The sequence below is a fragment of the Clarias gariepinus genome, chromosome 8, assembly GCF_024256425.1.
Source record: "Clarias gariepinus isolate MV-2021 ecotype Netherlands chromosome 8, CGAR_prim_01v2, whole genome shotgun sequence".
Classification (NCBI taxonomy): domain Eukaryota; kingdom Metazoa; phylum Chordata; class Actinopteri; order Siluriformes; family Clariidae; genus Clarias; species Clarias gariepinus.
The window spans coordinates 25,685,359-25,829,537 of record NC_071107.1 but is presented as its reverse complement, the minus strand read 5'-3'; the positions used below and the strand labels follow the sequence as shown (position 1 = coordinate 25,829,537).

The 144,179-nt window shown below is 39.6% G+C and overlaps 6 protein-coding genes across 12 annotated transcripts in view; 3 read left to right on the top strand and 3 right to left on the bottom strand.

The window, feature by feature from the left end:
* Positions 1-8,514, top strand: part of fam120b (family with sequence similarity 120B) — a 13,852-nt gene extending 5,338 nt beyond the window's left edge. For 3 of the 5 annotated variants that reach the window (XM_053502175.1, XM_053502176.1, XM_053502174.1), the window contains exons 5-11: positions 174-346; positions 533-625; positions 3,173-3,379; positions 5,685-5,784; positions 7,199-7,306; positions 7,393-7,459; positions 7,535-8,514. In XM_053502175.1, the coding sequence (XP_053358150.1) occupies positions 174-346; positions 533-625; positions 3,173-3,379; positions 5,685-5,784; positions 7,199-7,306; positions 7,393-7,459; positions 7,535-7,547 (761 nt within the window). In that variant the 3' untranslated portion in view covers positions 7,548-8,514. Of the gene's footprint in view, positions 1-173; positions 347-532; positions 626-3,172; positions 3,380-4,414; positions 5,264-5,684; positions 5,785-7,198; positions 7,307-7,392; positions 7,460-7,534 lie in introns of those variants that run through there. The other 2 variants (XR_008361000.1, XM_053502177.1) reach the window with 2 other exon arrangements.
* Positions 8,515-31,828: 23,314 nt separating this feature from the next.
* On the top strand, positions 31,829-43,607 carry ppm1g (protein phosphatase, Mg2+/Mn2+ dependent, 1G). Its single transcript, XM_053502557.1, has 10 exons — positions 31,829-32,398; positions 32,675-32,744; positions 32,919-33,004; positions 36,136-36,265; positions 36,358-36,815; positions 37,082-37,225; positions 40,797-41,031; positions 41,128-41,257; positions 41,703-41,799; positions 42,593-43,607. The coding sequence occupies exons 1-10, from the start codon at positions 32,288-32,290 to the stop codon at positions 42,779-42,781; spliced, it is 1,650 nt and encodes a 549-aa protein (XP_053358532.1). The 5' UTR covers positions 31,829-32,287; the 3' UTR covers positions 42,782-43,607.
* A 1,941-nt stretch (positions 43,608-45,548) lies between these two features.
* si:zfos-1056e6.1 (uncharacterized protein LOC107988029 homolog) lies at positions 45,549-47,943 on the bottom strand. Of its 2 annotated transcripts, none has more exons than XM_053502943.1 (9): positions 47,859-47,943; positions 47,385-47,452; positions 47,252-47,299; positions 46,490-46,554; positions 46,241-46,278; positions 46,084-46,163; positions 45,892-45,954; positions 45,764-45,814; positions 45,549-45,674 (listed from the first exon to the last, which is right to left on the bottom strand). In XM_053502943.1, the coding sequence occupies exons 1-9, from the start codon at positions 47,932-47,934 to the stop codon at positions 45,621-45,623; spliced, it is 543 nt and encodes a 180-aa protein (XP_053358918.1). In that variant the 5' UTR covers positions 47,935-47,943; the 3' UTR covers positions 45,549-45,620. The 2 variants fall into 2 exon arrangements, with proteins under 2 accessions (XP_053358918.1, XP_053358919.1); XM_053502944.1 differs by having other exon boundaries at positions 46,084-46,130.
* Positions 47,944-48,700: 757 nt separating this feature from the next.
* Positions 48,701-62,405, top strand: apmap (adipocyte plasma membrane associated protein). The gene is made up of 9 exons (XM_053502275.1): positions 48,701-48,943; positions 50,230-50,346; positions 51,203-51,318; positions 52,380-52,472; positions 54,587-54,703; positions 55,294-55,468; positions 55,618-55,752; positions 58,364-58,556; positions 61,487-62,405. The coding sequence occupies exons 1-9, from the start codon at positions 48,852-48,854 to the stop codon at positions 61,694-61,696; spliced, it is 1,248 nt and encodes a 415-aa protein (XP_053358250.1). The 5' UTR covers positions 48,701-48,851; the 3' UTR covers positions 61,697-62,405.
* A 259-nt stretch (positions 62,406-62,664) lies between these two features.
* Positions 62,665-65,973, bottom strand: LOC128529000 (cystatin). Its single transcript, XM_053502276.1, has 4 exons — positions 65,826-65,973; positions 64,198-64,367; positions 63,994-64,113; positions 62,665-63,015 (listed from the first exon to the last, which is right to left on the bottom strand). Exons 1-4 carry the CDS (start codon positions 65,881-65,883, stop codon positions 62,767-62,769), a joined length of 597 nt encoding a protein of 198 aa, XP_053358251.1. The 5' UTR covers positions 65,884-65,973; the 3' UTR covers positions 62,665-62,766.
* A 65,468-nt stretch (positions 65,974-131,441) lies between these two features.
* Positions 131,442-144,179, bottom strand: part of LOC128529256 (synapse differentiation-inducing gene protein 1) — a 22,496-nt gene continuing 9,758 nt past the window's right edge. For both annotated transcript variants that reach the window (XM_053502661.1, XM_053502662.1), the window contains exons 3-4: positions 143,309-143,446; positions 131,442-132,677 (exon numbers count right to left, since the gene is read on the bottom strand). In XM_053502661.1, the coding sequence (XP_053358636.1) occupies positions 132,519-132,677; positions 143,309-143,446 (297 nt within the window). In that variant the 3' untranslated portion in view covers positions 131,442-132,518. The remainder of the gene's footprint in view (positions 132,678-143,308; positions 143,447-144,179) is intronic.

Here is a 144,179-nt window from a genome sequence, read left to right as displayed (position 1 = left end):
AGACTGCCCTCCAAGGTGCTCAGGAATTTAGGGTAGGTGTGAGTTTTTCAACTTTTAAAGGACAAATATACTACTTGTTGTTAAGAATATAAATGATAGTGCCAGAGCCCTGTCTAGCCCTGTCCTGCCTGCATGCGTTCCATTAATCGCTGTCTGTATTGGTCAATTAACAGAGGGAATTCCTGACCTTACAACTCTGTGGTTTGGGAAAGATTCAGAGGTGAAGCATGTCCGTGTGTCCACTTTCCTGGCTATTTTTGGCCTACAGGACTTTGCTGAAGAGCTGAAATCTTTTGACACATCTTTGGTAGCTGTGATTTGTCTCGTAACATACATAGCTATTCAGGTGGGTTTCACTTCGATTTACATGTTGTTTGCATCGTTATCACACAGTTACTGATTATTCAGTCTAGCTTCCTGCTTGTTTTAACATAAGTGCTTTCTTTATATACTGTACTCTAATTGTTTTGTACACTAAATTACAACTTTTGACTGCTTGCAAACTAAAGAGGAATATTTGTTCTTATTGTAGGCTAAACACTTCTCTGTAGAAGACGTAGATGCATATCTAAGTCAAGCCGTCTGTATCAGATATAAGTCATACACAGATCTGCAACATACAATGGTGGGTATTTTCTCTACTTTGGAACATATAGGCAGCTTACAGGGAAAATAGTTTGTTTTCAGTCAATCTAAGCTTTGAAGGTGTTAAAATTGGTGCACAGTTAGGTCATTTCTTCATGTTTAGCTTAAATATGTAATCTTTTTCAAAGGTGCCCTCCAGCCATGTTCACTTTGTGTTTTTTAACTCAAAGTCTCCACATAAACAGAAACAGCGCAGTGTTTTGGGTGTTGGTGAATGATTAAAGCACATTTGTATCATGTATTCTCAAGGAGACTGCAGGCTGATTTCCTTAGTGCTGAAACTCAGGGTAAATACTCTCTCTTGCCAAACCAACACTTCACGAGACCATGTTTTTTTTTTTTTTCTCCAAAGCGAGAGTAAGTAAGCAAGTCATCTTAAACGATGTATTGGATTCTCTCACTATTTGGGAATAAAGAAAAAAAGAGACTGGGGGGATAATTTTTGGTCGCTTTGCGACATTCCTCCCAAAAACTGCTCTAATTGTGGTCTGAACCTGAGAGCAGTGCTCTGGTGACAGACTCTGAGACGTCCCCGCTGTTGACCACAGGCTTATTTCAGCTCCTTTCCTAATTTAAACCCACTACACACACTATTTAAGACATTGCCTCCATGGGCACCCATGGTTTTGAGGTGGCCATATTGAATGTTCTCTCTAGAGTGGAGATGTGTGACTAATAAGATCTTCACAGGATATATCCAGGAAGCCACTGCTTGATTTACATTTTTTGCTGCTCCGTTGCATGTACCAATTCCTATCACTTCCAGGTGCTATTGTTTATATCTCTGCTCCCTCAGATATTGTGATGTTGCTTATAAATATGAAGGATTTATTTATATTTATAATTTTTTAAGACGGAAATTCTGTAAATATTTCAAACATCTACAGTAAGCAGACAGTCTACCATTTTGTGCTTTGATGGTTGTTTGTTATGAACATGTCAGCATTGTTTGTGTGTACATTTCAGTAAAGGTTAAGTGAGATAGGGGAGTTTATATTACCAGCAATATGTCAGGTGGTGAATGATTGCGTTCAGTGTCTATGTGTTTTGGGGCACCAAGCAGCAGGTGTTGAGTTGCTGAGCGACTCAGGCAAGTGTGTGTATGTGTGCGTATGTTTAAGTCACAGTGGCGACAGCTTGCCACTGGCCAGATGAAAGTGTGTGAAGCTCTCCTGCCTCCCATGTGCCGGAGGGAGGCAGGAGCACCTGTTGCACACGCTATTGTTGTGTCCCATCAGGAGCAACACTGTCACATCTGCCTGAAATGTGAAAGGGGGATCACAGGGGAGGAGGCGGGGAGGGGAGAGACGAGGAAAGCTTTAAGAGCCAGACAGATGGCAGGAGAGTCTCCTGGGGCTGCTTGATTCCCCCCTCAATCTCTCTCTCCCCCTGTGCTGCTTTGTGATAGTGAGGGAATGTGAATACACACACACACGAATGCCTCTGTGTGCTGAAAGCACCAACGTCTACACACACTTTACAAGGCTGGAATCGAGGACACTTCAGGCAGTTTATATTTTGGAAAAAATATATGAAATTAAAACGTCCCACTAGGATATAAAGTGCTTTATATGCAAAATAAAGGCATTTTGTTTCCCCATGTGTACTCAGCATTCATCATTCTTCTCCATTCATGAATGTTTCAGGACATGGAATGGCACAGATGCATCATCACACAGGTGAATGATCTGCTCACAAGGTTAGGAGTTGCCATTAATGTTAATCTGTGCCCCCAGGCATTGCCTTAGTTTCACAGACATCTGGCTGGAGCAGCTTTCATTGTTTCTGTGGTCAAATGCTGGAAGAACAGCTGCTGCTCTTGCTTTAAGAATAAAGCTCTGCACACTATCTCTGTGCCTAACGGCAAGCTACCATTGGTAATCATTGCCTACATATTTTCTGGCAGGACTCCAAGCATGGCCACTATTTGTTTTTTGTTCCTGATGTTGTTTTTAATCAAAACAAACTATGTAATACCCAGCTTTCATTATGTAGTTAGCCCCTAGTCAGAGTGATATTGCTTTAATGACATAAAGGCTTGGGCCGTCGCCCACTGCTGAATCTTTTGACTGCGTGTACTGACCATCTTTTGTTTACTTTAGTTTAAGCTGTGTTTGAGAGCAGAGCAGGTGGTAAGCAAGTCTTTCATTTTGGCGACACAAGCGCTAATCAGTCAGTCCTTCTCTTATCTCCCGTGGCTGGGGGGAGGTAGCCAGGTGAGCAGGGGGCAGTTGAGGGAGAATCTGCCCCCACCTTCATGCACATCCCATTATCTCTAGTTTTTCCCTCAGGTTACATTCCAAGTGCTCTAGCCTCAGTTTAAACTTACAATTAGTATTATTTCTCACAATCAACCCTTCACTACTATCATTTCTCAATTTACTTTACTTATTGTTCACTCTGCTGTACTCCGCTTCCCTACAGCTATACAGCTGTAAACTGTGATCCTCACTTTTAAAGTTTTTATTTTTTCCCCAGATTTTCCTGTAATTGTTTCTATGTTTTTCCTTTTTTCCTGATTGTGCAGGTCCCTCAGGTGGATCCCAGGGCTGTTCACCTTGGTTCCCTCTTTGTACGGGGACTAACCTACCTGATTGCTGCCAATAGTGCCTGTGGTTTTCCTTTTGCAATGAATGAGATCATGCCTTGGAATATCTTTGATGGCTTGCTTTTTCATTCTAAATACTTACAAGCACACACTGATTGTGCTAAAGAAGAGCTTTTAGAGAGAAATGTAAGTAGAGAAAACAACTTCTTATAAATATTGACGATGTAAAGTAAATTAACATCTAGTGAGGTTCAGAAGTCTAAGTCTACATCAAAAACCTGTGATTTTTAAACATTGTTAATATATTTTTATGGTTAAAGAAATCTGTACTATTTAAAACAAAATTTTTTAATAAATGGTCTATATCATAAATATTTATATTTAAGATTCTGCACTATTTCTCGACCCCTATTTTAAACACAAACATAATTGTGATGTTAACCATGTTGTTTACCTGCCTTATCAAAAAGGTTAGATGTCTAATATCTTTTATTAGACAACATTGGAGTGATGGATTTAGAGTAAATGTCAGTTGTGGTGCATGCTGTCATTAAAGCAAAAAGAGGGCCAAACACTGAGAAACCCTAAAATTAATGTCAGTATTTCAATTCAATATTTTACTTTTTACACAAATTCTTTGTACCTGCCCGGCCAAAGCTGGCTTTTTTTTTTCTTTTTTTTTTTTAAAGGAAATTAATTAGGTCTTTACCAAACATGTGCACTGAATTGATTTACTATTAATCACAGACAGCGTAGGACATTTTATAACATAATTTGTATTATATTTCATTTTAAAAAATGCAATTTTCACTAGTGCTCTCAGACTTTTGTACTCCATGTTTATGTATTTAGCAATAAATGGCAAACGCTTTTGGATGAGCAATACTGTTTATCCAGAGACCACAGTGTGTCCCTTAATTGGTTAGGCCAGTCCTGGCCAGCATGCCATGTGTATGACACACTGCTCTAGTTTTACACCAGCCTCTGGTGAATACCATGCTGTATACTGTAGATAAACACACGGGTTTCTGTGGTGGTAACATTCTGTTGTTACTTACTTATTTAGTCACCATTATAATATATTTTTGCCAGCAATACCTTTAATATCTCCCCCAAAAATTATTTTAATTCTTGTGAACTGTATCCAATCATAATATGAGGAAAAAAGGAATAGGACCCATATTTACACTCAGAGTGATGCAATTTTGGTCCTATTTTCAGGAGTAATTTACCAAGATTCTTAAAGTGGGAAGTCACGCCTACCTCCACCAAAATGTAGGAGAGGTGTCCTAACCAGTGGCTGGGAAACTGGTAACTGGTTAGGAGTGGCAAATAAATTGGGTTCAGGCAGAGACGTTTATATAGCACTACAGACCTTGTGCAGATTTGAACATGCTACGCAGCGTGAAGAGGTCTGGGCATCATCCATGGCACACACATTAAAATAATCGTAGTTATATATGAATTTTATACATAATTGAGTGTACACGCTCAATTATATATGCACTTTATCACTCCTTTAACACGGCATACCACTGTTTTCCACTCTCCAGGGGCATACGCGGTAAGGTGGCATTTAACAAGGTGACAGGTGGCATTAATGCTTTTTAAACCATTTGCATGTTTAATGGTAAGAGTAGATCAAAATTTTGCTTCACTTATTTCTTTTACTACCTTCTCTGCAAGCAAAAAGCTCTTTTCCTCTTTCCAGTTTTGCTTTCTTTACAAAATCTAATTATGAGCAATTATTTGGACAATTTCATGCAGCCGGGTCACACATCTGCATAAAGCTTTCACAACTGCCCCTAATTTCACCGTTTCAGTTTTCCACCATTTAAAACTACAAAAACCTGTCAAAACTACAACACCACTATAATGCCAAGCCTACTTTGCAGTTCTTAGTATCGTAAACAGTGACATCACAAAATCTCATTGGAGCAGTTCTACTTCTCACTGAAAGTACGGAAGTAGGAAGCTTCATAAATTACTTTTATGTTTAACTCTGAACTAGGAATATTTTCTGTCCTAAATTACCTTTGAGTGTAATTCCTAGGAGTGATTCTGAGACGCTTAGTAGGTTTCTGCTACAACTGGCTTTATTGTGGTCGTATGTAAAATTGTGGCTAGATTTACTGACACAGAACATGTGCAATTTAAATAAAGCAGTTGCTAATATCCTTTAAATATAGCACATTAAACATGTACTGTCATTTATTTAAATTTCAAGGAAATGTAGCAAAAAAATCTTTTAACTGGAAAACCCCCAAAGTTGTGCTCCTCCACCTGCTACTCTAAATGAGTTCACAGGGGAGATGTGATTGGCCATATTTCAATTCAGTTAAAGCCTGGAATTAACTGGCTCTGATATTGAACATTGATAAATATATTAAAAGCAGTTAAACAAAAAATTATAAGATTGAAAATATTGCATTGTTTATTTTTTCACATGAAAAATATGTAAATAATGTGCTGTGTGTTGTTTTTCCTGCAGCCTGCATGGATATCACTATTTCTCACACTTCGAGATCTGGTGCTCAAAGCCTGCAGTAGACATGGCTCTATTCTTAGTTTTCCAGGTAGACTTCAGCACGGTGAGAGAGCAGTTTGTTTCGACAAGTTTATCTGCATTTAAATCTAAATTTCTAACCTCAAAGGACTGTAAAAACAGTTTGTTTTATAGGTAAATTATTCATGTAAAAACACTTTTATCCGAAGTAACTGAAGGAAGGAAAGAGTGAAGGTGCTTGCTTATGTGCCCTAAAAGTAGCTCAGTGACAGGTTTGGAACACAACATTTACAAGAACAGATCCTGACCTAATGAGCTACCCACAGCCTCATAAAAATATAAATAAAAACCTAAATATAATAATTTTTCCCCAATAATCTCCTGCTGAGATGCAAATAACAACAATAATAATAATAATAATAATAATAATAGAAAGGTTATATTGTTGCTGTTTTCTACTATGCAGGTTTGAATATGCTAAATTAAAATTAGTTTTAGTTTCTTGGAGAGCTGCTCATCACTGCATGATAAGAATACATGAATATAAGAATTTACTGGAAGGGAAGAACATGCCCTGTACTGTAGAGAATAATTCAGTTTTGGTGTGTCTTGCAGACAAACAGTATCCTTTTCCCTGAATAATACATGCCATCTGCTCTGTGGCAGTGACCCGCTCTGCAGCCAACTTTAGAAACAGGCACTGCTTTGTCGTAACAAGAATAGATATTTTTATAGGATGTGAGTTATATTAAGTAACATAACAAGACAACAAAATTATAACTTGTGGCTGTTAAAACCTCCTGAAGCCCTGTTTCTTTTCACAAGCATCCAGCACATTATGACTCCGTAGCGAGATTAAAAGAGATCTTGTGGTAAAATCATCTCCATCTGTAATTTTCTATTGATGTTGAACAGTGCATGAAACACATGTTGTGTCTCAGTGGCAAGCCTTATTTGTGTTTATGCTAACACAATATCTTGTTTGTTGTGTTTTTATGTTTATTTATTTTGTAGTGTCATCAACTAGTAGTGTTTTTCGAGCCATAGTTATTACTGTATGTGTTGGTTTTAATTAAGAAAACTATGTCCCAGTAGTAGTATTCCTTCTCTGAGTAAAAAATACCAAGTTGACAATCATAACAACACCATTGCCGACATAATTGTAAGACAAAAGAGAATATTTACTGGTGTTTATGGTTTGGTTTATTTTTCTTGTTTTTCTGAGAAGGGGATTATTTTGCCCTTTCAGATTGTGTATTCTGTCAGTAGAAATATGATATTTGAGTATACATATAAAAAAGAGTCTGTCTCTAATTTATGTCTGCATTTGAGCTGGTAATCACTGCCTCAGGCTTGTGGGGAGGTGGTGGTAGAGTTCAGGCTTTGGAGAATTATATGGTTTATGTTTCCAGTGATTCGAAATTTCTCTATTCCTTAGTAAATTAGGGACTGAGCCCCATAATTAAAATCACATTTCAGTGATACTGTCATTTCCTTAGGGAGGCCCACGGATGGAGAGTCATACAGAGAGAGTGAACCCCAATTTCTTAGCACCCTAGACTTAAACCATAGACAGCAATCCAGGGGTCCAGGCTTCCACATGCGAGGTACATTGCGCACATCTTAAAAACACTCTATTTCACTGGAGGTGTTGGCTAGAAATTATAAACTAATTCCATTTTTTAACCCATAGGACACGATAATAGAGCAAGATCAAGAACAAGGCATCCTAACAGAAAAAGATATCACCTTGCCGCAAGGTAACCTTCATAACTGGAATTGCTTCGCAAAATCTTTATTGTAGACCTACACAGCATTTCTGCACTCTGTTACAGATGGCCTCAGTAACAAGAACAGCTTTCCCTTGACAAAAAAGTTCAAGCAAGAAGATCATGGAGGTGATGGATTATTTATTCTGGTGAAATGAATGCACCAACTGCAGCTGGCTGTTCACAATGCATGGTCTACTGTGGGTTTGACTGTCTGACTCTGTGACTGAGTAGGGCGTAGACATTTTTATAGCGCACTCCTCTACACACGGTCTTGATTATCAGTAAGAGCATGCTCACAGAATGAAAACCAGTGACAGTACGTTCCATAGAAACTTATAAAAACAAAATGAGTAATAGTAAGACTTATGCACCTGCCCTTGCTATTGGCACATACAGTATGTCACTTGTTTGCACAGAGTACACACAGTCAACAAAGAAAAAAGCAGAATAAAAACGATCAATTAATATGTATTCAGAGTTAGTTATTGTTCTCTACTTCTGAAAAGAGTGGGATACCAGTGTCATTCTGCTTTATCCTTCTCTGTGTCCTAAAATGCATTAAGCAGTGGTTATGGTTTAAAGTTATGGTTGTCTTTTGTGTAAAGACATCATTTTTTTTAAATAGTTTTTTTTTTTTTTTTTTTTTGTGGTTTCTTGATTCCCATCTCACCTGATCCAACTAATCTCTTTGTTAGCAAGCTCAACAAAATGTGCAGAAAATTAATACTTTGAGACCAGGATGAAGAAACACTTTGTAAAGGATCTGAATCAGAGACAGAAACAAAACCTTTATTTTGTATGTGCCAAAAATATATGATGATCAAAACTGAGCTGTAGCCCTAATTATCATTAGGTGGTTTCTTATTTTACAGCCCATGTGATTTGAATGGAAGTTCGCACAAATATCTTATCACTATGTGTAGGACGTCCTTGGATGGAGAAAGAAGTTGACAAATAAGTAGATTTTTATGTAGCTAAACTTCTGTTAATTTCATAGTATTTCATTACACATGTTTCTTTTAGAGTTTAACATGAAGGTTTGTTTAGAGTTTTGTTTAGCAAAAAAAAAAAAAATATATATATATATATATATATTGACATCTAATTAAACTAAGGATGTGTTCTTGCTATATCCCTTATATTCTTTTTTAAAAGATTTTTTGGGACATTTTTAAGATCAGCAGAGTAATATAAAATGTTCTTATCAATCTGCAAATCACATTAACACAAGTACAGTGAGGTAAATAAGTATTTGATCACCCTGTGATTTTGCAAGTTCTCCTACTTAGAAATCATTGAGGGGTCTACAATTTTCAGCATAGGTGCATTTCCACTGTGAAAGACAGAATCTAAAAAGAAAAATCCGGAAATCACATTGTATTAATTGTATTGTATGATTCATTGTATGAATTTATTTGTGAATTACTGTGTCAAATAAGTATTTGATCACTTGCTTATCAGCCAGATTTCTGATTCTCAAAGACCTGTTATTTTGCTTTTAAATAGTCCATCTACACTCTGCTCATGATTCTAGGTTGTTATCTGTCATAAAAACACCCGTGCACCCCACAATCAGCCAAAGTCTAAGTAGATACATTGGGTATCAATGATGCTAAGAATGGTGAAGAATCAGCCCAGAACTACACGGGAGAAGCTGGTCAATGCCGTGAAGAGAACTGGGACCATCGTTTCCAAGGCTACCATCAGTAATACACCAAGATGTCATGGTTTAAAATCTTGCATTGCACAGAAGGTTCCCCTGCTTAAGTCAGCCCATGTCCAGGCCCATCTGGAGTTTGCCAGGGACCATCTGGATGATCCAGAGGAGTCATGGGAGAAAGTCCTGTGGTCAGATGAGACCAAAGTAAAACTTTTTGGTCTTAACTCCATTCGCCGTGTTTGGAGGAAGAAGAATGATGAGTATCATCCCAATAATACCATACCTACAGTCAAGCATGGGGCTGAAAGCATCATGCTCTGGGGGTGTTTTTCTGCACAGGGGACAGGACGACTGCACTGTATTAAGGAGAGTAATCAAATACTTATTTGACACAGTATTTCACAAATAAATTGTTAAAAAATCATACAATGTGATTTTCTGGATTTTTCTTTTTAGATTCTGTCTCTCACAGTGGAAATGCACCTATGCTAAAAATGTAGACCCCTCCATGATTTCTAAGTAAGAGAACTTGCAAAATCAAAAAGTGATTAAATGCTTATTGACCTCACTGTATTTGGAAAATCTGAGAAAATTGACCTGTGACGAATGGTTCATCCAGTAATGCTGGCCATTTACAATAATACTGCACCAATAGTTCCAATAGTTCCTGTCAATGGCATTTTAATAGTTGATTTTAAAGAATTTCTAGATCTGGTCAGCATTACAGTACAGCCGTGGCCAAAAGTTTTGAGAAAGACAAATATACATTTTCTTAAAATCTGCTGCTTCAGTGTTTTTAGATTTTTTTTTTTGCCTTGTTACTATGGTATACTGAAGTATAATTACAAGAATTTCATAAGTGTCAAAGGCTTTATTGACAATTACATTTTATGTTTATGCAAAGAGCCCATAATTGCAATGTTGACCCCTCTTTTAAGAGACCTCTGTCAATCAATTTCTGGGCCTCATCCTGACTGATAGCAGCCCATTCTTGCATAGTCAGTCTTTGGAGTTTGTCAGAATTTGTGGGGTTTTGTTTGTCCACCCGCCTCTTAAGGACTGACCACAAGTTCTTAATTGGATCAAGGTCTGGGGAATTTCCTGGCCATGGGCACAAACATTTTGATCTTGTATTCCTCAAGCTACTTAGTTATCTCTTTTGCCTTATGCTCCATCATGCTGGAAAAGACAATGTTTGTCACAAGACACGTAATTGGATGGTTGGGAGAGGTTGCTCTCGGGGGATGTTTTTGTACCATTAATTATTCATGGCTCTGTTCTTAGACAAAATTGTGAGTGAGATCACTTGACTTGACTGAGATGCAACCTCGCACATTAATGGTCTCAGGATGCTTTACTGTTGGCATGACACAGGAATGATGGTAGCGTTCACCTTTTCTTTTCCGGACATCGCCTGGAACCTCTCCAAACCATTCAACAACAACCGAAACTCCCCAGACTTTAATGCCATTCAGAATTTGTGGAATCCTCAAGAGATGGGTGGACAAACAAAAACTCACAAGTTCTGACAAACTCCAAGCATGTATTGGATTATGCAAGTATGGGCTGCTGTCAGCATGTGGCCCAGAAGTTGATTGACAGCATGCCAGGGCGAATTGCAGAGGTCTTGAAAAGGAGGGGTCAACACTACAAATATTGACACTTTGCATAAACTTAATGTAATTGTCAATAAAAGCCTTTGACACTTAAATGCTTGTAATTATACTTCTGTATATTATTGTAACATCGGACAGGAAGATCTAAAAACACTGAAGCAGCAGACTTTGTAAAAATTTTGATTTGTATCATTCTCAAAACCTTTGTCCACCGGCTGTATGTTCATGGTTCCCATTCCTGGCAATTTTTTTAACTTAATTTTTTTTTACAGATAAAACACAGAATGTTGATCGTCGATTTTAATTCATTTATTTATATAAAAAGTTAGGCATTCACACCTTGATCTAAAAAATGCCATAACTTCTTATGCATTTATGTTTATATTAATAATTTTTAGGTCGATGCCATCTTGGTGATTAATTTTAATTTGAATGAACTCATAATGTATTTGTGAAGACAGCAAGATGACTTTGATTAGGTGATAATTCAAGATCTATTTAAAAAAGCTTTTTTTTTCCGGAACATTTTTTAAAAAGAATTATGCACCATGTTCAGTTTTAATAAAAAATCACTCTTAAACTTTTTGTCACTCATCAAGCACTGTATGTAATGCATCTTAATTATCTTTAAAGACTGTAAATATTACTCTAGCACATGGTTCATTGACCAAATTACTGTTACTAGAATGCTGTTTATTACACAGACCGTAAACATGTCTGGGTTGCTCCTCCCTCTGCGCATGAGGCCATGAAACAGTGGCATTGCTGTGATTTCTTAAACAGTCCCGAGAGGAAATAGGATATGGAGAAAGTTCCATAGCTCTTCCTACTGAAAATGAAGCCTATGCTGGAATGAAAAACAAAGCTATACAAACATACTCCTTGACCTTGGCATGTGCAAAGCATGTAGGAATATCAGGAAGTGGAGTCGATGGATTTATCCATGACAAAAGAGCTTTGACAAGCTTAGGAGCTCAATAGAAATTATTGTTCATAACAGAAAGCCACACAGTGTGGTCTAATATGAGGACGAGAAGGGGAACAAAAGTAAATGAGATCTTTGCTAATAACGATGCTAATAGATGATATGATCCTCCCATTAGGGTAAGAAATGTTTATAATTTATTTAAAATTAATCTAACCATGGTTTAAATTTTATTATCAGGGTCATAGCAATTCTGTTTTCCAAATAAATCCTGATCATTTACTATTTTATTCTATTTAAGTGTTTCCTGGTGGCCTTGCATGGAGCTTGTGCATGTGTGTTTTTTTCAGAAGCACAAGGCAAAATTAGCAATACAACAATAGAATGTCAGCTTAATTATAGTTTGTATGGGTCAAAATTAGCAACACAGAACCATAATCTTCTTTTTATCGGTTCTATTTGTGTGTGTGTGTGTGTGTGTGTGTGTGTGTGTGTGTGTGTGTGTGCGTGCACTCTTATGGTAAATATAACCTCTATGCCCATGGCGCTGTGGGTTGTGGCTGAAGTTGGCGTGAGTGGAGATCTGGTGCTGGGAGATCAGTGGTGAGAGCTAGTCATCACTATAGCTGTAGTGGGGATCTGAGCGCTTGTTGTGCAGCAGGCTCTGTATAGTTGGGGTGGGGTGGGCTCTGCTACAGGAACCCAGACTTTGGCACATACTCGTCTCTGTTTCCTTTATAGATGGATAGTTGGCTCAAAGAAGCCACAAATGCAAGTTGGGCCTTATTCTTTTAGGTCTTTTTTAAATCGAACTAAGTACAATACAATGGTCAGTTGGCTGGCCATTTTCTCAGAAATGCACCAGAAGGTGAACAGGATAGGACATTCACAAACAACATGAGGATATACAAAAGTCTACTTGATGTAAATGAGGGTAATTATATATATCCTGATCTGTTTCTATAATAATAACCTCCTTTCGAAGACTTGGTAAGAAAAACACGAAGTCATTTCATAGTTTAAAACTATGCTCTGTTAATGTCTTGAAAAAGCTGTAATTGTTTCCTTATGCCAAGAAAAGCTAGTTTAAAATTAGTATCAACTAGGGATGCAGTACAATCCATTGTTCTGATTTTGTTGCAGTTTTGCATATTATTAGGATTATTCTTTCATTTTACAAAACCTCTAAAAATACAGGACTGTTTTGAACACGTAGAGCCCCTGATATTTATGGTTACAGCTATAAATAGAGGACTGTTAAACTCAGGAACTGGGCCCATTTTTGTCTCTGCCATAATTGTATGTGGATTCTCAAAATGACACAAAACACGACTGAGGAAAACAACTGAGGGCAAAAAATAACTTTACTGTTGGCACGTTCAGTACTGCGCAGTTGTCTAGATTGCAAAAAAGCTTTATGTAAGGATCACATCACTTACACTCTGCTAGTTCATGTTTTGCTTTCAGTAGGTCACTCATCAGGAGCAGGGCCAGGCTTCAGCTGAGGCCATTCCTCTCTGATGCTCAGCATTTCTGTGAGCTCCTCTCTGCTTTTTTAGTCGTGAAGTTGAAAATATATTACTTAATAAAGCATATACAGTATTTTAAAATGGTAAAGAAGTTCCACTGCAAACACCTGGGAAACCTTGTTAATGAGAGAAATAAGGGTGAAGATCAAATCAATTTTTAAAGATTGGACCTTGAATTTTCTCAACCGTAAACTGTCCAGTTTTAATGACTCCATGCCAACGTAGCCTCAGATTTTTGGCCAAAGAAGAACCTGATGTGGTCTTCTTCAGCTGTAACCTAACCATTCAGGGTATTGGACACACTGAGATGCTTTACTGCTCACCATTGCTGTAAAGAGTAGTTATTTGAGTTTTTGGAGATGTCATGTCAATTTGGCTATTCTCCTCTCATCTCTTTCATCGTCACAAGATTACTGTCAATAGAAATTCTGCTTCCTAAATGTTTATTCACAGTCACACACATATATATATATATATATATATATATATATATATATATATATATATATATATATATACAGTGGGGCAAAAAGTATTTAGTCTTAAGGTAGGAGAAGTGGGCCGAAACCCCTCCTACAGTGTGTGCAAACCTGGTGAAGAACTACAGGAACCGTTTGACCTCTGTAATTGTTAACAAGGGCTTCTGTACCAAATATTAAAAATTTTTGACTCAGGTAATCAAATACTTATTTGACACAGTAATTCACAAATAAATTGTTTAGAAATCATACAATGTGATTTCCGGATTTTCCTTTTAAGATTGTCTCTCACAGTGAAAATGCACCTATGCTAAAAAATTGTAGACCCCTCCATGACTTCTAAGTAAGAGAACTTGCAAAGCAAAATCACAGGGTGATCAAATACTTATTGACCTCACTATTATCAGTATATATATTACAGTTAATAGCATCATTTTCTAATAATAATAATTATTATTAGTAGTAGTAGTATTAGCATTAGCATTATTAGTATTATTATTATATGATTTTTTTTTTATCTTTCATAGGTTTATACTTTAAATTGGGAAAAAATAACTTAACTGCAAATAAAGAATTGAGCTGAGCTGCTAATGTTTTGACATTAGGTCTTCAGTATAATTGAGTTTATCTCCAAGTATATACGCTGACATCTATACTGGGTTTAAAGTCCGATTGAGAGATTAATGTTTATATAAAATTTGATGATGTGTTCCAATTGAAGGTTGTGCTGCAACAGGTTTACTTGAAATAATACAGAGGGTCTGTACCAATATTGAGCCAAGACCTTATTTTTAGAGTCCAGCAGAGGTTCTCTGCCAGTTCTGGGCATTGATTTTAAAATTTGGTTTTCATTAGGTTAGAATCCCAACTGATAAGCTACTGCTACTTTACAACTCTCATTTAAAGTTGCTTAAAGGTAATCCTGAACCTTCTTTTAGATAATTCTTGACAACAACAAAACACTAAAATCAATAGCTTACTTTTAATGGCAAGTCTCTGGTGACTTTGTTGCTGTGTGTACAGCTATGCAACATTCAAAAACTGAGCCCCACCTCCTCAAGGATGTCATGGAACTATTCCTCAGGGAGCAAGACATATATCAGACAGAGCAAGCAGTCCACCTCTTTCTCAGCCTATGTGATAAAACACAGCCTATCCATGCACCCTGGTTAAGTGAAGCAAATAAAAAAAATGCCAGTGGATATTAGTAATGTACTTTTAAAGAGATTTTTGCTCAGCCATTCACTGGTGCAGGATAATCTCTCTTTGTGATTCGTAACAATATAACTCCAAATGAGGAGGAAATGTCAGGTTATGTTTCAGAGGCGACCTCCTCCCCACCCTCCATCTGTAGGAATGGCCTGTGTTCATTGCAACATATGCTGCCTGTTGCACAGCCGCCATCTGTTCCCTCCTAACTGATGAAGTGATCCTGTTGCCATGGAGATTAGGCCATTCAGTGAACTGGCCTTGGAAACGTTTCCCGCAGGAGCTTCCCTCTTTTTTTTTTTTTTTTTTTTTAACGTCTCTCTTTGTGTTATACAGAAACGCTTCATACAATTCTGACCAGCAGAGGAAGCTGAAGGAGGGCTGCATAAATTTGCGGTTGACCTGTGTTATCATGTCAATGCCAGTTACCTTTCATTAATTTTAAGTACATTTCCCCCCTTTTTTTACAGTGTGGTTGCATAGGAATTTAAAGCAAATGTCCAAAGTTATAGTACATCAATAAAGGTGCGGATGTATATTGAATAAAGTGTAATAAAACGTAATAAAATCCTAATGTAAGAGTAAAAATGTATATTTATTGTACAATTTATTGTATATAACGATCTAATATTAATAAATGAGCAGCAAATAAGCCATTGATCTTTTTCAGCATTTATTTAAAAGTGTATGACATCATTTTTTTTTTTTTTTATCCAAACGATTCCCAGGAGTGTTGACCAACGACAGACCTCTCAGAGGCCAAAGGCCTCTGGAGCCGGCTCTTTGTGTGACGACTGTACATGGCTCTGAGGGTGATGGTGTCTGGTGTCTTTGCTCATAACTGCCACTTTTCTGTTAAATCCAGGCCACAAATAAGGGGGAAAAAGCAATGCCAAAAGACAAAAGAGCCAAGAAAGAAGCCAACGACTGTGGAAATCTAATCCCAAAGACTATGCTTGCAACCTGTCTGCTTCTTTTCAACTCAACTCTCATTTGACAGAAACAAGATAACGATTGAAGGAGCCATACTTTTTTATTGGACCTGTTAGCCATATGTCACTCTTCAAAGGGACATTGAATAAATAGTGTCATAAACACAGACAGTGCTACTACACAACAGAATATATAGCCCAAAAAGTTTTGACACTAGGTCTTAAGTTTGTTTGAATTTAACAAGAATGTACAATGGCATCACTACTGGATTTAAAGATTATTTAATATTAAAATAGAAATGAGTAATGCATTCTAAATTAGTTGAAGGCTCTACTGTAATAGGTTCACTTAAAATGATACAGATGACCAGTAATGATATGGAGGAAAGCTGTCATGATATGCTAACATATTGTGCAAATTGTACATATCAGGAAGGCACCCATCGGCCAAAATGGTGATGAAGGGAGTGTGTGGAAATGGAAGTCAGATGTGAAAGGATGTAGAGGGAAGGGAGTGCACTTCCTGTCTACGACACTCAGGCAGATAGAATGCTTGTTGGACATTTCTGGTTGGAATTTTCATCACTGGCCGTGCCACATGACCCCAATATTATTGTTATCAGTTTCAAAGTCCCATGTAGGAATGTAAGAATAATAATTTATTTTATACTTTATAATTTTAGCTTCTGACTTTGGCAGTTGCTGGTTTTTCGACTGGTTAAAATATTTAAGTTCTTTAAAGTTAATGGGTAAAGGTTTGTGCTCGAATGTCTCTCAAAATTTAACACAAATCCAGTGTAATGTGATATTTCTTTGGTTTATTCACTTTATGTAAATTGTGACTGAAGCTGTCACAATCTAAGTCGATATATGTGTGGGCTAAGCGAACCAGGAATTCAAGCTTGTTAATGGTTTGGGGAATTTGATGCCTCCACAGTACTCAGGAGTTTACACCACTCTTCTTCACTGTAGACCATAATGAGTGTTCTTGTAAAACTGACAGAGTGCTGGACTTGGATACTCACAGCTCCAGGCTGCCTCCCAATTCCCAGTGTAGATTGTCCTGAACTTTGGGTGACTGAAATAATACCCATGATTGACATCCACTGCCACAAGTGTGTGTGGTGAAATATTGGAAGGCCTATGTATATAACATGTGCATGCTCAAAGAATTGTATTGGTCTCTAATTACAGAATAACACCAGAGTGATCCTTACTTAAAGAGAACCTGTTATACAAAATTCACTATAGACATGCTTCTTAGATTGTATCTATTATTATTATTATTATTAATAAACACAGATGGGTCTCCAGAGTGCATGTAAAAAAAAACTAAGACAAATTATTTCTTGCTTTTGTATTGGCCAGGTTTTTCCCCTATTGTAAACTTATATAAGACTCTCCAGTTCTATTCAATTTCAATTTATTTGCATAGGGCTTTTACCAACTTTCATCATCACAAAGCAGAAGTCTCATGTTGATCAGCTCGGCTCTTCTCTGGAGAGATGTGGCTCAGCAGTAGCTCATTACACTCATTGAGACATTAGTGCATTTAGAATAGGTGTGGAAAAAGGGAGTTTGATGTTTGATTTTGAGTATTTCAGTTGGAACATTACCAGATACACCTTGGGGGATCACTAAGACCTGTGCTTGTTACAACTATTAAAGAAGTAGTAAAATATGGAAACTTTTAAAAATATTTTAACTTTTTATGACTTAATCATTGTTATATAAGCTATAATCATCCTTAAATTTCCACTGACACACACACACACATCTGTATTTATTTAACTGACATCAGTAATCTAGACATGCTCTGTAGCTTCACTTTAATACTTTAATAATTCAGGGTTGTCTTGTGGGTGTCTTTTGCTAGTAGGAAAAATCCCACTCCCCTCTCCTCAAAATGATTTAAACACTGCCAAAATAGCAAACATGAATCCCCACACAAGCTTAGAATTAAATTTAGCTGAGTTGTGATTTACTGGAGCCTGTGAGTCCAGTCACAGTTGAAAAAGTGGTGTCTCAGAAAACAAAAGAAAGAAGAGAGAGGGAAAGAGAGAAAGAGAGAGAGAGAGAGAGAAACCTCACATATTGCATGCAGTGGCCAAACCATATCACCCCCACCCCCCAAGCCCACCACCACCGCTACCACCACCGCTACCACCACCGTCTACAACGCCCTACTAGAGCTGCAAATCAAAACCAGTTTTATTTTTTCCCCACATTTGAGAGAGGCTGTTGCTGATGATCCAAATATATTTTACTGTGAGTCTCTAAAGGCAACCAACAGGACAATAAAAGACAATAAAAAAGGAACAAGAAGGGGAAAATGGTGTTGAAACCTCGACAGCCTCTTATTATCGTCTCCTTTCGGCACCGCCCCTCTCACATCAGTGCACTGACATTTGGGTTGTGTTATTCCTGACAATTTAGTCAAAGTCTCAATTCCTGTTGTTAAAAATAACCATTACTATAAAAAAAAAAAAAAAAAAAAAAACTCCTTGTAGGAAACACAAGTGTACTTTTGGTGTCCACTCTAAAATTGTGACTTTAAAATTGTGATTTTATGTTGTTCTTTTCTCTGGATAGGAAGAAGCATGCATCTTAGATTTTATCTAAATGTTTATTATCATCATCATCATCATCATCATCATTATTATTAATAATAATAATAATAATTATTATTATTATTATTAACTGTGCTCATTTTTTACTTGAAAACATTATTTTTTTATCTGTATACCTCAGAATCAACCACAGAAAAGTAACTGTTAATGTTTTTTGCATTTGTAATGGCCTGACATAAAGTACAGCTCGACTAATAACACACAAAACAGTTATGTTTTATGGGAATTTTGTCAGAGATTTAGAATGTGACCTTCTTTACCTTCCTGATTCCCCAATTACCCATGATAACATATGGAGACAGATAAAATTCAGGGACTTTTATCTGTGAAAGATTTATGCCACTCTGAACTGGAGTTGCTGGACCATTAGCTCTTGTCATGCTCTTTCTCTGTGTGATTTGGGAACTGACTTATTTCATGGGCTTCAGGGGACATCTGGAACCTGCTGAAACTGTGGCGGGTCCAGCAGGTCCTGTGATCATTTAGCACATCTTAAGCAGCCGTGTAGAAGAACTGCAAGACAGCATATGGCTTTGTAGTTAGCTAAGGAGTCACCCCCTCCTGGACCAAGCAACAACCATCTCAGCAGTGTCCAATTACAACAAATTACATGTACATTTTAAAGACCGATCTAGTACATAGGTCTTCTTCAGGATGCAGTATGCATTTCCCACTCTCAGCAGGTGTCCTTCAAGTAAATCTCTTGAAAAAAAGTTCAATTCCCTTCATGCACAACTAGGCAGATATGTGCTGCAAACACACTAATGTCCCACAGATGGTACCTGGAAAAACCATGCACTTCCTCGGATCTGATGTCAATCACATGCATGTTAAGGCTGGGCAGTGGGAGGGTAATGTTTCTGTTCTGCCTTTCTAGATGAGTTGCCTGGGCCTCCCTCAGGTAACCCTCTCCTGGGTCTTTTGCGATAAATTTTGTGGACGCTGGTTTTCCAAAGAGCACGTCTTTGATCCTGTCCTTAGAAGCAGTAAATAGCTTTGATGCCACATTAGCGCTGTCCACATTTCACAAAGCCAGGCTCTTTGGCTCTGGACTGAATAGAGGTGTTACCTTGATCTTACAGCTACACTGGAGAGAATGGTGAGAGGTGAGAATGGGAAGTGTGAGTGCAGGGATCAGCAAAAGCTGCTTAACTTTTTCCTCTACTGTCATGCAAATGTCAGTAAGTAATTTTTTTGACCAATGTCTTTGCAAAAGAGGCAAACACCTCTTGTACTACAGCTGCATAAAGCAGGCAGATGTCTGTGTCTGCGTCACTTCAAAAGAATTAACACTTCTATGCTTAGTCTACACAGTTTGTGTTGTATGGTGAAAATACTTTTGAATGTATGTATTCCTTTTTGGGACCATGAATTAAAAATCCTGAAAATCATATTATTTGGTCATCGTATCTCAAGGTCTTTTTCATTCTGTATTGTAAATGTTATTCATGTGCATCAAGAGTGGACCACAAGCTATCATCAGGGCAAGACGTGGAAAAGGTTCTGGCCACTTGACTTCTTCGTGCAACTCGGGATTTTTTTATTTTAGGTATAAAATATTAGCCCCAGCTTAACTCCACTTAACAACATTCTATCTCCTCATAGTACAGGGAGCTACTGTAAACCAAGCACAAGGTGCATCCTCCTGATGAGCCAGTTAATTGATCAGTAAAATGGACTTTCTGTTCTGCAGGCAGGTAAGTGTCACAGCAAGGTTCTCTTTGATAAGTGCCAGCGCTTCCCTTTCACAGAACAGCGTCAAACAGCGGCTTGCCACTTTTCACCTTCCCCAAAGTGGAGCCGCCTGCTTGCATGTACTTCTCCAGGTTTTCTAATAGAGACTCTAATTAGGTAGAAAGGTGATAATAGACCCACTGTAGCCAGAGCGGTGTGAGTGCAGCTGGTTTGTGTATGGGATGGGGATGTCTTATTGTCTAATGATCATAATAAGTCTTGTTAATACTAAAATTATCGAGATAAAGTAAGAGGTACTTGGTGTGATTGGGTTTAAGGGTTGTTGAATTGTCAAAGCAGAGACTGTGTCCTACCCACAAAGTAGATATGTCCCTTAAGTCTTTTCTGCCAACAAGGTGTGAATAGCCTCAATTCTCACCATTCTCAGTTCCTACATGCAAATGGTTTAAGTTGCTGCCCTTACATAATGGCTTGGGCAAGAGTTAGATGTGAAAGACGGAGACGAGAGACCTTATTTCATGTATAATTAATGCGGTTGTATCTTGAAATTACATCTTGTTTTTTTTTTTGTTTTTTTACAATTTCTAATCTAACACATTTGAAAGATATGGAATTAGATACTTATTCAGAAACATTCAAGCACAGCGATAAACAAAAAAGAAAGAAAAATAGCATCCTATCATCGGAGGTCGCTGGGAGGAATTTAGATTTGGTCTATTTGCGTACTTCAGTACACAAGCCCATGTACGACACTGTTAGTGGAAGTCTGGCAGACAGCAGTAGCCTGTGAGAGTGTCAGAGAGGAAGCATTAGTAGGCACTGGTATCTCTAATCAGCTGATTAAAGGCTGGTTTTAGAAACTTCCCATCCTGCCACTAGTCCCCCACCTATTTTGCCATTGATAACTCTTTCGCTCTGCTCACTGTAAGATGCAGCGCCTAAGACGTTAAGCTAATAATGAGCAGTGTATGAAGCTGATAAGATGTTGGGAGCTGCTGATGCTGAGAGGAGTCTTTCCCTAATGATGGCCCTGTGTATTTCACAGCTCCCTGTCACACCCTATCTTCTTTCGCTTATCTCTGTCTGTAACTGATTTACACACACTGAAATTCACATACACACATACTGGAGATACATTCCCTGCCGGGCTGAAATCATTACAAATTACTGTATATAACCACCTTTTGTTATTTGAGTTGTTTTGTGACTAAATTATGATGTTCTTATGGTAACTAGCATGAGTGACAAATAGAAAAAAATTTTTTTTGCTTTTTAATTTTTTTTTAAGATATTAGCAAACATCCATAAGTGTTCAGTCTTATCACCCCAGTGTGTTGTGGCTTTTCTTTCGGAACGTATCAGCTACTTTGAATTCCACACAGCACCCCATGAACGAACAAAACCAGCCTTGTCTATTTTGTAATGTGATTGAATTATATCTCTTTCCCACAAGCTGGTGTCTGCTTTCTCCCCGTGACACCCCTCCTCACGCCACTCTGTGGGAAAAGAAAGACATCCTGATTGCAGCGTATAGCACGCTTTGTACCAGGTAATTTAATTTTACACCGTGGATGTATGTTGTACAATGGAGAGTGCAGGGGCATGTAAAGACATAGAAAGGGGTCCACTAAACAGCCTTTCATGGCTCATGTGCCTATTGGCATGTGTTAAAAAAAAAAAAAAAAAGACGGAGGTCCAGCAGGTTGAGTGCATGAATAGGGTCAACTTGATGGAAGGGGTTTTGGTGATGTGAAGCACATGTGCGGTAGACAACAATACGCCACCTGATAATAAAAAAAGATCATGGCAGGGTCCAGATAGCAGTTCACATCCTAGGGCAAACAGCTTTGTCATTCTAAATTAGCTGAAAGAAATCTGTCAGCTAGTGGCCACCTTTACTTTTACAGTCAATTTGTTTAAACAAATAATAAAAACTGACCCAACATATTATTATAATATTAATTATTATATTGTTCATCCACTCATGTTTGCTTTGTGTGGTATATATGATTTCTACAATTCAGACAGTATGAACGGCCTTCAGCTAACATGCAGCACAAAGGTTACAAAGTAAATCCACCATGGCAGAGATGATAAGTAATGGCAGGTATTATAAGAAATGTTATAAGACCTGGTAAAGGTATTCCCAAGTCCATAGAGCTCAATGTGAGGAGCCAGACCTGTTGTGATGAAGAATTATAGCGATCAGTCAGTTTTTTGGATTAGTCTTTCTACATTTGTAAGGACATTTGCTTATCTCTGCATCTTGGAGTGTCACATACTGATGGATGTCGCCTTGTGTCATTTACAAGGAACAGAGATTTAAGAGATGTAGGGCAGGACACGTAACAACCAGCACACTGCTGAGACATCGTAGCACACCATGACACCACATAGACTGGAACTGAACTGCAATCTCACACCACAATGGCAATGCCTCTCCACATGTCTCTTTCCATGTGTGTGGCTGTCTGTGGACCTACCCCCTTCTTGGCTACATCCTGTGTCCTTAATGAGGTTTAGTGTGAAAACTAGGATGAAAATTAAAATGTGACTCTGAAGCAGAGGAAGCTGAGTATGAGGTGTGTGTGTCAGTTTCATGCACAATCATTGTAGATCAAAGGGGATCCTTCAGGGGTTTAATTAGAATTAGCACCTATCTGTTAGTCTAGCTATGGAGACACCAGGGTTGCCTGAATAGTTTAATCACAACGACAAGCCCTTGATTTAAAGTGAAAAGACAAATAGAACCAATACGAGACACTCTAAAACAAATACAAGTCCCTGGTTCCAGTAGCTTACAAAGATTGTTATCGTGTTTTCAAGTTTTCCTATCTAAGTCCCACGTAGTTGCTAATTTAAGGCATGTTCTCAAGGACACAATGGTTGTTGGTCATTTATGGTCATGACCAACTTAAACAGAGGAACTTACTAAATGCATTTTGCTTAAAAAACTTTGTTAAAAGAAATTGCTACGCACTTCTATTGTTCCTAAAACTAACAGTTTAAGTTATTTAAACATACATTCTTAACCCATGTTCATCATTTACTCATTAATTATTGTAAAAAAAAAAAAATATCTAAAGTTCCAAGAAGGTTTGTGCAGCATGACATCTTCAAGGACCACTTAAGCCTTAAATGCAATGAACTTTATAAGCGACGGTGAATGAAAAAGAAAATTTGATTGACAGAATTACATTTGTTTGTTCAACTCATCTTATAAATATCAATCACCCTGTTCCTTTATTGTCATATGAGCACTTATCATCTAGTCATGCCTAAACCTTAAATATCTCATTTAAACACAAGCTTTAAAAGAGTCTTTTGTCGTGAAACACGTTGAATTCAAATTCTTAATATTTAAAGCTTTCGAAAACACAAAGTTTTATTCATGGTTACACTGTTAATATTAACTATGCTTGAAAATGTAGTCAAAGTTAATGACAGTTAAATAGCAACAGATTTCTATATTTTTTAAACTAGTGAAATTAACCTTTTAATTACTTTAGTTTAAACAGACTCTAAATAATTCATATATTGTCGACTAGACGAGGATGGGTTCACAACTGAGTTTGTTTTCTCACAAGGTTTCTTTCTCATGTAAACTTTCCTTTAAAGCTGCTTTTTGAACAGAACTAAAGTTAGGTGATATACAAATAAAATTGCACTGCAGAGCTAATATATCTATGTGTGTATGGTACACAAGAATCAGTATTTAAGGATAATAACTTCTTGGAATCTCATAGTATAATGATATAGTGTTTGCATCAAGGCAAAAGAAAAAATCTTGATCGTATGCCTGAAAGTTCATTTACAAATAAAATCTGATTTTATTTTTAAAACTTATTTATGTATTTATTTAAGTTCATCTAATTTATAACTGTAAACTGTTTTATTGTCTGTTTTTTTTGGAGGGGGGGTAGGGTGAGGGGGTAATAAATTAAGAGATAAACATTTAAGTTTGGGGTGGAAATAAAAATAAATAGTTGTTATGGACACTCATAAATTCTCCATGTGTTTTTAAGTCCTTCCCCCTTAGTGCTTTCTATGCTACAGATGCTACACAACTCTCCAGGAATGTTATCATGATCAGACAAGATTTCAAATGACGATATCTGTGACTATGATATAGTACATGTATACATATATATACATGTATATAGTAATGTAAATGAATGTTAACGTCATGCAATGACATCCGAAACAGAGAAGTCTTTGATGGTGATTCTGTAGAAAGGAAAAGCCGCGTTGATTGCCGTGGCAAATGGATGGAAAGGGCCACTGTTTGGATGGGAGGAAGACGCCTGACCTGCCACTTTTCACAACCAGCAACAACACTTTGAGGTGAAAAAGCAAACTAATACTTCAAAATCTGTTTCCCAGGCCAGTGATGGAATTTTGGTCCACATAAACTCTCCCAGTTCCAAATGGTCTCACACCCCTTGGTAAAGTTTTCACAAAGTTAAAGAAACTTTCATTTGTCACGTTAGCTAAATAGCTATACCAGGTGAGAATAGAGCTGTGCACTAAGGAATAAAAGACACTCTATGGCCAAGCAAACATTATTATTTGGAGCTCAGCTTTATGAGTTTTCACTTGTGCCATGCCCTGATGTAGCTTACTGCATTTTAAAAATTCTTTAGTTAAATTTTTTTAGTTAAATTTCTAATAATTACTACTTTAAATATTTAATATGTAACATAAAGTATAAGCATAGCAAAGCATTACAGTATTAAAATCTTTGATATACCACAACTAACAACTTTGTTATAATAACTAACAAATCAAGGCCTTTGTCATATCATTAAAAAGAAAAGATCAAAGATTTTCTGGTTTCATGTTTTTTTTATTATCTCTGAACAGTGTATTTCTGTCACTGACATTTAACTAGATCTCTACACCTCTCCATTTGAATACTTTTCTTGATATACCTTAAACATATTAAAATTCCAGGCATACTGTACATTTAAAACTTTAAGAACTTTAGAACTTAACTAGTGAATGCATAACAATTTTAGGAGGTGTCTGCCATAGATTACTGAATTATCCACATGAATTAAAAAGCACAGAAATGTATGTGTTTCCCAAATAAATACACTAGTTCTCAGCTTTTAAGTAGTCATCATCTAGATTAAGCTACCATAAATTTATCACCAGTTTACCATAAGCTTTAACTGTTAAGTAATTCATAATTATAGTGATCTGTTTTCATTAAGATTTGGACTTTATAATATTATAATATAATAATATTATATGAAGTAAAATATTGTTATTTTATGTCTATATATGTGTTTTTTTCAAAAACAGGTTCACGGCACATGCTGCTGCTTAATGATCTGTTTAATGCCTTAAATAAACTTTGAGTGTTTTTCATATATTAGATTATATTTGAATGTATGCTTTGATATGATGCTAGAATGGCACTGTCCTGACTATGGAGCTCCTGCCATGGTTACCACAGATCATCCCCATCCACGGCATGTATTAGCATTCCACCACTCAAAGCCCCCAAGAATCTCAGCGCAGCCCCTCCGCCCATAGCTACACTGCCATATTGTGAAGTGCGGAGATCCATCATCCACTTGGAAACTGGGATGCCTTAACCTACGCCTCATTCTTCTGCATGGCCTGATCCTTTACAGACAGTATTGCTTTAAAGGTGTCGCTGCTGGGGTCATACTGTCCTGGGAAAGTTAAGTTCTCCATTTAAATCAACAAACGATGCAGCCTTCTGCCGAGGATATGAATGTGCCCAGTGGCAGATGGCAGTGTCCCATACCCATAGACTCACGCACGCCTTAATCCCCGGGGGATCTTGCATTCCCGGGTCATCAGTTGTTCACATCAAGTACAAAAAAAGGGAGAGAGTAGGACTCAGAGAAGAGACTGCATCCCTCCACCCATAATCCCCCTCCCTAAATTAAGCAAATACGTTTCATTTCAGGCTCTGGAGAAAGAATGCACACATACCCCTGGAAAAAGCGTAATTAAATGTTTATCCCATCAGTTTATTACATATACTATACAAGTTCTGCTATACAGGTTCTATATTAAACAGTTACTAATGAATGGAAATAATGATATATTCATGGGCATCCTGTATCATTTATCATCATACAAGTGATTGCAAGAGTGGTTTTCTCCAGGTAATTTTATTGCCTATGGGTAGCTTGTGCTTAGTAGTGCTATTAACTTTAATTTCATACATGACCGCTCATTTTGCTCATTGTTTGTTTAGGTGGGCGAGTGCCAAAGTGATCCCACGCTCTAGCTGTGTGTGTGTTTGTACATATCAGCTGCTTCAGTCCAAACAAAGGAGACTCATGTGACTCAGCAGCTTCCCCCAATGCCCCCTTAGGCTCTATTGCTGAGAGAGACTTTCTCACACCTCTCCATCTGGACGGGCTCCTTTCGAAATGTCAATCACAGCAGGGACTCCCATTTTTCTGGCCGCACTGGGGGATGACCCTCTTTGGGCGATCTCGTGGAAAGTCAGTGATGGTTGATTTCTGCTCAGCATCTTTGAGAAGATCACACTAGTGTCTGTTCTGCCATGCTTTCTGAAAGCTCGCATAAATAGGTCTGCCCATTCTGTGCCACTACATACATGCCACTACATTCCTTTAGTTATTCTGCGGATTTTTTACACTGCATTATTTAGCCATTAAAAACTAATTAAATGCTTGGGAATGCAAGCAATATTAAATATCCCAAATAAAGCACTTGTCTTATGACATATAAATTGGTAAGTCACAATAAATAAGATTGAACTCAAAGAGTTCATGATAAACCTATAACCATACGGTTGGTTCAATTTTCAGACAGTTACAAAAGGAACTGGACTATTTCCAGGCAGAAAGCAGCATCCCCCTAGCTGTTGTTGAATAAAAATGCTTTTCTAAATCTGTTGGTACAAGTATTTAAGCGCCCTCTAGCGGTACATAAATAGTTTTCCAAATAAATCTTGTAACTGAGTTACAAACAAATCCTAGTCAAGCATGGCCCGAGGTATGTTTAGTGCCCTCTACTGGATATATGAGGTAATGACAGGGCTGGTGAAAAAGTACAGTGGCCGACAAACCAAAATGTGAATTTCAGAGACATTGTTTCACGCATTCTGGCGGCTTTAAAAGAATTTAAATAACAAAATTTATTAAGTTATTAGCGCAAATTTTTATGTAAAATATTTTCCATTCAATTTGTAATTCTCAGTAAATATGGAAAAAATATATATAAAAAACATTTGCCTCCTTCAGCAAGAACTTTGACATAAAACTAAAACTATATCAGTGTTTACTTGTTCAGGGGTGTCAAACTCATACATAATCAGTGGTACATCACGGTGGTGTAGTTGTTAGCACTTTGGCCTCGACCCTCCGGGATGTCCCGCATCGGGTCTTTGTGCATGTGTTTGCATGTTCTCCCAGTGCTTATTGGGTTTCCTCTGGGTACTCTGGTTTCCTCCCACAGTCCAGACATGAGGATTAGGTAAACTGGCCTTCCCAAATTACCCGAACTGTGCGTGCGAGTCCTGTGATGTATTGGCACCCTGTCCAGGGTGTACCCCACCTCGTGCCCTTAGTCTCCTGAGTTAGGCTTCCGGCCCCTTGTGACCCTGTATACAGGATAAGCAGTATAAAAAATGAATGGATGTAACCCATTTGCACGTTTGCAAGCATGTTGGCAGCGCGGATGTTTTGAGAGTTGTTTTAAGAGAATTCTGATGCATAAATCATAGTTTTTCCTCTGTTAACCATGTTTACCTCCAAGGTATATGCACAGGTACGTCCTGTGCAAGGTACTCTGGGTCTTGTGTATCCTGTACACAGAAGAAGTGGTATAGAGAATAAATTAATGTAACCCAATTGTACTGCACGTTTGCAAGTATGTTGGAGACGTGGATGTTGTGAGCGTTGTGACAATTCTGCTGCACGTGTACAACAGTGCACGTCAAAGCGCTAGCACAATGCACAAACAAACTCCAACGTGCATGCACGAGGGAAAGGTGAAAAGATTTGTCATAAATCGAGTGAAATGCTGGAGAATTTTAAAAGCAGGAGGAAATTGGGAGACGGTAGTGAAAAAAGAGAAAAATTGAACTGACAACATTCACATGGTAGTCCAGAAACAACTGCAAAACCATAAACATATTCACAGAACACAGAGACTGAATGTAGATGGGTCATTGACGGATAAGACTTTTTAATAGGCCAATTTTAAAATACTAAAAATATGAATAAGTTTGGCCATTTTCTAAACATTTGGAATGTAGTGTACACATGCCTTTATAAAGAAAAGTAAAAAATTGTCATTTTAGTGTTTTCACACTTAAGTTAATAAAACATAGCCTTAAAAAAGTCATCTGGGGCGACCGTAATATATCTCAGAATTCACATTTTTATGTATCATTAAGACTAGTTGAACTCATATCAGTAAGTAGATAAACTGATGAAGAAAGATAAACTTTAGTGCCCTTTTATTTTATGAAAACCATTATTTTACAAGTTTATTCTATAATATCAGAGTCTCCTTCATTATCCAGTTAAAATAAATGTTTATCCCTAAAAAGGAATGAAAAATGGCTGAATTTAGAAAAAAAAAGATAAAATATACAAATAATTATACTTAAACAATTAACTCTATGTATATAATTGATGTATAGAATATGAAAACTACAAATATAGGACATATATCTATCATTTAACACATTTAGCAGTGGTCGCCCCACATGATACTCGGTCGCCCCATATGATGTTTTCAAGTTTACTCAAGTATAACAGGCTAACAGTTAGCCTCAGAAACCAAACTAGCTTCTTCTAGTGACAAAGCACTATCAAATTTATCATCAAAATATAGATTTGTGGAAAAAAATTATAATTCACAGTTTTGGGGTGGTCGCCCCACATGATGACCAAAAGTGACTACGACATCACAGTCGTTAAAAAACAGCTTTTTCCTACTATATTAGAGAGACTGATTTACTATACAGTTGTTTCCAGGGGGTCTTCACTTGTGTCTGGCGGATGCAGTATCCCATCCTTGAGATGTTTTTTAAAATAAAGGTCCCAAAATTGTGGTTTGTTGATGGTCGCCCCGAATGAAATGGATAGAATCAACATAATTCGGACAACATTCGTTTGTATATCATGATAGAAATATATGAGCAAATGCTTTATAGTTTTGTCAATGGATGTAAAACATGTTTAAAATTATGCCAACTAGGAAAAGGGATATATTTAAGTTGATTTAAAGTGTTTTTAAACCAGTTGTCCTAACTAAAGTCAAGGCCGGATGGTCGCCCCATATGGTGTTTTGGCACTTCGGATAGCAGAAAAATGATGAAAAACTTACAAATTCTGAGAAGTTAGAGTGGTTTAGTAGGGAAAGAATGTATAACAAGTAGATGAGAAATTTTTATGTATTTTTTTAGTTTTTTCTGCAAAATAAAATTAACCCGGACAGAAAAAGGGGGCGTCACGTCATTGACCCAGATACACATGCAAATTCAGAAATAAGTAAATACAACATGGTAAGTAAATACATAATTGATAGCTTAAACAATAAGAGACAAAATTATCTTCCATCACAGCTTTCATGTGGATCAATGTCTTCCATATGGCAGGTAAGAAACCTACCACTGATTCACCAATGAGCTTTTTGATCAATGTCACCCCCAACAGCTCATAGTGTTGGCATATCTTTCACCACTAGATGGCAGTCATTAAACTGCTTTGTAATGTCCAGGCCACATCTTTTCCAGGTAGACAATAGTTTCTTTAAGGAATGTGTGTCCAGAGTCTGACACAAGGACAAAATGTGCTCTGTGGAAAGATGAGCACTTCTCTTTTAAAATATATGATAATTGCAAAATTATGTAATTTTTTCAAAAGAAATGTACTTACAGACACCAAGCACAAAGTTAACAACAAGAAGCAGAAATTTTACAAAGAATTAGAGCAATTGTGTGTGCTTCTTTAGACTATATCAAAAGACTGTGCTGTTGTTCAGAAATATTATATTAACAGACATAAAACAATGGGCACTGCAAAATATTCAGAGAACAAGAGGAAACAAAAACTGAATCAGCTGGAGGCTACCCTAGTAAGAAGCAACTTTTATATATATATATGTATATATATATATATATATATATATATATATATATATATATATATATATATATAAAAGAGCATACAGGACACATTGCTTAACTACAGCCAATAATATTAGCATTTTTTTTTATAAATCAATAAAAGAATTGTTAACTAAAGTGGTTGGTGTCATTTGTTTTTAAAAAGAAGCCAAAATTTATGAACATCAATTAATGCCTCACTATAGTTTTTAAGTGATACAGTACCTTACTTCAGTAATTCTTAAAATAATTTATTCACTTTATTGAAGCACTAAAACAAGAATTGGGTGACAATCCCTTTTGCATTTAAATGGCATAATGTCAAATGATGAACTTGGGCTTAAGGAGACATTCCCTATTCATGCTACCTTCAGGTTCTGTGGGAGGTAAGAATCAACACAATATTGTATCTATAACTTTTGTTTTCTGATCCAGTGTAAACTTTCTCATGCCTCTATCTTTTACATCTCTTTGTCCTCTGTCATATGTCTATAAAACAGCTCTCTTATTGTGCTTCCTCATACCTTATACATTAATACTTCCTATAGCTCAAGGGGAAACCCTTTGTTATCCCCAGAACATGTTAATATGCTTCCTATCATCTGGGTCTGTCTCCGGGTCTACATATGACATCCTCTCTTTGTTGTCTCTGATGTTCATGACACACGTCTTGCCAAAGGTTTAAATGCTTTTTTTTTTTTTTTTTTTTTTTTTACAATAAACCGAGAACATCAAAAACTGTCATCATGTATGCTATGTAGTATTTCTCTGAGCTGGTAACTTAAGCGTATCAGAGCGTAGTAGATACATAAAGACAGTCTTCCTCAATTAGTTGATTATAAATGTAACTAATTTTCTACATTAGTTCATATAGATTCATGTAAATTGGTACAAATACATCTTGCTTTATAGAATAAACTTAAAAGGAATTGGTTTATAATCATTGGTATATATACTGTACATATTGGTTCATATAAATTGGTTGAATGTGACACAGGGACGTAGTGTTTACCACTGTCGCCATGCACCTCCAGAGTCTGGGTGCGATTCCTAGCTTGGGTCTGTGTCACATTAGTTTCTTAGTAAACCAAGTTATAGACATAGAGCAAGTATTAAAAAAAAATGGAAAATATAGTTGCAAAAAAAGATAATTGGGCCCAAGCACCCTGCACCATCACCACTCGGATGTACCAGAAAGACAACAGGCACAGTGGATACTTACATTTGAAGAGGACGTACTAATACCATTATTACATAATTTAAAAAGGGGGGAATTTCATGGTTAGACCTCCCAATCCTTGGGGTATCCTTGGAAGAACAAGACAGCCCTCACATACTATGACGACATAGGGCTGATGTCATAGTGTTTGGGCCATAATTTGACTATTAATGTGTAAACAAACACATTTATGATCTAACTTCATGACGTTTTTGATATAACTCCACATACGTAAGCTGTCCTTCCTGCGCAAATCTGACGCAGCCATTGTTTTTACGAGTGCGTCTCGTCCCCGAGCTTATGTATCATGCGCAGAAGCTCGCGCTTCCGCTTCCGGGCAGGATTTCAGTCAGTTCTGTGTAAAATGGATGTGATGGGTTGGTGATTATGTTAGCTCTCACACGTGTTTTGCGTATTTTGTAAGAGAGCTCATTTGCATCGGCGTTCGAACTGGAGCGCGGTTAGCGTTCTGCTCGGGTGTCGGGTTGCTCGTTTCTGAGTGTGAACAGGTCGAGGCGCGCTTGCTGAAAACACCCGCAGTAGCTCTGGTGTTAGCGAGCGGTCAGCTAGCCGGCTAAAAGCACCGGGAATAGCCGAGTAGCGCGCTGCTACATAGCCAGGCTTCACTGCTTTCAGTTAGAAGGCGGCAGGGCGCAGAGTGAGATGTGCGAGAGATCCTTTGTGCACGGAAACACGGCACGTATCTGAGACTTTAGAACACGCTCTGGTCGCGATTTATTCGTGTTGCTTGCTGTTTTTTTCTTTTGAAGCATTAACCTGATTGGACAGCATGGGGACGTACCTGTCTAAGCCAAACACGGAGAAAACCACAGCCGATGGGGGAAACCAGAAGCTGAGCTATGGACTCGCGGCCATGCAGGGATGGCGCGTTTCAATGGAGGTAAGGATGTAGCTTAGCAACCGGCAATCCTAGCCATGGAGAAATGATCGATTATAGATGTAACTTCTGTGTACCTTGTGAACGATGTGTGAAGAGAAGACCGCGATTCGTTGTGTATATTTGTAGCTTCTCTGTGCACTGAAGCGGAGTGTTCCTGGCAGGCGGTGTGCGCCACAGATGTGCAGCTTTTCGCGCCATTAGCTCGGTGCTTTACGTCAGGGTTCACGGCCTCTCGGTGTTGTGTGGCCTTTAACTCCAAATCTCCTCTGTTTTTAGGACGCTCACAACTGCATCCCGGAGCTGGATGAGGAGACGGCAATGTTCGCGGTTTATGATGGGCATGGAGGTAAACACAATGACTTTAAACAGCAGCCATGATTTTGAACTCCTCTAAAACAGCCCCCCAGTAGACACACACACACACACACACATATATAACGCTACAGTGACGTTTAAATATAGTAACGCTTCTATATGAAGAACGTAAGTTAACTTTTTTTTTGTTTGTTGTTTCTTCCAGGTGAAGAAGTTGCTTTGTACTGCTCCAAATATTTACCAAACATCATAAAAGAGCAGACAGCATATAAAGACGGTAAACTGCAAAAGGTAAGCTGAATTGCACTTTTTACAAACCTGGACACACACTAGAGCAGATTTGACACCTTGAATGTCTTTTACAACCTATTAATCTGATTGGACGAGACAAGTGGTGATTATATAGATGGTAACTGCACTGGGACATTTAGATATATGCAAGGTGCCATGTCCCAGGTATTCTTATGACCGTTAATTACACTGTTGGTCGGCAGCGTGGGTGAAAGTAAGTTTTTACTTTTGACCGCAGTACAGAAAATAGGTGGGAGCAGCCACCTGCCAAAACCCACATTCAAAACCAGTTACAGAAGCACTTTCAGCAAGAAAACACATCTGCTTCTTAATCGTCCAAATTGCCACTGAACTGTCCGTTTTTTGTTCAAGACTAACCGAACTGCAACTATTTGGTATGTGTGGAACAAAGCACACTAGCTATCCATTTTTATGCTATTTGGGATTCAACCCCAGAACTTAGAACTTAATGTAGCTGGTCCTTAACAGCTTGATCAGCGGAAATATAAACAGAAATCTACAAGATTTACAGGACTGTCCACCACCTCCATGGTTTATTTCCCTCAGCTTTTGAATACATAGAATAATAAGAATTTAACACTTTCACCCCTGGTAATTACACTGTTGGTCACTATCTCTAGCACTGTTAGTTCCACCAGCCACAGAAGGATGTGTGTTGGCGAAGCAAAGTACCTGGTTAAATAAGTAAAACAAATTAGAACCTATTGGTGATTAATGGTGTTTGTGGAACTGTTATATAAAAGCCATATCACACCCGAAGGTCGTGCTGTTATGCTGGATATCAGCCTATGGCCTCATAACAGCTCCCTCTTTCTATCAATCTTGCTTAAATATTTAAAGTTCTTCTCCAGGTTCCTTTTAAGGTCTTTAACACTGCTACATTTACCCTTGTGTTTTGTTTGCTAGGCACAAAATGGTGGGTGTTTGCATACTGCAGTTAGTGATTGGGGGGGGTCCTCCGGCTAAGCATAATCATTACTGGACAAAATAAGAATTTACATTTTATCACATACAGTTGTGTTCATAATAATAGCAGTGTGTTGAAAAAAAAGTGAGTAAAGCTCCATATCCATATAACAACTTTTAATTTAAATCACACAAAAGCATTGGACACCCTGCACGTTCTTTTCTGAATCACAACATGAAGAAAGATGTGCTAAATGTATTATTAGGTTACAGAAAGTGAGAAAAACAAATATTAGTCTGTTAAAAAAATAGCAATGTCATCATTCATCTTTGTCATCTAAGTGATGAATTTACAGTTTAAACAAATATGCTTGCAGTTTAATCTTTCTTGTGCATCTCTGAACTAATATTTATTTGTATAACCATGGTTTCTGAGAACTGCTTCACATCTGTGACAATTGTACTACACGCCACAATTCCTCTGCAGTTCTTGGTTTTGCCTCAGAAACAGCTTTTTTTTTTTTATGTCAGGCCACAAGTTTTCTATTGGATTAAGGTCTGGGGATTGGGCTGGCCACTCCATAAAGTTAATCTACCAGGAGTAGATTAAAAAGTCTACCAAGATGCTGCTCGCTTACTGGTGTGTTTGGGATTGTTGTCTTGTTGAAACACCCATTTCAAGGGTATTTCCTCTTCGGCAAAAGGCAACATGACCTCTTTAGGTATTCTGATGTACTCAAATTGATCCATGATACCTGAAATGTGATAAATAGGCCCAACACCATAGTACAAGAAGCATCCCCATATCATGATGCTTGTGCCTCCCTGCATCACTGTCTTTACAGTGTTTTGTGGCTTGAATTCAGTGTTTGTGGGTCGCCTGACAAACTGTCTGCGGCCACTACCTTGGCTTCACATAGCCGTTTTCTAATAGTAACAGTACTCACAGGTAACTTTAGGTGTTCTTTGACCATGCTAAAACTGATTATTGGCTGAGTCTTTGCCAATTTTGTTATTCTTCGATCCATTTGAATGGTAGTTTTCCGTTTTCTTCCACGTATTTGTGGTTTAGGTCTCCATTTTAAAGCATTTGATATTTTAGCAGAGCAGCCTATCATTTTCTGCACTTCTTTGTATGTTTTCCCATCTCTCATCAACTTTTTAATCAAAGTAAGCTGTTCTTCTGAACAATGTCTGAAACGACCCATTTTACTCTGATTTTCAGAACCGGACAACCTTTTTTGCATTTATCCTTAAATAAGGGGAACTTATGACACCTGTTTTTCACAGAACAATTTACCTCTCCAACTGAACTCCACACTGCTATTATTTTGAACAAGCCCCATTTCAATTAATGATTTAATCACACAGAATCAGGTGCATCCAATCATGACTGTTGGGTCTGTTGGGTTTCTATTACTCCACTACACCTACAAGTAAAATATTTTCCATGAAGAAATATAAATTCTCCCCCCAAAAAATATTGATCTGGTTATTGATGTTGGACTGCTATTATTTTAAACACACCTGTATACAATCATCTTAGTACATTTTAGTCATATAGTCATAATCTGAAAGAGGCCAGAGCAAAAGTTGCAAGCGATATTAGTTTTATTGATCACTTTGCACCGTTCCAGAGGGTGTAGAGAAAAGGCTCACAACACAGACAACATGGAACCTGTTCCTGGTTACACATAGTTTCCCATGACAAAACAGGCCGTTCTGTATCACAACAGCCTTACCATCATACTGTTGCAAGACTCTTGAAACCATTTAAGATTTACTCATAAATCTATTAATATTTGACACTTGCCGAGTGTCGTTGTTATTTCAGACCCTGACTGTGGCATTGTATTGTTTAGTTATAAATTTAAGATCTGACATCATGTCTGTGAAAGTTTAGCTTCTATTACAACTTATTGCAGTTGGGCAATATATTTTGTTTGTATACAAGTCTTTGTTTGGATGCAGACTTGACTCATGCTCAATATGAGCATCACTAACAATTCCACAGCCTCAAAAAACATTACACAATTGGAGGGTACTATTCTAATGGGGTAATGAGAGTTCTGTATTTAGATTTGTAATTGTCTAGTGGAAATGTTTGAGAGAGAAGAGCAAACATCCATTCGCTTGGAGATCATCAAAATGTCCAACCTTAAAATACAATGATTGTCTAATGTTCCTGGATTGGATGGTTGCAGGCTCTGGAAGATGCCTTCCTGGCTATTGACAGTGTCATCACCTCAGAGGAGGTTATCAAGGAGCTTGTGCAGATAGCTGGCCGCCCACAGGAGGAGGCAGCACCAGAAAAAGTGGCAGATGAAGATGATGGTGAGGAAAAATGGCTTAGAAATTACTTTACAAAATACAACATTAAAGCTTAAGCCATATCGCTTTGTACATTGTATCTTCTCTTCTTTTAGTGGATAATGAGGAAGCAGCCCTTCTGCATGAAGAGGCCACGATGACAATCGAGGAGCTGCTTGGTCGCTATGGGCAGAACCTGAATAAATCGACCAAAAAGCCTGCGCAGGATGCCCCAAAAGAGCTGAAAGACAGAGGTGATGCCCTTGTAGATAAAGGGATCAATGGTGAGACAGAATGTGGGGCATCTGAAACAGACAGCAATGGGAAAGCAAAGGTGGAAGAGCCAGCTGGGGGCTCCAAAATCAGGGCATGCAGGAGAGCGGCAGCCTCCTGTGGGGGGAGCTCTGCTGAAGGACAGTCCTCTGATGGGGAGAAAGCAGGAGGAACAGCGGACGCTGGTCCTTCCTGTTCCTCCTCTGCAGCACCTACATCAGGAAGTGCCAAATCCAAGTTCTTTGAGGACAGTGACGAGTCAGATGAAGGGGAGGATGAAGAGGAGGGCAGTGATGAAGAGGTGAGGACAAGGGTATGTTTGAGTGGTTGCTACTAAAACTGAATGTGTTTTCCTGAGTCTTTGATGATCTGTATGATTTTAAATTTGCTGGAGTAATAGAGCTTTTCCGCCCCCCAAATTCTTTTCCTTATTTTTGCTGCTAAAAAGCATTAATTCAAAAGGATTAAATAGCACCTACTGTATGAGGATAAATTGAGTAGAAAAGACATTGAAGTTCAACTGGTATTGGTAAAATGAACTTTGAGTTTGTGTTCACGGCCCACTAGGACTGCAGTGAGCAGGACGGTGAGGACAGCAGTGAAAATGAAGAGGATGACACAGAAGAGGATGAAGAAGAGGAGGAGGAAGAGGAGACCGATGAAGAAGGAGAAGAAGATATGTGTTTGCCACTGATGGATGGGAAAGAAGAAGTAAGTTTGCCAGGGTTTGGGCATATGTAGGTAAAAAATAAAACACTTACATGCAAAGTTTGATACAAATGCTTGCTTAGCACAGGGACACACAAGCCTTGTAATTTGACTTCTGGTCTCCATTTAAAAAGTCCACTTTGTAGAAAACAGTGCTGTATAGTTAATCTGCTTGAACTGCTAATCAGTCAGTTTACTATCACTGAAACACAAGTGGCTTTTGGCCTTTTGACAGGTTATACAGCATGCTGCTAAAAAAAAAAGGTATGTAATAACTTGTATAGATGTAGTGAAATTTTAAGCTGTTGTCTACAAGTTGGAATGCAACATCTGCTACACGATGAAGACTTCAGCATATAAAGGCTTATAGGTTTTCAGTCAAGTTTTTAAAAAGACAAAGAGGCAGATTCATTAAAGTTAAAGAGGAAAGAAACTCCTCTCAGTCCGTCTCTATCTGATTGGCAGAAGTATTTAATGTTGTAAACATTGTTTTAGTATTAATGGATGCATAGAGCTTTGAGTGGCTTTGAGTTGACAGGGTGCTGGTGGAAATTGGGCTACTGTTGGTCGAAGAAGGAGAGGAGGAAGGCGTGTTCGTAAGCAGAGAGAGAAGAGGAAAGGCAAGAGTTTAGGAGTGATAGTGGGGACTTTGAATGTTGGGACCATGACAGGGAAGGGAAGAGAGTTAGTTGATATGATGCAGAGAAGAAAGGTGGATATACTGTGTGTACAGGAGACCAGGTGGAAAGGTAGCAAGGCTAGAAGCTTAGGATCAGGGTTCAAATTGTTTTACCATGGTGTGGATAGGAAAAGAAATGGAGTAGGAGTTATCCTAAAAGAGGAGTTTGTAAGGAATGTTCTAGAGGTGAAGAGAGTATCAGATAGGGTGATGAGTCTGAAGCTGGAAATTGAAGGGATAATGTTCAATGTTGTTAGTGGTTATGCCCCACAGGTAGGATGTGAGTTAAAAGAGAAGGAGAAATTCTGGAGTGAGTTAGATGAAGTGATGCAGAGCATACCCAGAGGGGAGAGAGTGGTGATTGGTGCAGACTTCAATGGACATGTTGGGGAAGGGAACAGAGGTGATGAAAATGTGATGGGCAGGTTTGGTTTTCAGGACAGGAATGTAGAAGGACAGATGGTGGTGGACTTTGCAAAGAGGATGGAAATGGCAGTGGTAAATACTTTCTTCCAGAAGAGGCAGGAACATAGGGTGACATATAAGAGTGGAGGCAGAAGCACTCAGGTCGACTACATCTTGTGTCGACGTTGTAACCTGAAAGAGATCAGTGACTGCAAAGTGTTGGTAGGGGAGAGTGTAGCCAGACAACACAGAATGGTTGTGTGTAAAATAACCCTGGTGGTGAGGAAGGCGAAGAGGACAAAGGCAGAGCAGAGGACAAAGTGGTGGAAGCTGAGAAAGGAAGAATGTTGTGTAGTCTTCAGGGAGGAGTTGAGACAGGCTATGGGTGGTCAGGAGGTGCTTTCAGTTGACTGGATAACTACAGCCAATGTGATCAGGGAGACAGGTAGGAGGGTACTTGGTGTATCATCAGGTAAGGGGAAAGTGGACAAGGAGACTTGGTGGTGGAATGAGGAAGTCCAGGAGTGTATACAGGGAAAGAGGCTAGCTAAGAAGAAGTGGGACACTGAGAGGACTGAAGAGAGTAGACAGGAGTACAGGGAGATGCAGAGTAAGGTGAAGGTAGAGGTGGCAAAGGCCAAACAAAGAGCATATGAGGACTTGTATGCTAGGCTAGACAGTAAGGAGGGAGAGGGGGATCTGTACAGGTTGGCGAGGCAGAGAGATAGAGATGGGAAGGATGTGCAGCAGGTTAGAGTGATTAAAGATAGAGATGGAAATGTACTGACAGATGCCAGGAGGGTGATGGGAAGATGGAAGGAGTACTTTAAGGAGTTGATGAATGAGGAAAACGAAAGAGAACAAAGAGTAGAAGAGGTGACTGTTGTGGAACAGGAAGTAGCAAATATTGGTAGAAGTGAGGTGAGAAGGGCGTTGAAGAGGATGAAGAGTGGAAAGGCTGTTGGTCCTGATGACATACCTGTGGAGGTATGGAAGTGCTTAGGAGAGGTGGCAGTAGAGTTTCTGACAAGTTTGTTTAACAAGATCTTGGAAAGTGAGAGGATTCCAGAGGAATGGAGGAGAAGTGTATTGGTGCCAATTTTTAAGAACAAGGGAGATGTGCAAAGCTGTGGCAATTATAGAGGTATAAAGCTAATGAGCCAGACAATGAAGCTGTGGGAAAGAGTAGTGGAAGCTAGGTTAAGGGCAGCGGTGAACATTTGTGAGCAGCAATATGGTTTTATGCCTAGAAAGAGTACATCAGATGCAGTATTTGCTTTGAGGATGCTGGCGGAGAAGTACAGAGAAGGTAACAGGGAGTTGCATTGTGTCTTTTTAGATTTAGAGAAAGCGTATGACAGGGTGCCAAGAGAGGAGCTGTGGTATTGTATGAGGAAGTCTGGAGTGGCAGAGAAGTATGTTAGAGTGGTGCAGGACATGTATGAGAGCTGTAAGACAGTGGTAAGATGTGCTGTAGGTGTGACAGAAGAGTTTAAGGTGGAGGTGGGTCTGCATCAAGGATCAGCTCTAAGCCCCTTTTTGTTTGCTCTGGTGATGGACAGGATGACAGATGAGGTAAGACAGGAGTCCCCATGGACTATGATGTTTGCAGATGACATTGTGCTCTGTAGCGAGAGCAGGGAACAGGTGGAGGAAAATTTGGAGAGGTGGAGGTATGCTCTGGAAAGCAGAGGAATGAAGGTTAGCCGCAGCAAGACGGAATACATGTGTGTAAATGAGAGGGACTCAGGAGGATCGGTGAGGCTACAGGGAGCAGAGGTAAAGAAGGTGCAGGATTTTAAGTACTTGGGGTCAACGGTCCAGAGCAACGGAGAGTGTGGAAAGGAGGTGAAGAGGCGGGTACAGGCAGGTTGGAATGGGTGGAGAAAAGTGTCAGGTGTGTTGTGCGATAAAAGAGTATCAGCGAGAATGAAAGGAAAGGTGTACAGGACAGTGGTGAGACCAGCGATGCTCTACGGCTTAGAGACAGTGGCACTGAAGAAAAGACAGCAGGAAGAGTTGGAGGTAGCAGAGCTGAAGATGTTGAGGTTCTCTTTGGGAGTGACAAGGATGGATAGGATTAAGAATGAGTTTATCAGAGGGACAACCCACGTTAGATGTTTTGGAGATAAAGTCAGAGAGGCCAGATTGAGGTGGTTTGGGCATGTTTAGAGGAGAGATTGTGAATATATCGGTAGAAGGATGCTGAGGTTGGAACTGCCAGGCAGGAGGTCTAGAGGAAGACCAAAGAGGAGATTTATGGATGCAGTAAGAGAGGACATGAAGTTAGTTGGTGTGAGAGAAGAGGATGCAGAGGATAGGGTTAGATGGAGGCAGATGATTCGCTGTGGCGACCCCTGAAAGGGAACAGCCGAAAGACAAAGAAGAAGAAAGGATGCATAGAGCTTTGAGTCCTCCAATTAAGTGAAAAAATTAATTTTAATAAGATCTAAATTTATTTCCCCCATTTTTCTTTTTCTTGTTTTTCAGCCTGGCTCAGACAGCGGGACTACAGCTGTAGTTGCTCTGATTCGTGGTAAACAGCTTATAGTAGCTAATGCTGGAGACTCTCGCTGTGTCATCTCTGAGAGAGGCAAAGCAGTGGACATGTCCTATGATCACAAACCAGAGGATGAAGTGGAGCTGGCCAGAATAAAGAACGCAGGAGGCAAAGTGACCACGGAAGGCCGTGTCAACGGAGGGCTAAACCTCTCCAGGGCCATTGGTGTGTACACACTCTACTGCTTCTTTCGTTTTTGTAGGCTTTGAGATTTTGGATATTTCTATAGGATTAAAATTTTAATTGTTTGTTTGGGTTTAGGGGACCATTTTTACAAGAGGAATAAGAACCTTCCTCCCGAGGAGCAGATGATTTCCGCTTTGCCAGATGTCAAAGTACTGACTCTCAATGAAGAGCATGAATTCATGGTGGTTGCTTGTGACGGAATCTGGTGAGGATAACAAATGAACCATTATAATCCTTTAAATGGATCACGTTCGGCAAATAAGGCTTTTTTATTTACGTAATTTTAGATCTTGGATTATATAATAGTTATAAAGAATATATTGCTGTATGCAATAGATTCACTCAGTCTATTAAAGTGATTTACAGTAGCCATGTCAGTCTTCCAGGACTATGAAATCACATTGAGTGCCAATATTTCTTTCCCTTCATTCCTTCCATAACCCAAGCCTTTTTAGTTTTGATAAATTGTTAAAGGGGTCAAATTTAAAGGTGAACACTTGTTTGGTATCCAGAGTGAATGCCAGATGTCCTGGCAGCGACATGTTAATGAGCCATATTGCCAGCATATTGTAATCTCTGTAAAATAACGGCATGGTGTTTGTGCTAATCAGGTTGCCATCGCTTGTTACTAATATACCTTTTTATTACAGGAATGTAATGAGTAGCCAGGAGGTTGTGGATTTTGTAAGTGAGAGATTGAAAGCAGAAGGAAGTAAAACCAAGCCGCTTTCTGCTGTTATTGAAGAGGTGGGCATAATTTGCTTTTATTAGATAGCTTATTGGGCAGTTGGAAGAGCTCATTTTAACATAAGAGAACAATCTTTTTCTTTTTTTTTTCAAGTGGGTGATCATTTGCAGCTTTAATTATCTTAAGTTATTGGCTGAGCGCATTGCACAAAGGGTGTTCAGGTCAAACTGGGACTTGTGGGAAAAGCATAAACCTAATTAACATTTAAAGAAGACATCAAGCACAGCACAGTGTTGGGACTCTTAGCTGCTGTAAAACATTTGAATGGTGGAAAGGCGGCCATACATCCCTCAAAGTCGATCCCGGCTGAGGTGGCTCAGAGCCCAGTCGTTCACGTGAGAATTCAGCAAGTGAAACACTTGATCCTTAAAATTTATGGCTAACGCACAATAATTTATGAACCCCACTTGCATATTATAGGAACACTATATGTCCACATCCCCATACAGTCCTGACCTTGCTTCAAGCCACACGTTTGAGCCATTAGGGAGTTCCTGAGAGGCCAGCTTTTCAAACATGCACCAGGCAGTTCAATCATGACTCCATACTAGGAAAACTTTGTCTTTATGGCATCAGAGTACTAGCGAAATGTTGGGATGAGTGCCTTAGGTGTCGCAGGGAATAGATATGGAGAAATAACGGTAGTTTTTACTTTCATAACTGTGTTCTATACAATCAAAAGACCTGGTTTGACTTTAACACCCCTTGTGTTTAAAACTTAGGCCAGTTACATTTATAAATGAATGGATATAGAAATTATCTCTTAATGTTTATAATTTGTTTGCATTTCAGCTGCTTGACCACTGCTTGGCACCAGACACATCTGGGGATGGCACAGGCTGTGACAACATGACTTGTATGATTATAACATTCAACCCCCAAAACGCTACCAACGTGGATGAGAACAACAAAAAACGCAAGCTGGAGGAGCGGGTGTCTGAGGAGAATGGCAACGACAGCAAGAAATCTAAAACGGAGTAGAGCTCCCATCAGTGGTCGCAATACACTATTAAGGCTCTTCTGATGATGTTAAATCAGACACTGCTCACAACATGACCCTACAAGACTTTTTTTATGGATGATTCCCCAAGAAAATGTTTTAGTTTAAAAATTCGAAGGTGCAAGAAAATTAAACTGTCCACCCACCCAAACTTGTCAATTTTTTTTGTAAAGAATTTGAGGCCCTGTTACACCATATCCACATGTATGACATGGACAGCATTTACAATTTGTTAGCTTATGTGTGCATACTCTTGTACATAATTTTTCCAGGAACTTTTTTTTTATTATTATTTCATTGTGAGTATCTGAGACATGCTGAACACCCATCTAATTGTATTGAGACACATTTTGTAAATTATGTGGTTAATACAATTGTTTTAATTTTGGAGGTAAAAACAAGCAGATTTGCAAATGCCATTTTACTTTTCTGATAAGAAGGGACAACAAATTTGAAACATTATCATTCCTTTGTTTTGGTATGTCTCAACAAATCATGACTGTGTTTTATCTGTCCTCTTGAGGCTCAAAGTGTAATGAGTATTTTTTAGTTGTTGAGTGGAAGTGCAAACTACATGCCATGAACTTGATGTCTGCAGAGGTGCAGCTGTAAGAGGGGAGCCCTGAGTAAGAACCCGTCATCTGTAAGTCATTAATCTCCCTCATGCAGCTAAATAGGGTTTCTATACAAGGTATTTTGGAAAATATATTTTGGTACTTTTTAGCATCTTTGGGAGTTCTCTGAGACAACAATAAGAATATTGCTTAAGATGACATTTTCCTGAAACAATAAACAAGTGGAGACAAACTTGTCATGAGCTTCTTTACTTGATTAAAAGGACTGGAAAGATATACAGTAAAGTATACTGTCTGTGAGACTAATGGTTATTCTATTGGCTTGTTTGTTTCTTATTTTGTGGTCACATTCTTCCCTATGAGGTAACTGGTGAAAAAGAATGACTGGGTGATATGAACATTTGTTTAAATTCCCATTAATGGTTTAGGAGGAGTTTGAGGATGGAGGAAAAGTATGTTGCTGATATGAGAATGAATTGATACAAAAAAAAAAATTGTGGCTGTTGCGAGAGTCATTTTGCTGATTTGTTAAAAAAGAAAAAAAAACTTTCTCCTACATTGGTAGGGTCACTGCAAAGTAGTTTCAAGTAATCAGGTCTTTGATCTATATCCTGCTGAAAATTTTCATTTCCATGGGTGCAAAGACTATGAATGTTATGATGTGTAGGAAATGATGCACATCCATGTTCAGGTGGCCCAACACCTCATTTAGATGCTTTGTTGTTGTTTTTCAATTATCATTAGCTTTAAAAAATAGTATTGCTCAGTATTGAAAAGCCTCACGCAGTGAATCTATTTTCAATACAAGTGAAAAAAAAATCCTTATTACTACATTTCGCCATTGTCGTCATTAATGCTTGTTAACTTGAATTGTTAATTTAATATTTATATAATTTATATATTTTATACTTAATAAAGTATCTAACTATACAGTAGCATAAATGAATGTTTTAAGCTGATTATGGCCAGTTGTACAAGCCTTTAGTTTTTTTTAAACAAATCAGCAAAATGAGACTTGCACCAGCCACAATTTTTTTGTAACTATTCATTCTCGTATCAGCAACATTCTCTTATCCTCTAACTCCTCCTAAACTAGGGGTCTCCAAATTCAGTCCTGGAGGGGCAGTGACCAGCACAGTTTGTAATTCACTAACACCTAAACACACCCACTGAACCTAGTAATTAACAGATTAGTTAAATCAGCTGTGTTTGAGAAGAAGAATCACCAAACTGTGTTGGATACTGGCACTCCAGCACTGGATTTGGAGACCCCTGTCCTAAACCATTAATGGAAATTTAAGCAAATGTTTATATCACCCAGTCATTCTTTTTCACCTGTCACACATGGACAAAATTGTTGGTACCCTTTGGTCAATGAAAGAAAGCTCCACTCATGGTTACAAAAATAACTTTAATCTGACAAAAGTAATAATAAATAAAAATTCTATGAACGTTAACCAATGAAAGTCAGACATTGTTTTTCAACATGCTTCAACAGAATTACTTTATTAAAAAAAAAAAATGAACCCCTAGAAAAGACTGAAATTAATGTGACCAAAGGGTCTTGCTAATTCAAGGTGTGTTCACTAATTAGCATCACAGGTTTCTACAATCTTGTAATCAGTCAGTGGGCCTTTATATAGAGTTCCAGGTAGTCACTGTGTTCTTTGGTGACTTGGTGTGTACCACATTCAATACGGACCAGATGAAACAGTTGTCTCAAGATATTCAGGGGGAAAAAAAAAAAGAATTAAAGTGGCCTTCTATAAGTGCTAACCTCAATCCTATTGAGCATCTTTGGAAGGAACTGAAACGTCATCTGGAAAAGGCATATGTCAAACTGGAAACAACTGGAGCAGTTTGCTCATGAAGAGTGCTAAGAGGTGCAGAAGTAATGGGACTTCTTATCTCATGAGATAGTTACAGGAATCGTTTGATTGCAGTGATTTGAATCAAAAGGTTGTGCAAAAAAAACTGTTAGGGGTACCATTATTTTTGTCTAGGCCTGTTCCATGAGTTGTTTTTTGTTTTATTTTAAATTCTGTTAAAGCATGGTTGAAAAGCAATGTCTGACTTTCACTGGTTAACACATTTTTATTTATTACTTTTGTCAGATTAAAGTTATTTCTGTGACCATTGTGAGTTTTTCTTTCATTGACTGTAGGGTACCAACAATTCTGTTCACGTGTGTATTGGGTGTTGTGATTTTAAACATGTTGAACGTAGTTTGACATAAAAAAAAAAATCACCAGAGTGGAGCTCGTTTAAACATTCCTTCCCAGCTGTATGACTCAGCCATCTGTTGATAGACAGACAGACATGTAAATGGCTGTTCAGCATAGGTGTGCTTAATTATAAAGTATACTGTTGCAGGAAACCAGCCCTCACCTGCATTCTTTTGTGTAGGAATATCAACTTTTGGTTCAACAGTTCAATGTCCTACAAAGAAGTGTGTTGGACTGGTTTTTAAAAATATTTTTAGTTTCTTTAAAATTTCTTTTAATATCTTTTTTTACCTTGACCAGTATCTCATTCTGCTTTTGCTTGATTTGAGGCAGGAGTTCTTCCAGTCTTTCAATCTAAAATGAAAGGAATCTTGATAAAATGTCTCTACTATGCCATATGTACTTAAACTGACTGAATGGTGATTTTAGTAAAGGAATTTTTTTCCATTATTTATTAAGCAAATATGACAATACTATACTTGCCCTTTTCACAATACTCTGTACTCTTGACTTCAAGCTTTTATTTATCACTGTCATGGCAACATTTCTGGGTTTAGCATTGACTTTATATAAGAAACAAAAAAAAAACATTAGGGCTTCACTTATAACTCAAAAGCAGAAAAACTTTGAGAAGTCATACCATGCTGAAAATATCGGGCCACCTCCAAGACATAAGGCCTAGGAGACAAAATCGTGATAATGATAAATTAGCCCTTACATAAGTGGTCATTTAATACACTGTGGTGAAACAGGAAGAGCATTTCTATCTTTCACACAAACTAAGCACTATTAATGATTACCACTGTGGGTTTGTGTACATAAGTGAGGAATTTCACACTCTTTTAGATTAATGTTTAAAACCTAATAGAAAATAAATACACTGACTTACATTTGTTTGGTGTTCACTGGTATATAGCCATTCAAAGGAATTAAAAAGCCATGACTGTTTCGTACCTGTGGGATAAAATTTTAATTTTTACCAGAATTGTATATGCAATTACACAGTGTGAGACAGAATATCAATGAAAAAATATTTTTGGCAAACCGGTTTAAACAACGTTTGACTAAAAAGCCACCATCTCAGTGGAGTCTTTATCCAACAAAGAAAGGGGCTAAAGAGATTTTACATTTCTGGGTAGTTAAAACTTCATTAACTACCCAGTAGTTTTTTTAATTACGTACTGGATTAAGAAAAGACCAAAACATTAAAAACCTTGTGGAATAGTTCTGAACCATCAGAAATGGAGATCACTTAAATGCTTGCATGGTGAAAGTAAGAGCATTTCCACATGCACAGTGCAAAGAGAATTCACAGGATTAGAACTAAATAGCTCCGTAGCCATAAGAAATCCTCCTGTTAAGGATGCTAATCAAAAATAAGGCTTCAATTTCTGAGGGAGCAGAAAGATTGACTTTGGGACTGCAATAAAAAAAAGTAATGAGATCAGACTGACCCTATTCCAGAGTGATGGGTGCACCAGGGTAAGAAGGGAAGCACATATAAATGATACATCCTGCATAGTGCTTACTGTACAAGCCTCTGGAGGAAGTGTAATAATCTGGGGTACTGAATGAAATATTACTGTGTGCGACTTCTCTTTGGCCAGGCAGTGTGTGAATGAGTGCTCGTCAAACACAGTTCTATGATTACCTTCAAGGTGACCTTAGCAAGATCCAGTCTGAAAGAATGAGCTACAATCTGTGGACAAAAAAAAAACATGTATTACCTCCTCAAACTCAGACGACAAGAAGAAGAAGAAGAAGAAGAAGAAGAAAAAGCATACCTGTCTCACCGTAGTCATTTTTGTCCCTCTGGGAATGTGAACTTCTCTCAGAGCTACAACTCCATGATCTACAGAAACAAACATCACTCACTGTGGCTAAAAACTCTTGCACTGCAAATATATATATATATTAAAAAAAGAAACAACAAAGGACATTTTGGCTAATTAACTCAAGCTGCACAGCTCATTTGTATTGTTGCATCTTTGTCAGCTGCACCTGTTAATATCTGAGCGCTCTATCAGCCCTCTTTCTGCCATTGCTAGCATCCAACATCGAGACAAATATATATTTTCCACAACAACCACTTTTTAATCTGGGGCTTTAGAGAAGGAGTCTAAACGTATGTTCTATGCAGAAACATGGTGTTGCTATGGTAACCAAAATGCTCAGGCAGAGAAAAATGCATCAAATTGGGATAAATGTATAAATAAATAAACTAATTAATAGCTCCTTCAATGAAGAGCATTACAAACCATTAAGGTCAAGCCTTTTCAAAGCAAACCATACTGTCGAATGTGCATTTTCCGCACGAGTCACTGGATCAGTCATTTCTGCAGCCTGGGCTCAGTTACAGTGCGAATTCAGAAACTACAAGCGATAACAGGGATTGTAACCCAAAGGGAAATTTTCTTTCAAAATAAAAGACTTAAAGCGAGAGAGCGAGAGAAAGAGAGAGAGAGAGAGATTATAATGTTAATATATGTTGATAAATACGGATTGATGTTATTTACAACCTAAGCAATCTTTTATTGATTTGTAATTTTTTTAACATTCATGCCAGTAAAGCCTTTCTGAACTAAACTGAACTGAACTAAGAGATTTATGGGTGTTTGGCAACATTCTGCTCTCTTTTAACACAGTGCAGTTAATGTAAAAAAATAAATAATCAAACTTGTTTCTAGTTTATTTATTTGTCGCATATATGTCCTTTTATGACGAAGCAAAAAAGAAAAACTGAGTACATTATATATAGTAATGTATAATATAGTATAGCGTATACTTACAACTAAATATATTATATATAAAGTATTGTATAATATAGTATAGTATATACCTAAAACTATATATATATAGGAAATGTTTAAATGTATTTTGTACCAAAAAAAAACCGAGATCATAACCGATGTGAGCGCATCGTGCTTCGTTGTACTTCATTACAGAAAAATAGTTGTTGTTTTTATTTTATTATTTTTTTATTTTTTAGTCTTAATATGTCCAACTTAGCACATGACGTAACTGACAAACGCTCACTCTAGCGGTTTTCTAGCGGTTTGGTTAAATGAGTGGACGCACTGTGTACGTGTGTTGTTGCTAAATTCACTCTGCCTGGCGCGAGCGCACGCCCCAGTGCATTAACGTGAGCACGAGCTGTCCTGTTCTGCTGCATTATTATCATCAGCTATAGCGGCTGCAATACACTTCCTCTCAACCCAGCGCCAAAGAACTCGGAGATCAGGTATTTCAACATGAATGAGCCAGACGGACTGCGCTACCGGAAGCTAAACAGACCCCAAATTTTAACGGACGACTCGCAGGAACCCCAGCACAAAAGCACGAGGTGAGCCGGCTGCTAGCTTTACATTAGTGTGTATACAGTATATTATAGCACAGGTGCACTGGACTTACACCCTGCATTTATACATACAGTATACAGAGTAGTTCCAGAAGCAAATTGACTTCAGAGTTTTTTAAGTGCTTTGTACGAAATGCCCTGCTTCTTTTACTACATTTACCATTATTAGTTAGGGCAGTTAACTTGTACAACAATTAGTTCTGACCTAGTAATCTGATTGGACCAAAGGCATACCGTGAGTGCTGATAATAGACTGTAACATCACTAGAACACGTTTAACTATATGTAACACAGTAACCGTTAATTACAGTAATAGTTATTTCAGTAGTTTTTGTCGGTTGCAGCATTGGTAGGTCAGTCCATACTGAGGAGAAAGCAGCCACCTCCAAAAACCCACAGTCAAAGCCAGTTACAGACTCCTTTTCATCAAGAAAACACGTCTGATAACGATTTCACCTTAAACACCACTTTGTCCACTGCTTAATAGTCATTCCAGATTGCCTCCATATTGTTTCTAGGCACTACTTAGTGTGTGGAACAAGTGATTGCACACCCTAGCGCACTTCCTTGTTATTTAACGCTATTTAAGATTCAATCTCAGAACCAAAAAGTTAACAGAGGTGATAGTCTAAAGTGGAATAAGTAGAAATATAAACTGAAATTTACAAGATTTACAGGACTGCCCACCACCTTAATGATTTATTCTACTTACCATTTGGCTACACGGTACCAGTAAGAGTTTTAAACTGCTTTCACGCTTGTTAATTACACCTACTGTCCGTCACCAGCTCTGCTAGGCATAAAAGAGTACATATTGGCAGAGCAAAATAACTGGGTAAATAAACAAACGAATTATAATCTGTTCATAATCTGTGGTGCTTGTGGAACTGTTGTATAAAAGTAATATCACCCTTCGAGATCACACTGTAATGTCTATGTGCTGTGCTGATATACAGCACTCTCGCATGTGATATTGCAAGACTACGCTGCACTTACAACCAAGAATCATCTTCTAATTATTTTCTATGGAAATCTTGGGGCAGTGTGTTAGTTTGCTCCAGAACCACACACACACACACAAACAAACAAACAAACAAACAGACGGAATGTCTTAAGAAGCTTTGTAAAAGTACATTGGACCATTTATGTCAAGTTCCTATCAGCACCCAGGTGTGGGCTTGGGGATCTGATTGTGTGTCAGTGGATTTCAAATGTGGGTCATGTACATAATATTTTATTGTTATGAAATAAACACATTCTTTAAATTTCAGCACATACAGCGGGAAGGTCTTCCGGGTCACTTTGCTGTCTCTTGCTGCATTCGTCATTCTCCCAGTCCTGGTGGTTGCTTTTCTCCTGGAGTCCCCCATTAAGCCAGAAGCATTTAGGTAAGCCTACAGGATATTGTGTATGTATTACATGCATACATATATGTTCTATCCGCCCTATACAGTAGCTGTCATACGTTACATAAGGGAGATTTCTGCCAAATGTACAAATTATAAAAATCATCAACTTGTGCTGGGCTCATGGTTAAATTATGTCTTAATTATGCTGTCATTTGCTTTTGTCGTATGCTCTAACATGAAGGACTTGACATGAGCAGTCTTGTTCAGGAATGTCACATATGTAACTGCATATTTTTCTTGATTAGGTGATTAACTAAGGAATGTGGAGCTATTGTTATTTTCTAAAGGCTAAACTATTGTTTAAAGTTTTCATTAGTGCACTAACGTAGTAGGTATTTCAAAATGCCGCACTGTGTGGTTTCCTAGGACTTCCTCTATTTAAATATCTTCCGTTGGGAAAGTCCTCAGACACACTGTTGGATCTTTGAAATCCCTAAGTGGATAATTTTTCCTGTATATGCATTTTAATGTTTATTTTATAAAGGCCTTTGCTTCGAATGTATGCCGTCAATGTAATGTAATAAGTGAGTCTATGTATATATTTTTTCTGCAGTAATGTAGAGCCTCCAGCATTTTCTGCCTCATTTTTCTTTTTCTTGGGTTAACTCCATAGGCACTGCTACGTATGTAAGTCCCTCTTGTCAGACTGATCTGCAGACGTTTGTCTGTCAGGTTTGTGTCAGTGTTTAATGATTGACCAGATTCCTGGTCCTGCTGGTTATGGTTCCAAGAAAGTTACTGCTTGTGCTGGGAATTGAACTGAAGCCTCACCCTTAATGTTCTTATTTTTATGCAATTTAAGGTCTGCTGTTTTTTTTTGTTTGTTTTTTTATAGTCTCAATGAACCACCACTTATGACTGGCTGCTTTGAACCCAACCTAAAGCTTAGACAAGCAGAAAGAATCTTTGAGGACCTGCTCATTGGACCTGAATCCATTGCTAATATTGGAGGTCAGTACATGCAGTCAGTGTAATGTCAGTCATTCACTTGCTATCTTAGTAGAAACAGCTAAGTGGGGCAAAGGTCACCTGTCTATGATGTCAGTCTGGTTAAACTACCATATGATGTCTCATATTTGTGGCAGGCTCTTTTGTCTGTATGCTCATCTCATAATGTGTGAAGGGCCCTATTGTTTTCCTATGGATTAATTTTATGGCCCAATTTTATTAACCAGCCTGGTGGCCAATCTTCATTGATTGCACATTCCATCAATAAGAAAAGATTGTAAAAGTTTAATTAATAGAGGAATAGCACAGTTTAGCTTAAAATATTGCAATGCACATAACATTATGTGACATAATGTTCAAAAGAGGACAAATCGCTGGTGTGAGTCTCGCTGGCGCATCTGTGACCATGACAGCAACTCTTTGTAATGTATCAAGAGCCACGTTATCCAGGATATTGTCAGCATACCACCAAGAAGGACGAACCACATCCAACAGGAGTAACTGTAGACGCAAGAGGAAGCTGTCTGAAAGGGGTGTCCGGGTCCTAACCCGGATTGTATCCAAAAAACATAAAGCAACATCTGCCCAACTCACTGCAGAATTAAATGTGCACCTCAACTCTCCTCTTTCCACCAAAACTGTTTGTTGGGAGCTCCACATGGTCAATGTACATGGCCGGGCTGCTATAGCCAAACCTTTGGTCACTCATGCCAATGCCAAACGTCAGTTTAAATGGTGAAAATCTTGGGCTGTGGACAATGTGAAACATGCACAAGACCTGCACAGTCACCAGATCAAAATATTCTTGAGCCACTTTGAGGTGTTTTGGAGGAGTGAGTCAGGAAACATTTTTCTCCACCAGCATCACATAGTGACCTGGCTACTATTCTGCAAGAAGAAAGGCTCAAAATCCCTCTGGCCACTTTGCAGACTTCCAAGACTTCCAAGATTAGGCCCTACACCATACTAATGAATTATTGTGGTTTCAGTTTCATTGTCCAACCTCTGTATATTTTCCATTATTTTTATTATAATATCAGCTTTTTACAAATTTTCCCTTGCAGATATTCTATACACCGGTACAGCAGATGGAAGGATTGTGAAAATTGATGGAAGGAAAATCAACATTGTGGCAAAACTGGGCAATCCTCCATGTGGTAAGTGAAAAGGACAAACATGACTGTTTCCTCACTGGGTGTGTTGCAACATTTTTCAACAGTGCAAGATTTGTTAATAGATACAAGGAGGTTAAAAGCTAGTACAGCATATAGAAGTCATTCTATTTTGTCGTTCTCAGTCATAACTTAATTTCTCACATGAATCTCTGGATAGGTGTTGGGTAAAAAGGTTTGTTGAGTTTGTAGAGAATACAGTGATCACACATTATATGGCCCAACACGCCAGATTTATTTAGTCTCCCTTACTGTTATATCATCCTCCCCGCTTCTGGGAACCTTTTTCTCTAGCGTATGGAGCGGGGCTTTAGGGATTTGCCTATTCAAGTTCTTCCACTCCAACCTTTAAAAAACATATCTTCTTGGAATTCATGTGAAACACATGAACAGGTTTGATTGTCTTAGGAAATTGCATATCTTCAGCATACAAAGATATTCTAAACAACTGCATGCTAACTTGTTTGCAACAGCCTGGGGAAGACTCGGATATGAGTGTGATGGCTTTGTCGTATCAAGTGCAAACCAGGATCGAGTTCTGGTGGCTTAATATTGACTACTAACAGGTTTATATTTAGGAAAATCTATTTGTTCTAGTTGAGACCAATTATAAACTTGAGTGTTGAGGTGCGGAGAACTAAATGAGGAGAACAGATTGAGGAGAATTCACTGTCCATGTTGTCATTGCTGGCCTAACGACTTATTTAATGACGCAGTTTGTTTAATAAACCATGGTGATACTGTTGCAGTGAAATATTTACATGCACACTTATCATAAGGATGTATGTCATGGCAATATTGGGCTATTAATGATTTCCTTGGATTCGTCTTTTGGTCTTTTGAAGTAGATAGTCTTAGTTAATTTTGGGTTTACTGATATCAACTCAAATTATACAGTACATAAAAACAAACATAAACCTACTTAGATTATTAATTTAGTGGTGATGAAAGTCTTAAATTGTTTTTTAATTTGCCAAGCACAAGGGTTATCATATTTCTGTTACTGATCATGAACAACAGTTGGTAGCTTTTCTGTAACAATATAAAAAAGCATTTGTTTTAACAGCACTCATTGAATTGACTGACACTGGTCCAAGGAGCTTAGTGCAGATCTGAGAAAGTGGATGGTAGATTTACACTAGTCAAGAATGTTTCTTGGAGCCACCTCTAAACAACTGAAGGTGTAGCAACTTTGTCAAGCTCAAAAGGAAGACCCAAACTGGCACCCTTCGTTGCAAGGAAACCAAGTTACAGGCCTGCCATGAGCTGCCAGCTGCTGTCATATGGGCTGAAAGACTGCCATTCTAAGAAAAAAAAGCTCCTGTTTCAAAGTCATCACCTTCAAGCTTGACTAAGGTTTGTAGCTGACCACATGGACAAAAAAGAGGCTTTCTGGAGGAACATTTTGGTTAGAGGTATGTTGGGAGAACATTGTACCAGCTGTTAAGCATAAGGGTGCTTGCATTATACTTTTGGGCTGTGGAACTGATGGATTATGTATAGAATACTAAAGTGGAAGAAAGACTACCTCAGAATTCTTCAGCATAACCACAAATCATGGGGTAGATGGTTGAAATGCGGATAGAATTGAGAGTTCCAACAGCCCAATGACCCCAGATGCACATCAAAGCCGATCACGGAATGGATAAACTAGGGAACGCTAAGTTTTTGGAGCGTTAACTCTATTGGAAAAAAAATTGTGGAAAATGCGTAAAAGTTGTGTACGTGTTCAAAAACCAAGCAATTTAAATAAACGTAACTTAAAAATAAATCAATAACAGCAGAACTTTTGCCTGTCTGTAAAGAAAGCAACATTATTACATGACAGACTAGTTTTCAGATTTAAACAAAAAAACCTAATGTAGGCTCCTGTGTTTTGCATGAAGATACAAAGGAGGAAGTGTGACACAGTTACTAGGCTGCAACTATAAGATAGGATATACCTTTATTCGTCCCACAGCGGGGAAATTTCTGTTACAGCAGCAAAGAAAGAAAAATTGGGCAATTAAAAAAATAGGGTATACAGTATATACAAAATGTATATACACAATAAACATGGACCGAACAGTTTTCTCACTTTTCTTTCCTCTGTTTAAAAGGGTCTCCTGAGCAGGAACATGTTTGTGGACGGCCGCTTGGAATCAGAGTGGGTCCGAATGGCACCCTGTTTGTGGCTGATGCCTACCTGGGGCTGTTCGAGGTTAATCCTGTCACAGGTTAGTTAAAGAAAATCATATTTCATTTAAGTATTTATTTTCCATCACCTTTCTCTAAAGCCTTAATCAGTGTTAAATAGACTTAATCTTTGCTGGGAATTATCCAAAAGTTTACCAGCAAAATAATTTCGGTTGGAAAATTACCATTCAATATGACAGACGAGGTAATGCTGGGACTTCCTGAAATGGGGGGAAGTTCAGACAAGAAGTTTAAATGACTGACAGGTGTCTATTTCCTGTTGTTTAGATAAGCAGCTTATTTGAGAAAATGAAAATTCGATTTCATTCTCTTTTCTATTGTCCACCATGTTGTGACATCAGTGGTACTGCATATCGCTGATATTGACCAATCGTTATGAACTGAAGCTTTTTTTAGTAGTTAAGAAAAAAAAGTTTGAACTACGCATTTTAGTTTAAACCGGTTGCATATTGATGGCTAAACAAACTTGGATTATTATTAGATTAGATTATTTTAATTTTAGCACAACCATACGCAAAAAACATTCTGTCTAAGCCTTACTTTATTCTGAATAATATTAGAATTCTTCTAATACATTTCAGTGACTTACTCCTCTGTCTTTGGCCTTCAGGTGAGACAACACTACTAGTGAGCACTAAGAAGATGGTTGGTGGTCGACGACTCTCATTTGTCAATGACCTGGACGTGACACATGACGGGAAGAAGGTGTATTTCACTGACTCAAGCAGCAGGTGGCACCGTAGGGACTTCATGAAACTTATCATGGAGGCCACTGCAGATGGAAGGTAAGTAGTACTTTAATATTCCCTACTCACTCCAGTGGCTTTGCTTTGACTGTAGTTTCAGGGAATATTTTTTTCTATTGCAGAATGTAATTATGCATTAAGGTAGTTTGCTTGTTTCTGTGGCTGCTGATACTGATTTGGTATTTTAGAGTTCTGGAGTACGATACTGAGACTAAAGAGGTTGCAGTCATGATGGAGAACTTGCGCTTCCCCAATGGTATTCAGCTCCTTCCTGACGAAGAGTCTGTTCTTGTTGCTGAAACTACAATGGCAAGAATAAGGCGGTAGGTTCCCATCTAATTGTTTGGTGGCTATCTTGGCTAGATTGTAAAAAATTTACTACAAGATGCTGTGTCCTCTACTATTTTTAGTTCAACAGTGGCACTACATTACCATGTAATTTAACTAAATGATGTTACGTCCCTTGAGACATTCATTTGAATAACTGGTTAGCCAGTTGATGAAAATAATGAACAGTGCAAGCAAATATTTCAAATGAGGATTTAGAAAAAGGGTGTTTAAATATATTCCTGGATGCCCAGTGCCCATTACAGTTTGGTGATTTTTCTGCTTATACACAGCTGATTTAACAAATCTGTTATTTGGCAGGGTTAGTTGGTTTGTTCAAGTGTTAATTAATTACAGACTGTGCTGCACACTGGCTCTTAAGGACCTTGAGTGATTGATCCCTGACCAAAACATAGAGCACTAAAAGAGATCATGTCCTAAAACTCAACAAGAAATAGTAGGCAACTCAGCTAGCAGGTGATGTACTGTTTTCCGAGGGGTGTTCAGGTCATACAGAGACTTTTGATGAAATAAACCTGATTGGCACCCTGATTGGCATTTACAGAAAACCTCGAGCACATTATGGTGATGAGACTCTTGCCGTAAGACATTTTTATTGTGCAAACATTTTAAAGAAGGCCATATGCCGGCCGTGGTGGCTTGGAGCGGACATTCCCATGAACTTTAAATGCGTGGAAAACTCTCAGCCAAAAAAACAGTCTGGTTTGATGACCATAGGCATTCTGTTTTTGCAGGACAATGCATGACCTCATACTGCCAAGCACACTACTTGCACATCACAGGAACTCAGCTGGGGGTTATTGCCACAGTACTAACTTCATTCTAAGCGATTACCACCTGATTGGGCTTTAAATGAGTTACTGGAGATCGACCAGTGTTGATCAGTCTGATCGTGGCTCTGACATAATGAGAAACATTTATAAGTTGAATGTTACCCACGAAGTAGTGAAACACTGTAATAAGTGTTAGATAGGTTTACTCAGAACTTTTGTTGTGTCATAAGCCTTGGTTTGACATGAACGCCCCTTGTGCTATAGTATTTAGTATGCTAACACATGATTTGGAAAAATACACCCACATCTATGTTTAATGTGTAGCAATAAGACTAAAATGGTCAAGGAACATAGAAAGAAGCCTGGGGAAATGTACCATTGCCGCTGCACAGCAGCATATTAGTCTACCCAAATATAAACTTACAATTATTCTCCAGCTGCTCTCCCAACTCCTTATGTTCACAACACATTTTAATGCACAGCTTACAAGTCTGTATGACACACAGTCACGCATCTGACCTAGCATGAGTATATAGTTGAGTATAAGTTTAGAACAGCTACAGTTTGCAAACTACTGATTTTAAATCAAGCATATGTATGTGTTTTACATACACTATGATTTCCAATAAAAAAGGGACTAAGGAATAATAGGGGTCTGCTTAATGAACATTGAATGATCAAATTCGGATTGTCCTGGGAAAATTGTCTTTGAGCTGGAAAGGAAGAATGAGAGCACTGATATCACTTGAAATGTGTTTTGGTTGTTTTTATCTGTAGTTGGTGGCAAATGGAATTTGTTTTTATTTTTCATAAACTAGAAAGACCTAGGACATTTTATACTGATTTTAGAAAATTCAGGTAGCTTTTCATTCTGCTTTCTTTCTTCCCCTTTCATTTTTTTCCCTCATACTCGCATACATTTATTTCAGAGGTTCCCTTCTTGGCCTGCAGTCGATTGACTGTCATGTTGAAAATCCAATCCTGTTGACCTTCCTAGTTTATTACTTCTTACAGATGAGTTCTGTATGTAAATTTGCTACACCCCTCTCACTGTTTCTCATGCCACTCTTGACTGCTGGGGGCAGTAAGAGCCTCTCAATGCACGCGCACACACACACACACGCACACACACAAGCATACACACACTACCTGCATAAATGATGTAAGCTTACTGTTGCCTAGGTAACTAAATCCTTCATTAAGCTTTTAGTGTTGAGATAAATGGCACCTTCATTCTATTAGTGTAGCTAGTGTGGGAACTACAAGAGGATTTGGAGGAAATGCTCTTGTGTAGGCTCGCTCTTTATTTTTGTAGTTGGTGAACTGTAAAAATTAATGTTAGTCATTATGATGGAGGCAGAAGTAACCCATTAAATTACGAAAAAAATACCATGAATTACTCAAGACAGACCAGTAAGAGCCAGGACTCATTATAAGTAGTCACCAGTAGCACTTATTGGTTGTTATCCACATTAATGATGAGTCTGTATTGTTTGTGAATTTAGATTTAATTAGATCTTTGTTAAAAGTCCCTAATGAGCTATCATTGAGGTAATTTTCACGTTTCTGGTCAGCTGCACAGGATTAATTAAGGGACATCAGTGAAACAGCTCATTATTGTAAGGTACCGTCCAAGTAAAGATGCCATATACAAGCATTTAACATCAAGGCCTTAGCTTTATATTTACCTTTTTATGAATAAAAGTATTGCTAAAACCATAACACGACTGAGACCTGTTTTATTGTGCTGTCATTACTGTTCAAGGTCATAACGTGGTGATTTATATTCTCTTTATTTTTTAATTGCTCAAAGGATTCACGTGGCTGGTCTCAATAAGGGAGGCATGGACACTTTTGTAGAAAACCTGCCTGGCTTCCCTGACAACATTCGCCGCAGCTCTTCTGGCGGGTACTGGGTGGCTATGTCTGTAATCCGGCCAAACCCTGGCTTCTCCATGCTCGACTTCTTGTCACAAAGACCCTGGATTAAGAATATAATTTTTAAGGTAAGTGTATATAACCTGTGCATGCTGTCTCCCAAAATTATTAGCACCCTCTATGAACATAAGAGAAATTTAACAAGATTTAAATAAAGCAAATGTATACAGTGGAACCTGGGATTACGAGTAACGCGGTTTACGAGTGTTCCGCAAGACGAGCAAAGATTTTTTATAAAATTTAACCTGAAAAACGAACATTGTCTTGGTTTACGAGCACCGAGTATCATGTTTCACGCATGTGCTTCTTGTTTTGACGCCGAGCGTCACGTGATCACAACTGAGACAACGGTTTTTCTCTCTCTTGCACTGTGGAATTGTCTCCCCTGCTGGGTCTTAGTGCTCATCTCTTACTGGTATAATCAACATCTGTGCACGCGTGTACTGTTTACTATAACATTGTGACCACGTGTGTGTGTAAAACATATTTTATTTTGTGTTCAGAAGCGCGTGTGTACAGCGCGTGTACTGTTTCTTATAACACGTGTGTGTGTGTGCGCGAGTAAGGCAAAAGAAATTCTTAATACAGAGGTTAAAAATTTATTTTATTCCTCATCGCGGTCTGTGCGCGCTTTCTGCACTCTGCTCTCTGAAGAAACTCTGTCGCAAATCTTTTCAGAGGTAAGGTGCTGGGTCATTTGTTTGTTTATTTTACTTTACAGCAGTGATTCTGTTGGTTTGCGCTCTGTTGGTTTGCTTTTTTTTTTTTTTTTAGATAAAACAGTGTAGCGGAAGAGAGGCGTTGATTTATGACCGCTGTTTACGGAAGTGTAGTCCAGTGCGGGAGATGTAAAGTGCAGGTTTTTTTTTTTTTTTTTTTTTTACTTAATATTTTGGATTAATTATTCTTATGTATTTATTTTTTTGGGCTGTAGAATGAATAACTTAAGTTTCCATTATTTCTTATGGGAAAATTAAATTTGGTTTGGAATACGAGCCCACTACCGGAACGAATTATGCTCGTAATCCGAGGTTTCATTGTATAAAATAAAGCTTATTTTAATTTATTTTCCAAAGATGGTCCTCATTTAGTGCTCTCCACAGTTTTGTTTTTAGTTGTTTTTTTATTGATGTTTACAGTAGTAATGACCATCTTAGTCATCTAAACTAGAGTTTGTTGCTGTGTCTAGTGAAGAATATATATATATATATATATATATATATATATATATATATATATATATATATATATATATATATATATATATATTTGGAGCTGTGTTTGGATTGCTGTCCTACTGAGAAGCTTACTATGACCCAGTTTTAGTATTCTGGCGGAGACAATGAGATTTTAATTTAAAATCATCTTGGGCCTTATTTATGGTCCTCAGAAAATATTCACAGCACTTCATAAGTATATAAATATGGTGAAGTTTTTTTTTTTTGTAACTCTTTGTACAAAACTGGTAAAATCAATGACAGAATGAAAAAAGGAGCATTTTAGAATGTGAGCAAAATGTCTAGATGTCCTGACCCAGGCAATCAATCCACTAGGTTAAACCAAGCCAATTACTTATCTGAAGTCACGTGCACATTTATTCAATTTGCAAATTTAAGCAAATGTAGTTTTTCTTAAAATAAGAAAAAAAGAAAAAAAGAACTCTCTGAAAGAGCCTTTGTTGTTGCATTTGATTCCTGATTATGCTTCAGAAAATCTGTAACTGCTGGCAGTTACATTTTGATGCTGGCTTGTGTGATATGTGTGGGCTGTTTATGCTGTCCTATATGACTGGCACGACATGGCTTAGGGATGACTCAGCGATGCCAGACCTCATCAGCCCTCCCTGACAAGTCGTCATTCCAGACATCTAAAAATTGTCAATTGCTTGTAAGATTGTTCTATAGGGACTGCATGATGTCCTCTTCGCTCCTGGCTGTCATTCAGAATAGCATTCCTAAATAATGGCTCTAGGGAATTAATGGTAGTCATTATATGAGCTATAAATTTAATTCCATTTTGGGGGTTGACACCCTTTCTCTTTTTTGGGTATTCTCTGATTTTATTTATTTATTTTGCCAAGTTGATGGATAACAAAGGGTGTCTCATCTGTTTGCCATCTCATATTTACTGTATACCCCAGTGAATTAAAATACCATGCTGACCACAAATGTGTTCCTAATGGGTTAGTTTTGCTTAATTTTACTTCACTGTAACGGCAACATAAAAATGGTGTTTTACTTTCCTCTATGTCCTGTAATCTCTAATAATAATAATAATAATAATAATCTGACAGGCACTTTATAAGTGATGCAAGGTACTTTTGTTATTGCTTTCAAGTTGGTTAAAAGGTTGAAGTTTGTTTGACTGCAAACATAACCAGAATGCTAAATCTTAATTGTGGAATTGTCATTTGTGAAACACTTGTCTCACATCCAATGATGGATGTGACTTGGTAGATATTTATACTGATCAGCCACACCATTAACACCATCACCAGGTTAAATAGAACATTATTATAAATTATATACCAGTGAATTGGTGACAGATTATTTATTTCTGCGGGGACCAAAGGCTAGCCTGTCTGGTCCAGTCCCACAGAAAAGCCAATATAGCACAAACTGCTGAAAAAAGTCATAGCAGAAAGGTATTAGAACACCTAGTGCATCACAGCCTGCTGTGTGCTTAGCAGGCAAAGAGTTCAAGGTTTGTTGACCCTGTGTCTAATTCCCCAAATCTCAGTCTGATTGATGGGATGCGCCAGCAAGTCCGTTTCACAGAGGCGCCACCCAACAACCCACAGCAGGCAAATGACACGCCACTAACATTCTGGTGCCACACACCACAGCACACCCCCAGAGCTGCCCTGGCAGCAAAAGGGGAACCTAAAACCCATGTGGTTTTAATGTTGGTTTTAATGTTATGGCTGATCAATTTATTAGACAGTAGCAGCGTTCTAACTGCCAGATTGGTCATCCACAATTTCTCTATGCTTTTTCAGCTCTTCAGCCAGGAAACACTATTGAAGTTTGTGCCACGCTACAGTCTAGTGGTAGAGTTGCAGGATGGAGGAACATGTGTGCGGAGTTTCCATGACCCTCACGGCACTGTGGCAGGCTACATCAGTGAGGCCCATGAGCACAATGGTCACCTTTACCTGGGCTCATTCCGTTCTCCTTACCTGTGTAAACTGGATTTAAGCAAAGTGTAAACCATTCCTACAGCAACATGGGACTTTACGTCACTGGCATTTTCTTGGGCTTATTTATCAGTCCTGTAACATTTCAAGAAGCAACAAAACCCTGTGGTACCCTTACCCATAATTCTTTGCTAAGTCCTTTATACTCATTCCTACATTTAACGCAGATGCTGATGTTCAGCTTTGACTGACCTTTAGGTTTTTGTTTTGCAGAGCCATGTGACACTATTATAATTCCCTATTTTATTTAGAACAATATGTGTATATACTGGCATGCCTGCAAATGCCCCTTGCTTTATTTAAAAGGGTGACATTTCTATATTTGTTAGGCTAGTGTGACAGGTGGTGCACATTGTTTGCCCTATGATTTGTTTTATTTGCACTGAACTGTCATCTGGCCCTTAAAATAGAGCTGCTGATTTACTTGAAAACGTTGCAACAGAAATATCTGTGCAGATGATGACTTGTGAAATCCAAAATGTAACTCTGGAATGATGAAACAGTATTTTTCCTAATTCATTGCTTTATCTTAAAACACTGACATTAATTATGTATATGAGCCTTCAAGTTTGTGTTGGCAAAGATAATTTCAGTTTGAAAAGGGAACTGGCAATTAGCAATAATTTCCTGTTCAGTGCTTATGCCAATTTGTGAATTGTCTATGGTAGCATTGGTATCAGCTACTCTATAGCGTGTACAATAAATAAATGAATACATTTGACTGTTTGTACAATGTGTCCACATTTTCCACTAAACATTACTCTGGTGCTAAAGCTGAAGATTAAATTTAATCAGGGTGATATGAAGATGAATGCAGTGAAGTTTCAAAATCATCTTCTTCATCTACTAGACCTCGAAGAAACACTTTTGCTACCTAACACAGTACTAATGAACCCTAAGGCTATACATTCTACCCATCTGATCAGAGAAAACAAAACCTAGGCGTCAAGCGTGATCAATGAAGGCATATTTCAATTGCATAGACAAGTTGACTATTTTAATTTTAGCTAGATGTTTTGTTTTAGATGCATAGTTATATTTACAGCATTAAGCACACACCCTTATCCAGAGCGACTTACAGGTTATCTCATTATACATCTTAGCAGTTGAGGGTTAACAGTCTTGCTCAAGGGTCCAACAGTGGCAACTTGGTGGTGCTGGGGTTTGAACGTTGGGCCTTCCAAGCAGGATTTCAATGCCTTAACCAATGGGTAACTGCTGCCCTTCGTGTTAGTTTGTAGTGATTTCTTTAAAGGAAGGCAGACAAAATGTACGGTCTTCATTGTCTTCTGCCATGGTATAGCCCATACCTCAAAATTACAGAGAAAAGTCTGAAACATAAAAAAAAAAAATACATTTGGCTAAATATTTCTAAACAGAAGCATTTGATAATGATAATGGATGAAATTCAGTGACAACAATTTCAATGTACTTTATCTTAATAATATGCATTATACATTTCATATTGTGCATCATGAAAATAATAGAATTAAAGTTCAAAATGAATTCAAAGTTCAATTCAAAAAGTGAAACTCTTATTCTAAAATGATTAAACATAGAAATAATTTAACCATTTAGGTTTGAGAACTATTCAAAGTACTGAGAGGTACTGGGTATCTCTCAGTATAGTTTACTGTATGCAAAGGGAAGACTGCTGATAGTTGTCTAGAAGATGATCAACACCCTCCACAAGGAGAACACAGAAGGTTATTGCTGAAAAAGGCTGGCTGTTCGCACAGTGCAATATCGAAGCATATTCATGGAAAAGTTGACTGGAACAGAAAAGCATGATAGTAAAAAGTGCCTTAAGAAGATTGTCATGCAAAGTCAATTCAAGAAATTCACAAGGAGGGGAGTGAGGTTTCTGGTCCAAAGTTTTGAATTTCATGTATGAATTAAGGTCCGGTGGATGGGTGGAGAGGCACAAAATCCAAGTTAATTGAAATCCAGTGTGGTGCCATGTCAGGTTTTGAGAGCATAAATGAATGAACTATAATTTCTCGAAATTTCTGCATAAGAACCCTTTTTTAATTGATCAGTGAAAATATAATGTTCTAAAATGCTGGATTTTTTTTTCATGAGCCTTAAAACGAAACCATTCTTGAAGTATTTCAATTTCTATGTAATCAGTATAGAATAAGTTTCACTTTTTGAATTTATTAAAAGAAATTCTAATGTTTAACAGTTTGAGATTCGATGTCCAAAGAGTATCTATAATTAACCTGTGGATGTAATTATTCTTAATGGCATTTAAATTGTTCTCTTTCTTTCCATCGGGATTTTTACACAGTCTTAAACACACACTTCACCTGTTGCAACTGACGTTTTGGCTGGAAGTTGCACTTAGCAAGATCAGTGTCAGCTTCTCTCTTCTTGCAGACAGTCCGAGATATCTCAACTTTCAGAATGTACTTTATACCTTTAACAATCTGTGAATTAAAAAATTTGGGTTTGTTATTTTTATACAGTATTTCACATGAAGACTTGCACATGAGGTAGATTGGAGGTCTTACTTGTCTTTGCGCCTCATCGATGGCTGAAGCCTTAAAAAAGAAGGCATCATTGGACTTGTTGTTGAAGAAGTAGGTTGCGATTAGGACAGCCTTTTTAACTTCTGTATCATTCTTACTGACATTTTGTGGTTTGCCCGGAGCTGGCTTGGTCGCAAAGATAGGATTTTTCTCTGGAAGAGTTTCATAAAAATGCAACTATAAAATTAGGTAGTTTTTGCAGATAACTGTTTCTGGTCCAATCTGCTGTTAGACAACCAAGCTAGCTAAAGTTTACTCTCCATATGTGTACCCCGTTCAGGAAACCACTGCCAAGCAATAAAGTTTATTATTTTTATTTTTTTTAATGGCATTCCCATGCCTAATAAGAAAAGGTTTTGGTGTGTCACAAGGCTTTAGCATTTTTTAATATCAGCAGCATCTCATCACTTACCATACGAAATCCAATCATCACCCAAGAGAGACTATGAGAGATAATAACTCTAGGGTTAAACTCATTTTTAAAAGCCCCAGAATCACTTTTCAAAGACTCATGGAAAGAGATAAAGGCGCCAATGAGGCTTCAATGGTGAGCCTTTATAACAAAATTCTCACACACTTTAAAAACAAAAATGACATACAAAACAGCAATTTACATTGCATTTTTCATCAGATTCCCAAGGATTTACACATGCTTTTTCAAACAGCAAAATCATTTTACTTAAAAATGATTAAGTCCGAGCAGTGCACACATCTTACACCTGCAATAGATTGGCAGTCTGACTCAGAGAGTTCAGGCACGATTCACAATTTGACTCACGATTAAATGAGTCAAAATATTAACACTGATCCGTATCGCTTACCCTGCACACTTTGTTTCCTTTTTCATTCTTTACCAGCCTCTTTCTCTCACACACACTCACACACACAATCTGTCATTTTGCAGAGAAAACAGAAAGTGGAACAGTCACTGATAATTTAAAGGAGCCTCAGCTGTAAGTCCTGGTGTTATTAAAGATGAGTCCCATTTCTACACTGTGTTTATAGAACACTTTTAGCAAAATCTAGCTTTGTTCACAAAACATCATCTACTGTATGTAACTGACACTTCTTTGTAAACCCACACCAAGTCATGTCTCGCGTTCATCATCGACTCATCTGGTATTGTTCAAATGTCTTCCTTTAAATGATATTTATGCTGTGTGCTTTACTGATACACATAACCTTCACAATCCCCGACAGATAAAAAGAAATCAATATGAAAAATTTGATTTAATTGAAATATTATGGAAGATGATTTTACTAAAAAAAAGTGTTTATTTCCCCCCATGTGTAGAGACTTTTGGGACGCACTGTTATTCTGATAGAATTCTGTTTCCTTTGGCAACATATACTGTGGTAAACCTCGGTTCAAAAATAAGGTTGTGCTCAATCAAGCTGAAGACCACTGGAGTAGTGCATCAAATAGACATAGTTTTAAAGCCATAGCTTTTTAGACAGGAATGCGTCACAGAAAAGTTATCGATGCTTATTTAGTAGTTACACTGAAAAACACAACACAGCTTTCAAAGGTAAAACAGGGCTGTTTTCATATTAAAGTCTATTAATCGTTCAAATTCACTAGTATAGTATTTATACAGTATATTTCTTACCAGATGAACAAACTCCAGCTAGTAGAAAGACTAGAAGCAGACAGTAACAAGCGTCCATGGTTGTACAAGTTCTCTCAGCTTTGCTCAGCTACTTCCTGTGGAGCAACACTTCAACCACCCCACTATAACTGATGCAGCCCCCAACTGAACTTACCACACCACTGCTAGAAAGTTCCACTTAGACTTAACCACACCTCCACTGCAACAACGGCCATAGGTGAAATTAATTAAGTAATATCCTGTCAGAAAAAGTCTTTGATCTCTAATATTTGCACCAATAGTTATACACTACGAAAGAATAAATCTAGTGATGCTAATTCATTACTTAGCCAAGTCTGTGATGTGATTACATTTATTATACTGATTACCAATTTTTATTGTTTCATTACCGCCATTTGTATGAAATGCAAAAGAAGGAAAAAGTCGCAGAAAAAAGTAAATGAAACAAAAAAATTTACTGTGTCGAACTGAGTCTGAAGGTTGCCAGTAGACCCTTGTGGTTTCCCACATTTCCTGTGTTCAAAGAGTTTGTACGCACGCAAAGACTCCACAAAACAGCTTACATGACCAACAAGCAAAACTCGCATAAATTCTTTCTAATTAAATTGCATCATATGCGTCAGTCAATAGAGTTTGCTAATTAAGTAATTATAGGGCAAAATCTGGTTAGCTCTGGAAAAACAACTTCCTACAAGGCTAAAATGTTTCCTACTAGGCCTCGCTTCCAGTTTAGTTGGAACTGTCACCAGTTAAATGATGAAATCAAAAGGTGTTTGTTTGTTTGTTTGTTTATTCTGAGTTCATTCACTTTTCTAGAGAAACTCTATGAAAGTCTTTGAGTTGCCTCTGCTGTCACTAAAGTTGATGCTATTTAAGCTTTTTATGTCATCATGGTTTATTAACCAGTCTACACTCATTACATGTATATGATGCGGATTTTGCATCTGTGTCCGCCAGATGGCGCTGTGTGAACGCTGTAATTGTCTGTGTTTTCCCAAATGGGAAATAAAGTGTTCAAGCTTTGTTGTGTCAATAAGGTAATCATTATTGCTGTCAGACCTTGAATACAGAAATATCCATTATTTATCAGCCAAATGAAGCCTGTGAAAACTATAGACTCTTATAGTCATAATTATAGAGTCATAATTTAGATCTAAGGGCTTTACCAGTGGCACATGCTCCTCCTGTGATCTTTACACAGTTTAAATCATTTAGAGTCTAGCATGTTACAAAATTTGATATGTCTTAAGATGTCAATCTAGTTTTTTTATGCTATCTCATCAGTGTAATAATACTATTTTTTTTTAAAGGCTGAAAAAAAAAAATTCCAGTTTTACTCAAGCCCTAGCATCAAGTGCCTTTATGCTCTCCAAAAGTTGAAACTGTGTCCAACAATGGTCCTTATGTCATGTTTGTCTGATCATAATTGAACTTCTGCCTGTCACCTTGGTATGGACTAGATTACCATTGCAGAAGAGCCATGCTCTCATATGAGAGCGCTCTAGGCTCACCAGTGTCTTCGCACTGAACCCCCTGCCACCAAAATCCATCTCCATCTGTTGGTTCTCGGCTGCTTCATCAGTACCCATTCAAGGGCTTTTATTTATTTTTAACGTTCATCCTGGTACAGTATTTTAAATCCCTTATACTGTCAAAAACAGGGTTTAGGTCATAGGTCATACTTTAATGTAACACTTCCCAGTATCACTCTCTGTTGTTGAAATATTTCACATATCACAGACATGACATTACCGCATAATCACAAATATGTTTTTATGTCTTCTTTGTCTTTCGGCTGTTCCCTTTCAGGGGTCGCCACAGCGAATCATTTGCCTCCATCTAACACTATCCTCTGCATCCTCTTTTCTCACATCAACTAACTTCATGTCCTCTCTCACTGCATCCATAAATCTCCTCTTTGGTCTTCCTCTAGACCTCCTGCCTGGCAGTTCCAACCTCAGCATCCTTCTACTGATATACTCACAATCTCTCCTCTAAAAATGTCCAAACCACCTCAATCTGGCCTCTCTGACTTTTATGTGTCAGGCAAAAAAGCTTTGGTCATTTTCAGATGGCACTAAAATACTAAATGTTGTATAGGAAATATACAGTGCCGTGAAAAGGCATTTGCCCCTTCCTAATTTTTGTTTTTGCATATTCATTATTATCATTATCATTATCGATATCAAAATCATTAATGAACTGTAATTATTTGCATTATTGCTGATTTAAATCTCACGTGCCACACTCAGGCCTGATTACCACCAGACCCGGTGAATCAAGAATTTATTCAAATAGAAACTGTCTGACAAAGTGATGGATGCTAAATTATCTCATATCGTGCCGCAATCTAAAGATGTCCTCATTAAACAGATTAGAAACAAAGTCATTGACATGCATCACTCTGGAAAGGGTTACAAAGGCATTTCTAGGGCTTTGGGTCTCCAGCAAACCTTAGTTATAGCCAATATCCACAAATGGTGAAAATCTGGAATAGAAAACCCTCCCATGAGTGGCCAGCCTACCAAAATTACTCTAAAAACATCTTAAAAACTGCAGCCTTACTTGCATCAGTTAAGATCAGTGTTTATAATTAAAAAATAAAGAAACAGACTGGGCGAAAAAGGCATCCATGAGAGTGTTCCGAGATAAAAGCCACTGTTGACCAAAAAGAACACAAGGTTTGTCTCACATTTGCCATAAAATATCTAGATTATACCAACAACCTTTTGGCCAAGTATTCTGAAGACTGATGAGACAAAAGTTGAACTTTTTGGAAGGTGTGTGTCCCATTACTTCTGGCGAAAACGAACACAGCATTTCATAAAAAGAGCATCATACAATTAAACATGATGGTGGTAGTGTAAAGGTCTGGTGCTGGTGCAGATTGATTGACCTGGATAACTTGCCATAGTTGATGGAACCATGGATTCTGTGCTGTACCAGAAAATCCTGAAGGCGAATGTCTCAAGTGCACTTGAGTTATGCATCAGGACAGTTATCTGAAACACACCAGCAAGTTCACCTCTGAATGACTCTAAAAACAAATGCCTAGTCAAAGTCTGGACTTGAAATCCGATTGAGATGCTGTACTGTAGCATAACCTGAAACAGGCCACTCATGCTTGAAAACTCTTCAATGTGGCTAATTAAAACATTTCTAAATTCCTCCACAGCATTGTGAAATACTTGTTGCCAGTTATCAGAAATGCTTTATTGTGGTTTGTTGCCAGCAAGGAGGACATACCCATGGGATGGAGAAAATTATTTTTCAATTCCTCATTATGTTTTGTACATATGGCAGAAATTGCCTAAGTTGAATCATCCAAAACAATATTAAAATCAGGATGGATAGTGCTGAATCGTCAACTTTGCAGAAATTTCGTCAAAAACTGCTTGGTGAAGTTGCATCATTAAGATGAGTAGTAATCACAGCAATGTTAAATAGTGAAACTAAGAGCAATACTACGTACACACACAATGCAAAAGAATTAACACGATTGAGACTTTACTGCTTTTTGGCCATAAGAAAATTATTTTTTTGTGAAATTATATCAGAAAAAATGGCTTAAAATTAATTTAATTTAGGAAGCATATAGATTATCTGTGGTCTTAAAATAAAGTCAGCTAACCACCTAATTGTACTTACTGACCAGGTTATTCCATTGCTATTTTTTCCCCTTTCCCGAGGCCATGAGCAGATTCATGATATTTATAAATATGTGGATAGATGTATGTTCTTTTGTTCCTAATACAATTTCATGGGTTAGAAATGGAATAGTCTTTTATACTTTATGGTGTACATTTTAAAGCTGGTCAATAATAAAATTTAGCACTGTTATTTTGGTTTTTTTATGATACAAAAAAAAGGTGACAGTATGTTGCAAGATGAAGTCATTCCTGATGTGAATATAATCTTGTGAATTAGATGCTTTTGGATATGCACTGCATTCAACACTTTGCTAGGTGTCAGACAGTGATGGTTTTAGTCCGGGTTAATAGTGCATTTCTGTCAGGAATCACCACATGGTGCATAAACATTTCAAAGAGCTGTGTGGAGACAATGCACATGAGCATGTAACCGAGAGTAAAGAGAAACTTCAGACAAATATGCTGAAAAATGTGTCCTGTGCAAAAGAGCATAAGGTTATAAAGGGTGTTTTTCCAGGTGGTATCAGATTGATGACTTTTCTTTGAAAATTTTTGAAATTTTGTGTATATGTGAAAACAAATGTATGCTATACACAGACAGCCTACAGTATAAATGTGGTTTATTTTGTTGTTAAATTCAGTTCAGTTTCATTTATATAGTGCTTTTAACAATTATCCTTGTTGCAAAGCAGCTTAACAGAATCAAAGGAAAATTAGGAAAATAAGTATGAAATGTGTCGGAAAATATGTTTAAATCAAAATGATCAGACTGATGAGAAAGGCGGGGGTGAGAGTGGTAAGGAGAAACTGACAATAGAAAGAAAGAAAGAGATGACAATAGAAACCTTGAGAGGAACCAGATTACACAGGGAACCCATCCTCATTTGAGTGATGACGGAAGTGTTGTGTTTTGTCCACTTAATTTGTGCGTTCTGAAAAAGTAGTCTCAGTTTTCTCCATATTGTGTTATTGTGGTATACTGTATATACACAGCCTTGGCCAAAAGTTTTGAGAATTGAACAAATTTAAATTTCTGCTGATTCAGTGTTCTTAGCTTTTTTCATTAAATGTTACTATAGTATACTGAAGTATAATTACAAGCATTTTATAAGTGTCAAAGGCATTTATTGACATTTACAGTACGTTTATGCAAAACGTCAATATTTGCATTTTTGACCATTCTGTTTTCGAAACCACTGCAAATCCATGCTGTCAATCAATTTCTGGGCCACATCCTGTGACTTTTTCTTTGCCCCTTCACTGTTGAGGATTGACTAGAAGTTCTCGATGGAATTTAAAGTCTGGGGAGTTTCCTAGACATGGACTCAAAATGTCAATGTTTTTGTTCCCCGAGTGACTTAGTTATCACTTTTGCCCCATGGCAAGGAGCTCCATCATGTTCGAAAAGGCATTGTTTGTCACAAAACTGTTCCTGGATGGTTGGGGGAAAAGTTACTCTAGGAGGATGTTTTTATACCATTCTTTATTTATGAGTGATATTCTGCAAAAGGTACAGGGATTTGACTGCTAAAACACTGTTGAAATGTGTGTACATTTTTGGGCATCTGTATATATTGTGTATATATGTATACATTGCGATGGCAGGCCTATAGTCTCCATGCTCAAAACAAAAATTGGAAACAAAGCACTTGGTGCTTGGTGGCACCATGGACAGCTTAACAGTAAAAGCATGGGGGGGGGGGTTTGCAAAACTCTGTATAACTACCACAGCTGCATTACAATATATAGCCCATTATAAGAAATGTCATCATCTGAACAATTATTAAACAGACCATGTTTACACCCTTACATGAATAGATAATAATATATCATGTTACCCTAAATGTTATTTTTTTCTGCGGTTTGTCTGTTATAGTTGCTGTCTACTGTTTTGTCCCGAATGTATGCATTCTGTGTAAATGCACAGTTTTAGAAGTAGCACACCTAATTTTCCTTAATTCCACTGCATTCTGCACAACAGTAAAGACTTATTTTTCTTCTTCTCACCAGTGTATTACTTTCTGAGATGACATGCAAACTTCTTTTTGTGCTATGGCTTCTTTTAGCCCTGTAAAGTGAAAACAATTCAGGAAGAATAGAATGAACTTGTCAGGTCTTACAATGGTTCTACATCTGCTTTGTCCTTAAGTACACGGGTAAGGTTTTAACAGAAAATGTCTGCAGTGTAAAATACCACTGATTGAAAACTGTTGAGCAACTTTGTCATTGTTTTTAAGAAAAGATTTTCAGCTCTTAAATATGAAGAAACTTCTCTGTATATTGCTTAACTGGGGATCTATTTTATAGAAAGAAGGTTCGATTAGAGTTACCTGTATTATTATGCATTCTACCTGAAACCTATTAGAAATGGTAATTTCGGTCTGAGTATTCTGCATAGGACCTTTAGCGGTAACCCTGGCGGGACTAAATGAAGCACACATTTTACAGAATGCAATGTGATAAAAAAATTTGCTGTCATGGAAAAAGTCATAGCCAACCAAAGAAGCATGTCCTTCCTTTATCCCAGCTGACCTTGAGATTGTACTCAAAATTCCCCATTCTATTTATTTGCTGTTCGTAATACGTATAATAGGTTGCTCACATAAAAGAAAAATACAATAAAAATTAATCTGAGTAATGATATGGGAATGATGTGCTAGTACAGTTTGTTCTTGATCAGAGAGGTGGTGTGGAATAATCATTTTGCTGCACTATATAACACTGAAATCCAATTCCTTAGCGTCCTTTGCTGATTACTATCAGTGCAACAAAAATGATTGATGTTCACGGATATGTTTAACCAGAGGGACATGGAAGATGAATTCAATCTTCAGTTCAATCTTATGTCTTAAACCACTGTGACATTTAGAATCTATTCGGTCATACCTAATATAGGTTTGTTCGATCTTTAATCTCATATTCCTGACATTTTTTCAATAGGGATCTGAATGAAAATAGAAGCACTGGCTAGACCTGATAACACAGTAATTTGTTTCTCAATTAGTATGACAGGAATAATATTTTTTATAGGGACATGTCACTGATATAGGAATATCATCTAGACTCATGCAGAAACATGAGTATAAATGTCACCTTGTTATTTTCCTGTTAGAGTTAAATTTCTATTTCAGGATTTTTTAAAATTTCATTTAGTTAAGCAATATCACACAAGAGGGAGTGCTGTTGAGCTGAATATCACCACAACAGCACAACCTCAAGTGTGATATTTGGTTTTACATGATGTACATGTATATGATAGTTATTGACAGATTATGATTTGTTACTTTATTTAGTTATTTTGTTCCACCAACACATATCCTTCCACGACTGGCAGAACTAACTGTGACTGGTAGAGCTGGTGACTGACAAAAAGCAACTGACAGTTTTAGCAATTAACAGGCAAATCAATTAACAGGTGAGAAGGTAGTTAAATTCTTACAGGTGCTTTGTAGCCAAAAGGAGAGAATAAACCATGGTGGAGTGTTAAATGGAAAGTTAGTGCACTAGAGTGTACAATCACTTGTTCTCACACCAAAAAGTGCCTTTGATCAGAGGTTAGAGAGGCATTTCAGATTCCTGTTTGTGTTAGAAGCTAGTTATCTTTGTAGCTTGCTTTAGGTCTAAATAAAGCAATATAGAGGCACTTTGGAATGACTTAGAAGCAACTAATAAAGAGACAAGTTAAACTAAAAACTATTAAAAATTCAACCATTTTGAAGATGGGTTTTGGCAGGCAGCTGCTCTCCCCTTCGTAGTGAGGAACTATAGTAGTGAGTAGATTGATGTCTATCTATATAAATAAATAAGGTGTTGTCTGTACATTGATCAGAACTCATTCTTGACATTTCATACATGGAGGACCTGAAACAGTCTCAGAAAAATTTCTGCCAGTATGTCTGGATATCTGATTTTGTCACAGCATCACGCAAAACTGGCTAGACAGAAATGAATTAAATTGTTGGTATTTTATATATTTAATTTTACCAATTAAACAGTTGGTAGATTTTTGCCTTAAGTTAAACCTGCAGCATGAATGGAATTAAAAGTTTAAGTAAAAGGGATGTTATTAGCGGTTATATGCTAGATTACGTCACAGCACCTGTCGCTTTTTTTGGACGAATATAGCGCCATTTCCCTTAAGGTGTGCCAATCAATGAGAGAGTTTACTGGGTATAGACAGAGTATGCTGAACACACAGAAACGTGCTCCCAGTGATCCAGACCCAATCTGCCCTCTGCACCTACTGACTCATCCCTGTGCTGAACTGGATTTCATGTTAATTTAAATAACTTCTGTTATATTGAACTTTCAGCTGCATAATACACATGATGTTATATAATTTCTATCCGTTATCACCCAAATGAGGATGGATTCCCTGTTGAGTCTGGTTCCTCTCAAGGTTTCTTACTATTGCCATCTGAGGGATTTTTCCTTGCCACTGTCGCCTTCACCCTTGGTTTGCTCATCAGAGACATTTAATTTATCATTCATATTATTATCTAGACACATTTTTACTACACATACACACTTCCATAAATTCTGTTTTTAAAATTCTCTTTTCATTTTTGTGAAGCTGCTTTAAGACAATGACCCGTCATGTTCGGGGTGTTATGGCTGATGGTGTTGCTGTGGGCAGAAAGGGGCAGGCATAGGTGCAGAGGGTGTTTTCAACAAAAGAGTCTTTAATGAAAACATAAACTAAGTATAATGAAGAGACAAAACCAGAAACAACAAAACCAGATGGTGATCTAATCATAGTTGGGAACTCCGGGAGATTACTGATAAAACTCTGTGTGGTAGTTGATGTAAATGTACGTTTAGTACGGTAGCGCGGCGCTGTGCGTACATTATTACTGTGACACACTTGAATTGAGACAAGATAGTGATCTGAGATAACTTCAGACAATGGAATTGTAAATAAATTTCTTATACTTAATTCAAAAAATATTATTAAATCTAAAGTGTGACCTGCTTTATGAGTGGGTCCCACTACACACTGATTTACTCTAGTCCAGTATGCACATAAATGCTCTATGCACTGGGTCTTCTGGATTCTCAAAATGAATATTAAAATCTCCAGCAATTAACACTTTGTCTACAGAAATGACTAGGTTTGAGAGGAAATCTGCAAATTCTCTAAGAAATTCAGAGTACGGCCCTGGAGGTCTGTAAATGATGATTAGCGGAATCAACTGAGCTGACTTAATATTTGTAGCCACACTTGTTATGTTACTATAGAGAACTTCAAATGAATTAAATTTGTGTCCGTGTTTTTGTTTAACTGCTGTAGATGCGAGAGATCTAATATTTAACACTCCTAGCTTCAGATCAGAGGTGCCGGCTACGCATTCAGTGTGATCCGAGTTTGTGGTATCTATGTTAATTAAATTACTAAAACAGACTTTCTGGGTCTTTCTAAATTTTTGCTTAGCTCGGGGAACAGCTCTATGCAACTCTATGCAGCTATTAGATGGTTGGTTTAGCCTGTCTGTCTGCTCCCTGGCCTGGGCTCTGGATTGTCATACTACAAGAAATGAGAGCAGCACCTTCCCGAGTGGGATGGACACCGTCCCGCCCTAACAGGCCAGCATTGCCCTCAAAGCTCTTCCAATTATCTATGAAGCCCACGTTGTTTTCAGCGCACCACCTGTACCTCATTTCCACTACACTGGTGCTCGGCCGGTGCTTGACTGGGAACCACCGAGAACCGGCCCGCATTTACACTAGACAGGAGCTCAGCAGGAGCTGCATGATACTACGTCACAGGCCATGCCCACTAAACAGAAACGACCATGGCCGAGTCAGTTTACTGGTTATTTTCCAAACTAGTATGAAAATGTATTTCAGTATCCAATACCAGTTTATTCGACGTGCTATAACAGCTAAAAGTCTTTCTTCAGTTTTTTTAGCTTATGCACTTTTTGGTCGGTTGTTCGTGTGAAGCCTGCGACTATTAGTTCTTCTCTTATTACTTTATACACTTTTTTTTTTTTTCTTAAAGCACTTTCTCGCAACTAGACCAGCAGAGTTTAGGGGCCGGTTCGGTGCTTATTTTAGGGCACCGGCACCAGTTTTTTTCTGTGGAAAAGTGCGGCACTGGTTTCAAAATTGGGAACCAGCACGGAACCGGCACGGGAACCAGAGCAGTGGAAAAGGGTCCTTCATCCCTGCATTTGTTAACTTGTAGGTTTACAGGTTTAAAGATAAACAAACTGGCTCAGATCTCAGCATGCTTTGCAGAACTTCAAGAGCATGTTCACATGAATTTCATATTACTAGACCCAGCATGGTTGAAATGCTCAAGTTGCTTCAAAATAAAAAAGGCGGGATTACAACACTGCAATTCTGTGTTTTACACTGGTTTAGTGTTGTTGTTGTTGTTGTTGTTTTTTATTAAGACATAAATTTAACTTTTGAAGGACTGGCAGTTAATGACTATGTTGATTCAGGAGTTTTGAAATGCTAGGCCTATTGCTTCTTGCCCAACTTTGTTTTATGTAGAAAATTAAAAGAACTTATGCTGTGGGGGCACTTGTTCCTTTTACTGGGAAATCACTGCAAATCAATACAAGCTATTCAGGCTGATTGCCTTTACCCTACGACGAAGCATGTGTATCCTGATAGGTGTGGTTTCTGCTAAAATGACAATATCCCCATCCACAGGCCATGATGATGGATCATCATCATGGCTGTCTGAATGGTTTGATAACCACTGCTGGCAATTCTGTCTCTTTTTGGTGCGTCTGATCATTTGGCTTATGTCATGAATAATGTCACTCTTTTGGCTTGCTGATGGTTATTTATTTTCAAAATTAAACGTGTGCATTATTTTGTTCAGTGAATAATGTCTGAAATTATTTCATAGAATATTATTTTTAATATTGAATAATATACAGTATAGAATATAGCATGTTATTGTGTCTGTGTTTTCTGCTTCTTTATAAAAATTCCTTTTTTATTTATACTGCTAATTAACTCCTCTATTATCATATGCAAACATCATATGTTAGTGAGAACATCAGAGAAGAACATCGGGGTCTCTCTTTTCCCTGTCGAGGACATCTACACCACATGCTGCATCCACAAAGCTGCCAGCATTGTGGCTGATCCGACACACTCATCACACACACTCTTCACCCTCCTGCCATCTAGAAAAAGGTACCAATGCACTGTGTCTGAATGTGTGTGACTGCTTCTTTCAACAAGCTATCTGTCTCCTCAAGAAAAAGGGATTGGATGGATAAACACAATCACTCAGATCATCTCAACTACCTCAAAACACTGAGACTGGACTGATAAATCATCATACACTGATCAACAACCAGCAGACAGTTGTACACACCATACAGTATCTTTGCCGCTACTTATAAGGAACGTTTATTACTTATTTTTTCTCCTCCCACTACCTCAACTCATTACCTCATCACCAGGAAGTACAGAAATGTGTCATGCTGTCACATTGTCACTTTGTTGCTCTTGTTTGCACATTTGCATGTTTCTTTTATGATGTTTTTTTTTGTATAGAACTTAGTTTTTCTTTTAACTTAAAATGTCAATCTGTCTTGTCTCAGCTAGTCAGCTAATTAGGTTTCTAGGTTAGCTAGTTTGTTAATTTATGTTGTATCTAGCACCTTGGTCCTGGAGAAACGTTGTTTCGTTTCACTGTGTACTAAACTGTATATTTGAGCAGTGTCCCAGTATGCTTTGACAGTATACATTCTGTATGTGGTATTAAATATTCTAATATTTATTTAAAATAAATGATCTCTTGTCTGGCAGCACGGTGGTGTAGTGGTTAAGCACTGTCGCCTTGCACCTCCAAGGTCCGGGTTCGATTCCCAGCCAGAGTCGATTCACATCTCTGTGTGCATGGAGTTTGCATGTGCTTGGTGGGATTTGTCCGGGTACCGTTTTTTTTCCTGCAGTCCAAAGATATGCAGGTTAGGTTAATTGGCGTTTCCAAATTGCCCATAGTGTGTGAGTGTGTGTATGTGTGTGTGCCCTGTGATGGATTGGTACCCTGTCCAGCGTGTACCCTGCCTCGTGCCCTAAGCCTCCTGGGATAGGCTCCAGGTTTTCGCGACCCTGAATACGGGATAAAGCAATATAGAAGATGAGTGAGTGAGTGAGTGATCTTTGTTCTGTCATTTGTTGGAAGCTGTAAAACAATAGAGAATGGCACTAATACTAAAACACTAATTGTGAGAATATCATTTTGGAAGAATGGCATTTTAATACATGGCATGTATCCCTTAATACAGTCCCAGAGATTTGTAGAATATATGCCAAGAGACACAGTGAAGTGTTTCTGTGAAAAAAAAAATCTTTAGAAAAACAGTGTTGAAGTTTCCTTTAATCTGTCACTCATCTGTGTATATCTTGTCATGTAAATGTAAAGTTAAGAAGGGACAGATACAATCATAGGATACAAGGCGTTTTTATAATCGAATAGAAGCAATCACTTACAAAACAGTATTTCAAAGGCAACGTCAAAAACAGCAATGCAGGCAATCTACAAACAGCAAAAATAGGGGTCAGGCAAACTCGTGAACTTAGATACATAGTCATAACCAAATAAAAAATAGAGAGAAACTATAATGGATTGGTAAATGAAAGGTTAGAAACATTGAACTTGATACCATATAATAAAACAACAATATATTAGGGCTTAAATATCTCGGAGTAGTGTGGAGTGAAGACCACAGGGAGGCTTAAGGGGAGAGTATCAACCAAGGCCAGGGTGGGGTGATGTCCACAGCAAGGCCAGATGGAGAGTAATGACCGCAGAAAGGCCAAAGGGGAGAGTGACAATGATTGCACAGCAAGAAGATGAAGTGTAGTTTCCCAAAGACCTGAAATATACTTTAGGTGGAAGGTAATAAAACAAGCCAGCATTACCAGCCAACTCAAAACTAGTGTACTTCATACACTCACTCACTCACTCATCTTCTATACCATATATCAGGTACACGTACAGTGTCTGAAGGCCTGGAACCTATCCCTGGGTCTGTGTGTGAAAAAGGAGAGATAGAGAATTAAATAAAAGATACTATTCGACCACTGCAACAAACCTCCGTCTCTATCTGTGACTGTGCCCCCACAGCTTAATGGCTTTACACTGTAGACTTAGGGCACAAGGCTGGGTTCATTCTGGACAATCCATTGCAGGGCACACACATACAAATACTCACACATTCATTCACACACTATGGGCAATTTGTTAACACCAATTATGTTTATGTCTTTGGACTGTGGGAGGAAACTGAAGTACAGTATGTGGAGGAAACCCACCAAGCACACGGAGAACATGCACACAGACCCAGAGTTGAGAATCAAACCCGGACGCTGGAGGTGTAAGTGTTAAACACTACACCACCGTGCCGCCCTTCTTTTTGACCTGTCTCTGAACGTCGATAAGACAAAAGAAATGGTTGTTGACTTCAGGAGGACACGGAGTGATCACTCTCCGCTCAACATCGATGGCTCCTAAGTGGAGATTGTCAAGAGCACAAAATTCCTGAGTGTCAACCTGGAGGAGAACCCCACCTGGCCCCTCAACTCCAGCTCTCTGCACAAGAAAGCCCAACAATGTCTTTTCTTCCTGGGAAGGCTGAGGAGGACCCAGCTTCCACCACCAATCCTCATTACTTTCTATAGAGGGACAATCGAGAGCATCTTGAGGAGCTACATCACTGTCTGGATCGGGAGTTGTGCTATATCGGACCGCAAGACTCTACAGCGAATAGTGAGGACAGCAGAGAAGAACATCGTGGTTCTTTATTGAAGAAACCTCTTCACCCTCCTGCCATTTGGAAAAAGGCATTCGGGCACTCACATCCAGACTATGTAAAGGTTTTTACCCACAAGCCGTCCGTCTCCCTAACATCGTCTCCAGACTGGACTGAAAAAACACACACACACACACACACAAATCACTGATACGATCTAAATATCATCAGGACTGAACTGATAAACACACACATGCACAAAGACTCTGATCTACAACCATCTCACATTTTGTTCATACTGACCTACCTGATCTTCTCTTTTTGCACTATATTGCACAATATTTATCTTCTTGCTATTTTTTGCACAAAGTATTTTTAAATCATTGCTGCTACTCAGAAATGTCAAATATTAACTGTTTCTTCTCCCACTACCTCAACTCATATCTCATTACTTCAAAAGTCCTGAAACGTGTTAACACAACGTTCTTGTGTTTGTCACTCTGTAGCTCTTTGTTTGCACATTTGCACGTGCACTTTGTTGTCTGTTGTCTATTGTTGTTTCTTTTTTGTATAAAAGTAGTTTTAGGTTAACTTAAAAAATGTAAATCTGTTATATCTGAGCTAGTCAGCAAATTAGGTTTCTTTTAGTTAGCTAGCTGGTTCCGGTAGAGTTGTGTTGTAAATTTATGTTGTTGCATGTACAGTGAAGTCAACAAGTATTTGATCACCCTGTGATTTTGCAAGTTCTCTTACTTAGAAATTATGGAGGTGTCTACAATTTTTTGCATAGGTGCATTTCCACTGTGAGAGACAGAATCCAAAAAGAAAAATCCGGAAATCACATTGTATGATTTTTTTAACAATTTATTTGTGAATTACTGGGTCAAATAAGTATTTGATCACTTGCTTATCAGCCAGATTTCTGACCCTCAAAGACCTGTTATTTTGCCTTAAAATAGTCCATATGCTTCTTACGGAGCCACTCCTTGGTTTTCCTGGCTGTGTGCTTTGTGTCATGGTCATGTTGGTAGACCCAGCCACGACCCATCCTTAATGTTCTGACTGAGGGAAGGAGGTTTTTGCCCAATATGTCACAATACATGGCCCTGTTCATCCTCTCCTTAATACAGTGCAGTTGTCTTGTCCCTTGTGCAGAAAAACACCCCCAGAGCATGATGCTTCCAGCTCCATGCTTGACTGTAGGTATGGTATTATTGGGATGATACTCATCATTCTCCTTCCTCCAAACACGGCGAATGGAGTTAAGACCAAAAAGTTCTACTTTGGTCTCATCTGACCACAGGACTTTCTCCCATGACTCCTCTGGATCATCCAGATGGTCCCTGGCAAACTTCAGACGGGCCTGGACATGGGCTGACTTCCGCAGGGGAACCTTTCGTGCGATGGAGATCACTCGTCTCAGTCTATTACTGATAGTAGCCTTGGAAACTATGGTCCCAGCTCTCTTCACAGCATTGACCAGCTCTCCTGTGTAGTTCTGGGGTGATTCTTTACCATTCTTAGCTTTATTGATACCCCATGTATCTACTTAGACTTTGGCTGATTGTCGGGTGCACAGGTGACTTTATGTTAGCTAACAACCTCAAACAGGTGCTACTAATTTAGAATCATGAGCAGAGTGTAGCTGGACTATTTAAAAGCAAAATAACAGGTCTTTAAGGGTCAGAAATCTGGCTAATAAGTAATTCACAAATGAATTGTTAAAAAAATCATACAATGTAATTTCCAGATTTTTCTTTTTAGATTCTGTCTCTCACTGACCTACTAATATGAGAAGTAAGTAAGACAAACTAAAAATAAAGAATAAAACACTCTTTAGTGTGCAAGATGGCACTGTTTTTCAGAGCACTTAACCTTCTTAGGTTTTACAAGGAAGTGCTCAACGTATTTTAAAAGAAGTATAATATTTGACCGTTAAAATAGTAACCCTAAAACCCTCGGAATCTAAAGGTGATTTACAGATCTATCTTACTTCTAAAGCTGAAGTAAATGATATAACTTGTTCAATGCTTTAATGAAAAATGTGGTAGTGTTTGTTTCTGTTTTATTTATTTTTTTGGCAAACATTGATCAATCAATTGCTCATTGTCTAAACCCTTTTATTCTGTATACATGGTCGTGGGGTGTCTGGAGCATACCCCAGGAGACTTAGGGCACGAGGCGGGGTACACTCTGGACAGGGTGCCAATCCAATACAGGGCATCACTTAATGGGCATGAGGTGAGACGGCACAGCTAAGACACGTGGAACGTAGGATTGATTCGCCGCATAGTTGAGGGAAGCAAGCATTTAACAGTGCGGGGATTGACTATCTTGGTGATGTTGAAGGGGCCGAGGTAACGAGGGGAAAGTTTGTGGCAGGTGGTCTTTAGAGGGATGTCTTTGGCGGCGAGCATGACTGCCTCTGCCCCACCCTGTACTTGGGAGCCTAAGAGCGTCTGCGGTCAGCCTGTCTTTTGTATCTTCTGACAACTCGTAACAGTGTTCTCCTTGCTTGCAGCCAGGTCTTTCTGCAGCGTCTGACAAAACTTGGGCAGATGGGACAATGACCTCCTTCTTCTGAGACTGGTTTAAAGGGGGGTTGATAGCCCAGGCAGCACTGGAAGGGAGACAAACCAGTAGATGACGATACTTGGGAGTTGTGGGTGTGTTCCACTCAAGACAGGAACTTGCTCCAAGACGCGACATCTCAGGAAGCCATGCACCTTAAGGCTACCTTGAGGGACTGATTCTTTCTTTCGGTCTGCCCATTGGACTGTGGGTGAAAGCCAGAGGACAGACTGAGGGTGGCTCCAATGAGTTTGCAAAATGCCTTCCAAAATTGTGGTGTAAACTGGGGCCCACAGTCAGAGACAATGTCTTTGAGGAGGCCGTGCAGCCTGACAACGTGAATTATCATAAGGTCAGTGGTTTCCTTGGCAGATGGGAGCTTGGGTAGCGGAATGAAATGGGTGGCCTTAGAGAACCGATCCACCACAGTCATGATGCATGAGTGGCCGTCGGAGGAGGGTAACCCTGTGACAAAATCCAAGGCAATGTTAGACCATGGACGGGATGGGATTGGTAATGGTCTGGATTGGGGCAGACGTGAACCATTTTTTGAGTTCCAAGAAGGCTTTTTCAGTGTTCTTGTCCCAATGGAAACGCATCTTGGGCGAGGTCAGGGCTGTTAAGGGGGCAGCAATGGAGCTGTAGCCACGAATGAAGCGGCGGTAAAAGTTAGCGAATCCCAAGAATCTTTAAGTTCCTGTCTTGTGGAGGCCGTGGGCCAATTCGTGCCTGCATGGAGCTTAGCAGACTCCATTTCAATGCCTGAGGGGCCAATAACGAAGCCCAGGAATGTGGTGGTCGTTGTATGAAATTTACACTTCTCCACTTTGACAAACAGATTGTTCTCTAAGAGTCTCTGCAGCAGCTGTCGAACATGATGTTGGTGCTCCCCTAGGTCTCGATAGAAGATTAAAATATCGTCCAGGTAGACAAACACAAATAAGTTCAGGTAATCACTGAGGACGGCAGGGGCATTGCTCAGGCCAAACGGGACCCCCAGGTACTTATAGTGTCCTGTTGTCTTCCATTTGTTGCCCTCTCGGATTCGGACGAGGTGGTATGTGTTGCATAGGTCCCGTTTGGTAAAAAATCTTTGCTCTTTGGAGCAGTTCAAAGGCGGTCGCCATTAACGAAAGGGGGTATCGGTCCTTCACTGTGATCTTGTTTAGGACACTATAATTGATGCACAGACAAAGGGAACCATCTTTCTTGCCCACGAAGAAGAAGCCGGCCCCCGCCAGGGAGGAGGAAGGGCGAATGATTCCTGCCACGAGGGACTCCGATTCATAGCTTCATGTTCCCTGGTTGACAAAGAGTATAGGTGGCCCTTGGGAGGCGTGGTGCCTGGAAACAGGTCAATGGCACAGACATATGGTCGGTGGGGAAGCAGAGAGACAGCATGAGATTTACTGAAGACCTCCTTGAGATCAAGGACTCTGAAAGGACGTCGGTAAGATCTGGTGGTTCCTCCACAGGTGCAGGGCTGAGGCAGGACGTGGCTGCAGCTTGCAAGCAGGTAGTGGCACATGATGGGTTCCAAGCTATGATCATGTTCCTGATCCAATCGATTTGTGGGTTGTGACAGGTTAGCCAGGGCAGGCCTAGGACAGTAGCGTGTGATTCCTCCATGATAAATAGTGATGTCTGCTCTAAATGGTTGCCCGAGACTCTTAGGCTGATGAGAGGAGTTCTGTGGGTGATAGATGGAAGCGGGCTGCCATCGAGTGCCTGATTCTTGAGGAGGGTCTCCAAGGGTAGAGCGGGATTCCTAGAGCTTGGCTGAAGCTGAATCGATCAGATTGCGATCTGAACCTGAATCAATCAGGAGGAGGAAGATTAACGCATCCTGGAGTGTCTCAGTCAGTCCTTCGAAGAAGGTGTCACTTAGGGCCCCACCGTTCCACCCGCTGGAGAGAGCTAGGGTCTGGAACTCTATGGCGTAGTCATAGGCTGAGCGTGAACCTTGGTGGAGTTTTAACAGCTTGTGACCTTTTGAGTTTTAACAGCCTCCCTGCCGTAAGCGTTCGAACACCCTCCTCATCTCTTTAGTGAAGTGCTCACAGTTGGAGCAGCAGGGGTCATGAGCTTCCCAGAGTGCAGTGCTCCATTCCCGACCCCGTCCTGAGAGGAGAGTTATCACGTATGCGACCTTGGAGCGTTTGGTGGAGAATATGGAGGACTAGAGCTTAAATATAAGTGTGCACTGAGAGAGGAATGAGCAACAGCTGCCTGGGTCTCCTTCATAGGTGGGAGGGGCGGGGAGTCGTGGTTCCCGTCGTGTGCAGGAGCCCCCACTTTGTCCCGGAGGGAGTTGGAGCCGTTGGAGCTGAGTCATGACATCAGTGAGGGTTTGCTTGATGTTGGGCAGCTCCTGCTGGTGAGGTCCAAGAAGTGTACCTTGACTCTCCAGCGCTGATTTTATGCAGTCAATATCTGCTGGATTTATATCTCTGGCAGTATTATTTTGTCACGGAGCAGAATTGAACGAGATGAATCCAGGCATAAATGAATGACAGCAACGTTAAACAGGAGTGCGGTCGGAATGCGGACGCGAAGGTCAAAAACTGCGAGATCAGGCAGCGTAGCATCTAAACCAAATCGCTAAACGAGAGCCATAGTCAAAAGAGGAAATTTTAAATCGGTAACCAAGAAGTCAAGCAGCGAAGCAACAGTTCAAATAAACAAAAAAGGAGGGAATCGAACCTGTTTGAGAAACGAACCCAGACCCAGAGGTGCAAGGCGACAGTGCTAACCACAAAGCAACCACTAGGCAAACAATATATCCCCCGGAAAAAGTGTAAATTTCACAAATAACAGACAAATTTGAAGAGCAAGGTTTATACAAATATGCAATTTTAAAGAAGAAGAGAGAGAAAAGGTAGGGGATGATAATTTTGCATTTAACACTGAAGACATTTGGATTTGAATTGAAAAGATTAATAAGATAAAAGAGATCAGAATTTTTTATTTCATTTACTGTTATTTCGATCTAGATGGATTAGACAACTTAAAACATGTCACCATTTGTTTGAAGCCACCCATATTTAAGGCAAGTGTGCTTTGATAGGGTAATTGATTTAACAGTTAATATCTTTGAATGTTTACTCTTTGTTAGAGCCCTGGGCTTTACCAGTGAAGCCTGTAATTGTTGTTACAATATAATGCCAACAGACAGACCGAAGAGCTGTTAATAAAAGAAAGGCAAGCCATTTAGAAGCTGAACAAATTGCACAAAAAAGTGTTATGCAGCAGAAAATGACAGGTATGTACTGTGTAAGATTGCACATCAACATCACTGTTGCCCTGGTCACAGTCATGCAGATCTTAAGTACTGTAGATGAATCGATGGATGGATGGATGAATGGATAGATATTTCATAAAATGTTCTTTGTGCTACATAGAGTTCTTTTTAAATATCTGTTAAAGATTTTAAGTTCTTATGCTAGCTAACAAATTAGCTTACATGAGGCTAAATATTAGGCTGCATAACAAGGTTGAAACTGTTCCGTGCTAATTAACCTCATCATAGGGAGAACTGGACAATTGACGCGTAAAGAGTTTTGTAGAAGTAGTTAAACTGTTAAATCTAACAATAAGCTAATCAGCATTTGTTGCATAACTGCTCATAACTTCCCTTTTGCTTAACATATTGATTTCATTTGTGGTTTCATAGTCATAGTACTTTTTTTTGAGTAAGCAATGATGAGTCGCATGTGTGTATGATTTTGTAGGCTTGTAGGTTCATTATGTGTTTAGGTTCATTTATGTGTTTTCTGCATGCTCTGTATATAAGGGGTAAACTATTGCGTAAAAACATTTTGATTTCATTTAAGGTGCAGGTTTAAATACCAGAGGACTGGCAAAGTTTTATTAAATTCTATCCAGCCAGTTTTGCGTGATGCTGTAACGAAATGTGGCTGGACAGATATTCAGAGATACAGAAATTTTTCTGAGACTAGTTTCCTGTCCTCCAATGTATAAAATGTAAAAATATAATTAAAAGCAAGTTCAGACCAATGTACAGACAAAACAGCCTTTGTTTTTTATAGATGACAGGGACAACCTATCTCTTTTCTATTTAGTAATTCAGATGAAGGAATTTTTTTTTTTACAACTTATATTATTGAAATAACACAACTGTTAATCCAAAGATGTCACGGGGCGCTAGGGGGCATGATGGATCCAAATGGAGAATTAGACCGGTGATTCCCAATTGGCAATGATGTGTTCGTGACAGTGCTTGTGTAGCAGACTGAATCGGCCGAGTGAAGTAGAGAGAAGCCACGGGTCAAGCTCCGCACTGTGGTGTGAGCAGGGAAAATCCCGCTGGAATGCGGAAGCACGCATGAGAGCTCTGTGTGTAGCGTGAGCCTGGGAGCATTGCTGAAGTGCCGAGAGCCGGCAAGAGCACCTTGTGCGAAGAGCCGGCGAGTGAGCTTTGTGCGCAGCGCCACTTGTGCAGGGTTGCAGAGACGTGGAGAGCCGGCGAGTGAATAGAGAAGTCACACAGGTTGATGGCTGGTTTTGCGAAGCTTATTTGTGGTCGAAGGCAAGTGAGGTTCAGAGCCAGAAAGACGAGAGAAAGTCTGTGATCCGAATTCGTAGTCGTTTAGGCAAATCCAGAGGTCAATAAAAAAATCTGTGAGCGTGAAACCTAAACGTGAGGCAATGGCGAGATCAAGAAAAACAAAGCGTGGTCGTTAACAGGTAGTCAAGACATGGAATAAACGCTGGAAAATTGGGCTATGAAAGGCATACAATAATCTGGCGACGTGGTGGTGTCATGGCATGGTTTAAATAGGCATGATAGGTGATTACTGATAGTGTACAGGTGTGTGGAGAGCGGAGAGTGAGGCTTGTAAGAGATAAGAGGTGGTTGGGGGGAAGATCACGTGTGGACAGCATGATCCTTTGAGCTCCGGGGAGCTTATGACCTGTGACAGCCTGACGCTGGAAGATGCTTACAGTGCTTAGCAGCTAATTGCGGGCCCGTTGCCATGTCTTTTCGCAGCGACGGACGAAAGTTAGGGCTGATACTCCACCCAGGGGAGGAAGCGGCTCCAGGAGGATGGGTGCCGAGAAGCCATGCACCTTAGGCATTTCTCTAGTTCCTGGTTCATCTGTTCTGTTTGGCCATTAGTCTGGGGGTGAAAACCGGATGAGAGACTGGGGTGGCACCAATGAGGTTGCAAAAGGTCTTCCCGAAACAATGTCGATAGGGAGTCCGTGAAGTCGAAAGACATGGTTAACCAGGAGTGCAGCCATTTTTTTGCCGGACGGAAACTTGGGTGGTGAAATAAAATGAGCTGCCTTAGAAACACGATCCACAATATTTAAGATGCAGGTGTTATTCTGAGATGGTGGTAGTCCAGTGACAAAATCAATGGATATGTGGGACGTGGGGCGATGAGGGACAGGAAGGGGTCTAAGTAGACCCTCAGGGTCGGTTAGAATTTTTTTATTCCTGGAACAGCTGTCGCAGGACGCCACAAAATTCTTGATGTCTTCCTTGATAGTGGGCCACCAGAAGCATTGGTGTAGGAGGAAGAAGGTGTGTGTCACCCCAGGGTGGCACGCCAATCTGGAATTATGGGCCCAGTCCAAGATCTGGGGGCGCACAGAGGCGGGAACAAAGAGTTTGTTAGTGTGGACAGCGCTTGGGCCTGGTTCTCATTTGAGGTTATGCTGGACGAGGCGCTCCACCTCAAGTCGGGTCACCGCCACGAGGCAATGAGGGGGAAGCATCGTATCAGGCATGGTCACTTCCTGCGGGGTGGAAAACTGTTGGGAAAGGGCATCAGGCTTGACATTCTTGGAACCCGGGCGGTATGACAATGTAAACTGAAAGCCGGAGAAGAACAACGACCATCGTGCCTGACGTGAATTCAGTCTTTTCGCCGTCTTTAAACATTCAAGGTTCCGATGGTCGGTCCAGACAAGGAAGGGGTGTTTTGCCCCCGCCAACCAATGTCTCCACTCCTCAAGTGCCAGTTTGACCACCAAAAGTTCACGATCCCCAATGCCATAGTTTTGTTCCGGGGGTGTGAGGAGGCGGGAGAAAAAGGAGCAGGGGTGAAGTTTGTTTTCCTCCGGAGCTCTCTGTGACAGGACAGCCCCTACTCCCGTCTCGGATGTGTCTACCTCCACGACAAACTGGAGGGAAGGGTCTGGAAAAATGAGAACTGGGGCCGTGGTCAAGCCCCGCTTAAGTTCCTTGAAGGCTTTATCGGCCAGTGGGTTCCATCGAAACAGAGTTTTTGATGAGGTAAGTGCAGTAAGTGTGGTCGCCACCGTGCTACAACTTCGAATGAAGCGACGATAGAAGTTAGCGAACCCCAGGAACTGTTGGAGTTCACGTCTTGAGGATGGTGATGGCCAGTCGGTGACTGCCTCGACTTTTGTGGGGTCCATCTGGATGCCTGCCAGGGAGATGGAGTAACTCAGAAAGGAGGTGGAGGTACAATAGAACTCACATTTCTCTGCTTTGACGTACAGCTTATTTTCTAACAGCCATTGCAGGACCTGGCGTACGTGGCATTTGTGTTCCTTTGCAGAGCGTGAAAATATTAGGATATCATCCAGATACGCGAAGACAAAGATGTTGAGAAAATCCCTAAGAACGTCATTAATGAAGGCATGGAACACGGCCGGCGCATTGGTCAAGCCAAATGGAACTACGAGATATTCGTAATGGCCAGTGGGGGTGTTAAAGGCAGTCTTCCACTCATCGCCTTCCTGTATCCTGACAAGATGATCGGCGTTCTGTAAATCTAGCTTGGTAAAGACAGATGACATCAGTGGGAGAGGGTAGCGGTTCTTTATCGTGATCTCGTTTAAACCTCTATAATCTATACAAGGCCTGAGGGACTTGTCCTTCTTTTCAACGAAGAAGAATCCTGCCCCCGCCAATGATGATGATGGGCGGATAATCCCCGCTGCAAGCGATTCATTAGGGTTAGGGTTAGGGCGATGAGTAATGGGAGTTAGCCTGCTTCCATCAAGAGCCTGAACAGTAAAAGGTTGGTGTAGGGGTGTGAGAGGAATTCGAAACTCGGAGACAACAGAGGTGGAAGTTAAGTTCTGGTCTGCCCCGGAGTCCACTAGAGCATAAGTGGCATAGGTCACCATTGGTCAAGGTCACTGAAAAACATGATCGCTGGTCCTGGGAAGAACTAGAAGGTGGGCCCCCCTGTATCCCCAGAATTATCGTACGACGTGACTGGTCTGGCCCAATAAAAGCAGGCGCTGTCATCTCTGCGGCACTGGCGTTCCTTTGGTGAGATGCGTGTGCGGCCTATCTGCATGGGTTCAGGGGGTGCCTCGGGAGTGACTAAGGATGGTGCAGGGGTGCATGGTGTGAGACATGGCTGCCGTTCAGATTATCGAATCCGCTTGCGGGCGTCAATACGTGTTGCTAAGTCAATGAGTCCCTGGAGATCCAAGGGGAGTTCACAAGCCGCGAGCTCAGCTTTAACTGCGTCCGAAAGTCCATGGAGGAAGCAGTCGAAAAAGCCTTTTCACTGCCTGATGTCCTGTGAAGGAGCGATCAAAAACCCTCTTCATTTCCTCCTAAAAGTTTTATAAGTAAAGCAACATGGAACTTGAGCATCCCACAGTGCCGTTCCCCACTCTCTTGCCTTTCCCGTGAGAAGGGGGTGGGGGGGGTGATGTAGGCGACTTTAGAGCGTTGGAAATGATGTGGCCTGCAGTTCCAGATCAAGAGAATATATGGGATAATATGGGATAGAAAACACTGACATGTGGCTGGATTTCCATCATAGGTAGGCGGAGCAGGGAGGCGTGGCTCATGGACGGGGGAAAGCACCGGGGTGCAGGAGGTGGCTGATTCTGAATGGATTCTGAGTGGAGAGAGATTGCAAGGTTTCGGTGATGGTTTGAAGTGTATTAGTGATATGTGTAATTTCCTGCTGATGTGTTTCTAAGAGGGCTCCTTGGCTTTCTAATGCCCCCTTTCAGGCGAGCAGCCTCTGCTGGATCCATTCCTTCTGGCCAGATTATTCTGTCAGGAGGCGCTAGGGGGCGTGATGGATCCAAACGGAGAATTAGACCGGTGATTCCGAATGGCAATGATGTATTCATGACAGTGCTTGTGTAGCAGACTGAATCGGCCGAGTGGATTAGGGTCAAGCTCCGCGCTGTGGTGTGAGCAGGAAGAATCTCGCTGGAATGCGGAAGCATGTGTGAGAGCTCTGTGTGTAGCGTGAGCCTGGAAGCAATGATGAAGCACCGAGAGCCAGCGAGAGGGCCTTGTGTGTCCTGAGCTGGAATGCGGAAGTGAGTGAGCTTTGTGCGCAGCACAACTTGTGCAAAGTTTGCAGAGACTTGGAGAGCCGGCGAGTGAATGGAAACGTCGCACAGGTTGGTGGCTGGTTTTGTGAAGCTTCTTTGTGGTCGAAGGTGAGCGAGGTTCAAAGCCAGAAAGACGAGAGAAAGTCCGTGATCTGAATTCGTAGTCGTTGAGGCAAATCCAAAGATCAAATAACAAAATCTGTGAGCGTGAAACCTAAACGTGAGGCAATGGCGAGATCAAGAAAAACAAAGCGTGGTCGGTAACAGGTAGTCAAGACATGGAATAAACGCTGGAAAATTGGACTATAAAAGGCATACAATAATCTGGCGACGTGTGGAGAGCGGAGTGTGAGGCGGTAAGAGATAAGAATGGGAGAATGGAATGGGAGTTCTCAGGTGATCATGGCAGGGCTGTGGCTTGACGTGTGGTGACAATAGATGCAGAACAATCTTTTAAAAACAGCACACAGAGAAACCCCTTTTACCAACAGGTCTAGTCCATCTTGTGACTAATATTTATTTTAAAGTTGTCCCTAAATTTCTCCCACATTGAAAGTTGCTAACCAAGTATTCCTACCTAGAATTATTTTTTCTACCACCATAACTTTCTAAGACTGAACCAAATATTTTATTAGGTCTTTTCCAATGTTTTTTTTAATCTTTTAAGTTAGTTTGTTGTAGTTTTAGTTAGTTTTTTTATCTAATGATAGCTTGCTTTCAACTCTAGACCTTTTGTCCAGTAGTGAAGTGATGAGGAAATAACACACACCAGACCATGACACCAGACAACTAAAAGTCTCAGATGAATAAAAAAAAGGTATATGGTCTACCATTATACTTAGCCATGACTACATCTCCTCAACCTATGATGGACTACAAGCAACATCGGGCAACATCAGCTAAAAATATCAGCTTCTTTTTTTGGTTTCATCTTCTCTTTTTGCTCCCTTCTTTACTCCAGCTCTGTATTTTAGTGAGTTAAATGTTTCTCTGTGCATTTAGGCATTTCCTACCAAAACACAGAATGGCATTATTGCATTCCTGTCAAAAGTGACACACTAAGTCATTTTTAAGCTCCTTTTGTTTCTTCTTTTCTTTTGCTAATCTGCTGTTCTACAGAATGTTTCATGCATGACATTTAAGAACAGCTCAAATCGATGAAAAATACCAAAAACAGGATTAAAATGATCTTTAATCTTATTTTGAATTTTGACATTAAACAAAAGTATTGTGTTCTTAATAGTGTATTTTAAAAACAACAGAAAACTTTTTTTTAAAGGACCAGGGCTTGAGGTAGGGCTTGAGATTCCACTGCCTGCCAAAAGTATCTTTGTGCTTGTCTTGCTGACACAAAGATGCTTAGATATCACATAGTAACCAGTGAACAATATATTTTCAAAAAGACTTAGCTGCACTGATTTTCTATGCCCTAACAGTGTGTATGTCGGCCAATTTTCAGTCATTTAAATACTCACTAATCACATTCATAGGATAGGTGACTGACATTGTTTTGAGATGGTGGTAAGCCAGTGACAAAGTCGTTCGAGATGTAAGACCAAGGGTGGTGGGGAATGGGAAGAGGTCTAAGGAGACCATCAGGAGGTCGGTTCCAGGAGTCTTGTTCCTGACACAGGTGTCGCAGAAGGCCACAAAGTTCCTGACGACCTCCTTCATGGTGGACCAGCAGGAGTGTTGTTGTAGGAGGAAGAGATGCCCCAGGGTGGCCTGGCAATCTGAAACTGTGGGCCCAGTCTAGCACCTGTGGTCGCACAAAGGCTGGGTCAAAAAGCTTGTTGGGTGGAATGACGCTTGGGCCTGGTTCCCTTTCTATGGTCTTCTGGACCAGGTGCTCCATGTTAAGTCAGGTTATTGCCACGAGGCAATAAGGAGGAAGGATCGTCTCTGTTGTGGGTGTGTCCTAAGAGGTGGAGAATTGTCAAGAGAGGGCGTCAGTTTTGACGTTCTTGGAACCGGGACAATATGATAGCATAAACCAAAAACGGGAGAAAAACAACGACCATTGTGTCTGGCATGAGGGGCCAACAGTTCACGGTCCCCAATGATTCAAGATTTAAGATTCAAAGAACTTAATTAATCCCAGAGGGAAATTGCTTTCGTAGTTGCGTTCGGGGTGTGAGTCTGAAGTTTATTGTCTTCCATTGACCTCTGAGACAGGATGGCCCCTACTATGGTCTCGGACGCATCTACTTCCAAAACAAACTGGAGGAGGGGTCAGAAAATATAAAGATGAGTGCAGTGGTGAAATGGTGCTTAAGATCCTTGAAGGCTATATCTGCCAGGGAGTTCCATTGGAATGGAAATTTGGATGGCGTGAGGGTCGTAAGTAGGGCCGCCACCATGCTGTAGTTCAAAATAAAGCGACGATAAAAATGCGTCTGGATGACGTTACTGGCCAGTCAGTAACCGCCTTCACCTTGGTAAGGTCCATCTGGATGCCTGCAGGGAAGATGCAATATCCCCAGAAGGATGTGGAACTACAATGGAATTCACATTTCTCCACCTTGATGTAGCATTTATTCCCTAGTAGCCGTTGCTGGACCTAGTGTACGTGGGACTTGTGTTCCTTTACTTAGCATGAGAATATCAAGATGTTGTCCAGGTAAGCAAAGTCGAAAACATTGAGAAACTCCCTAAGGACATTGTTAATGAGGGCCTGAAATACCGCCGGCGCATTGGTTAGGCCGAATGGAACCACTAGGTACTCGTAATGGCAGGTGGGTGTGTTAAATGCTGACAAGGTGGTAGGCGTTTTTCAGATCTAACTTGGTAAAAACACGGGCGTTCTGGAGAAGTTCGAAGGCAGACGACGTCAAAGGAAGGGGGTAGCGGTTCTTAATCGTGATCTTATTCACGTAAACTCTCTGTAAACGATTTACCTTTTTTCTCTACAAAGAAAAATCTTGCCCCTTTTTGGTGAAGAAGATTCATGTACTGTTCTATGGAGTAAAGTCGCCCCTTGGGTGGAGAGGTGTCTGGGAGGAGGTCAATCGCACAGTCATAGGGGCGATGTGGAGGTAAGGAGATGGCCCTTGCTAAACACCTGCAGGTACCTTGGTTAGGTCGGGGATTTCCTCTCGTGGTGTGAGCAAAATTCAGCCCATAGGGGTGGAGCATAAACATGAAGAGAGGCAGGTGAGGCTCCAATGCAGGACTCTGTCCAACCAATGTGTAGGTTATGCAGTCTTAACCAAGGGAGACCCAGAACAATGGGTGCATGGGCATTTTAAACGGTTAGGAGGGTAATGGTTTCAGTGTGGTTACCTAAAAACTGCAGGGTGATGGGGTAGTGCGATGAGTAATAGGGGCTAGTTTGCTGCCATCAAGAGCCTAAACTGTACAGCGTTGATGCAAGGGTGTGAGGGTAATTTTGATATCGGAAGCAGTGGAAGAAGAGATTAAATTCTAATCAGCCACAGAGTCCACTAATGCGTGAGCGACGTACAGTACATAGGATTGGTCGTGCGTGGTCTCACACTCGAGGAGGTGATTGGTTTTGAATCTGGGTGGAGAGAGACTGCAGAGTTTCCGTGATGGTTTGGAGAGTTTCTGTGGTCTGTCTTATTTCCTTCTGGTGGGTGCCTAGGAGAGCTCTTTGACTCTCTAATGCCCCCCTAAGGTGAGCTGTTAAAAATTATTTATAAAGCTTACTATTCCTACTTTAAGCAAGAAATAGAACTTCTCCTAAGAAACCATGTGATATCACGGTTTACACCACTCCCAATCTTAATCAGACTACCCTGATCTTAATTGTAGGATTGCCATAATCTGATTAAAATAATTCTGAAAAACAGACTGGGTGGAGGAGGAGATCTTTTTGCTTGTTGGGGAGATGGTAAGATGTAATTAAAGTAAAATTCTTACCTGTAAATATAAAAAAAGTAAATGGATGGCAATTTGTGAAACATTAGTGTCACTTGTAATTTGCCACGAGTACCCCTGAGAAGTGTGAAAAATGTACTAGAATGAAATTTTAGCTAATAACAGACTGTCAAATCAAAAAAAAGAGTGGTACAAAATTACCTAACAGCAATGTGAAAAAGGGTTATTCCACCAAATACTGATTTCTTAAAGTTATTTAGCCAAAGCATAAACACATCTTTACAAATTATTAGCAATTTGTTTCATTTTAGTTACTGCATGATATATTATTTTGATGTGTTGTAATCAGTGTCGGGGGACATTACATTTTAAAGTAACTAATCTAACAAGTTTTCCATCTTTCCGCGCATCAGTCCTCACATAGTCAAAATGCATAGGTGAGATATGGGTATAACAGCAGGAATAACAAAAGGGGCGGGCTTGTAGGATGATTTCATACATTCATGCTAATAGATTGGGAATAACTGCTGTCTGGCTCACGGATTACATAAATTGTCTAAATAATAGATTACATTTTTGAAAAAATTATTAAATAACTAAGTACTTAAATGGCGGACCTAATGCACTAGATTACTCGTTACATCAAAAAAAGTACTTTGTACTTTGTAAAGTGTTATACCCAACACTGATGTTATCTTTTCTTTTAAATATACACTCTAAATAACAACAGTCACATTTTTTGAATTTAGGGGAAATATTGTCAGCAGTTCACAAAAAATTAAATGAGCAATACATGCACCTGTAAGAAAAAAAACATAACAAACTGATTATGCTGCAGTGGTTTCTTATTATTTTCCAGTGCTATATTTCTATCATGACTAAATCATTATGTACAAAATCATTCACAATTTCCAAACATACTTTCAAATAGGCCTATTAAAAAAATAAATAACATTACAGATTAATATTTGTATGCCTGTTAAGAAAACAACATATTACATGACTGTAGGGAATATTTGATTTTTAGTATGTGATTTTCGTCCTGTTCTCACGACAGAAGCTGTGCTTTCAATAAACACATCCTATGGAAGTTTATGTTAAAGGTCGTAAAACTGTTAAACGCTCGTAAATTGAGAGCTACTCCTAAATTTATGTTCTTCCTTACCTTATCTGTTAAAAGCATTCCAGACTGGATGTAAACACTTCTGCATCCACCTTTTCTTTGGTTCTTTGTGTGTGTGCGTATATATACTCCTGTCTCCCACAATAAACTTTGAACGTCTCACTGAGCACTGACTTGTGTGTATCATTGAGGGGTTCCCTGGTACCAGGCGGGACAAGCAGAATACAGGCTGAGCACTGAGTAGACAAAAGGAGGTCTACCAAAATTCAAGAAATCCTTACAATTTGGGGGCTCTGTCCGGGATACCTCTAATCAGGTGAGTGCTGCTTTTAAATTTTTTTCTCTATAAGCATAGAGCAAGCACGCTCACTGGTTTTTGGTATCTGGACCATATACAGTACGGGGGAGGATTGTCTTGGGGCTTTTACGCCTGTTTAGCGCGCGCTCGCTTCTGAAAGGTTCCTTGAACTGAAGCATAGTGTGGAAGCTGTATTCTGTTGCCCGCTCTTTGTTATTGTCTTTGTTGAGCTCTTTGTTGTTGTCTTTGTTGAAGTATTGTGTGTTGTTTGTTGAGGATATTGGTTTTTTCTGTCGCGGGTTTATTCACATTTATAAAATGGGTAATAAGAACACAACTACTTATCCAAAGCCGGACCCAGAAGAGGTTCCGCGTGACTGGATGAATAGGTGTGGACTTACTTACTTCACCACACCTTGGCTTGATAATTTATCAGGGTGGACTGAACCACAATCTCAATTTTTAACCTATCCACGAGGAGGTACTTTTAAGCCTGAATATTTAGCCTCTGCTTACTCTCAGATATATGAGGGTATGGGTGATCCAGGTTGGGATTATCCTTATATGGGTTCATGTTATCAAAAATGGGTAGAAATGAAAGCTATTTGGGATAAATATTTAGACATAAAAGAAACTAAAATACAGAAGAAAAAGATTCCAAAGGTTACATCTGAAACTAAATTCAAGCCGCCTGTTCACTCAACCTTTCCGATTCCTCCTCCATATCCTGTTGACATAGTAACGTCAGCATCTAACCAACTAATTGTTGAGAAAATCTATCCTAATTTGAATCCCACTAATCCTTTTGTGAGCTGCCCATCTGTTCCTGTCTCCCCTGTACCCACAAAACCGTGCTCACCTTCGTCGGAAGTGTGTGCCTCAGGAAAGGGAAAGACTCCCAAGAAGGTGTCAGGACGAACTTCTGACAGCCCTCTATCGGATGATCCCGAGGATACTGATGGTGAGGATGATGATAATTCGGACGATGAAGGTCCGGATGAGAGGTCTCGCCCCAAACCTCGACAAGAAAATACTGCGTTTGTTTTCTCTATGGGACCAAAGGGTCCAAAAATCCTTCCACCATCCGTAAGCACGCTGAAGGACATTATTAAGATGCTCCCTTCTCCCAACAAACCTTTGCATTTTGTTGATATGCTGATAAAGGCTTCTAGGCACTGTCAGCTCGTGGGTGCGGATTACCGCTTTATTTTGCAATCGGTTTTGGGAGATCGGTACGATGAGGCTGATTTGATAAAAACAGTAAAATGCTTAGACCCTGAAAAAGACACATGGACTGTAGTGGTGAAACAGGAAGATGTAGAGGGTGGGGGAAGACGGAAAAAGAAGGAATATGACTTTCATTGGGGTAATTCTAATGAGGCTATGAAACTTTTAAAAGATGAGCTAACTACTTATCTTCTTGCACGTCAACAAGCTAGTCAAGATCTGTCACAGGTAACTAATTGTAGACAAGAAAAGAGTGAGACTACATCCAGGTTTCTGGAGCGGTTTCGAGAGACCTGGACCCTTTTGGGTGGTATGCCCCTCCCTGAAGAAAATCCTAACCCACTTTTCCTTACAACCTTCTTGAATAATTGTCGACCAGAAATCGTGAAAATTTTAAAGTTTCAATTGTCAGATCGTTCTACAATGACTATTAAAAAATTAGGTGAGCGTGTGAGAACACTAGAAGGAGATGGTATTTTAGAAAATAAACAAGTGGCATGTTTGTTTGTGGAAAGTGAAGGATACAGAGGTGGAAAAAAGGGAGGTAGAGGAGGCCGAAGAGGCCGTGGAAGAGGTAGAGGAGGTCTGCAGGGTCAGAGTGTACCCCGTAGATCTGGTTATTGTTATTATTGTTATAAAGAAGGTCACTGGGCTCGTGAATGTCACACGAAGGCCCGAGATGAGGGACGTAGTGGACAAAATGTGTATAATCAATTGAATGATGCTAATGAGGTGTTTTCTTCTAATCCTTCCCAGCAGCCACCACAGCGAGTACAACAACAACAACAGCAATATAGACCCAATCCCTTCTCAGGGATGCAGGTAGGAGCATATGATGCATAGGGATGCCCGCAGAGTTCCAGCCCCGCAATGTTACTTTGTACTTTCGAGTCACCTCGGGTTAATGAGTTGCCCTTTATAGAATTATGTATAGATGGTTCCGTATTCTCTTTCTTGGTTGATACGGGAGCCACAATGTCGTCTTTGGGTCGTGATTACGAGGGGCCGCTCTCGAATAAAAGTATCAGCTCTGTGGGAATTGAAGGGGTTTCTCAACGGAATTATTTTACTCCCCAGTTAACTGTAACATGTCCTTTAGATAAGGGAATTCATCTTTCTCATCGTTTTGTTTGCATGCCTGATTGTCCTTTTAATCTGTTAGGTCGTGATTTAATGAGTAGGCTACACATGTCCCTGACTTTTTCTGGAGCGAAACTCACTGTTGAAGTGCCTGATTCAGTTTCTTTCTCCCACCTTACAAATATGCGTGTAAATAATTGTTTCCTTTCTTCACAGAACAGCTCTCTTCCTGCTGCCCTTGAATGTGTGCCAAGCAGTCTGTGGGCTGAACATAAGGATGAGGTGGGGTTAGTTCACTGTGTGCCTTATAAAGCTAAATTAAAACACTTGCAACCTGTGTACATCAAACAATATCCACTCTCCGAGGCCAAGGCTTCAGGAATAGATGAGATTTTAGGCTCACTGCTCAAGCAGGGTGTTGTTAAACCATGTGTAAGTTCTTATAACACACCTGTTAACCCAGTCTTGAAACCTGATGGTACGTGGAGATTTACACAAGATCTAAGAAAAATAAATGACATAATTATCCCTGTAGCACCTGTTGTGCCTGATGTGCTGTCCATTGTTTCTTCTATACCTTGTCATCATTCACATTTTTCTGTTATTGACCTTTGCTCTGCCTTCTTCAGTGTTCCTGTGGAAGAGCAGACACAGCCCTTGTTCGCCTTCACCCACAGGGGGCGTCAGTTCACCTGGTCGCGTCTTCCTCAAGGCTGTGTTGACTCTCCGGCTGTTTTTTCGGCTGTAGTAAGAGATGCACTTGGTGATCTAACTCTCCCCACTGATTCTGTTGTCCTATCTTACGCGGATGATCTACTGGTGTCCGCCGCTTCGCCTGCTGTCTGCGAAGAAGCCACCATTTGTCTCCTGAAACACCTGGCACAGAAGGGTTTCAAGGTATCAAAGACTAAATTACAGTTTTGCAGAGACACTGTAAAATACCTGGGTTTTGAGCTCTCCCAAGGCCAAAGAAGGCTCTCAAAGGAACGAATCCAGGTTATTCTCGACACTAAACGTCCAAGCACTAAACATGCTCTCATGGCTTTCCTGGGACTGATCAACTACTGTCGTCAGTGGATTCCTGACTGCTCATTTCATGATAAACGCATCAGGACGGCTATCTCACACAACGATCCGCTCCAACAACCTCTGACATGGACTGCTGACATGATTGAGGCTTACAAGGAACTAAAAAAGGCCCTATGTTCCGCTCCAGCACTGGGCCTGCCTAACTATCAGAAAACGTTCCATCTATATGCGTGTGAGCACGGGGGCACCGCTTCTGCTGTATTGGCACAGGAGCATGGGGGGGGGATGAGACCATGTGCTTTCTTATCTAAAACTTTAGATGCTGTGGCACAAGGTTTGCCTGCCTGTCTCAGGGCTGTGGCTGCCTGTGCGGTGATGGTACAAGATGCTGAGAAGATTGTTCTCTCTCATCCTTTAATTTTGTATTCTCCACATCAGGTTAAACAAGTGCTACAGAACCTTCAAACACAACATATGACGGCTCAGAGAAGGTCTGGGTATGAGATTATCCTTTGTTCTACAAGTAACTTAGAGATAAAATCCACCTCTTCTTTTGACACCCTTGGATATGCTCTGGCACGCTTGATCAATGCACAGGACGACACGTTAGTAGATACAGATCATGACTGCTGTTCAGAGATCATTCACTCCACTAGTATACGCCCTGATCTGTCTTCTACTCCATTAGCAACTGGTGACACTCTGTTTGTAGATGGTTCTTGTTCAAAACCGTATGATGGGAAATTTCTTTGTGGTTATGCTGTGTGTGCATTGCCAGATATAACCATTGAAGCTTACTCTCTCCCTTTCTCCTCTGCTCAGGCAGCTGAACTTTTTGCTCTAACTCGTGCGTGTGTTCTTTCTGAGGGAAAAGATGTCACTATATACACTGATTCTCGTTACGCTTTTGGTATCGCTCATGACTTTGGCCGCATCTGGCAATCCAGGGGTTTTCGTTCTGCTGAGGGTAAGCCAATTTCTCATTCTTCTCTAGTTCAGGATTTGATAGACGCATGTCATCTACCTAGTACTCTCGCTATTGTAAAAACTAAGGGTCATTCTTCTGGGGACTCTATGGAAGTGCGAGGTAATTCTCTAGCTGATTGTATTGCTAAAAAAGCAGCTCAAAAACAGATTTTCTTTCCTGACTCTGGTTCTGATTTGATCAATACATCCTTTCTTGCTAGCTCTTTGATTCCTGATGTAGATTTATGGTCTTTGCAAGCTTCAGCCACGCCAAATGATTCCTCTTTTTGGCAAGCTCAAGGTGCCTATGTTGCTTCTGATGGTTTATGGTATTGTGCTGATGGTCGTTTGTGCCTGCCAACTCATTGTCTTCCGTTCCTCGTGCGCGAGTTCCACGGTGTTACACATCGCGCGCGAAGGGGGGTTAAGGAAGATATGAAAAAACTCTTTTGCATAGCCAACATGCTTGGAACAATTGATTCATTAATATCTAGATGTTTGGTGTGTGCTCAGAATAATGTGACAAAGGGTTTAGGTAAACACGAAAGTCTTCTATTACCTACTGCCCCGTTTGCAGAGTGGCAAATTGATTTTACGCATATGCCTGCATGTGGCACATTCAAATATCTTCTGGTTTTGGTAGACAAGTTTTCTAGGTGGGTGGAAGCTTTCCCGTGTGCTCGTGAGAATGCAAAGGTGGTGACCCGAGTTTTAGCGAAAGAAATAATACCTCGTTATGGCGTGCCTCATGCTATTGACTCAGATAAAGGAACACCTTTTACATCTCAGGTAACACAGAATTTGTGTAAATATCTTTCACTGTCCTGGTATTTTCACATTCCTTATCATCCACAGTCATCAGGTATAGTAGAAAGAACAAATAGGACACTGAAAGAAAAATTGACTAAAGCAATGCAAACCATGGGAAGTAAAAACTGGGTTGATCTGTTACCTGCTGTTCTAGCTGAAATGAGAATGACACCAAGAAAAGACGTGCACATGTCCCCACATGAAATTATATTTGGCAGACCCTTTCCCGTGCCATGGAGGAAAGGTAAACCCGCGATAGGAACAACTGATCTTGATGTACATATTGCTGAATATTCTGCTGCTCTGATAGATACTCTAACTAAACATTATGAACAAATTGCTAATGTGACTCCAATACCCTCAACAAAACCCACACATCCTTTTAATGTGGGAGATACTGTTCTGGTAAAATCTTTGACCCCCAGAAAACTGGGAGATTGTAAATATGATGGACCAGCAGAAATAATCGCAATTACTCGTACTGCTGTCTTAACTGATCTTTTTCCACAGTGGATCCATGCTACTAGGCTGAAGAGATGTCCTGTCGGCGTGAGACCAAAGGATGAATAAATGCGTGTGTATTATTATCTTTCTGTCTCTGTGATTTTTGTTTCCTAGACTAAAGACATGCTGCAGTGATGTCCAACCCGTGATGTGACATAGAGAGAGTGACGTGACACAGAGGGATCGCCTGGGGTTGCCACTGAATGACTTTACTTCTGCTATTAGTGTAGCATTTCTGGTGGTGTCTTAGCGCCTCGTAAGGTGGGACGAGTGCAGATTGGGCGTGCCCGCACTCTGAGCACTGTATCGTCAAGAAAGGCAATAGTTCACCACTAGTAGTTATTTATGAGTTTGCACTCAACTTGTTATATTTCTGTGTATTCTTTTGGTCACACTCCATCCTGTAGAGTTTGTAGAACAGCACTAGGAGTGGAAACCTCTCCTGCCTTGAGATGAAGTTTCTTTTTGTCCTCCTAATCTTGAACAAGGGATTGTTGTACATAGTGCAACCTCATCCACATGATAATGTTTTTTGGAGATTCGCTAATTGGACCGCTAAGCAATATACCAATGAGTCTTGTTATGTGTGCCAACATTTCCCTTCCGCTGTAGGACAGACGTCACTGAGACCCCTACCTGGTAATGAATCAGCTCTCTTAGTAGCTGCACGAGTTTGTATTAGTTCCTACTGTCGAAATGGTACTCAGTATATTAACTCTAACCTGACACATAGCTTATTTTTGAATCAAACAGGGTCTGACTGGTGGTGCAGACTGATGCACTACGATCATAATTTCTCAAACCCTTGTGACTATTCACTTACTGCTTTAGATATTAGCCTCCTCCGCTTCAGCACGAGGAAAAGAGCTCTCGTCACTGCTTTCCAGGTCTTCACTTTGCCCAATTTTAAATATCCTTACTGCTTTATAGGAAATGGCTCTGTATTTCTTGGAAACATGCATCTAGATATGTGTAGTGAAGCATATTTTCCCTATTCTCCAGATCGTTCTTGTCCTGAAGGTAATTGCTCAGTAATCCACCCTGGCCCCCGTGGGACCATTAATCACTATTCAGATTGGTATTGGGTTTGTGATAAGGCTGTTTACATTTTCCTCCCTGCTAACTGGGCTGGAATTTGTGTCCCTTCTCAATTTAGAGGCTCTTTTACACTGGTCACACGAAACCCACGTGGAACCCAACATCATGTTCGCCTTAAACGAGATAGTGATCCATTCCCTCCCCCTGATCATCAGTTACAGATTAAGGCAGTTAAATTTTGGCATGCTTTTTTTCCTCAATATGGTGTGACTCAATTATGGAATCAGATTGAGGTAACACATTACAGGTTAGCTACTTTTGTTAATGCCACTAATATTGCTGTAGAAGGTATTAAAGGGGAATTAACTGCTCTTCGACTGACCACGGTACAGAATAGAATGGCCCTTGATTTAATCCTCGCAGAGAAGGGGGGTGTTTGTGCTATGATAGGTGATAGTTGTTGTACATACATTCCAGCTAATGATGATGAACATGGAAAAATTTCTACTGCTTTGGAAAAGATGCGCGAGGTTGCTTCTCAGTTAAAGGATGATGAAAAGGGTCAAGTAGGTTGGGGAGTTTGGTATACTTTGTTTGGTCAATGGGCTCCTTATCTCTCCCTTGTCGTACCGGTTTTGTTTATTTTATTGTTGTTATGTCTTTTAGGTCCATGTATTTTTCGCTGTGTGCAAAATCTTTTGTACAAATATGTTTCAGGTTATGTTCCTGCGCCGCGTCCGATGACCTATTATCCGCCAGCGACTTCTTGAAAGCTCTGAGTTTTATTCAATGATATTTCTTATGAATAAAAGGGGGGAATTGTAGGGAATATTTGATTTTTAGTATGTGATTTTCGTCCTGTTCTCACGACAGAAGCTGTGCTTTCAATAAACACATCCTATGGAAGTTTATGTTAAAGGTCGTAAAACTGTTAAACGCTCGTAAATTGAGAGCTACTCCTAAATTTATGTTCTTCCTTACCTTATCTGTTAAAAGCATTCCAGACTGGATGTAAACACTTCTGCATCCACCTTTTCTTTGGTTCTTTGTGTGTGTGCGTATATATACTCCTGTCTCCCACAATAAACTTTGAACGTCTCACTGAGCACTGACTTGTGTGTATCATTGAGGGGTTCCCTGGTACCAGGCGGGACAAGCAGAATACAGGCTGAGCACTGAGTAGACAAAAGGAGGTCTACCAAAATTCAAGAAATCCTTACAATGACAGACCAGTTTTAAAATGGAAACAAACAAACAAACAAAAAAAAAACAGTAGGCTCAAGAAGAACACTGACATATTCAACTTATACCCTCCATAATGCTTGTTAAAACATTCAGCTGTTTCACCGTACAAATCTGTAGCTAACACTACTGATTATTTCCAAGCAAAGAGTTTTCAACCCAGCTATTGACTGTTTATTTTTTACTCTTTAGTTCTCTTTACAGAAGTTGCCCTTATGTAGAAATGTTTGAATCTGTATGTGACCGGTGGTGCTGTAAAAACAATCAAAGTTTTATTTATTTTTGCTGACACTGTTGGATGTGACAAACCCAATTCAACACAGTTGCAAAACTGCATCTTACCTATAACTTAAAACTGTAAAGTAGCAATCACCTTAGATTCTTTGGAGACAACATATGAAATGTTTGTTGATGGACCGGTTGCACAAAAAGTTATAATTTTTATTCAAATCTTGCATTATCTTTTAACAAGCTCTGTCATTCAGTGTTACCAAAACATCTCTACTCCACACACATCTCATCTGCTTAAATGTCAATTTCTGGCAACCCCTAAACAGTTAGGACAGCTCTGGAACTCCTCTATATTTTGGTGGAGATAGGAGTGATTTCCTATTTTAAGAATTTTGAAAAATTCCTTTTAGTTGAACTCCTTGAAGAACTTTGAGAATTGTTGGCCACATCGAAGTGATTTCATCAAGAAGCCTAAGCATTTCAACAGTTGAGACTGAGACATCCTTAAAATTAAGTGGAAGAACAGGGAAACCAACAATGATGTTTTTCGTAAGCTGGCCTTGTACTGAGGAAGTAATCAAAAGCACTGTCTTCAATGTGCTGGATACTTCAGAGGAATAGAAGCAATGTGCTTCACCAAAATGGTCTTTTACAACAAATTGACCTCAAGTGAAAGTTTAAGAATCAGCTGAAGCAAACCATCAATTAATGACCCTGCCATCTTAAGACCACCAAAAGAGCTCATGACTACCACAGAAGCATGAATAGGAAGCTTTGCCTTGCATAACCTTGCCGTCCTCTAACCCTCCCCTTTCAAAATTGCCCATAAATGTTCTGCACCCAACTGGACTTTTCCAGTCACATTTGATATCAGGTCAGATATATTTGAGATCAAAGAAATAAAAAGATAGTCATTGCTGGCTTTAAGTGGATACAGTTTACTGAAACAGCTGAGCTGAAACACAAGCTGAAGCCCAAGACCCATCTTATCACCTATACACACTGTTCATTTAAATTTCAGCTGCTGCTGCCCATGTTATTTATTTTATATTTAAAATGTGTTAATTTTGTTATTATGGAAACTGAACTCATATTTAGTTATTAAGTTATTCCTGGGGCTGTAATGGTTTTTCTTTTCTATAGAAATACAAGGCCAAAATGGGGAAAGAGCAAAAACTATACATCCATATGATATGACATAGGTATGATTTTATTAAATAGTATCCACCATGTAGTAAACAGTAATGAATAGTAAACATCATGTATTATGGAAAATTATAAATCCTTATGGCTCAACTATATTATTAAAATCAATCTACTTACTTAATGAACTCTACTAGTAATGAGCTTATACTAAAATTTGACAAAAAGTATAGTCTTTGCAACAGATAAAAGGGTCTATTGTTTGCAGATGGCACACTGCACTGATTGGACCACCCTCTGAAGAGTCTGCTGGTCTGGTAAGTCTCAGGTCCTCCAAGTTGATAGTGAGTTTGGAGAGAAGTATAACGATGAATGCTGAACTGTAGCCAGCAAACAGCATTTTAACCTTTTTTTTCTTCCTGGGATCCAAATGGTGCAGGGCTGTGTGTAGGAGGTGTATGATGGCATCACCAGTAGAGTGTTTATGGTGTCAGGGAATAAAGAGGTGATAAAGGGTTTGACCAGCCTTTTAAGGTACTTCACCACATTTGACAGGGCTATAGTGTAATAGTCACTGAGACAAGCAGGTTGGGGTTTCCTTGAAACAGGAACAATAATGGACTGTTAATTCCAATAGGAAATACTGACTATGACAGAGAGAGGTTTATCTCTATGAACAACTACAGTAGATGGTCAGCACTGGCCCTTTGGACCCAACACAAGACGCCATTTGGGCCTCTTGCCTTTCTGGTTTTCACTCGTTAGGTTTAAGAAGAAAGTTTTAAGATGAATAAATAGAAGAATTAAAATTATTGTTTGTTATTTCTGTAGCACTTTTATACACTTACTGGCTAAGCTCAAACAACCATGAGAGCCGAATAAACCCACATGCAAGCATGATGTCTAAAGATGTCTATTATCAGCAAAGAGTGCATGATTAAGCTTTTGGCCAGGTGCACCATGTGTCATAGGAAATAGATTAGCATGTTCCAGTTCCAAACAAAAGTTTCCAGTAGACACGAGCTGTTTGGATGTATATTTTTCTAATATATATATATATAGTGTTATCACATAGAAAATCAGAAAGTTGTTTTATAGGCATAGAGACATGGGATACTTTGCATCATATATTAAATCCTTACAACTCTGGGGTCGTCCATGATGACGAAATCCCTTCTGGAACTCCCCATGTGCATGCTGCTGTTAGCACTGATAGTGCTGGTAGCATTGCTAGCGCTATTACTTCCGACCTTGAAGCAAGCATAATAAGCTTGAACCCAGAGATGCATCCAGACCCATGTCAGTGTTTTATAGTTCATAATTGTTCTTAGGCCTTACTGTGACTCTAGTTTCTTCCCATAGTGCAACTTCTTCTCCTTCACTATGCTGCACATGAAGTACCACTTATCCATGGTACTGGTGGTGCGCTTCACGTTATACAGTAGGTATCAGTGCAAGATCTTAAACCATCATGGACAAAAGGTGTTTTAATAATTAAATAGAAGCGAACTACTAAAAAGTATTCTAATGGCAATGTCAAAAGACAAGCAAAGGTCTAGGTGTTCTACATACAGCATGTAGGGTTCAACGGATTCATTTCAATTTTCACATGCTTCTCTCCCTCTTTTTCTCTCTCTCTCAAAATTAAAGTTTCAAGAATGCTTTATTGGCATGACAAATATTTACAGTAAAACCTCGGATTACGAGTAACGCGGTTTGCGAGTGTTCCACAAGACAAGCAAAGATTTTAAATAAATTTTGGCTCAAGGCCCAATTTACGGATTCAGTGAGGACACAGTCTATTTTCTTGGGGCAGCCAGGACTGTTTTGCCCTGTCTCTATGGCCAGAGTGAGCTCACTGAGTCTGTACTTCGCTCTCTCTCTCTAATTTCACTACCGGATATTCATGCTGGAAAATGTCAATTTTATGTGACCCAAGGCATTTGGCTCAAGTATTAAATACTCTGCTGATGCTTTTAATAAACCAGAGAGAACATTCAGACACCTCCCATCATGTGTGCGTGTGTCAGAGCTGACCTGTAAATATACCGAGGCATGGCAGACACAAGCAATTCTTTCTTCATTTTAACCTTAACAATACTTCATGATTAGACACAGAGCCATGAGGGCTTAAATAACAAACTAATCAAAAGGCAGTACTTAAACTACTGTGGCACATTAAGGAGAAGACCAATGACGAGATAGAGGAGAAGACATGGAAGGGATCAAAACAAAGAAACCTGGTGGTGTAAACAAAGAAAGCAGAAATCTATTGCATAAAAATCATCTGATTGTAACGGTTCTTAGAATGAAGCAAATACAATAACTCGAAGTAATTGTTTCCTTTTTGACTTTATCAGTCTCTCATGTCATTTTGGAGAAATCTTTGGCCCTTCTTTACAGCATTGCTTTAGTTCATTGAGGTTTTTGGGCACTTGCTTATGCCCAGTTCTCTTAAGATCACGCTGCAGCTTTTCAACTAGATTGAGGTCAGGACTTAGGCCATTCCAAAACTTTGATTCCTTTATTTTTCAACCATTCAGATGTAGATTTACTAGTGTGCTTCGGATTATTGTCCTGTTGCATGACAAAAGTTAGCTGTCAGACAGATGGCCTCACATTTGCCTCTAGAATACTCTGGTATACAGAGGAGTTCATGGTTGTTCAATGGTGCCCAGTTCCTGTGGCTGCAAAAACAAGCCCAAATCATCACCTTTCCACCATGCTTGACAGTTGGTATGAGGTGTTTTTGCTGAAATGCTGTGTTTGGTTTTCACCAAAAATTGTGCTAGGAATTAAGGTCAAACAACTCCACTTTGATCTCATTTGTCCATAGGGCAAATCCAGACGCTTTGTGCTTTGTTCAGATGCAGTTTTGCAAACCTCAGTCATGATTCTATGTTCTTTTTAGACAAAATAGGCTTTTTTCCCGGCAATCCTTCCAAACAACTGTACTTGTTCAGTCTTTTTCTAATTGTGCTGAAATGGACTTTAACATTTAACATGCTTGATGAGACCTGTATGGTGCAAGGTGATAGCTCCTGGGTCAATCTTTACTTTGTTTGGAAATAGTTTTGTAACCCTTTTCAGATTTATGTGCAGCAACAATTGCTTTTCTAACATGTCTTTCCTTCTTGGCATTGTGTTAACATACATGTAGCCCTGTGCTATATGTGTGTATATATATATATATATATATATATATATATATATATATATATATATATATGTATGCTTTATTTTCAGTTGAGAATGTTGAGAGATATAAGTTCTAAATGTACTATGCCGACATGTATTTGTTTTCTGAAAGCCTGTATTTTATTTGAATGTTTAAATGTTTCTTATTTTATTGGTTAAAAGTGTATGGTAACCTGTGTACCCTAATCGGTTAGAGGGGAAGCGGGGAATTATGGGAAGAAGAGAGAAACTAGTGGAGAGCAGACGGCTAATCTGAGCTCATTAACAAGAGAGTGAGAACTACAGTTATTTCCCGCATCTAAGTTTAGAAGTGGACTGATGCTAATATAAGTTTACCGGACTGATAAACTGCATTATTAGCGACTGTGTGTGTGTGTGATATTTGCTGAGTTAAACCCGCCGAGAGAGCATGCCTCCGGGAGACACCTGGCCGCCATTTTGACTACGCGATTCCAACCCGGCTCTATCCTCGGTGCACAAGGACTGCCAACTGCATTGCTGAGACAGCGAACTCGAAGTTCATCTGGATTAGGTGGATTCGACAGGGGTTTGGTGTCGGCGTGAGAAACGGGTTTTCCCCTCATCTGAAACTTCAGGTACCTGCTCCATTTTGTTTGCTCCTAGAGTGAAGTGACCGCTTATGTTTTAGGGTCTCACCGCTCCCAAGCATCGTAATCAGGCCTGCAACGAGGGTTTAAGATATTAATTTAATTACTGCCGGCATAAGGGGTTTATTGTAACTAATTTAAATAGATTGCAGACAATTGTGAATTTGACTGTTGTGATGTTCAGTGTCTAGTGTCTATAATTGTTGTGTGAAAGCGCGTGTATTTTATTTTTTATAGTAAATTTCTCCTATAAAAAGGGAAACTGTTTAAAACAAAGAGTTTTGAGGTTCAAGGAACCATATTTTCATTTATGAAGAAAAAGGGGTATAACCTTTGAGAGGAAGTATTATTTTATGTATTTTATTTTCGTGTAATTTTATTTTTTCCAAACGAAAGACACAAGAGCAAGTAAAGAAATTTATTTTGTATAAAACTCCTGGTTGTGGAAGTTATTCATTTTTGAGTGCTTACTCATACAAGAGCGCACAAACTCCTAGATATACGCATACATTGTGTTATCACTGTTAGTTATACGAATTCGGGGCGTCCCATAGGGGAGTTGAATCCACTACATGCTTGTTCTAAGGGCATGGGGGCGCTACACAAAATGGAGGCACCGCTGGGATGGAGTTTGAGTGCTTAAAGGTCTTTCTTTGCTCTTGTGTTTTTGAAGGATATTTTTGCCGTTTTGATAGTGTGCAGTTTAGTGACGTTGTTTTATTATTGAAATGGATTACCCTACCGAGCTAGTGCAGTGGTGCAGGGGAGAGAGTATCGATGTCAGCCATGCTATATTGGTGGTTGGTGTTAGTGAAGATCTAGCAGTAGGCCAGATTGAAGAAATTCTACATGCTGTACGGTGTTGGGGGCGTGTCAGAGTCAGGGGTAGGAGATTTAGCAGCGATGCTGATGGTCTTTTGGTTCTTTGCGAATGCAGGGAATTGATTAATCCTAACTTGACCCCCCCTGAAGTTAGGCCTGCCAATAGTGATGCTGCGTGGAAGATTGTGACAGTTGGCCAAGCCCTAGCAGCCCCTGAAGATTTCTCAGTTAGGTTGAGGGACTTTCTACTGGCTGAGGGTAAGACCCTAGTTGACTTACAAGGTTTGTGCAGTCCCTCTGCTCCTCCACGAGGGCCTGATGAGTCGGTTTTGCGTGCTATGGTCGACGTTGTCAGCCAAACTAGCAAAAGGCAGACTGAGGGGTATGGTTATCGCCGTCTCCGAATTTTTTCAGGCATTACTCCAACTCCCGTTGGGGAGGATTCTGTGGAGTACTGGCTTGAACAGGCCACTTTAATGGTTCAGGAGAGTGAATTGGCTGAGCAAGAAAAGAGATGTCGAATCCTAGAGTGTTTGAGAGGGCCTGCTTTGGAGGTTGTAAAATCACTGCGACTCGGTGAGCAAGGTGCCACTGCCAAAGAATTCCTTGACGCACTGGATAGTGCATTTGGTTCCGCAGAGTCTGCTGAAGACCTTTACTTCTCTTTCCGTCTTATTCAACAAAAGGCTGGTGAGAAATTGTCGGACTATGTTCGGAGGATTGAACCCTTTCTGGCCAAAGTAGTGAAGAGAGGTGGTATTTTAGCACAAGATAAAGATAGGGTGAGAGTAGAGCAGCTGCTTCGCGGAGCAATTGATTCAGATTTAATGTTATTGCAGCTACGGCTGAAGGAGAGACGAAGTGATCCTCCCAATTTTCTTGATTTGCTTTCTGAGATTAGAACGGAGGAAGAGCACCAGCGAACACGACAAAGAGTGAATGCTCGTGTTCGGAATGTTGCAACTCTAGATGAATCCGCAGGGATGAGCGTAGATATTGAAGGGTTGAAGGCTGATTTTAAAGCTTTAAGGACTCAAGTGGTTGAGATGAGTAAGAGACAGTCCTCTGCTGAGAGAGCTGTTGCTCCCCTATCAGCGGTCCAGATGCCTCAATCTGGCCCCAGCAGATCTGAAGCTGTTGCTTTAAGTAAGAATGTTAGACGATTAAGCTACAAATTAAAGTCTAAGGGAGTTGATGCAGCTGAGACAGTAGCCACAGTTGCTGCTGTTGGAACTAAGCCTGCTGATTGTGGCTCTCTTAGAAAGGTGCAGAGCAATCGAGATGATGTCCGCTTCTGTTACAGGTGTGGGGAAGATGGCCATATCGCCACTAGGTGCTCCTCTGAGGAGAATGAAAAAAAAGTGATTAGGAGACTTATTGCTTCCCTTAAAAAAGCCAAGGATGAGTGTGCCCCTGACAATAGATCTATTAGTGAAACCGCTCACTGTTTTTCCAAGAAACAGGCAGTGCACGCTAAGACTTCAAATCCATTTCCGGAGGGTCTTATTGGTCCTCCATCCACTGTGCGGGTTAAGGTGAATGGTCACCCCTGTACTGCAATTTTGGATAGTGGGTCACAGGTGACCATTATTTTTGAGAAATGGTATGAAAATTACTTATCAGGTATACCCATACAACCAGTGTCTGGCCTAGCTATCTGGGGACTCAGTGATACAAGTTATCCATATTTAGGATATGTGGTGGTTGACATGCAGTTCCCAAAAGAGCTTGTTGGTAAACCAGAGACACTAGCTGTGTTAGCGTTGATTTGCCCTGGGCCTAACACACCTGACCAGGTCCCCGTTATTCTTGGCACCAATGCTAGTTTGTTCCATAGACTTGCTGCGTTATGTGGTCGTTCAAAGAGTGATGCTCTGGCTCGTGCATTGAATGTCAGCAGTGTAGGGACCAAGAGGGACCTTGCTTCGCACAGGCTTAGTGATAGGGACACAGATGACACAGTGGGCTTGGTGAGGTGGATGGGCCCTGATCAGCTGTCCCTCCCGCCACAAGCGTCTTGTTGTGTGCCGTGCCAAGTGGACTTTTGCAAGCCAGCCCCTGAGGGTATTGTTGTGGTGGAGGCAAGTGATACCACACCATTGCCGCAAGGTGTAATGGTTCAGCCTATGGTAGCTCCAGTCAGTGCCATTTACCCTAGTTGTTTCTCCTTGTTAGTACAGAATGAGACGAAGAAAGAGGTTGGCATACCCCCAGGTACGCCTCTGGGTAAAGTCCAGTCTGCTAAATTGACAAGTCCGCGGGTGAAAAGTCAAGCATCTGGAGAGGTAGATCCCTCTGCCTTCGATTTTGGTGATTCACCTATTCCTGTAGAATGGAGAGACAGACTTAGGAGAAAGCTGTGTTGCCGACGTAATGTGTTTTCACTCCATGAATGGGAGGTTGGTTTAGCCAAGGAGGTAGAGCATCATATTCGTCTGTCTGACCCCCGACCGTTTCGGGAGAGGTCCAGACGTCTTGCGCCTGCTGATATAGAGGATGTGAGAAAACATCTGCAAGACCTGCTAGCTGCAGGAGTGATAAAAGAGTCTCGGAGTCCGTATGCATCTCCTATAGTGATTGCAAGGAAAAGGAATGGTAGTGTGCGTATGTGCATTGACTATCGGACTCTGAATAGTAAGACAATACCTGATCAATACTTGACTCCGCGCATTGATGACGCCTTGGATTGTTTAGCTGGAAGTTGCTGGTTCTCTGTGTTAGACCTCCGTAGTGGTTACTACCAAATAGCCATGGCGGAGGAAGACAAGGAGAAGACTGCGTTTACTTGTCCGCTCGGTTTCTATCAGTTCGAGCGCATGCCACAAGGAGTTATGGGGGCCCCTGCGATGTTCCAGCGCTTAATGGAGAAGGCTGTAGGGGACATGAACTTGCTACAAGTCCTTGTTTATTTGGACGATTTGATTGTGTTTGGTGCGACGTTGGAGGAGCATGAGGAGAGGCTCATGAAGGTTTTAGACCGCCTCGAGGAGGTGGGTCTTAAAGTGTCATTGGACAAATGCCAGTTCTGTCAGCCCAAAGTAAAATATGTGGGTCATATAGTGTCGGCTGATGGGATTGCCACAGACCCGTCTAAGGTGGAAGCTGTAACCCGGTGGCCACTGCCCACTGAGTTGAAGTCGTTGAGATCATTCCTTGGGTTCTGTGGTTATTATCGCAGATTTGTTGCCAGCTATTCCTCCGTTGTGAAGCCACTGACTGACCTCACTAAAGGTTATCCTCCTGTAAGGAAGGGCAAGAAACTGAATGTTATGGGAGAAAAGCATTACTACAAGGAATCTGAACCATTTGGTCCACGATGGACAGATGAATGTACAAAAGCTTTCTATGACATCATTAGTCGCCTTACTAACGCGCCGGTGTTAGCTTTTGCTGACCCGAACAAGCCCTATGTCTTGCACATTGACGCAAGCCTTAAAGGGCTGGGTGCTGTGTTGAATCAGGTGCATCCTGAAGGCCTTAGGCCTGTTGCATTTGCTAGCAGGGGCTTAAACGCTGCTGAGCAGAAGTATCACATACACCAGCTTGAGTTTCTAGCTCTTAAGTGGGCTGTGGTTGATAAATTCCACGATTATCTATATGGGGTGAGATTTACTGTGATGACGGACAATAATCCGCTCACCTACGTGTTGACAACTGGGAAACTTAATGCTACTGGGCACAGGTGGTTGGCTGCTCTGGCCACATATGATTTTGAGGTCAAGTACCGCCCGGGAAAAGTCAATGTGGACGCTGATTTACTTTCCCGTAACTGGATCGATGCAGATGTTGAGCCCTGGAAGAAACTTTCCCAGGGTGATGTGAAGGCCATCTGTGGTCGTGTGTGTGCGTGTAAAGGAGTCGTTTGACAGTAATGTACGTGTGGCTGATTGTTTGGGAGTTCCTGCAGAAGGCATTCCTGAGTTGTATGTTTTTGCAACCCATCTAAATTTAGGTCGGTTAGAGCAGTTCACACGAGAAGACTTGCACAAAGCCCAGTCAGATGACAGTGTTCTCAGAACAGTTAGAGAAGCCTTGAACACTGGCCGGTGGCCGTCCAATTCAAGCCAGTGCGATCCTGATGTGGCTTTGTTAAAACGTGAGTGTCAGAAATTGAGAGTTGAGGACGAGTTGTTGTACAGGGTGACATGTAAAACTCCGGGGAAAGTGAAACGCCAGTTACTACTACCTGAGAAGTTTAGAGTGCGAGTGTGTGGTGCTTTGCATGATGATATGGGACATTTGGGGGTAGAGAGGACGGTAGACCTGATAAGGGACAGGTTTTATTGGCCGAAAATGGCCCAGACTGTGGAGAGGTACATAAGAAACTGTGGGAGATGTGTGACATGGAAGAGTCCCTGTCCACGCGCCGCTCCGTTACACCAGATAACCTCGAAGGGACCCATGGAGTTGGTCTGTATCGACTTCTTGTCTTTAGAGCCTGACTCCAGTGGGTTCGCCAACATTCTAGTTGTCACGGATCATTTCAGTCGCTATGCGCAGGCATATCCTACTAAAGACCAAAGAGCAGTGACAGTCGCTAAGGTTTTGGTTGAAAGGTTTTTCGTTCACTATGGCCTCCCGGCCCGCATTCATTCAGATCAGGGCCGTGATTTTGAAAGCCGCTTGATAAAAGAGCTTCTGAGGGTTTTAGGTATCCGTAAGTCACGGACGACTCCTTACCATCCCCAGGGAGACCCGCAACCAGAACGTTTTGATAGAACTCTGCTTTCTATGCTGGGCACCCTGGGAGACACTCATAAGCGTCAGTGGAGTCGCCACGTGAGCCAGCTTGTGCATGCATACAATAGCACCAAGAGTGATGCCACAGGGTTTTCGCCCTATTACATCATGTTTGGGAGAGAGGCTAGATTGCCCATTGATGTGTGTTTTGGAACTGGGGAACGAGAAGCAATCAGTCATTCACGTTATGTGGAGGAACTAAAAAAGGATTTACAGAGTGCATATGAACTTGCGGAAAAGTCTGCAACACAGGTTCACTTGAGAAACAAAAGGAACTACGAAAGAGTCTTGCGCAACCAAGTATTAGCCAGTGGTGATCGAGTGCTCTTGAAGAACTTGGGGCTTAAAGGGAAACATAAGTTGCAGAGCAGGTGGAACTCTTCACCTTATGTGGTAATGGAGAAGCTTCCCGATTTGCCTGTCTATAGGGTGAAGCCGGAGAGTGGTATGGGAAAGCTGAGAACCATTCACAGGGACAACATTTTGCCAATTGGTAGTTTAGTTAGAGTATCTGAGGAGTCAGATGTTCGACAGCTTACCAGGAGACCGGTAACTAGGACTCAGAAAAAGTCTGTGCCAAAAGAGCCATGTAGAGAAAACACTAGTCATCGAGTGGATGATGAGGCTAGGGAATCTGAGTCTGAAGCACGACCCATGTTCAGATGGAGGTCGGACCTTGCTGATCTTAGAGATCCTGTCACTGAAGGGATCCAGAATGATGTGTTGCCAGCAGTGGATGCTGCTGATGAGAGTGAGAGTGTGTCTGAACATATGGAAAGTGATGATGGGTCTGATGTGATTTCAGATGCCGAAAATGTTCTTGCCGACATGAGCGGTGATGAAGTAGGAACTGCTAATGAGGCGAAGGCACCAGTTGGGCGAATAAATGAAACTGCATCTGAGAGGAATTCTCCAGTATTAACTGTTGAGGATGTTCAGCCTCAAAGAAGTTCTTTTAGACGAGAAAAGAGGCCTGTAAAACCTGTTATACGACTGACTTATGATGAGGTCGGAAAATCTAAAGACCAGCCGTTGACTATAGTTCACAGGGGTGTAGTCATCAGGATTGGTTAGATGCTCATTGTTCATGTCATATGTTCATGAGCTTGGTTTCATGGGGACATGGAAACCCGTTAAGAGGGGGAGAGTGTAGCCCTGTGCTATATGTGTATATATATATATATATATATATATATATATATATATATATATATATATATATATATATGTATGCTTTATTTTCAGTTGAGAATGTTGAGAGATATAAGTTCTAAATGTACTATGCCGACATGTATTTGTTTTCTGAAAGCCTGTATTTTATTTGAATGTTTAAATGTTTCTTATTTTATTGGTTAAAAGTGTATGGTAACCTGTGTACCCTAATCGGTTAGAGGGGAAGCGGGGAATTATGGGAAGAAGAGAGGAACTAGTGGAGAGCAGACGGCTAATCTGAGCTCATTAACAAGAGAGTGAGAACTACACAGTTATTTTCCGCATCTAAGTTTAGAAGTGGACTGATGCTAATATAAGTTTACCGGACTGATAAACTGCATTATTAGCGACTGTGTGTGTGTGTGATATTTGCCGAGTTAAACCCGCCGAGAGAGCATGCCTCCGGGAGACACCTGGCCGCCATTTTGACTACGCGATTCCAACGCGGCTCTATCCTCGGTGCACAAGGACTGCCAACTGCATTGCTGAGACAGCGAACTCGAAGTTCATCTGGATTAGGTGGATTCGACAGGGGTTTGGTGTCGGCGCGAGTCCGCGTGAGAAACGGGTTTTCCCCTCATCTGAAACTTCAGGTACCTGCTCCATTTTGTTTGCTCCTAGAGTGAAGTGACCGCTTATGTTTTAGGGTCTCACCGCTCCCAAGCATCGTAATCAGGCCTGCAACGAGGGTTTGAGATATTAATTTAATTACTGCCGGCATAAGGGGTTTATTGTAACTAATTTAAATAGATTGCAGACAATTGTGAATTTGACTGTTGTGATGTTCAGTGTCTAGTGTCTATAATTGTTGTGTGAAAGCGCGTGTATTTTATTTTTTATAGTAAATTTCTCCTATAAAAAGGGAAACTGTTTAAAACAAAGAGTTTTGAGGTTCAAGGAACCATATTTTCATTTATGAAGAAAAAGGGGTATAACCTTTGAGAGGAAGTATTATTTTATGTATTTTATTTTCGTGTAATTTTATTTTTTCCAAACGAAAGACACAAGAGCAAGTAAAGAAATTTATTTTGTATAAAACTCCTGGTTGTGGAAGTTATTCATTTTTGAGTGCTTACTCATACAAGAGCGCACAAACTCCTAGATATACGCATACATTGTGTTATCACTGTTAGTTATACGAATTCGGGGCGTCCCATAGGGGAGTTGAATCCACTACATGCTTGTTCTAAGGGCATGGGGGCGCTACATACACCTGAATGCCCCAGACCAGCAAACTGCTGTTATAGAGGCCTGAACACCCGCTGATGATCAGTTAATCATGTACTGATGATTAGGAGCAACAGGTTGCACCCTACCCTCTTAAATCCTGAGGAAGCAGTAAGGGAGTACTTAAAATTCAAATTCGAATTTTATTTGTCACATACACAAACATACACAGTACGAAATGTAGTGAAATGCATTATACGACTGCCATTGACCCTAAAAGAGAATTAAAGTTTACAAATAAGAAATAAATATGAATAAAAGAAATACGATAGAAATTAATTTTTTTTTTTTTTTTTTTATTAAACTAGGAAAAATAGAACTAAAAATAAAAATAGAAATGTGCTAGGAAAAATAGAACTAATAATAAAAATAGAAATATGATGTACAAAAATAGAAATATACTGTACAAATTGAAATATACTGTACTGGGTGTGCAAATATGCATAGAACAGAGTGTCTTTGTGCACTGGTCCAGGATGTAAACGTAAACATGTAGTGTAGTTGTGAAGGTAGGTGTGCAAAGTTATTAAAGTGTCTTTGTGCAATGGTCCAGGATGTAAACGTACAACATGTAGTGTAGATATGAAGGAAGGTGAGCGTGTAATTGTCCATAGTGTTCATGGATGTAAAAAGATTGATAGATTTGATCAATTATGAAAAGATTGTGTTAGTTCTGCATAGTGGTGTGGTTGGGGTTGAGAGACCTTATCGCCTGCGGGAAGAAGCTCCTCCTCAGTCTCTCTGTGTTGGCCTTCAAGGAGCGGAATCGCTTCCCAGACCGCAACAGAGTAAACAGTCCGTTATTGGGGTGGCTGAGGTCCTTCACGATCTTCCTGGCCTTGGTCAAGCACCGCTTGCTGGAGATCGAGTGCAGGTCAGGGAGCTCGATGCGGATGATGTGCTCAGCTGATCGCACCACCCTCTGTAGAGCTCGTCTGTCCTGCATGGTGCTGTTCCCGAACCAGGTCGTGATGTTTCCCGTCAGGATGCTCTCTATGGTGCAGGAGTAGAAATTCCTGAGCACCTTGGAGGGCAGTCTAAAGTCTCTCAAGCGTCTGAGGTGGTAGAGACGCTGCCGGGCCTTTTTTACCAGGGTGTTGATGTGACAGGACCATGCCAGGTCCTGCGTGATGTGAACACCGAGGTATCTGAAGCTGTCCACTCTCTCCACTGGGCTCCTGTTGATGACGGGGGTCTGGTAGTTCCTCACCTGCTTTGTACTGAAGTCCACTATCAGCTCCTTTGTCTTACTGACGTTTAGGAGGAGATTGTTTCTCTGGCACCAGTTCTCCAGATTTCCAACCTCCTCCAGGTAGGCCGTCTCATTGTTGTTCGTGATCAGGCCCACCACAACAGTGTCGTCAGCAAACTTGATGATGGTGGTGGAGCTGGTAGTGGCCACGCAGTCGTGCGTGTACAGAGAGTACAGCAGGGGGCTCAGAACACAACCCTGGGGGGCTTCAGTGCTGAGAGTGAGGGAGCCTGAGACATGTCCGCCCATCCTTACTGCCTGTGGTCTGCCAGTCAGAAAATTGGAGATCCACTGACACATTGATGAGCTGAGTCCCAGCTTGGTGGTAAGTGTGGAGGGAATTATGGTATTACATGCAGAACTGTAGTCGATGAAGAGCATTTTCACATAATTCCCCCTCCGAGTGTCCAGGTGAGTGAGAGATGTATGGAGGAGATGAGAGATTGCATCGTCCGTGGAACGGTTTGGACGATAAGCGAACTGTAGTGGATCGAGTGTGTCTGGTAGTGAAGAGATGATGAAGTCTCTGACCAGGCGTTCAAAGCACTTCATCACTACTGAGGTGAGGGCTACAGGGCGATAGTCATTGAGGGAAGCAGGATGAGGTTTCTTTGGGACAGGAACAATGATGGACTCTTTGAAGCATGTGGGGATCACCGACTGAGATAAAGAGATGTTGAATATCTCAGTGAACACAGGTGCTAGCTGGTCTGCGCAGGCTCTGAGAATGCGGCCTGAGATGCCATCTGGTCCTGCTGCTTTCCTGGTGTTCACTCTCTTGATGGCTCTCCTCACGACGTGCTCGGTGATGATGAACGCGCTTCCGGTGCTGGCAGTGACTTCCTGTCTGCAGCCGTTAGCGCCGCTAGCATTAGCGCCGCTAGCATTAGCATCGCTAGCGTCTTTAGCTGCAGCCTCGAAGCGAGCATAGAAAGTGTTCAGGTCGTCTGCCAGAGACACGTCTGCATTTATCATACCGGATGTTGGTGCTTTATAATCTGTTATTGTCCTTAATCCCTGCCACAGGCTCCTAGAGTCATTCTGTTGGAGTTGTGACTCTAGTTTCCTCCAGTAGCGCTGCTTCGCCTCTTTCACCGCCTTCCGGACGCTGTATGATGCAGCCTTGTACGGTTCCATGTCCCCCGACGTGAGTCCCGTGTTGTAGGCAGCGGTGCGAGATCTCAGAGCGTCGCGGATGGTTTTATCCACCCACGGCTTCTGGTTGGGAAACGTTTTAATAGTCTTTTTTTCTACGGTATCGTCCGCTAGTTTCCCGATGAATCCCACAACCGCTTTCGTAAACACGCTGACGTCATCATCGGAGCTGTTTCTGAACATGTCCCAGTCTGCGTCATCGAGTGCGTCCTGTATTCCTTCCTTTCTGCATCCTGAGTGCATGCCAATCGGCCACCGATTGGTCCGTCCAGCGCGCGACCTCCCTCTGAACCGGAACTTCCTGTTTCAGCTTTTGTTTGTATTTTGGCATGAGGAAGATGGCGGCGTGGTCGTATTTACCAAACGGTGGACAAGATTGTGGCTTGTAGCCGTCCTTGACCGTGGTATAGCAGTGGTCCAGTGTCCTTTCGCCCCTGGTGGGGCAGGTGATGTGCTGATAAAAGTTTGGCGCTGCGCGTTTGAGGTTGGCCATCTTGAACTTAAGATTAACTTAGTATTGACTACATGTTTCATTTTTGGCTTTAAAAAATGACAGTGAAAAATATTATATGTTGTTGTTTGTCTGAGGATGTAATTGCCTAATATTGAGACCCACAATCAGATGTTATTATTACGATGATTTTATTACACAAAAATTATTGACTTGGGGCGAGGGTTGGGGGGACAGGGGGTTCAAAAAGTAATGTGCCCTATGTAAGTTATATGGTTAATGCTACCAGGGTTTATTGTAGTACTTTTATATTTTTTCTTCTGTCCAATACCATTTAATAATCAGCATTTTGAGAAGCTCCCACAGGTGCAAAGTGAACTTTGCCCCTTCAACACAAAAATGCAGATGGGTATTTCTCACTATTGAAAAAAAGATTGGCCCTCAGCTCTACGTAGAGTGTAACCTAGCAACAGTGTCTAAGTGCCATCTACTTTAATCTAGATTTGCAAACACAGTGCTGCTGAAGTAGGTTTATATCTAATATACCTGAATTTGCATTTTATAGAGCCTGTATAAATACGAAATAGGGAAATAACTGTAGTCATTCATTCCATGGTACATGACTTATAAAATGTTCTTTCCAACATTAGCAGTGGAATGAACATACAGTAGATGTTTTTTCCCCCCTTAAGACATTGTATGACATCTTCTTCCTTTTAAATTTGCTAGAAGGAAAAATATCCATGCAGAAGATGATAACAGCAGGCTTAGAAAGTAAGGCATGGCACAGACTAAACAATAGATCAAGACCACACAGCCGGGGTGAGACAGAGGTTTGTTTTTATAGCAAGCACAATTGAGGGATGACTTCAGAATGGCAAAATGCATGGTGAAGAGATCATTCTTTTCTGTAGCAAACACCTACCATCAGTACAGTGGTAACATTGTTAATCACACACAATGATAGTCTTTAGCTTACTTTCACTTGATCTCCATTATTTTGGAGGATAACGAGGTGGTTCATCACTTTGGAAATGTAAATGCTTATCTCCCTCCTATTCCTTCTAAAATATTGCTGAGAGGGGCGAAAAGAGAAAAAAACTTAAGGCAATCTTTTAGGAGAAGCATTTATTCATAAAAGTGAGCTGTCATAAGTTTATTCTACTCTTCATTTCTTTAACTCTGTTGATTACTGATTAGGCTAAGTTTGTGTTTACGTTAAAAATGTATGTTTATATTGAAAATTCTGGTCTGTTACGTAAATGTCTTCCAAGTATGCAATGTAGCTCAGTGGTGTAACACACCCATCAGCATGCCAGCAGCAAGCGTTGATCCCATTTTGGCTGACAAGCTTACAGCAGAACTGACTCATGCTTCATCCATTCACCAACTGCTTGGGCCTAATCCAGTAGTTCAACACTACAGTGCAAGCCTACATTAGGTAATCCACCTATTTCCAGAGCCATTTACACCACTAGTGCATGCATCAGCAAATGAACCTTGGGTGCCAGCTCAAAGATATGACTGCAATCCAGGGGAGTGTCAAGGTTTTCTACCCAAGCCCAGAGAAGAGGTTTCAGTGTACCTACCTTGCCTCTCTCAGGAGGTTTCCCATGCCACCTTCGCCAGATCAATGCAGTTGAAAGACGCATAGCTTTCTCAGACTGAATGTAACTGCTTTATGAGGGAGAATTGTTGCTTTTACTGCAATAAGGCTACTTTAGGTCCTGAGCTGTCAGGAAAAGCCAAGAGGCAATAGTGAACTGTGACATGGTCGTTTTTTCCCAAGATAACAGGCCTTGGACAGGTACTGCAGGCACCATCTTCTGGGGGAAGAGCCAATGCATTGCTTAGGCCCTGACTGATTGTGGCACTTTGATATTCTTCTTGTGGTAACTTTATGGACTTGTCTTTAGCCCAAAAGCTTTAGAAAACTGCAGTCACCACGGACCATTTAGGAATGGTCACACCATGATATCAGACCCTATAGCACTTGTAGTGTTCACCATCTACAATGGAGTTTAAAGTGTGACTGTTTGAGGTTGTGGACAGGTGTTTTTTATACTGATAACAGATGCCATTAATACGGGTAACGAGTGGGGGACAGAGGAGTCTCTTAAAGAAGAAGTTACAGGCCTGTAAGAGCCAGAAATCTTGCTTGTTTGTAGGTGACCAAATACTTATTTTCCACCATAATTTGCAAATAAATTTTTTTATTTTAAATTACAATGTGAGTTTCTGATTTTTTTAAACTTTATTTTGTCTCTTATAGTTAAGGTATACCTGTAATGAAAATTACAGGCATCACTCATCTTTTTAAGTGGGAGAACATTTACAATTGGTGGTTCACTAAATACTTTTTTGCCCCACTGTAACTACTCCTCTGCACATGGCAATCCAAAATCAGCACCATGAGGTGATTCAGTTTTATCTGATCCGCTCCCCAGGTTTCCCAAATGTGTTGGGTTTTCTCTGGCTGGCTGCCCACAACCCACACATTGACCAGACAGCTGGTTTAGTCATTGAATGGAGCCCTCTGTGTCATTTTATGTGCTTTTTTGCCAGTTCTAAACCCTTTGCTCCAGGGATCAATCGATCTATTTATCTATCTATCTATCTATCTATCTATCTATCTATCTCTCGTGATTTCCACTCCATGGGGAGAATCTTCCTTCTCTCTGCCACAGAGGCTGCTAGCCCATAAGTACATAAGGAACTCACTTGCAGCTGGTATAATTCCACCTTCAACCTCTCATGTGGATGCTGGCTGCTTCTTTGTGCAAGAAGGATGAAGGGCTTTATCCCTGCCTAGATTACTATTATGAATACCCCATTATGCCCTTTGGCTTGATCGATGCTTCGTCTGTCTTTCAGGGGCTCATTAATGACATGCTAATTAACTCGATCCTGAAGTATCAACCTCCCTTGTTATAAAAACAAGATCCTAAGCATCCTTTACCTGTCTGGCATTGCAAGTAAATGTGAAGGAAGGTTCATTCACACTGCTGCAAACTTTACAACACCACCAACTCCAGGGCAAATGACTAATTAAAAGGGTGCACGGAAATAAAGTACAGACCTATTCCATTTCTAAGGCATGGGCCGAGAGTTTGACCCAAGATCTGCCTTTGCATGTGGAGTCTTGCCACTGGCCACAAGTTATGAAGGCCTGTCAACTTTCCCTGGTCTATGTAGAAAAAATCCCACATTCCACACCTGCGACCGGTGTCCAACCAGGCTTTAGGTTCCCAACAAGTCATTGTCCACTAGCACATGCATCAACACTCCATATACAATCTGTCTCTCAGGACTCTTCTGGTTTGAGGAGCAGTGCAGCACCTGTTTGACTGGAATGGGTACAGCTCCAAAGAACAACCTTTGATTCCAGCCAGAAATATCCTGGCCAATGGGCTAAAACTAGTTTTCATCAGAGACATCTGGACTGTTCTAACCGACACATCATGAGTCATTCAGGAGAAGGGGGTTCCTGTGAGGCCTGTAGGTCCTGGACTGTTCTTGGTTCCCTCCACTAGAAGGAGCTACTGGGGCACTTAAAGCCTACACCATGTGTCAATTCAATTTATCTTTAACCAATTACTATTATAAAAAATCAAGCATTTTTTTTACAAGTTTATTATGGTATCAGTTTTGTTTCAATAAATATTTAATATTTAATGTCCGTAGTGTGAAATTTTCACGGCAGCAGCGACAGGTATCCGAGGGGCTTATGTTACTATGGAACAGTGGAACCTCGGATTGCGAGTAATCTAAATTGCAAGTAACCTGGTTTGCGAGTGTTCTGCAAGACAAGCAAAAATCTTAAATAAATGTTGACTTGAAAAACAAGCAAGTCTTGGTTTACGAGTACCGAGTATCATGTGACACGCACATGCTTCTTGTTTTGACACTGAGCGTCACGTAATCACAACTGAGCGAATGTTTTTTTTCTCTTGCACGCATAGAGCGCGTAATTGTGGGTAATTGTCTCCCCTGCTGAATCTTACTGCGCATCTCTCACTGGTATAATCAACATCCGTGAATGGGTGTAGTATTTACTATAACACTGTGACCACGTGTGTATGTGTAAAGGATCTTTTATTTTATGTGTGTGTGTGCATGTGTGTGCATGTGTGTGCCTGTGTGTGTCTGTGTGTGTGTTTGATGGGAAGTGAATCATCTTAGTGACTCGATTCTTTAAATCTCGTACATCAAAATGAACAAATCTTTTTTTTATTTAGTTCATTTCGTTCTTTTGATCAGAAATAAAATAAAATGTTAAATTTTTTATGAACAGACCCCCAACACGTCTGCATACACAAATTTGGCTCTAGTTCCAGTAATGAAAATATCATGAAATATAATGATAAACAGAATGAGCCGCTCACCATCATATATTCTAGTCCGATTTGTTCATTCTTTGGAATCTACTGCACTTTTTACTGAAGGTAAAGTGTAGGTTAATTTGTTTGATTTGTACTTTATAATTTTGTATTAATTATTTTTATCCCTTTTTTTGGGGGGGGGTTGTGGAACGAATAATCTGAGTTTTCATTATTTCTCATGGGGAAGTTCGCTTCCGGAACAAATTATGCTCGTAATCCAAGGGTTCACTTTAACGCACAGAGAAAGTGACGTCTGCGCTGGTGACTTCGCAGGGTGTTCCAATTGGTTGTAGAGGAAAGTTCCCTTCACCGACATTCCCTGCAAACAGAGCAGGGAGTAGGGAGCATCCTGTGACTGGAACGCAGCTCAGGTTTTTCCATCAATGGATTTCTTTACTGATGCCATGGGCATTTTCCAGAAAATGTTGGCCACCACTTGACCCACTAGTCCAGACCTTGACCCCATTGTAAAGACTTTATGCAGCTTCACTTCCATCTATAAACAAATGATGCATGTAAATGCAAATAAAAGAAAGATTATGTCTGTATGTTGGTCAGAACTCGCTCTTTCAATGATATCCTTACATTTCATGCATTGAAGGACTAAAAACCAGTCTTGTATGTCTGTCCAGGCAAATTTGTCACAGCATCAACCAAAACTGGCTGAACAGAATTTAATGAAACTTAGGCAGTAGAATTTAGGTGAAGTTTAACCTGCACCAAGTGAAATCATAATGTTGAATAAAAACGATATTATGAACAGTTATGTGCCGATTGATTTAATAATCTATTGTATTGCTTTTAATAAGCTACTTGTTTAATGTAGCGATTGCACCAATAATTTTTTTTAAATAATTAACCTCAAAAGTTTAACTGAATACCTTTATTGAAATTATGCCATGGAGGTAAGCAAAGCAAAGGGTAGTTTTTATTTCCTTCACCATACCAGGTTTCCACTTGCTGCTGGTGGAAGTTTTCTCCTGCTTTGCACTACATATAATTGTGTCGATCATAATCGCAACAACAGCTCATCTGTGAAAAACCTGGAAAGCACATGTCACTCCATTGTATTGTCAGGCAGGGTAATCTTTACTCCTGGCTTTCAGTGATACTGGATCTTACACTGTGGGTGATATGGCTTTGTTTTCCAGTCATCCTGGAATCCAGGAAACTTCCCAAAACCTCCTCCTCCTTCCTCTTCTCATGTTCAAATGCGTGACTTTCACCCACTGAGCTTTTGCTACCTGGGCAGCAGGAATATCATATTATGTGTCTGAATTTATAAACTCATTGTTGTCTTCAATCAACTCACCATCAAATTCACTCTGTATCAATGTTGCTTCCCTCACCTAAGTCGTCAGCCATTGTCAGATGCATAACTTTTTTGTGAGCTAAAATTTAAACAAAGAAGATAAATTTTTCATAACACATTTTGCCTTCCTAATGTATTATATAGGACATATCATTGGTTATATGTCTTAAACAGAATAAAATCATATAAATTGCAATTACATTACATCTGGTCTTAATGGTTTATACAAGCATGAACAATCATATGATCTTAATGGGTGTATGCAACATTCTCTTTCATATAAGGTAATGTAGGACATTATTTATATTTATTTGAACACACTTATCCTGCCTGGTCCTTAGGTGAGATAACAATAATGTTTCTGTGTCTCAATACACACAGAATAGGTTCGCAATGAAACAAACAACAGCACAGCACATACGCCATGCTATATGCCTGTTGTTAATGTGTGAAAGAACTCCATATGCTCATCATCCCACAATCAATCTATTTTATTTATATAAATGACTCTTAACAAATAAGAATAATAATTATCTCACTAAGTTAATTTTGACTCTGGATATTCATTATGCCAAGGATATGGTTATTTATCAGGTTTAAAGTTTATTGCTCAATTTTAGAAAACATTACTGGCTTTCTACCTATGTACTATAGCCTGTGCTATATCAAATACCTAGTAAACCAGTAAGTTGTATAAAACCTTTACAATTTCCCTCTGTTAACAGGATCTTGTCTTGTTTATTTTGAGACACATTACATCAATGACGTGCTTGACTTGACTTTGACTTGCCTTTGGCATATTCTTCACTGGCCTTAGCATTCATTGTTATTCACATATTCCACTCCACATTAGCTCTATCATTTAGTCACCACTCAGTTCTGAATTCTCTTCTCCTATTCTAGACTAATGCGCTATAGCCTTATTGTCTACATTTTGAGTATTGCTTATTAAAACAGATGCCATATTAATTATCAATGTAAATAGTAACAGTTTGTATTTTACAAATTATTATTATTATTATTATTATTATTATTATTATTTCATGCCCTGGGTGATGTTGTACCCCATTGTGGCTAAAAATTTGCATAGTAATTAATTGGCTGTTGCTGGGGTGAGCGTCATTTCCATTTGACTGCACTGGCTGCCCTTTTAAAGGTTGATTTATTCTATCCTTTCTAAATTAGCCACTTAAACCTCTTTTTGTCTGTTTTTGTTTTTTCTCTTCCATTTATTTCTCAAGCCAGCACTGTTTAATAGTGATTGACCCCCTGTTGGCATTATGAAGAGTAAATGCATCTTCCTGTACTCCTCATAAACATTTTTCAACAACCTTTTTCAACAACAATACCAACACTAATACCTACCATTGTTTCTTGCTTGCAGGGGCTTTGCAAACGTCAGAAAGAGTATTTTTGGTAAACTTATTGAAATGCCAATAGAAATTATTCCACCTAGACGTAATTTCTATGTATTGACATACAAGCACACGCAATCAATAAAAGTTAAAGAGTGTCATTTACACTATATGGTCTATATGTAGTCATGTCTGGATGAATAAAAAGTGGATTGACATTACAAAAATATCATATTGTTACCCCTGTGTCCATTCATTTTATGTTAGTGAGAAAGATTCATGGCCAGTCATTCTGTTGGTATTTGTCTATATTGTATGGACAATAGGTTTCAGTGTGTTATTTCAGTCAGGCAAAAGGGAGATATGCTGCTCTATTGTAAACTGGTAGAATAAGCAGAGCTGCAGTGTTTGTGTTCATATCTAATTAATGACCCTAGAGGAAAGACTGCCACACTGATTCATTGAACACAATGCCCAGCCTCTGATGCATGCTGCCAGTCTTTCATTTTTCCACCGTCTGAATCATTTATTTGATCCTTATACTATAAACAGATTTTCAACAGATGTATGCTGGGTGACTTTAGCCTGCTTCATGTTATCAATGTGAATAGTATACAATACGTGCTGTAAATTTGTTTAGTTACCCATAATATATAAGATTGCTCCTAAAAAAGATTCCAGCTATATATTCAGTAAAATCCTATAAAATTAATAACATCAGATAGCATGGTGGCACATTGATTTATGCTCCTTGTTTCCTTGTCCTTGTTTCCTTGGTAAACTTAGGTCTGTGCTATTTTTTGTATATTCGCTATGTGTAAGTTTCCACTTGGTTCTCTGATTTAGTCCCACCCGCAAAAACATGTTAGTGAGAACATTTACCTACAGTATGCTATTTTGCCTGTTAGGGAGCTGCCATAGGTTGCAATTAACTAAGTACAACTACTCCATTGCTGTGCTTTCTATTTATTAGGTTGTTTGTTTGTTTGTTTGTTTATGTGGATATCTGTATCTTACTTCAGTAGTTTTCATATTAGATATTTTTAATTGCTACTTACTTTAAATAAAAAAAAATGCATTTTTACATTTTAAATAGACTAGCCTGTTACTGCTTAGCTAATGAACACATAAAAGTGCTTGAATTTTTTTTTTACCTAAACATATGCATTCACGCTGTCATTTACACCATATGACGACTGAAATACACCCACATGCCAAGGATGGAACAATTCCACAAGTCCTAGGTGTGGATGGCGATGTCATTATAGAAGCGCAGATTGGTGAGCACATCAAAGTGATTGGTGATCCAGCCCACTTGGTCTCTGCACATTCTTCAGGTATCCTTTCTCAATCCTCTCGAACAGGGGCAACTGTTAAGGCAGTTATTTAACTCCTATGCATTTAGTTTGTGTTTTATGGCAATAACAATGATATAATTAAAATATTTTTGACATGTCCTCTAAACTCATCGTTTTCTGTATGATTGCAGTATGTCCTTGTTTAACTGCAGAGACTACTAAGCTACCACAGTAATGAAAAAGACTAAAAATACTTTTGGCCATCCAATTAATTAACATCAAATCTTGTTGCTGTCAATATTTTTGTTTAAAGTACTTTACAGTCCTGTTTAGAATATTATTAGTAATGATAACTCAGTTCGAAAGAAAAACTCAGTTCCTTTGTAGAGTACTTGTACCCTCGGATTTAGCCATGCTTTGTTTACTGTATATGCAGAATTGCAAGACTATATCTAGCTGCCCATCCGAATGTAAGCGCGCATGCACACACACACACATACACACACTCTATTATTCAAAACAAGCATTATGGTGTCATAACTAATTTGTGTCTATTATTCACCCAAATCATACTCTCTGAGTAATAACTTCCAAAGTGGTATACATAAACAAGCCGTGTTGACATTTTTCTATCTCACTGAGCTATTAAAACAAAGACCAATCTGATCATGCATTACACTAATTCAGCAGCTGCACTTGCTGCCATCTAACCCTTTTAAATAAATAGGACCATGATGCTTGCTGTTATGAGTAACAGTCGTGTCTACAGCTGGATAGCTTATACATTCCTGCCATCAGTGCATGGAGAAAAACAATGTCCTAACATTTTATAACTTTGAAAAATTACTTCAAACACTTAGCCAAAACATCCAACAATTTATTTATGCCTTGCAATAACTGTCACAAAAGTTGTCCAGTGCCAGCAGACAGCACTGAAATACTGATGAAGTGAGGCCAGTTATATATGAACAATGGTAAAACTCCAGTAAAGCTGTACCCCTGCTCATGTATGCAATTATCCAATGTTCACATCAAACACATTATGATGAGGAAGGATTGTTGCTACCAGGTGGGCTGGTTTGAATGGGAAATCCCCAGGGATTTTCACATGGAACAGAACCTAGAATTTACACACTAATAATAAAACATCTAATGAACAGCAGTTCTGCAGATTTGAGGCTGCAGTGGACAGATGAAACTGAACATTTAGATAGGAAAATGTCAGCTCATCTAATGAATCTTGATTTCAGCTGCAATATGCAGATTAAGTTTTGGTCAACAGTATGAATCCATGAACCCACTCTGATGTGAACAGATCAAGTGTAAACAGATCAATCTGGTGGGGTGGTGTAGGGGGATGAGGAATGTTTATTTTGGCAGAAATTATGCTCCTTCATACCACTTGAGAATTGTCCTCAGAATGCCGCAGCACATTTTTACACACCAAAGTTTACACCAAACAGCAATATAGAATGAGTAAACTGCGGTGCATTTGATTACATTCATGTGGAGAAATTGTAACTTTGCCTCAAATACAGCATATAGATAATATAGAATTTGTCTTAAAGTGGCCAGTGACAAAACTAAAGAACACACACGTTAGCAGCACAGCTTAATGACGTAGGGCCACTTTTATCTATTTACAGTGGTAGGTGTAAGACTGCAGCAAGGTTTATAGTCCTTATCCATGCAAAGGTAAAATCATTATTTACACATTTATTTTTATCTGGCTGGACATCTGTAAACACTGTAGGTGTTCGGTTTATCCTAAGGAGTTTAGTGTGTAACATGAATTCTGCCTACTCTCAAGACCATGGCAGGGCACCTGCTTTCTAAAACATACTAGTTATCCAACTTTCTTGCATTTCAAGATTTAACTGTTAATTCAAATGTTTTTTCTCTTGGTAGCAATAGCTTTTCTGATATAATTGCTTTTCTCTTGAATTGGTTTGTTTAAATCTTTAAAACAATGTTCAAGGTTTCAAAACATGTTGAACTGAAGTTTTCATTATTTCTGCTTGAAATCAATCAAATCAATATACAGTACCACTGAAATCTTTCTTAATTACCTCAATATCAACATCCTGCTTGGATTAGATTGGAAATTTCTTTAATTAGAGCTCAACCTCAACCTCATCTAAGTTTCTTCCCTTGCTCCAAAATGGCTTCACAAAGCATCTGTCATCATCTCATTTATTTTCCTTGACAAATGTATGCCATAAATCAGTTGTGAGCGGCGAACAGACTGCCCAAGAAATATACATATTGTGTCCCAGTGGTTAGTCATTATTCATAAATGTGATGTTTACGATATAAGCTGAGATGACCTCTAATAGCACTTGATGTATTTATTTTTTCACAGCATAAAAAACATATGTAGGTTTAGTTTTTGGTTCTGATATCCTGACATATGCATGTGTATCAATAACTGTTATTATAGGTCTGGGAGACTTTATTTCTAAGTAATTTATTTCAGATTCTTCGAATGCATATTTGGTATTAAACACTGCTTTTGACACCAAACCTAAATTTAACTGAAACAAGCACTATGGCAATAAAATCAGTTCCTTTATTGGAGGAGGCGGAGCAGACTTTTCGCCTAGCAAATCATATACTATGATGAATTTAAGACAAAGCTCTGAAGACTAGCAGGGACTTTAATACTGATGATGGGCATGGTTTGGCTTTAATGGAATAGAGTCACAGTATATTCAAAATACAATAGTAAAGCACTTATATTCATTACATAAAATATTTTAAAGGGACTATTTAGAATGCAGTCATTTACAGTGGAACCTCGGATTACAAGCTTAATTCGTTCCGGAAGTGGGCTCGTATTCCAAAACACTCGTAAACCAAATTAAATTTTTTCCATAGGAAATAATGGAAACTTAAATTATTCGTTCTACAGCCCCAAAAAATAAATACATAAATATAATTAATACAAAATATAAAGTAAAAATAAAACAAATTAACCTGTACTTTACCTTAAAAAAATGTAAAAATAAATCCCGTCAGATAAGGGTTTTCGTTTGTGCACGCAGGGTGTGTGTGTGTAAAATGTGCACACACACACACACACACACACACTAACGGATAGACCGTTTTCAAAACCATTTAAAAATTAGCAAGGAACATTCCTAGTTACACTCACGTGACCGCATACTAACAGGATCACTGCTGTAAGTAAAACAACAACAACAACAAAAACAAATTAAACAGCTCCTCACCTTTGAAAACAATCGCGACAGAGAGAAGTTTGTGTGTTTATTTGGCAACCTGAGACAAGGGGGGCTGAAGGGGGGCTCGCTCGCGTTTACTGCCCCCTTCTCTCAGGTTGCCAAACAAACACACAAACTTAAAAACACTGCAGGCACTAAGACCCAGCAGGGGAGACGATAGGTCTCGGCTTTACAGCTCCCCTTCTCTCAGGTTGCCAAACAAACACACAAACTCTTCTCTGTCGCGACTGTTTTCAAAGGTGAGGAGCTGTTTAATTTTTGTTGTTGTTGTTGTTTTACTTTACAGTAGTGATCCTGTTAGTATGCGCTCACGCGAGTGTGACTAGCGATGTTTCTTGCAAATTTTTTAACGGTTTTAAAAACGGTCTCTCCGTTAATGTGTGTGTGTGCACGCGTGCTCACACACACATTAACTCAGCAGGAGAGACGATTCACTCAGCAGGAGAGACGATTACCTACAATTCCGCTGCAAGAGAGAGAAAAACCGTTGGCTCACTTGTGATGACGTAACGCTCGTTCTTAAAACAAGAAGCGCATGCGTGAAACATGATACTCAGTGCTCGTAAACTAAGACAATGCTCGTCAAAAATTATTAAAAATTGTTGCTCGTCTTGCAAAACACTCGTAAACCACGTTACTCGTAATCCGAGGTTCCACTGTACTTTCATTCACTCACTGAGGAGATTTTGGTCTTTCTACTAATTTCTTGATTAAATGAATAGAAATTTACGGTTGATCTATAATTTGGTTCAACATTCATAGATTTGGGAGAAAGCACAATGTGGTCAGTCTTTAATGACATAAGCCCTGGGTACGAAATAGACAAGGAAATACATTTGTTTGCTTGATCATGTGGTGCAAGGCATGATCAAGCATAATCACAAAGGTTATCTATATATAAATACCAGATTTGAATGAAAAGACTACATTTAATTAGCAAGAGGTTGCAGTTCAACAGTGGTTAAAATCTCCCACATGGTGAAAATCCATAACACAGTGTAAGCATGTACACCATAATCATTTGGCATGTAGAAACTGAAAGCCTGGTTTTGAGACACCAAGTGTTATTTAAAAAAAAGGTTTATAAATATTTACAGCCCTCTCAGATCAAAATATTACTGCTAGACAAGGAAGGTTAGAGTCCTGCAGCCCATCTATATGGCTTTGCGTCCATCTTACCCTTGAGTGTTAAATAAGCCCCTTCTCCCCTTCTTGTGGTCCTTTTATATACTGTAGTTCCTTATAAGAAGGCTTCAAAGCACTGTGGCACTTCAGATAGATTGTGTTTTTAATACTTTACCATCATCCAGCGAAAAAAATAAGAGTACACTAAAGGCTCAAAAGACTAGATTTGCACAATAAGCATAGTAAATGATGAAAGCACACTAATGATTTTGCCTTGTAAACAGGTATTAAAACCTATTCCTACAGTATTTCGAACACAGTTGTCACTGTGATAGACAATGAATACGAAAAAAGGAATATCATGATTTACAATGTCACAATGTTTACAAATGAGGATCCATTCAAAATTCCAGGTGATTGGTGCTGTAAAATATGTAGATAATTACTTAGGGTAATATCCCTAAGTGGCCCATTAAAGTAAATCCACATTGACAGTCAATAGCAAGATTGGAGCCAGTGCAGGGCTACAAGTGGTTGTTCTTGGAAAGGTATGCAATAAGAGCCACTGCTACTCCAACGTAGATGCCGGTACCGATGGTGATGGACAGCACAGCTAGGAAGAGAGCACGTCTGGAGCTTGAGCTGGCATGGTGAAAGTCCCCTTTATTGACTGCTTTGTTGGTCTGTCGGAGAAGGAGAGAAATACAGAGTAATGCATCAGTAAATGCTACAGTACAATAAAGTGAGAACAGTTATCAGAGAATATTATGAGAGTAAAAATTAGAACAACAGGATAATGATGATGATGATAAGAGAGCAGCAAAAAAGAGACGAAACAGAGAGCAGAAATGATTAATTGGCTCCTCTCCAACAGCTGACTGACAGGGGGTTCAAGTGGTTGCATAAATAATTTGAGTGCCATGATTTGCTTCTCTCCTGAGGACATGCAAGCCTTTGAAGTTCAGGAAATCTTGCCGAGACAATTTTTTGATGAATTCATTTATATCCTAAATCTCTGCTGCATTATTCTTCACCTCCTATATGGCAGATGTTTCTCTGTACCATCCCACATGATTCTTTTATTCGTTTGATCTACAACAGAAGGTTGAGTTAAAACTCAGGCTTTCTGCTTACGTCTATGATTGAGGATGTAGGCATTGAAACAGGCAGCCGCACACTAAACATAGCTTGATAATGTTAATTGTTAGACCTAAGCTCTAATCCATCAGTCAATTATATTAGGGAAAGCCAACCCAGCTACATCAAAAGACAAAAGCAGATTACCTTAAGCATGCATCACCAATCAGGATAATCTGTGCAGCATAGAGGAGGATCCCATTTTTTTCATCCTATAAATTGTATCTACACAACCTTCAGTTCCAATGAGCTACCTCTGTAAAGTTAAACAAGTTCTTAGTACATTTTGGTCTGATTTAAAATGGTATGAGTTTTATCATAAATCTATTTGCTGTTCTTATTGCAGCAGGAGTGTCTGTCTAATACTAGGCAGACTAAGGAGAATGAAACAGCATGCGGGGTAATTTGGAACGGATTTAGATCACTGGAGAATGTATCTTTTGCTTAATAAATGAGTTTTAAAGTACACACAGGCTTTCTCTCTCTCTCTCTCTCTCTCTCTCTCTCTCTCACACACACACACACACACACACATTCTTATATTCTTCTGGGGACCCCCAGTTGTTTCTGCTCAATGCTGGGTGAAAACTAGAAAGTAAAGTGTGTGGGTGAAAGGAAGAAGTGCTATAGAAAGAGAACCAGCACTCCACATACAAAATAATCTCTTGTATACCCCCATAACACTAACTGACCATCCTTCTCCAAAGATTAATCCAAACGCAAGTGTAAATGTAAATTTGAAATTGGACAATAGCAGCACTATTAAAATATTTGTGTTCTTTTTTGTACGTCTCATGAGATTCACAGCAGGACATCAGCACAACAAACAAAATCCACTGGAGCCTAAGTGCAAACCTAGAAATTATGTGTTAAGTTTAAGGGAGATGTATTTAAAATTATTCAAATATATCATTTACTGCAACTGTTTCTGTGCTTTTAACTATAGCTTCTTCTGCAAGGTCTCTTTCGTCTCGCTCCAGCTGTTGTGCCACACAATGAAATCCCAACTGTTCCCAAAGTGTAAGAATCATCTCAGTTTTGGGGAAATTTATTTTATGGTGTAATCCTTTGAAACTGCTAAATTGTGCAAAAACAATCCATATCACATTCTTCAGAGCAGAGAATAATTTAGGGACCAGGGGCATGGGACTTTGAGAGGTTTTAGAGCATGAGGGAATACCGGTTTCCTCGTGCACAGGTGTCACGGTCACTTGTTTCAAGTCTAATTTGCATTAATAAGTTTTTCTCCTCCTTTGAAACGCAAAAGTTTTTTAAATGTCTCATTGTAATCTGTGAGATCTCATCATTAACATTACCGGACAAGTCTAAAACACTTGGAGTGTAATTCTTTTTGGACATATACTAAATGAAGACAGTTTTAAGACGCCGAATGCTTTTAAACAGTGCAAACTTGTGTACCAGCCAGCGCAGTGTCATAAATGAATGACAGAGTAGAAGATAACAACTAGTTGGTATGTTGGTCATGACATAAATATTTAAAAATGGTGGCAAACTAACCAGTTGTTATCTTCTATATTCTATATTCATTTATTCCCTGTTTATATTACATGAGACAATAGAGGCATAGTTGATGATTCTAGAGGTGCAGTATACATGTAATCCACGATATGTAGGGACACGATATCACATCCTGGTTTCATAATTGTCCTCTGTTTCTGATCCGTGTAGGTCAGAGAAATCAGTGTATTTCCCAATATATCTGCTTATACTGGTATCCTGTTTTGTTTAAAAGAACTTTGTTGTCTTTGTGGGCAACAGCGACTATAATTTATTTTCTTATAGTATAGGTAAAAAAACAATTCTCTTTATTTATATGTTCTTATTGGAATTCTGTGGGTTAAAATACCAGTTACGCTGAATCACTGCCATCAGTGTAGAAATGTATCTTTAATTGCTAACTTGTATCCTGCTGGAATTTTATAAACATTGCAGGCCTTAATCAATTACTTGCGATTTTGTGCAAACAGTACATTAGTCACGCATCTTTCAAAATGTTAGGAATAAAAGAGGAATGATAAAATACTGTCAGTGTCAAGGTAATACATAAAAAAAAAAATCAAGCCTAATGTTACCATAACTCCTTTTACACATTTACACCTAGCTCTCTAACAGATTTACAGTCACACGGCATCACAGCTGTGCTTGGTTTTTCTCACTGTGATTCACTGCTATGGTGTCAAACATATTAAGTATGTTATTCATTAACTGCTGTAAATTATTCAGGAACAACGGTGAATTTAATTGGTATGGTATCTAGAGAAACAACACATTAATGTTCAACAACTCAAGTAATGAAACAAATTAATTAATAGTATCTACCTAACAACCAATTAGTATTAACCAGTCAGTATTATTAATTACAAATGAATACTTGTCCTTAAGAATAACTAAAGGATAAATAGGTCGTTACAATCTAAAAATTCATTATTTCACACTTTCTCCCCGTGCTTGGTAGGTTTCCTTAAGGTATTTCACTTTCTTTCCACAGTCCAATGCAGTGCAGGCTGCCTGGCATTTCCAAATTGCCTACAGTGCATAAATGCGCATGTGAGTGTGTGTGTGTGTGTGTGTGTGTGTGTGCCCTGCAATGGGTTGGCACACCATCCAGGGTGTACGCTGCCTTGTGGATAGGCCTCTTAGATATAGCTTATTGATGGAAGGATAGTCTGTGGACATCTGAGCATCATCCGCATATATGCTTGTTTAGCATCCTATTCCAGATTTAGTCCTCCATTTCTGTTATTATAACCTTCACTCTTTTGGGAAGGCAGTGTATAGTGCAGCTGTGGGGATTTTTGCTCATTCAGCCAAGAGCATTAGTGAGGTCATGTGTATGGTTTATATCCATGTAAAGACCCACATATAGTTTGGATGGTAAGGTGCTTCTCTTTCTATTTATACAGTTTATAATGGCATGAAAGCCAATAACAACTGCACACCAGTTTTCTCCAATATGGAAGGCAGACATTAAAGCAGGAAATTGTAAAAAAACATTTTTAATTTGGACAATTCAGAAAAACAACCGAGGATCAATTGTGCATTATTCCTGCGGATGTTTGCATTTCACTGCACATTTACTCTTTAGAAAGACAGTTCTCATTAAAGGGGTCATACAGGCCTACATGCACTTTTTTAAGCTGTTTGGACTGAACCGTGTGTTAGGAGAGTGCGTACACAACCACTCTACGATGATAAAGAGCCGCCCAGTGGTTTTCTTTTTATTTATTAAAACAACATGCCCCTTCTGAAATCAGGCCAATCTCAAATGCCTGTCGATGTGACGCCACACCACAAGAGGTCGTTCCTACACTAGTTGATTGACACTGGTGTTTTAGCAAAGAACCGCCCCGAGTGAGAAGAAGCTGTCGGCCATTGTTTTTCGCCGCTGGAGCAAAATGGCGCCTAAGCAAGTGTTGTGTACAGTTGTTGGGTGTAATAGCGAACACAGCAGTGGTCATTCACTACCTAGGGTTAGTGACCTAGGGTACCTACCTAGGGATAGGTATCTGAGCCACTGAGGACTCAGTGGCTGAATTTAGTTTTTAATGCTAACGTCCCCGCCGATTTACCTAAATGCGTTCATGTTTGCGATAATCATTTTTCACCAGACTGCTTTATAAACGCGGGTCAATATAAAGCAGGTTTTACTAGGAAGCTGCTAAAAAATCGGATCTGTACTAACGCTTCGTGTTCCTGCTTCATCTTCACCAGGCTCGGTGAGTGTAATTTATTTTTCTATGACTCTTTTCTAATAATCACGATGAATGCGGAGTGTAAGTTAACTTACACTCTCATAGAACATGGTTATGGCTTCTTCTCTATGTACATCCGTCTCTATATAATCCCTAATCGCCCGTTTATAATAAACAATGCATTAAGGTGATTGTCTAGTTGCAAATTGTGTACGTAGTCGTAAAACTATATTATGCTTACCTTTGTTACGTTAGATGGTTTATAACGATGTCTGTCGAAGATTAAGAAGTCATGTAAACACATCAGTAAACACATCGCGTCCGTATTTCTCTCAGTAAGCTTCTCCGCATTATGTTGTTGTTGCTCGCGGCAGCGTAACAGCCCGTTAATTAATGCCCATGCAGTGATGAGAAAGACAAATCGAGTCGATGCATGTCCATTCTTTTAATTTCTGCGTTGTCAGGCGATATTACAAACTTCCGCGTAGGTTCCGTACTTAAATCAAACCAAAAAAAAACAGGCTCAGGCTCCATAATCCAGCGTTTTCCAGTTTGGACTGCATTACCCACAAAGCACTGCGTTGTGGTTAATGCTTTGTGGGTAATGCAGTCCAAAGCATTGCTGCACTGGACTAAACTCCCGTGGCTATACCCCACGTATGTTGTGAAGACACTCCCCACAGAACTGGGGGGGGGGCGGGCTCAGCAGAGATCATAAGCATTTAAAGGAACATGTACTGAAATAGGTTGCTGAGAACAGAGCTAGTTTTTACCAGTTAAAAGTGGTGTTTTTTTTTACACAACCATTAAGAATTTTTAATTAAATATATTACAAACTTTTCATTAGGACCCTAAAGAATCGTATTAACATTTAATGAAACATGTTTCTGGATGATCCCTTTAACATTTTTGCAAACAAAGTGTTATTCCCAAACTCATCAGGTGAGATATGTAGGTTTTATGAGATGATAATTTGTCTCTGCCATATGCACTAATGTATGCCCTAAATCAGATAAATATTGTAGACCTTATTATGAAACTTCAATACGAATAGCCTACAGATGTCTTACTAAAACACGATTTTCTTACTAACACTGAACAATGACAGCAAATGAATCTGGGTTTATGTAAGGAAAAAGAAAAAAAACATTCTTGAAATACTTTCCTCTGAGGTGTAAGTAGACACTTACTATGCAAATAAGATTAACAATTCTATTGTTCTGGCCAGATGAGGAACTCTTGTTATTACTTTTTTACTATAAGTATGCCTGATTAACACAAAATCAAAGCAAACCTGATTAACAATGGCTTGATATTTAAGGTACAAGAAAAGATGAATTAGGATAAAAGAGAGCAAACATGCTCCAGAGATAAAGCAGTAGTTTTAGTGTTTTGCTAACACGGAATATGAATAGGATTTGGATTATATACTTACAAAGCATAAAGTACTGTAAATGCACAGCATGGTAGACTGGGTGGTAGACCTGTTGCCTCATATTCGTTGAGTCCTGGGAGTTAGATATTAAGTGATCTTGAGCTCATGTTTGTATGAAGTTTTGAATATTTTGTTCATGCCCCTGTTGCTTTTACAGGGGCTTTAAGATTTCCTTTCAACCTCAAAAATCATGCCAGTAGGTGGATTGAATAATGTCAAAATGATTGTCAAAATGTCCCTTAAGTGTGAATGAGGGTGTGACAATGTTTGCATCATGCTGGTGATGGACTGGAGTACCATCATGGGTGTATGCGTGAATCCACCACAAGCCAAGTCATTTAGCACAGCACATGTGCGCAGACACACTATGGGCAATCTGAAAACATCAGTCAAGCACAGGGAGATCATACAAACTCTACGCACACAGACCAGAGGTGTGAATTAAAACCTCAACCCTGGAGGTACAATGCCACAGTGCTAACCACAGTGCTAACCTCCATGCCACCATGCTGCCAAGCCTAATCAGAAGCCTAATAAACACTTTACTGAAGATGAAGTAGTGAATGAAGAAGATGTTGCACAAAATAATAGTACATGATGATTATTAGCATTGATGTTATTTTAAATGGTATAACGATCACTACAATGTACAAAACAGGTCTGTGTTAATCTCTCCTGAACAAACACGAGTGTGAGAACACCCACTGCTGTATATAATGATGTATATAATTTACATATGATGTAAATTGTGACTGCTTTTGTTCAAATACATCTATTCTTTGTCCAAGGAAGGTATTTTTTCACAGCTTACGCCTTACAAGGCCCACTCTTGCACATTTCCAAGCCAGAATATTACATAAAGATTTTACTCATGGAGCATCCTGTAAAACCGATGAATTAGATTATGCACACAGGATTACCAAAAACAGATTGTTGCAGTTCATATAAACATATGAAACACAGCACTTCTAAGGCCTCTTTTTCCATAACTGAGAATTTGTTTAAGGATATTTTTGTAAAGCCATCTCAAGACATGTGCACATCCATAATAATAAGGCACAGTGAAAGAAAATCAGGTAGTTATGGAGGAATCTTGCTGATAGTCAGAGCAGAACCTGTTATGAATAAGAACATGCTGTTTAAGTGTAATATTTAGCTAACTCTTTGCAAGACATATCACCCCTAAGGTTTTGAAGTGCTACAAAAACTCTGTGCACTTTGTGTGACTAGAAACGATCTATGTTTAACAGCCTGGGAAAAGTCTTTATATATTCAAAATTTAACATGAAAAGCTACAGGCTTTACTGGACTCAAATTTATCTGACATTTATCTGAAAGCTATATCATTGTAAAGTCTGATTATTAATTGCATTTAATAGTTCAATTCGGACTTCGACATTCAACATTTGCATTATGGCACTTGACACACACCCTTATCCAAAGCGACTTTATTATCTCATTATATATCTGAGCACTTGAGGATTAAAGGCCTTGCTCAAGGGCCCAGCAGTGGCAACTTGTTGGTGGTGGAGTTTGAACCTGGAACCTTTCGATCACTAGTCCAATGCCTTAACCACTGAGCAAACTCCTGCTCCAACATAATGATTATTTAAAAGCAACTGTTATTCATTTATTTAATTTGGAGTTTAGGTAATAAGGTACAGAATTATATACAAATTAGTAATAAGATTATGAGAGATACACTGTATTGCAAAAAAGTACATACATATGAACTTAAGTAACATCCAATTCTTAATCCATAGTTAAATATGATGCTGGCTTACCCTTTGCAGCTATAACATTTATTTTTTATTAATCAGTTATTTTTTTCTTTTGTTTGTGTAAAGCTGTTTTTGCGACAATGTCAATTGTTAAAAGCGCTATACAAATAAAATGGAAGGCTTTCCACAAGGTTTAGGAGTGCATTTTTGTGATTTTTTTTTTTTAACCATTCTCCCAGAAGCACATTTGTAAGGTTGGACAAAAAGGCCTGGCTTGCAGTCTCTGCTCTAATTCATCCCAAAGGTTTTCTATTAGGTTAAGGTCAAAACCCTGCAGGCCAGTCAAGTTCTTGCACACCATACTCGCTCACCCATGTCTTTATGGACAGGACGGGCCGTACCCAAACTGTTGCCACAAAGTTAGGAGCATTAAATTGTCCACAATGTCTTGGTATGCTAAAGCATTAACTCCTAAAAAACAACCCCACACCAGTTCCAACATGACTGAGCAACAGTCAATATATGGTTATAAAATATAAAGTTATTAAATTTTAATAATGAATATATAAAGTTATTAATATTCATGTTGGTACTCCATGCAGCTATTAATAATATGCATAAGACATGACAATCAATATGTGAGCACTGCACACGTCTGCATTTCCCGTTGTCTTTGTAGGGCAGACAGCTAAGGAAAGGTTAGAAAGTAATCTAAATAAATATATTATACTTCCATGTCATATAGGGGAAATGTCATTTCTTGTCAGAATATTTTGTTGGCAGAAAAACTCAATTTAGGTCAAAACCTGTTTTTATCTTAAGTGACATAAGACAGGTTTTCCCAGGCTACCACATATTTCAGAAACTAATCGTCCAGATATGTTCACTGACAAGTATGAACAATGCTGCAATGCAAGTTGTCTAGTTTATAAACAAGCATATATACCCTAATATATACCCCAAGCATATATACCCCATATATATATATATATATATATATATATATAGTGCAAAATTATTCTGCCCCCTTGAACTTTTCCACATTTTGTCACATTACAGCCACAAACATGAATCAATTTTATTAGAATTCCACGTGAAAGACCAATACAAAGTGGTGTACACGTGAAAAGTGGAACGAAAATCTTACATGATTCCAAACATTTTTTACAAATAAATAACTGAAAAGTGGGGTGTGCGTAATTATTCAGCCCCCTGGGTCATACTTTGTAGAACCACCTTTTGCTGCAATTACAGCTGCCAGTATTTTAGGGTATGTCTCTACCAGCTTTGCACATCTAGAGACTGAAATCTTTGCCCATTTTTCTTTGCAAAACAGCTCCAGCTCAGTCAGATTAGATGGACAGCGTTTGTGAAGAGCAGTTTTCAGATCTTGCCATAGATTCTCGATTGCATTTAGATCTGGACTTTGACTGGGCCATTCTGACACATGGATATGTTTTGTTTTAAACCATTCCATTGTTGCCCTGGTTTTATGTTTAAGGTCATTATCCTGCTGGAAGGTGAACCTCCGCCCCAGTCTTGAGTCTTTTGCAGACTTCAAGAGGTTTTCTTCCAGGGTTGCCCTGTATTTGGCTCCATCCATCTTCCCATCAACTCTAACCAGCTTCCCTGTCCCTGCTGAAGAGAAGCACCCCCAGAGCTGCCACCACCATATTTGACAGTGGGGATGGTGTGTTTAGAGTGATGTGCAGTGTTAGTTTTCCGCCACACATAGCATTTTGGCCAAAAAGCTCCATTTTGGTCTCATCTGACCAGAGCACCTTCTTCCACATGTTTGCTGTGTCCCCCACATGGCTTGTGGCAAACTGCAAACGAGACTTCTTATGGTTTTCTGTTAACAATGGCTTTCTTCTTGCCACTCTTCCATAAAGGCCAACTTTGTGCAGTGCACGACTAATAGTTGTCCTATGGACAGATTCCCCCACCTGAGCTGTAGATCTCTGCAGCTCGTCCAGAGTCACCATGGGCCTCTTGGCTGCATTTCTGATCAGCGCTCTCCTTGTTTGGCCTGTGGGTTTAGGTGTACGGCCTTGTCTTGGTAGGTTTACAGTTGTGCCATACTTCACATTTCTGAATGATCACTTGAACAGTGCTCCGTGGGATGTTCAAATCTTTTTGTAGCCTAAGCCTGCTTTAAAGTTCTCAATAACTTTATCCCTGACCTGTCTGATGGGTTCTTTGGACTTCATGGTGTTGTTGCTCCCAATATTCTCTTAGACAACCTCTGAGGCTGTCACAAAGCAGCTGTGTACACCACTTTGTATTGGTCTTTCACGTGGAATTCCAATGAAATTTATTTATGTTTGTGGCTGGAATGTGACAAAATGTGGAAAAGTTCAAGGGGGCCGAATACTTTTGCAAGCCACTGTATATATATATATATATATATATATATATATATATATATATATATATATATATATGTAACCAGGGAGTAGAGAAGACATTATTTGACATTTAGTGCAAAAATCTGTCATGCATATTTTTTGTTTATCTGTGACAATTTTATTTTCTGGCACCATTTTTCTGGGATCTCTGCATGTGAAAGATCATGCAGTGTGTGTGGGAGCCTCCTCTGCACTCGAGTTTGGTGAGCACACTGCTACACTGTGACAACAACAGCCTGCAAGCAATAAATATTGTGTAATGTGAGCAGTACAGTGATTCTAGGACTGTTCATGTCCACTAGACATAAAAGAGGGTGTCAAATGATACTCATATTGCTTTTTAATGCTAAACCAAAATTTCAGGTAAATAAATGAATTATTCACATACTATACTGCTGTGGAGCTATACAGGCTTTTAAAATAATTCAGAGAACCTGTTCTCTTTCCATTCCAGCATGAAAAATAAGCTCAAAGGATTCATAGGGGGTTTAAGGGAATTGATTTTGCCACAGGCTTAGTTGCTAGGGCCAGGCTGTGTAAACAATTTTTATTCATATGGAGAATTAGAGAGCTTTAGGCATTGAATAGTGATGTGATGAGAGAAAGAGGTGCTACTACGCAATCATAATGACCTGTCTCAAATTCAAACAATGTAGCCTAGCCACAAAAAGTTGCACATTCCAATATATTGTTGAATGCTTTAATGCTTTAATTACAGCATGCATTTGCTGTGACATCGTTTGAACAATCTCATGCAACATCACAATATTTTGTTTCATCCAGAGCTGCATTAGTTTTTATCTAACGTCTTATACTGGTGAGAGGAGAGTCGAACCACTCAATCAATTCTTTCCATCACTATCTCTGTGCTGTGAGGAGTAGATGTTGAGAAAGCTTTACCTCATGAGACAGGTAGAAGGCAGCAATGCCCAGGGGCCAGAAGCAGCACAACATTGAAAAAACACTGAGGCCCAGGTAATCTCGTGGGGGCATCATAAGGAAGTTGTCCTCACTCTCTGAGTCACTTGAGTACTCACTCTGTAGGAAAGACATAAAGAATGCTAGACAGATTAGACATCTTGTCAAGAGCAGGTTATTCTACTTTATTTCAATTCCATACACTTTTGTTACTTTTCCAAAAGATCAAAAGATATTTGATGTCTTTATTATCTTCTGTTCGATGAGTTGACACTGAAGTGAAGCCACTGCCCCTATTTACCAGATACACACGGCACATTAAAGAAAACCTGCTATTATCTTCTAATACAGAAAATAATTTACACCCCCCCCCTTTAAATAATCACATTTTGTTGCTTTGCAGCCTGAAGTGAAGACAGAGACGAAGACACAGACACAGTACGCTACAGCCAGTTGTATTTACTCAGTGCAACTTTTAACTTCCGAGTTAAAAAATATAACACCAACATATCCAAAAAATAATAGTAAGAAGAATCGCCGATTTAAAAATGATCAGGTGAAGCTAATTACCTTCTCAATGGCACACAAAGCTTTGTACATTTGTACATTTGCTTCTATTTGTATTTATCCAATGACAGAAACATAAGCACTTTTGAGTGTCTGCCAAATGCCTAAATGGAAATGTACATCTAGACTTTGCAGTATTTGCCCACTCTTCTTTACAGAACTGCTTGAGGTGGTTTAAATTTGATGGTGACTGTTTGTGGACTGCAGTCTTCAAGTCATTCCACAGATTTTCACCTGGGGTTTATGTCTGGGGTCTGATTAGGCCATGCATTCACCTAGCTTCCTA

Bases quoted from the DNA above. Each gene is read 5' to 3' on its own strand.
- ppm1g (XM_053502557.1), top strand. From the start codon at position 32,288: ATGGGGACGTACCTGTCTAAGCCAAACACGGAGAAAACCACAGCCGAT. The intron at 36,816-37,081 runs GTGAGGACAAGG...ACGGCCCACTAG, and splicing joins AGGAGGGCAGTGATGAAGAG to GACTGCAGTGAGCAGGACGG. The intron at 41,032-41,127 runs GTGTGTACACAC...GTTTGGGTTTAG, and splicing joins AAACCTCTCCAGGGCCATTG to GGGACCATTTTTACAAGAGG.
- si:zfos-1056e6.1 (XM_053502943.1), bottom strand. From the start codon at position 47,934: ATGACTGATCCAGTGACTCGTGCGGAAAATGCACATTCGACAGTATGG. The intron at 46,555-47,251 runs GTAATCATAGAA...TTTATCCCACAG, and splicing joins TTGCTAAGGTCACCTTGAAG to GTACGAAACAGTCATGGCTT. The intron at 46,164-46,240 runs GTATGACTTCTC...TCTTATATAAAG, and splicing joins GGCCCGATATTTTCAGCATG to TCAATGCTAAACCCAGAAAT.
- apmap (XM_053502275.1), top strand. From the start codon at position 48,852: ATGAATGAGCCAGACGGACTGCGCTACCGGAAGCTAAACAGACCCCAA. The intron at 48,944-50,229 runs GTGAGCCGGCTG...TTTAAATTTCAG, and splicing joins CCCCAGCACAAAAGCACGAG to CACATACAGCGGGAAGGTCT. The intron at 55,469-55,617 runs GTAAGTAGTACT...TTGGTATTTTAG, and splicing joins GAGGCCACTGCAGATGGAAG to AGTTCTGGAGTACGATACTG.
- LOC128529000 (XM_053502276.1), bottom strand. From the start codon at position 65,883: ATGGACGCTTGTTACTGTCTGCTTCTAGTCTTTCTACTAGCTGGAGTT. The intron at 64,114-64,197 runs GTAAGACCTCCA...TTTAATTCACAG, and splicing joins TCGATGAGGCGCAAAGACAA to ATTGTTAAAGGTATAAAGTA. The intron at 63,016-63,993 runs GTGAAGTGTGTG...TTTATGTTTCAG, and splicing joins CAAAACGTCAGTTGCAACAG to ACTTTTCTCTGTAATTTTGA.